We start from the raw sequence: 144179 nt of genomic DNA, 5'->3' as shown, positions 1-144179 counted from the left end.
TAAAAACCAGTTAGGTTCTTATTGCGTCCGTGCTTGCATTTAAAAACAGCACGTGTGTGTCTGTCGGTGGCAGCGTACAGGTGCGCGTTTTGCACAAACAATTATATAACGCACAAGTCTAGTGTATAATACACGTCAGTCAGCAGTGTCTGATAGTGTCAGACTTCTCAGTAATTGTCGCTCCTAAAAACCAGTTAGGTTCTTATTGCGTCCGTGCTTGCATTTAAAAACAGCACGTGTGTGTCTGTCGGTGGCAGCGTACAGGTGCGCGTTTTGCACAAACAATTATATAACGCACAAGTCTAGTGTATAATACACGTCAGTCAGCAGTGTCTGATAGTGTCAGACTTCTCAGTAATTGTCGCTCCTAAAAACCAGTTAGGTTCTTATTGCGTCCGTGCTTGCATTTAAAAACAGCATGTGTGTGGCAGTCGGTGGCAGCGTCAGGCTCCATATTGTCCCTGGATAGAGACGTGCATGATGGCCTGTAAACATGAAGTGCCCATTGTAAGGAAGTGGGTCTATTGTAGTATAGCCCTTAGGCAGGGCAGCCAAAAATTGGGAGGCTCCACATTGTCCCTGGATAGAGATGTGCATGAGGGCCTCAAAACATTGTTCCCATTGCAAAGGAGCGGGTCTCCTGTCGTTGTAATGCCCATTCAGAAAGAATGGGCGAAAAAATTTACCACTGGGGGTATACCTGAAACAACGGCTTAACTATTGTAACGGTCACCATGATGGCGCATGAGGAGAAGGAGGAGCAGTCCAGCGATTAGCCAAAGTCCAGAAGTGTGTTACCATGGGTGAGTGGAGGTACATGGCAAATTCCCGTTACAAACTTTAAATTCCGCTGTAATTTGCTGTTGGTGTGTGTGGTGAAGTCTGGCCAAATCCAACCCTTGTTCATCTTGATCAGAGTCAGCCTGTCAGCATTTACAGTTGACAGGCGGGTGCGTTTATCTGTAATGATTCCACCTGCGGCACTAAAAACACGCTCTGACAAAACGCTAGCGGCAGGGCAGGCCAGGACTTCCAAGGCGTAGAGAGCCAATTCATGCCACGTGTCCAGCTTGGATACACATTAATTGTAAGGCACAGAGGAATGTCGGAGTACAGTTGTTTGATCTGCAAGGTACTCCTTGAGCATCTGGCCAAACTTAGGATTTCTTGTGTCACTACCCCTTACCTCAGGGGCTGTGGTATGTGAGGGGCTGAGAAAACTGTCCCACATCTTAAAGACTGTTCCCCTACCTCTGGCGGATTGGACTTGTGCCGGCTGAAGCAGTAGGTGACTTTCGAAAATGTGCAGACAGGCGGCGAACTTTTACCAGCAGATCAGACAGCTCTGAGTATGACTTTAGAAACCGCTGAACCACGAGGTTGAGCACATGGGCCACGCATGGAACATGTGTCAGCTGGCCTCGCCTCAAAGCCGCCACCAGGTTCCGGCCATTGTCACACACGACCTTTCCTGGCTTTAGGTTCAGAGTTGTGAGCCAGTGATCTGCCTGCTGTTTCAGAGCTGTCCACACCTCTTCTGCATTGTGGGGTTTGTCAACTATGCAGATTAGCTTCAGCACTGCCTGTTGCCGCTTCGCCGAGGCAGTGCTGCAGTGCTTCTGTGTCGCCCTGGACAAGCCAGGGGCCACAGAGCACAACACTTAAACACCCCACACTCCCTGCAGGCATATCATAGTCAAAACACAAAATCCTTGTTGCCTTCCCCAGGGGCTGTTGTCCACACCAGGGTGTGGAGCCAGGTGGTTGGTCTCCACCCACCGAGGAGGAGGGAAAACACAGGCAGTGAGAGTTAAGCTAAGGAAGTGGAAGGAGGAAAGTAGTAGAGAGGAGAAAAGTGACAGCAAAGAGCCTGAAGTTGGTCCGGGTGTGTGGCCCGGACAGGACAGCAAGGTTGGCAGGATGTGGTGACCGTCTGCAGTGGAGGCCGATTGGAGTCTGCCGTAAGGACCGTGGACGGGTGGTGACCCGGCCGTACCGGACCGGTATACAAAGAGAAGCCAGCACCATTGGCAGAGGACTTTCGGATCCCGGCAAGGCTTGGTGTCGCCGTGAATTTGCCAAATCCGTTAGTGAAGGGAACCTCAGGGTTTCCAAACAGCCAAGTCCAGATAGAAGGCAACCGTACAACCGTGAAGGGGAGACACCGCCACCGCTAAGGGCAACCGTCTCCCAGGGCCAGCGCCTGTGGGCAAAAGGGGCTCCTCCGGCCCATATCCAGGTCGGGGAGCGGGTTACCGTTGGGAAACCATCACTACCAACACTTAACTTAGGTGCAGGGAGAGACAGTCATCACTAACCTGCAGGGAGGAACAACCGCAGCCGTCCGAGTGACCCGTCCATCCAGCCACTTGTTTTACCGTGAACTGTGTCATCATCATTGGGCTGAGTGAGTACCTCCGTGCCGTGCGGCACAGCGCTGCCCCTGCGATCCTGCACCTCATCAGGCCCCGCAACCCGCCTGTCATCCATCTCTACCCCATCACCAGGCTCCGGGACAACCAACCCCCCTACCCACGGAGGGGAGAAATAACAACAAAGCTGCTCCCTGTCACAGGCTCCCGGGATCCCCGTCCAGAGCAGCGGTGGTGTCCACACAATCACCACAACCGTGGGTGGCGTCACGGACAATATCCCCAAAACCCAAACCACCCCTTTTCACTCATGGGCGAGTAGCGCCGCTCGAGTCCCCGGGATCCGGCCATCGCTCGAGCCAACGAGCAGCAGCAGCCGTAGAGCAGCGTCAGCCGGACCCGAGCAGTGGGAGAGCGCACCGTCCCCTCCTCCGCCCGCGACACTTCCAGCTTGGGACTGGTGTGGAGGGTAAAGTGGATCAGGATGCGCAGGAGGAGGAGGAGGCTGAGGAGCATGACATTCCGGAGCTGTATAGTGTGTGTGAAACCCTGACTGAGGTAGGGCCTGCAAAACTTGGTGTGTGAAGGACGTGTTCCGTCCCTCGCTCAGACTGGGTCCCAGCTTGCACAATATTAACCCAGTGTGACGTCAACGAGATGTAGCGGCCTTGCCCACATGCACTTGTCCACGTGTCTGTGGTTAGGTGGACTTTGGCTGAAACAGCGTTGTTCAGGGTACGTGTGATGTTTTGTGACACGTGGTTATGCAATGCGGGGACGGCACACCGGGAGAAATAGTGGCGGCTGTGGACCGAGTAACGTGGGACAGCTGCCACCATCATGTCGCGGAATGCTTCTGTCTCAACCAGCCTAAAAGGCAACATTTCCAGCGCAAGCAGTCGCGAAATGTTAGCATTTAGAACTGTGGCATGTGGGGTGTTGGCAGTGTATTTGCGCCTGCGTTCAAAGGTTTGCTGAATGGATAACTGAACGCTGCACTGGGACAAGGACGTGCTTGATGATGGTGTTCTTTCTGCGTAGGCAACTGCAGGTGCAGGAGTGGAGGAGGCTTGTTCGCAGGCAGCATGGACAGGGGATTGGCTCGCATGCACAACCAGCGAAGACGTAGCAGTGACATCAGCAAGCACTGCTCCTCGACTCTGTTGTACTTCCCACAAAGTCGGGTGCTTGGCTGACATGTGCCTGATCATGCTGGTGGTGGTCAGGCTGCTAGTTTTGGTACCCCTGCTGATGCTGGCATGGCAGGTGTTGCAAATGGCCTTTTTAGAATCATCTGGAGCCAACTTAAAAAACTGCCAGTGTCAGAGTTCCGGGTTTTCCAGTTTTCTTTTGAAAGAGCTTGCCCTTTGTTAACATAGAGTTTTCTGTTCTGTTGCCCTACTTCCTGTCCATCTGTTTAAAAGCCGCCCCTAAAGCTTAGTCCAGTGCCTGAGTATACTGCTTCCTGTGTGCTCCTGCCCTGCTGCTTTTGGTTCCTGATTGTTATTCGGATCCTCTTGGAAAACAACCGACACCGACTCTGGACTAGAGATGAGCGAACCGGTCGCGGTTCGGCTCGAGGTTGGTTCGCCGAACGGACCTCCCGTTCGAGTTCGGTTCGTCGAACGTTCGACGAACCGAACTCGAACTGCATAGGAAACAATGGCAGGCAATCACAAACACAGAAAAACACCTAGAAAACACCCTCAAAGGTGTCCTAAAGGTGACAAACAACTCAAACACATTGGAAAGTGACAAGGACATATACTCATGCGAAAACAAAACAGCTGGACAAGGAAAAAGAGGAGGACACAGATATAGGTATGGCACGCCCTTCTAAAATCATGTAAAACACCGCAAGGTGACTCCAAGCGGAGTCTCCCTTTTTTTTCCAAAAATTGGGCCCCACACACCCACCCATTCAGTGGCAGCAGTTGTGCCCCAGTTGTACACTTCACAGCTAGATTTGCATCAAGCACATTCCAAAATACGCCATTCTTATCCGTCCCCAGGATGACACCGGGGTAGGTAGATAAAGTCTTTCCTGATCCCAGCTCTGTTCATCTTGGCTTCTTTTAAAAACACAGCAAGCAAGGGTTACTCCAAGCGGAGTCTCCCTTTTTTTCCAAAAATTGGGCCACACAGACACTCACCCCATCAGTGGCAGCACTTGGGCCCTAGTTGCAAACAGGATGTTTTGATTTGCATCAAGCACATTCAAAAATACGCCATTCTTATCCGTCCCCATGATGACACCGGGGTAGGTAGCAAAGTATTTCCTGATCCCAGCTCTGTTCATCTTGTCTTCTTTTAAAAACAATGTAAGCAAGGGTTACTCCAAGCGGAGTCTCCCTTTTTTTCCAAAAATTGGGCCACACAGACACCCACCCCATCAGTGGCAGCACTTGGGCCCTAGTTGCAAACAGGATGTTTTGATTTGCATCAAGCACATTCAAAAATACGCCATTCTTATCCGTCCCCATGATGACACCGGGGTAGGTAGCAAAGTATTTCCTGATCCCAGCTCTGTTCATCTTGTCTTCTTTTAAAAACAATGTAAGCAAGGGTTACTCCAAGCGGAGTCTCCCTTTTTTTCCAAAAATTGGGCCACACAGACACCCACCCCATCAGTGGCAGCACTTGGGCCCTAGTTGAAAACAGGATGTTTTGATTTGCATCAAGCACATTCAAAAATACGCCATTCTTATCCGTCCCCAGGATGACACCGGGGTAGGTAGCAAAGTATTTCCTGATCCCAGCTCTGTTCATCTTGGCTTCTTTTAAAAACACATCAAGCAAGGGTTACTCCAAGCGGAGTCTCCCTTTTTTTCCAAAAATTGGGCCCCACACACCCACCCATTCAGTGGCAGCAGTTGTGCCCCAGTTGTACACTTCACAGCTAGATTTGCATCAAGCACATTCCAAAATACGCCATTCTTATCCGTCCCCAGGATGACACCGGGGTAGGTAGATAAAGTCTTTCCTGATCCCAGCTCTGTTCATCTTGGCTTCTTTTAAAAACACAGCAAGCAAGGGTTACTCCAAGCGGAGTCTCCCTTTTTTTCCAAAAATTGGGCCACACAGACACCCACCCCATCAGTGGCAGCACTTGGGCCCTAGTTGCAAACAGGATGTTTTGATTTGCATCAAGCACATTCAAAAATACGCCATTCTTATCCGTCCCCATGATGACACCGGGGTAGGTAGCAAAGTATTTCCTGATCCCAGCTCTGTTCATCTTGTCTTCTTTTAAAAACAATGTAAGCAAGGGTTACTCCAAGCGGAGTCTCCCTTTTTTCCAAAAATTGGGCCACACAGACACCCACCCCATCAGTGGCAGCACTTGGGCCCTAGTTGCAAACAGGATGTTTTGATTTGCATCAAGCACATTCCAAAATACGCCATTCTTATCCGTCCCCAGGATGACACCGGGGTAGGTAGCAAAGTATTTCCTGATCCCAGCTCTGTTCATCTTGGCTTCTTTTAAAAACACATCAAGCAAGGGTTACTCCAAGCGGAGTCTCCCTTTTTTTCCAAAAATTGGGCCCCACACACCCACCCATTCAGTGGCAGCAGTTGTGCCCCAGTTGTACACTTCACAGCTAGATTTGCATCAAGCACATTCCAAAATACGCCATTCTTATCCGTCCCCAGGATGACACCGGGGTAGGTAGATAAAGTCTTTCCTGATCCCAGCTCTGTTCATCTTGGCTTCTTTTAAAAACACAGCAAGCAAGGGTTACTCCAAGCGGAGTCTCCCTTTTTTTCCAAAAATTGGGCCACACAGACACCCACCCCATCAGTGGCAGCACTTGGGCCCTAGTTGCAAACAGGATGTTTTGATTTGCATCAAGCACATTCAAAAATACGCCATTCTTATCCGTCCCCATGATGACACCGGGGTAGGTAGCAAAGTATTTCCTGATCCCAGCTCTGTTCATCTTGTCTTCTTTTAAAAACAATGTAAGCAAGGGTTACTCCAAGCGGAGTCTCCCTTTTTTCCAAAAATTGGGCCACACAGACACCCACCCCATCAGTGGCAGCACTTGGGCCCTAGTTGCAAACAGGATGTTTTGATTTGCATCAAGCACATTCCAAAATACGCCATTCTTATCCGTCCCCAGGATGACACCGGGGTAGGTAGCAAAGTCTTTGCTGAACCATGACTTGTTCATCTTGGCTTCTTTTAAAAACAATGTAAGCAAGGGTTACTCCAAGCGGAGTCTCCCTTTTTTCCAAAAATTGGGCCACACAGACACCCACCCCATCAGTGGCAGCACTTGGGCCCTAGTTGCAAACAGGATGTTTTGATTTGCATCAAGCACATTCAAAAATACGCCATTCTTATCCGTCCCCAGGATGACACCGGGGTAGGTAGCAAAGTCTTTCCTGATCCCAGCTCTGTTCATCTTGGCTTCTTTTAAAAACACAGCAAGCAAGGGTTACTCCAAGCGGAGTCTCCCTTTTTTTCCAAAAATTGGGCCCCACACACCCACCCATTCAGTGGCAGCAGTTGTGCCCCAGTTGTACACTTCACAGCTACATTTGCATCAAGCACATTCAAAAATACGCCATTCTTATCCGTTCCCAAAATGACACCGGGGTAGGTAGCAAAGTCTTTCCTGATACCAGCTCTGTTCATCTTGGCTTCTTTTAAAAACAATGTAAGCAAGGGTTACTCCAAGCGGAGTCTCCCTTTTTTCCAAAAATTTGGCCACACAGACACCCACCCCATCAGTGGCAGCACTTGGGCCCTAGTTGAAAACAGGATGTTTTGATTTGCATCAAGCACATTCAAAAATACGCCATTCTTATCCGTCCCCAGGATGACACCGGGGTAGGTAGCAAAGTATTTCCTGATCCCAGCTCTGTTCATCTTGTCTTCTTTTAAAAACAATGTAAGCAAGGGTTACTCCAAGCGGAGTCTCCCTTTTTTCCAAAAATTGGGCCACACAGACACCCACCCCATCAGTGGCAGCACTTGGGCCCTAGTTGCAAACAGGATGTTTTGATTTGCATCAAGCACATTCCAAATCCACAAGCATTTACTCTCCCCAGGATGACACAGGGGTAGTAAATTCCTTCTGGATCCATGACTTGTTCATTTTGATGAACGTCAGTCTGTCCACATTGTCACTGGACAGACGCGTGCGCTTATCTGTCAGCACACACCCAGCAGCACTGAATACACGTTCAGAGACAACGCTGGCAGCTGGACACGACAAAATCTCCAAGGCGTAACTGGAGAGCTCTGGCCATTTTTCTATGTTTGAAGCCCAAAAGGAGCAAGGCTCCAGTTGCACAGTCATGGCATCGATGTTCATTTGGAGATACTCCTGTATCATCCTCTCCAGCCGTTGAGTATGTGTCAGACTTGTTGTCTCTGGTGGCCTTGCAAAAGAGGGTCTAAAAAAATTATGAAAAGATTCCATAAAATTGCTGTTACCGGCACCAGATACGGTCCTACTGGTACGGGTAGACTGGTGAAGATGACGAGACCGTCCCATGTTTGTCAAGTTACAACTGGGAGATTCCCTCCCTCACCTGCACGGTTGTTTGGTGGAAAAGCCGAGCTAAGATCGAGTAACAGCTTCTGCTGATACTCCTGCATACGTGCGTCCCTTTCTATGGCTGGAATTATGTCACAAAATTTGGACTTGTACCGGGGATCTAATAGTGTGGCAATCCAGTAGTCATCATCACTTCTAATTTTGACAATACGACTGTCATGTTGGAGGTAGTGCAACAAGAAGGCACTCATGTGTCTTGCGCAGCCATGCGGACCAAGTCCACGCTGTGTTTGTGGCATAGAGGTGCTACCCGTTCTTTCTTCCTCTGACATCTCCCCCCAACCTCTTTCAACTGAAATTTGACCAAGGTCTCCCTCATCCGCTGAGTCTTCCATGTCCATGGACAGTTCGTCCTCCATTTCTTCATGTTCTCCTGCACCTTGCTCAACATTTCGCCTGCTACTATGCGCCCTTGTCGATCCCTGTTCCCCATGGTCCCATGCCTGCTGCGTTGGTGATGATGAACGTCTGGACCTTGGTGATGTTGTTGTCCCTTGCGCATATGAATCCTCCTGTAGTTCCTCCCCTTCATGTTGTCCCACCCCCTGACTCCGAATAGTGTTTAGCGTGTGCTCCAGCATGTAAATGACTGGAATCGTCATGCTGATAATGGCATTGTCAGAGCTAAACATATTCGTCGCCATGTCGAAACTGTGCAGAAGGGTGCATAGGTCCTTGATCTGAGACCACTCCATCAGGGTGATCTGCCCCACCTCTGCATCTCGTTGGCCCAGGCTATACGTCATGATGTATTGCACCAGGGCTCTGCGGTGCTGCCACAGTCGCTGTAACATGTGGAGAGTTGAATTCCAGCGTGTCGCCACATCGCATTTCAGGCGATGAACCGGCAGGCCGAAAGACTTCTGGAGCGATGCAAGTCGCTCAGCTGCGGCGCTTGAACGCCGGAAGTGAGCAGACAGTTTTCGTGCCCTGTTCAGAAGGCCATCTAGGCCGGGATAGTGTGTTAAAAATTGCTGCACGACAAGGTTCAACACGTGAGCCATACAAGGTACGTGTGTCACCTTGCCCAGGCGAAGGGCCGCACCCAGGTTTGCAGCATTGTCGCACACGGCCTTACCAGGCTGCAGGTTGAGTGGAGACAACCATTTATTAAACTCGGACCGCAGAGCTGACCACAACTCCTCAGCTGTGTGACTCTTATTACCAAGACATGTCAAGCTAAAGACCGCCTGATGCCGTTGCGCTCGGCTGCCAGCATAGTAATGAGGCGTGCGTGATTCCTTCTGCGCAGTGAGAACACTGGTGGCCTGACCAGGCAGGCTTGGGGCGGAGGTGGAGGACCCAGATGAGGTGGAGGATGCAGAAGCTGTGGCGGAACTTGGACAGACAGAGGATTGACACACAAGTCGTGGGGACGGCAAGACTTGTGCAGCAGACCCTTCACCATCTATCACCATAGTTACCCAGTGCCCAGTCAGCGACATGTAACGTCCCTGTCCATGCTTACTGGTCCATGTATCGGTGGTGAAATGCACCCGTTGACACACAGAGTTTCTCAAGGAAGCGGTGATGTTGTGTGCGACATGCTGGTGTAGCGCGGGCACACCTTTCTTAGAGAAGTAGTGGCGACTAGGCATCTGGTACTGGGGCACAGCGACAGATATAAGCTCTCTAAAATAATGTGTGTCCACTAGGCGGAAAGGCAGCATTTCGGTAGCCAACAGCTTACAGAGGGATAGAGTCAACCTCTTAGCTTTGTCATGGGTCGGAGGAAGTGGCCTTTTATTTGACCACATCTGAGGGACAGAGATCTGGCTGCTGTGTGTAGACGGTGTTGAGTAGGGTGTCCCTGGAAAAATGCAGGTTTGTGAGGAAAGTTCAGGCGGAGACATGATGTTGCCTTCATCCAACGTTGGTGCTATCGATGTCTGAGAGAGCTGTACACACTCACTTGTTTCCCCTTCCAAACCAACTGACGACCATACAAGCAAACTGCCTGTTGCGGTTACAGTGGTGGAAGTTTTGCGTGGAAAAACAGGTGTGACAGCTGTCCCCACAGTCCTAGAAGATGAAGAGCGCGCGGATGCACTGGAAGGGGCGGGCGGTGGATGGTTCGCTCCGCTAGCCGGCATTGCAGCACGGTGAGCTTCCCACCGGGACTTATGATATTTATTCATGTGACGATTCATGGAAGAAGTTGTCAAACTGCTGAGGTTTTGACCTCTACTAACAGAATCATGACAAATGTTACATATCACATGAGTTGGGCGATCTTTTTCGATGTGAAAAAAGGCCCAGGCTAGGCAAGGCTTAGAGGCCATGCGACCTGTTGATCCACCCCGAATAATGCTCATAGGCAGAGTGGTGGCTGAGGATGCAGTTGTAGACGTGCTACCAGTGCTCCGACTCTGTCCAGGAAGGCGCAAGGTAACTTCGTCGTCGGTTGCATCCTCCTCCACCGCCTCTGTTGACCTCCTCGAGTGCCTGACTGGGGGTTGACAGTAGGTGGGATCTAGAACGTCATCATCAATTGTTGTGTTTGCACTCCCCTCCCCCTCAGACCGAGCCTCTTCTTGCCCTGACCGAATATTTAAGTTGTCATCCCAATCGGGTATCTGAGTCTCATCTTCATCAGTATGTTCCTCATTGTCTATAACCACAGGTGTTACAGTTTGTGACAAAGGGTCAACATTATGCTCAGAAACTTGGTCCTCACGGCGTGAATCTGAGTCACAAAGGTTCTGGGCATCACTGCAGACCATTTCCTGTTCTGTACTCACTGTAGCTTGGGAGCAGACCTCTGATTCCCAGGCTATAGTGTGACTGAACAGCTCTGCAGACTCAGCCATCTCAGTTCCACCATACTGTGCAGGGCTGATGGAGACTTCAGAGCTGGGAGAAATCAAGTGTGATTGGGATGACAACTCAGAGGAATGGTGTTTTTTGGATGCGGTACTTGAAGTGGCTGAGAGGGCACTTGTTGGAACACTTGAGATCCATTCAAGCATTTTCCTTTTTTGCCCATCATCTACCTTTGTTCCTCTTGTTCGTGTCCGTAATAAAGGGAGCACATCGGATTGTCCACAATAAGTAGTAGACATCTTACTTTTGCTAGTAGATGGTCTATCTTCAGCAGATGATAATGGAGCTTTGCCACCTTCCCCACTGACAAAACCTTTTTTGCCTTTTCCACCACGCCTCTTCCCCTTTCCACCAGCATCTGTCATTTTGCCACTCATGTTGATTGCGACAAGATTGTGGACTGAAAATGTGGTAGTAAAAATTGAGAGGTGGTGAAGATTGCAGTGGTGGTCTAGCTTTATTAACAGCAGAATAATAAAGAATAAATATCCCTGACAATGTAACTTAGTTATAATGAGTTGGAGTGTGCAACGCAGGCAGACGTGCTGCAAATGTCTTTGCACTAGTGGGACTATAGCAAAGTCCAATAGCCACGTATAGGATGCCACTAGGTACACTGAGTGTGTGCTAGTATAATGGCTTAGTTATAATTAGTTGGAGTGTGCAACGCAGGCAGATGCGCTCTGCAAATGTCTTGGCACTAGTGGGACTATAGCAAAGTCCAATAGCCACGTATAGGATGCCACTAGGTACACTGAGTGTGTGCTAGTATAATGGCTTAGTTATAATTAGTTGGAGTGTGCAACGCAGGCAGACGTGCTGCAAATGTCTTTGCACTAGTGGGACTATAGCAAAGTCCAATAGCCACGTATAGGATGCCACTAGGTACACTGAGTGTGTGCTAGTATAATGGCTTAGTTATAATTAGTTGGAGTGTGCAACGCAGGCAGATGCGCTCTGCAAATGTCTTGGCACTAGTGGGACTATAGCAAAGTCCAATAGCCACGTATAGGATGCCACTAGGTACACTGAGTGTGTGCTAGTATAATGGCTTAGTTATAATTAGTTGGAGTGTGCAACGCAGGCAGATGCGTTCCGCAAATGTCTTGGCACTAGTGGGACTATAGCAAAGTCCAATAGCCACGTATAGGATGCCACTAGGTACACTGAGTGTGTGCTAGTATAATGGCTTAGTTATAATTAGTTGGAGTGTGCAACGCAGGCAGACGTGCTGCAAATGTCTTTGCACTAGTGGGACTATAGCAAAGTCCAATAGCCACGTATAGGATGCCACTAGGTACACTGAGTGTGTGCTAGTATAATGGCTTAGTTATAATTAGTTGGAGTGTGCAACGCAGGCAGATGCGCTCTGCAAATGTCTTGGCACTAGTGGGACTATAGCAAAGTCCAATAGCCACGTATAGGATGCCACTAGGTACACTGAGTGTGTGCTAGTATAATGGCTTAGTTATAATTAGTTGGAGTGTGCAACGCAGGCAGACGTGCTGCAAATGTCTTGGCACTAGTGGGACTATAGCAAAGTCCAATAGCCACGTATAGGATGCCACTAGGTACACTGAGTGTGTGCTAGTATAATGGCTTAGTTATAATTAGTTGGAGTGTGCAACGCAGGCAGACGTGCTGCAAATGTCTTGGCACTAGTGGGACTATAGCAAAGTCCAATAGCCACGTATAGGATGCCACTAGGTACACTGAGTGTGTGCTAGTATAATGGCTTAGTTATAATTAGTTGGAGTGTGCAACGCAGGCAGATGCGCTCTGCAAATGTCTTGGCACTAGTGGGACTATAGCAAAGTCCAATAGCCACGTATAGGATGCCACTAGGTACACTGAGTGTGTGCTAGTATAATGGCTTAGTTATAATTAGTTGGAGTGTGCAACGCAGGCAGATGCGTTCTGCAAATGTCTTGGCACTAGTGGGACTAAAGCAAAGTCCAATAGCCACGTATAGGATGCCACTAGGTACACTGAGTGTGTGCTAATATAATGGCTTAGTTATAATTAGTTGGAGTGTGCAACGCAGGCAGACGTGCTGCAAATGTCTTGGCACTAGTGGGACTATAGCAAAGTCCAATAGCCACGTATAGGATGCCACTAGGTACACTGAGTGTGTGCTAGTATAATGGCTTAGTTATAATTAGTTGGAGTGTGCAACGCAGGCAGATGCGCTCTGCAAATGTCTTGGCACTAGTGGGACTATAGCAAAGTCCAATAGCCACGTATAGGATGCCACTAGGTACACTGAGTGTGTGCTAGTATAATGGCTTAGTTATAATTAGTTGGAGTGTGCAACGCAGGCAGATGCGCTCTGCAAATGTCTTGGCACTAGTGGGACTATAGCAAAGTCCAATAGCCACGTATAGGATGCCACTAGGTACAGTGAGTGTGTGCTAGTATAATGGCTTAGTTATAATTAGTTGGAGTGTGCAACGCAGGCAGACGTGCTGCAAATGTCTTTGCACTAGTGGGACTATAGCAAAGTCCAATAGCCACGTATAGGATGCCACTAGGTACACTGAGTGTGTGCTAGTATAATGGCTTAGTTATAATTAGTTGGAGTGTGCAACGCAGGCAGATGCGCTCTGCAAATGTCTTGGCACTAGTGGGACTATAGCAAAGTCCAATAGCCACGTATAGGATGCCACTAGGTACACTGAGTGTGTGCTAGTATAATGGCTTAGTTATAATTAGTTGGAGTGTGCAACGCAGGCAGATGCGTTCTGCAAATGTCTTGGCACTAGTGGGACTAAAGCAAAGTCCAATAGCCACGTATAGGATGCCACTAGGTACACTGAGTGTGTGCTAGTATAATGGCTTAGTTATAATTAGTTGGAGTGTGCAACGCAGGCAGACGTGCTGCAAATGTCTTTGCACTAGTGGGACTATAGCAAAGTCCAATAGCCACGTATAGGATGCCACTAGGTACACTGAGTGTGTGCTAGTATAATGGCTTAGTTATAATTAGTTGGAGTGTGCAACGCAGGCAGACGTGCTGCAAATGTCTTTGCACTAGTGGGACTATAGCAAAGTCCAATAGCCACGTATAGGATGCCACTAGGTACACTGAGTGTGTGCTAGTATAATGGCTTAGTTATAATTAGTTGGAGTGTGCAACGCAGGCAGATGCGCTCTGCAAATGTCTTGGCACTAGTGGGACTATAGCAAAGTCCAATAGCCACGTATAGGATGCCACTAGGTACACTGAGTGTGTGCTAGTATAATGGCTTAGTTATAATTAGTTGGAGTGTGCAACGCAGGCAGACGTGCTGCAAATGTCTTGGCACTAGTGGGACTATAGCAAAGTCCAATAGCCACGTATAGGATGCCACTAGGTACACTGAGTGTGTGCTAGTATAATGGCTTAGTTATAATTAGTTGGAGTGTGCAACGCAGGCAGACGTGCTGCAAATGTCTTTGCACTAGTGGGACTATAGCAAAGTCCAATAGCCACGTATAGGATGCCACTAGGTACACTGAGTGTGTGCTAGTATAATGGCTTAGTTATAATTAGTTGGAGTGTGCAACGCAGGCAGATGCGCTCTGCAAATGTCTTGGCACTAGTGGGACTATAGCAAAGTCCAATAGCCACGTATAGGATGCCAATAGGTACACTGAGTGTGTGCTAGTATAATGGCTTAGTCATAATTAGTTGGAGTGTGCAACGCAGGCAGACGTGCTGCAAATGTCTTGGCACTAGTGGGACTATAGCAAAGTCCAATAGCCACGTATAGGATGCCACTAGGTACACTGAGTGTTTGCTAGTATAATGGCTTAGTTATAATTAGTTGGAGTGTGCAACGCAGGCAGACGTGCTGCAAATGTCTTGGCACTAGTGGGACTATAGCAAAGTCCAATAGCCACGTATAGGATGCCACTAGGTACACTGAGTGTGTGCTAGTATAATGGCTTAGTTATAATTAGTTGGAGTGTGCAACGCAGGCAGACGTGCTGCAAATGTCTTGGCACTAGTGGGACTATAGCAAAGTCCAATAGCCACGTATAGGATGCCACTAGGTACACTGAGTGTGTGCTAGTATAATGGCTTAGTTATAATTAGTTGGAGTGTGCAACGCAGGCAGACGTGCTGCAAATGTCTTGGCACTAGTGGGACTATAGCAAAGTCCAATAGCCACGTATAGGATGCCACTAGGTACACTGAGTGTGTGCTAGTATAATGGCTTAGTTATAATTAGTTGGAGTGTGCAACGCAGGCAGATGCGCTCTGCAAATGTCTTGGCACTAGTGGGACTATAGCAAAGTCCAATAGCCACGTATAGGATGCCACTAGGTACACTGAGTGTGTGCTAGTATAATGGCTTAGTTATAATTAGTTGGAGTGTGCAACGCAGGCAGATGCGCTCTGCAAATGTCTTGGCACTAGTGGGACTATAGCAAAGTCCAATAGCCACGTATAGGATGCCACTAGGTACACTGAGTGTGTGCTAGTATAATGGCTTAGTTATAATTAGTTGGAGTGTGCAACGCAGGCAGATGCGCTCTGCAAATGTCTTGGCACTAGTGGGACTATAGCAAAGTCCAATAGCCACGTATAGGATGCCACTAGGTACACTGAGTGTGTGCTAGTATAATGGCTTAGTTATAATTAGTTGGAGTGTGCAACGCAGGCAGACGTGCTGCAAATGTCTTTGCACTAGTGGGACTATAGCAAAGTCCAATAGCCACGTATAGGATGCCACTAGGTACTCTGAGTGTGTGCTAGTATAATGGCTTAGTTATAATTAGTTGGAGTGTGCAACGCAGGCAGATGCGCTCTGCAAATGTCTTGGCACTAGTGGGACTATAGCAAAGTCCAATAGCCACGTATAGGATGCCACTAGGTACACTGAGTGTGTGCTAGTATAATGGCTTAGTTATAATTAGTTGGAGTGTGCAACGCAGGCAGATGCGTTCTGCAAATGTCTTGGCACTAGTGGGACTAAAGCAAAGTCCAATAGCCACGTATAGGATGCCACTAGGTACACTGAGTGTGTGCTAGTATAATGGCTTAGTTATAATTAGTTGGAGTGTGCAACGCAGGCAGACGTGCTGCAAATGTCTTTGCACTAGTGGGATTATAGCAAAGTCCAATAGCCACGTATAGGATGCCACTAGGTACACTGAGTGTGTGCTAGTATAATGGCTTAGTTATAATTAGTTGGAGTGTGCAACGCAGGCAGATGCGCTCTGCAAATGTCTTGGCACTAGTGGGACTATAGCAAAGTCCAATAGCCACGTATAGGATGCCACTAGGTACACTGAGTGTGTGCTAGTATAATGGCTTAGTTATAATTAGTTGGAGTGTGCAACGCAGGCAGACGTGCTGCAAATGTCTTGGCACTAGTGGGACTATAGCAAAGTCCAATAGCCACGTATAGGATGCCACTAGGTACACTGAGTGTGTGCTAGTATAATGGCTTAGTTATAATTAGTTGGAGTGTGCAACGCAGGCAGACGTGCTGCAAATGTCTTGGCACTAGTGGGACTATAGCAAAGTCCAATAGCCACGTATAGGATGCCACTAGGTACACTGAGTGTGTGCTAGTATAATGGCTTAGTTATAATTAGTTGGAGTGTGCAACGCAGGCAGATGCGCTCTGCAAATGTCTTGGCACTAGTGGGACTATAGCAAAGTCCAATAGCCACGTATAGGATGCCACTAGGTACACTGAGTGTGTGCTAGTATAATGGCTTAGTTATAATTAGTTGGAGTGTGCAACGCAGGCAGATGCGCTCTGCAAATGTCTTGGCACTAGTGGGACTATAGCAAAGTCCAATAGCCACGTATAGGATGCCACTAGGTACACTGAGTGTGTGCTAGTATAATGGCTTAGTTATAATTAGTTGGAGTGTGCAACGCAGGCAGATGCGCTCTGCAAATGTCTTGGCACTAGTGGGACTATAGCAAAGTCCAATAGCCACGTATAGGATGCCACTAGGTACACTGAGTGTGTGCTAGTATAATGGCTTAGTTATAATTAGTTGGAGTGTGCAACGCAGGCAGACGTGCTGCAAATGTCTTTGCACTAGTGGGACTATAGCAAAGTCCAATAGCCACGTATAGGATGCCACTAGGTACACTGAGTGTGTGCTAGTATAATGGCTTAGTTATAATTAGTTGGAGTGTGCAACGCAGGCAGATGCGCTCTGCAAATGTCTTGGCACTAGTGGGACTATAGCAAAGTCCAATAGCCACGTATAGGATGCCACTAGGTACACTGAGTGTGTGCTAGTATAATGGCTTAGTTATAATTAGTTGGAGTGTGCAACGCAGGCAGATGCGTTCTGCAAATGTCTTGGCACTAGTGGGACTAAAGCAAAGTCCAATAGCCACGTATAGGATGCCACTAGGTACACTGAGTGTGTGCTAGTATAATGGCTTAGTTATAATTAGTTGGAGTGTGCAACGCAGGCAGACGTGCTGCAAATGTCTTTGCACTAGTGGGACTATAGCAAAGTCCAATAGCCACGTATAGGATGCCACTAGGTACACTGAGTGTGTGCTAGTATAATGGCTTAGTTATAATTAGTTGGAGTGTGCAACGCAGGCAGATGCGCTCTGCAAATGTCTTGGCACTAGTGGGACTATAGCAAAGTCCAATAGCCACGTATAGGATGCCACTAGGTACACTGAGTGTGTGCTAGTATAATGGCTTAGTTATAATTAGTTGGAGTGTGCAACGCAGGCAGACGTGCTGCAAATGTCTTGGCACTAGTGGGACTATAGCAAAGTCCAATAGCCACGTATAGGATGCCACTAGGTACACTGAGTGTGTGCTAGTATAATGGCTTAGTTATAATTAGTTGGAGTGTGCAACGCAGGCAGACGTGCTGCAAAGGTCTTTGCACTAGTGGGACTATAGCAAAGTCCAATAGCCACGTATAGGATGCCACTAGGTACACTGAGTGTGTGCTAGTATAATGGCTTAGTTATAATTAGTTGGAGTGTGCAACGCAGGCAGATGCGCTCTGCAAATGTCTTGGCACTAGTGGGACTATAGCAAAGTCCAATAGCCACGTATAGGATGCCACTAGGTACACTGAGTGTGTGCTAGTATAATGGCTTAGTTATAATTAGTTGGAGTGTGCAACGCAGGCAGACGTGCTGCAAATGTCTTGGCACTAGTGGGACTATAGCAAAGTCCAATAGCCACGTATAGGATGCCACTAGGAACACTGAGTGTTTGCTAGTATAATGGCTTAGTAATAATTAGTTGGAGTGTGCAACGCAGGCAGACGTGCTGCAAATGTCTTGGCACTAGTGGGACTATAGCAAAGTCCAATAGCCACGTATAGGATGCCACTAGGTACACTGAGTGTGTGCTAGTATAATGGCTTAGTTATAATTAGTTGGAGTGTGCAACGCAGGCAGACGTGCTGCAAATGTCTTGGCACTAGTGGGACTATAGCAAAGTCCAATAGCCACGTATAGGATGCCACTAGGTACACTGAGTGTGTGCTAGTATAATGGCTTAGTTATAATTAGTTGGAGTGTGCAACGCAGGCAGACGTGCTGCAAATGTCTTGGCACTAGTGGGACTATAGCAAAGTCCAATAGCCACGTATAGGATGCCACTAGGTACACTGAGTGTTTGCTAGTATAATGGCTTAGTTATAATTAGTTGGAGTGTGCAACGCAGGCAGACGTGCTGCAAATGTCTTGGCACTAGTGGGACTATAGCAAAGTCCAATAGCCACGTATAGGATGCCACTAGGTACACTGAGTGTGTGCTAGTATAATGGCTTAGTTATAATTAGTTGGAGTGTGCAACGCAGGCAGACGTGCTGCAAATGTCTTGGCACTAGTGGGACTAAAGCAAAGTCCAATAGCCACGTATAGGATGCCACTAGGTACACTGAGTGTGTGCTAGTATAATGGCTTAGTTATAATTAGTTGGAGTGTGCAACGCAGGCAGACGTGCTGCAAATGTCTTTGCACTAGTGGGACTATAGCAAAGTCCAATAGCCACGTATAGGATGCCACTAGGTACACTGAGTGTGTGCTAGTATAATGGCTTAGTTATAATTAGTTGGAGTGTGCAACGCAGGCAGACGTGCTGCAAATGTCTTGGCACTAGTGGGACTATAGCAAAGTCCAATAGCCACGTATAGGATGCCACTAGGTACACTGAGTGTGTGCTAGTATAATGGCTTAGTTATAATTAGTTGGAGTGTGCAACGCAGGCAGATGCGCTCTGCAAATGTCTTGGCACTAGTGGGACTATAGCAAAGTCCAATAGCCACGTATAGGATGCCACTAGGTACACTGAGTGTGTGCTAGTATAATGGCTTAGTTATAATTAGTTGGAGTGTGCAACGCAGGCAGATGCGTTCTGCATATGTCTTGGCACTAGTGGGACTAAAGCAAAGTCCAATAGCCACGTATAGGATGCCACTAGGTACACTGAGTGTGTGCTAGTATAATGGCTTAGTTATAATTAGTTGGAGTGTGCAACGCAGGCAGACGTGCTGCAAATGTCTTGGCACTAGTGGGACTATAGCAAAGTCCAATAGCCACGTATAGGATGCCACTAGGTACACTGAGTGTGTGCTAGTATAATGGCTTAGTTATAATTAGTTGGAGTGTGCAACGCAGGCAGACGTGCTGCAAATGTCTTGGCACTAGTGGGACTATAGCAAAGTCCAATAGCCACGTATAGGATGCCACTAGGTACACTGAGTGTATGCTAGTATAATGGCTTAGTTATAATTAGTTGAAGTGTGCAACGCAGGCAGATGCGCTCTGCAAATGTCTTGGCACTAGTGGGACTATAGCAAAGTCCAATAGCCACGTATAGGATGCCACTAGGTACACTGAGTGTGTGCTAGTATAATGGCTTAGTTATAATTAGTTGGAGTGTGCAACGCAGGCAGACGTGCTGCAAATGTCTTGGCACTAGTGGGACTATAGCAAAGTCCAATAGCCACGTATAGGATGCCACTAGGTACACTGAGTGTTTGCTAGTATAATGCCTTAGTTATAATTAGTTGGAGTGTGCAACGCAGGCAGACGTGCTGCAAATGTCTTGGCACTAGTGGGACTATAGCAAAGTCCAATAGCCACGTATAGGATGCCACTAGGTACACTGAGTGTGTGCTAGTATAATGGCTTAGTTATAATTAGTTGGAGTGTGCAACGCAGGCAGACGTGCTGCAAATGTCTTGGCACTAGTGGGACTATAGCAAAGTCCAATAGCCACGTATAGGATGCCACTAGGTACACTGAGTGTGTGCTAGTATAATGGCTTAGTTATAATTAGTTGGAGTGTGCAACGCAGGCAGACGTGCTGCAAATGTCTTGGCACTAGTGGGACTATAGCAAAGTCCAATAGCCACGTATAGGATGCCACTAGGTACACTGAGTGTGTGCTAGTATAATGGCTTAGTTATAATTAGTTGGAGTGTGCAACGCAGGCAGACGTGCTGCAAATGTCTTGGCACTAGTGGGACTATAGCAAAGTCCAATAGCCACGTATAGGATGCCACTAGGTACACTGAGTGTGTGCTAGTATAATGGCTTAGTTATAATTAGTTGGAGTGTGCAACGCAGGCAGATGCGCTCTGCAAATGTCTTGGCACTAGTGGGACTATAGCAAAGTCCAATAGCCACGTATAGGATGCCACTAGGTACACTGAGTGTGTGCTAGTATAATGGCTTAGTTATAATTAGTTGGAGTGTGCAACGCAGGCAGACGTGCTGCAAATGTCTTGGCACTAGTGGGACTATAGCAAAGTCCAATAGCCACGTATAGGATGCCACTAGGTACACTGAGTGTGTGCTAGTATAATGGCTTAGTTATAATTAGTTGGAGTGTGCAACGCAGGCAGACGTGCTGCAAATGTCTTTGCACTAGTGGGACTATAGCAAAGTCCAATAGCCACGTATAGGATGCCACTAGGTACACTGAGTGTGTGCTAGTATAATGGCTTAGTTATAATTAGTTGGAGTGTGCAACGCAGGCAGATGCGCTCTGCAAATGTCTTGGCACTAGTGGGACTATAGCAAAGTCCAATAGCCACGTATAGGATGCCACTAGGTACACCGAGTGTGTGCTAGTATAATGGCTTAGTTATAATTAGTTGGAGTGTGCAACGCAGGCAGACGTGCTGCAAATGTCTTGGCACTAGTGGGACTATAGCAAAGTCCAATAGCCACGTATAGAATGCCACTAGGTACACTGAGTGTGTGCTAGTATAATGGCTTAGTTATAATTAGTTGGAGTGTGCAACGCAGGCAGACGTGCTGCAAATGTCTTGGCACTAGTGGGACTATAGCAAAGTCCAATAGCCACGTATAGGATGCCACTAGGTACACTGAGTGTTTGCTAGTAAAATTGCTTAGTTTAAAAAAGTTGTAGTGTGCAATGCAGGCAGACGTGCTCTGCAAATGTCTTTGCACTAGTGGGACTATAGCAAAGTCCAATAGCCACGTATAGGATGCCACTAGGTACACTGAGTGTTTGCTAGTAAAATTGCTTAGTTTAAAAAAGTTGTAGTGTGCAATGCAGGCAGACGTGCTCTGCAAATGTCTTTGCACTAGTGGGACTATAGCAAAGTCCAATAGCCACGTATAGGATGCCACTAGGTACACTGAATGTTTGCTAGTATAATGGCTTACTTAGAATGAGTTGGAGTGTGCAGAGGACAAGAGGGTACAGTGGCAGGATTGTGGTGCTCTGGGTAGAGGAATGGAAGCCTGCCTTTCTATTCCCTCCTAATGGTGAAATGCAGGGAGGAAATCCCTGACCTGGGCTACACAGACGCTGTTGCTGTTTGCAGGACCTGTCACTTATGGCTCTCTGACCCTGCCGCTTTGAGCCCTTAAAAGGACTGCTATAAAGTGCTCTCCCTAAGCTGTCTAACGCTGTGTATGCAGCGCATACAGCTGTATCGGCTATAGGACTCAGGAGGACGGAGCTGCGACACTGATGTCTGACACCAAAGACGCAGAAGGCAGATAATGGCGTTCGTGAAGAAAATGTCCGGTTTTATAATGCAGGGACATGTGACATGCAGATCCTATCACACATGCCGTTGCTTCTCTGGCTCAAAGTCCACTTAGGTGTGTGTGTGTCTGTGATTGGCTGACATGCTGGCCCGCCCCACAAGACGCGCGCGCTTAGGGAAGGAAGACAAGAAAAAAAAAAAAAAATGTCGATCGCCATTATAGAAACAGCAGTGATCTGAAGGCGCTGTTCACGCACACTATACACTGAAATGTGATAATAGTTTGATTCACAGAGTGACTTACACTATTACAGCAGAAACCAAGCTAGGATGTAGCTGTTTTTTGGCTGCTAGAACCGTTCTCGAACGTTTCTAGAACTATCGAGCTTTTGCAAAAAGCTCGAGTTCTAGTTCGATCTAGAACATGCCCCAAAATCACTCGAGCCACGAACTGGAGAACCACGAACCACGAACCGCGCTCAACTCTACTCTGGACTTCATCTGGTATCATCTAGCTGTGCCCGGACTCCGTTTGCCGTCTTTGGTCGGCACTTCTGCCCGGTTCCTTCCGTTTAATACCACTCTGGACTCACATCACGTACGGACATTTTTGGACTTACCTATTGCCCTTTTGTGTCCCGGCTGCTGCGCATTTAGGGCTTCTGGGGTGATTGCCAGACAGTCCCTGTATAGGGGTTCGCTCTTGGTGGTCTCCCTGGGGGAGTCCGGTGCGCGGTCCCGGGAATTCCCTTTCGCTCCGTCCCTGGAAGGTATTTCCTGTATTTATGTTCTACTGTGTTTTTGTTCCGTTTATGTACATATTTGCTGGTTGCATATTATAAACGTCTTGCACCAAGAACTCGTCTCTGGTTGTCATTGCCCTAACGCAATCGAAATCCTCAATACATACAATAGTATTACAGCCAGACTCGGGAAGACCTAACATTTGTACAGGCACCTTGTGTCGTGTTGTTCCGGGGAACAGTTGCCTGACGTCTGCCTGGGGCCACCACTCTGCTTCTTACTACCTGTTGGGATGCTACGCCTCCCTCCCCCTGTGCACTGCTGTCCTCGCTCTGCATATCCTCCTGCCAGGTTGGGTCAGTTACTGGATCATCCACCACGTCGTCTTCCTCTTCCGCACCCTGCTCCTCCTCCTGACTTCCTGACAATTGTGTCTCATCATCGTCCACCCCTTGTTGAGACACGTTGCCAACTTCGTGAGAACGTGGCTGCTCAAATATTTGGGCATCTGTACATACAATCTCGTCATGGCCCACTTCAACAGGAGCTGGCGAGAGGCCAGAATTTGTGAATGGAAACGTGAACGAACAGCTCTTCCGAGTGTCCAAGTGTGGGATCAGTAATGTCCGTGGATGTGTACTCGGCCTGGTGGTAGGAAGGAGGATCAGGTTCTGAAATGTGCGGTGCAGTATCACGGCTACTGACACTTGACCGTGTGGAAGACAGAGTGTTTGTGGTGGTGCCAATCTGACTGGAAGCATTATCCGCTATCCAACTAACAACCTGTTGACACTGGTCTTGGTTCAAGAGCGGTGTACTGCTGCGGTCCCCAAGAATTTGGGACAGGACGTGCGAGCGACTAGATGTGGCCCTTTGTTGTGGCGAAATTAGAGCTTGCACACAACCTCGGTCTCTGCCTGCACCACCATCACGTCCACTTCCTTGTTCGTTGACAACGCCCTTGCGCATTTTGGAATGCTGTGCTGATGTGTATTCACTAGACTTGTGCGTTATATCCAAGTTTTTGCAAAACTCACACAAATGCAGCGGAAAGCTGCCACCAACAGGCACACACGTGCGGTTTTTAAATGCAAGCACGGAGGCACTAAGAACCTAACAGGTCTCTATCCAGGGACAACGTGGAGCCTCCCAATTTTTGGCTGCCCTGCCTAAGGGCTATACTACAATAGACCCACTTCCTTCCAATGGGCACTTCAGGTTTACAGGCCCTCATGCACGTCTCTATCCAGGGACAACGTGGAGCCTCCCAATTTTTGGCTGCCCTGCCTAAGGGCTATACTACAATAGACCCACTTCCTTCCAATGGGCACTTCAGGTTTACAGGCCATCATGCACGTCTCTATCCAGGGACAACGTGGAGCCTCCCAATTTTTGGCTGCCCTGCCTAAGGGCTATACTACAATAGACCCACTTCCTTACAATGGGCACTTCAGGTTTACAGGCCATCATGCACGTCTCTATCCAGGGACGTGGAGCCTCCCAATTTTTGGCTGCCCTGCCTAAGGGCTATACTACAATAGACCCACTTCCTTCCAATGGGCACTTCAGGTTTACAGGCCATCATGCACGTCTCTATCCAGGGACAATGTGGAGCCTCCCAATTTTTGGCTGCCCTGCCTAAGGGCTATACTACAATAGACCCACTTCCTTACAATGGGCACTTCAGGTTTACAGGCCATCATGCACGTCTGTATGCAGGGGCATTGGTGAACCTCACAATTTTGGACTGCCCTGGCAAAGGAAAATACTACAAAGACTCACTTCCTCAAAATGGGCACATTAGACTCAAGAGGCCTTCATGTACGTCTCTTCTCAGGGACATCGGAGTGCCACACAATGTTTTCACGTAAAATCTTTCATGTATTAATCTCAAAAAGTAACATACACCAGCTCTATCTCACTATTGGGTATGTGCCCTTAACATTTCCGCCATGAAAAATCATTTTGGGGTCATTTTGGAAGGTTTTCTGGTGAGTCCGTAAAAATGGCGTAAAACGCGGACAAAATTGTTCACAGCTGTGACTTTTCAGTGATAAATGCTTCAAGGGGTCTTCCCCATGCTGTTGCCATGTCATTTGAGCACTCTTCTGAGACTTTTGTGACATTTTTAGGGTTTCTCCATGCTGCCGGGGGGTCATTTCACAAAAATACTCGGGTCTCCCATAGGATAACATTGGGCTCGTTGCTCGGGCCGAGTACACGAGTATCTTGGGAGGCTCGGCCCGAGCTTCGAGCACCCGAGCTTTTTAGTACTCGCTCATCACTATTTTTAATTAAACTAGATAGTGACTTTTTTTATCTAATTTTATGTTTGCATGGAAGGTTTCTTATTCTGTTTTCTGTACATGATTATTGGGATTTCCATATTGTCTGATCTGCTCTAAACAGTGACTAAAAACATGCCTTACAGTAATCACATGGGCCTTAGAAAAAAAAGAACAAGAGATGCTCATTGTATTCTATGTTTTAAAACAAACTTCAGCTGGAAAATTCACTGAATATATATAAACATTCCAGGATAAATATACGATACTTCCATATATATATATATATATATATATATATATATATATATATATATATATAAAATGTGTGTATAAGCTTGGACACTCCTTCTCATTCAAAGAGTTTGTTTATTTTCATGACTCTGAAAGTTGTAGATTCACATTGAAGGCATCAAAACTATGAATTAACACATGTGGATTGAAATACTTAGCAAAAAACTGTGAAACAACTGAAAATATGTCTTATATTCTAGGTTCTTCAAAGTAGCCACCTTTTGGGAATTCTTGCCTTATAAATGGGGTTCTGACCATCAGTTGTGTTGTGCAGAAGTCTGGTGGATATGTGGCGCCCTGGACAAGCCAGGACATCACAGGTACTACACCAACACACCCCACACCCCGGCTAGGCACATCTAGGTCAAACACAAATCCTTGTTGCCTCCCTCCAGGGGCTGATGTCCACACCAGGGGGTGGGCCAGGCGGTTGGCCCCGCTCACCGAGGAGTTCACAGTCCTGGAAGCGGGAAAAGGAGTCAGATTAGTTTTGGAGTTTGAGAAGGGAAGTGGGAGTAGAGGGGACTGACTGTGTCCGGGTGCGTGGCCCGGGCACATACAGCAAGGTTGGCAGACGGTGGTGACCGTCTGCAGGAGAGGCTGATTGAAGTGAACCGTAAGGACCGGGGACGGGCGGTGGCCCGCCGGTACCGGATCGGGGAGTGAAGAGAAGCCAGCACCATCCGGCAGGGCCTACGGACCCCGACCAGTCTAGGAGTCGCCGTAAAACTGGTCAAATCCGTTAGCGAAGGGAACCTCCGGGGTTTCCCAGCAGTCAAGACCCGATTGAAGGCAACAGCTCACACCGTAAAGGGAAACACAGTCACCGCCAAGGCTACAGTTCCCAGGGCCAGAGCCTGCGGGCAAAAGGGGCTTCCTCAACATCCATCCAAGCTGGGGAGCGGGTTACCGGTGGGAAGCCATTGGAACCGTAAACACAACACAGGTGCAGGGAAAGTCAGTCACCATCAATGAACCGGGAGGAGAAACACCGCAGCCGCCTGTGGGACCTGTTCATCCAGCCGTTTGTTTTACCAGAGACTCTGCATTCTTCATTGGCTGAGTTAGTACCACCGTGCCGTGCGGCACCGCGCTGCCCCCGCGACCCTGCACCTCACCAGGCCCCATAACCCGCCTGTCATCCCTAACCCTCAATGGGGCCGCGGGACAACCAACCCCCCTACCCACGGAGGGGAGAAAACAACATCCAAGCTGCTCCCTGTCACCGCTCCCGGGATCCCCGTCCAGAGCAACGGTGGTGCCACAACCTCACCACAACCGTGGGTGGCGTCACGGACAATATCCCCAAACCACACCACCCCCTTTCACTCACGGGCGAGGAACGCCGCTCGAGTCCCCGGGATCCGGCCCACCGCTCGAGCCACCACCGAGCAGCAGCAGCAGCCGGACCCGAGCAGTGTGTGAGCGCAGCGTCCCCTCCTCTGCCCGCGACAGATACACAGCTGATAGTCCTACTGAATAGACTGTTAAAATTTGTATTATGGCAAGAAAAAAGCAGCTAAGTAAAGAAAAACGAGTGGCCATCATTACTTTAAGAAATTAAGGTCAGTCAGTCCTAAAAATTGGTAAAACTTTGAAAGTGTACCCAAGTGCAGTGGCAAAAAAACATCAAACACTACAAAGAAACTGGCTCACATGAGGACCGCCCCAGGAAAGGAAGACCAAAAGTCACCTCTGCTGAGGATGATGTTTATCCGAGTCACCAGCTTCAGAAATCGCAAGTTAACAGCAGCTCAGATTAGAGACCAAGTCACTGCCACACAGAGTTCTAGCAGCAGACACATCTCTAGAAGAACTGTTAAGAGGAGACTTTGTGCAGCAGGCCTTCATGGTAAAATAGTTGCTAGGAAACCACTGCTAAGGACAGGCAACAAGCAGAAGAGACTTGTTTGGGCTAAAGAACACAATGAATGGACATTAGACCAGTGGAAATCTGTGCTTTGGTCTGATGAGTCCAAATTTGAGCTCTTTGGATCCAACCACTGTGTATTTGTGCGACGCAGAAAAGGTGAACGGATGGACTCTACATGTCTGGTTCCCACCGTGAAGCATAGAGGTGTGATGGTGTGGGGGTGCTTTGCTGGTGACACTGTTGGGGATTTATTCAAAATTGAAGGCATACTGAACCAGCATGGCTACCACAGCATCTTGCAGCGGCATGCTATTCCATCCGGCTTGTATTTAGCTAGACCAGAATTTATTTTTCAACAGGACAATGACCCCAAACCGACCTCCAGGCTGTGTAAGGTCTACTTGATTAAGAAATAGAGTAATGGGGTGCTATGCCAGATGACCTGGCTTCTACAGCCACCAGACGTGAACCCAATCGAGATGGTTTGGGGTGAGATGGACCGCAGAGTGAAGGCAAAAGGGCCAACAAGTGCTAAGCATTTCTGGGAACTCCTTCAAGACTGTTGGAAGACCATTTCCGGTGACTCCCTCTTGAAGCTCATCAAGAGAATGCCAAGAGTGTGCAAAGCAGTAATCAAAGCAAAAGGTGGCTATGTTGAAGAACCTAGAATATAAGACATTTTCAGTTGTTTCACACTTTTTTGTTAAGCATTTCATTCCACTTGAGTTAATTCATAGTTTTGATGCCTTCAATGTGAATCTACAATCTTCAGATTCATGTAAATAAAGAAAACTGATTGAGAAGGTGTGTCCAAACCTTTGGTCTGTAATGTATATATATATATATATATATATATATATATATATATATATACTGTATATATTTAAGATCACATATTTTATAACAGGTGGTGTGCTTTTGTAGTTCTGGCCTTTTTTGGGGAGTATTATGGGGAACTTATGAAACTGTAGATGCTTGGTTGGGAAATACTGCTTTATATAGTCAAAAAGCCATTGGCCCCAATTCAGTAAAACTGGCATTGTTCATGCTGGTCTTTCTAAGTGGGCATGCTAGAGTCAGATGCTCCTGGTTCATGAAGAGTTACACACTTCTTTATAAATCTGGAGCTTCTCACAAGTCGCGTGCACCTACACTACACTACAGTATACTACACCAGATGTTTATTCCAGTTAAGTACTGTACGGAGATATCTGTCTGACGGAATTCAACAGCTCATTATTAGTGTTGAGTGAGTAGTTAACTATTCATACTCGCTATGCTGTTAGCAACTACTGTCCGCTACTCGCATATTCGTTACAAGTAACGGGCACAATGTAAGTCAATGGGAAATACTCGCTAAGTAGCAAGTAACCAGAAAGCCGTACAATTTGCTACTCGCACAAAAAGTAAGGCTTTTGGGTTACTCGCTACTTAGCGACTATTTCCCATTGACTTTCATTACACCCACTACTCGTAACTAATATGCGAGTAGCGGACAGTACCCGCTAATAGCATAGTAAGTATGAATAGTTAATGTGTTTTTTTTTTTGTTGTTTTTTTAAAGGAGGTGCAAAGAACAAATTTAAATTGTTTACCATACAGTATGTGTGTAAATAATGCTTTATTTTAATAGATTGAACTTGTATACACACTTAGATATACCACATTAGATTGATTTTCTTCATTTTGAACTGGAGAAAAGGGTGAATGATTTAAATGTTCCTTCATACTTTGTTTTTTTAGTTTTGGAGACTGAAGTCTGCTATATTTTCATAGACAGCAGGAAAAAGGTATACTGACTTGTGATGCGCACAAAAGTGCTTGGGTGTTTCGTAATCAAATTAGACAAAACAGAATGATCGGTGTATGTCTGGAGTACAGAGCACAATAGGAGTCAATGGGGGACTGGAACATATTTTTTGCTGGAGTTCCCCATTCTCTTACCGGCCCTGGATACCGCTGCCACCCATGACAGTCCCAATAGCAGCAGACTTGTCCAGGGAGCCTACATTCCGCCTTCCCGGTCTCCATCATCCAGTGTGTAGATGGCATTGTCTGCAACTTCCTTTCCGTGTGCGTCGTCTAAATGTTCCACCCTGGCCTAAGTAACTTTTTGGTTAGTTCTGCTTAAGTCCTCGTTCTTCTCTTTTCTGGAACGAGGACTAAAGCAGAACTAACCACATAGTAATTTTAGCCAGAGGGCAACATTTGGATGGCATACATGGAATGGAATTTCAAGCAAAAAAAAAAAAGGGGTTAATCCGGCTCACCTGATCCTGGGAGACCAAATATCCGACTGTGCATGGACCAGGGGAAAAAAGTCAGCCACCTTTGCAGGTCAAATATCGAGGATAGGATCCAGCATTGAAGTCCAAGAGTTAATAAAAAGATTAGAAATCTTTATTCCATATAGTTAAAATTGAATCATGCCCAGGGGTGAAAAGGAGGACGCGTTTCGGACTTACGTCCTTACTCTGTCCTATCCTCGATATTTGAACTGAATTGAATTTGCAGGACGATTCTAAATGCACAGATTTTGCCTGCGATATCTGCTGCTTTGAGGACTGTGGTGGCCCGGGGGCTGTGTCCTGGGCAAGTAAGAAAACTGAGTTAAGCATTTAGCTTGAGCATCTGTAGTACTTAATCAAATACTGAGTATCTCGAGCATCCCAATGCTCGATCCTGTACTGAGCAGTGCCGAGCACACTCGCCCATCACTAGCACTGGTATAAATTAGACTGATAGCCATAAAGATACTCTTTCGACATAAGTTGAGGGATTTTGAGCTCTAACAATTAACTTGACATAAACTCCACATGCCATATTCTAGATAGCATTTTTAGGGATCAGGCAATATCTGCATAGACCCAAAGCTTATTGAATTGTTCATCGGTTAATATGCATAATTGATTAAAAATGTTAGCTTTTCAAATAAGAACACTAATTTATCTTCAAACAAATATTTGAAATGAAGGATTCTTCAATGCTATGAGGTTTAAGGAACCTCCCTAGTGAATCAAGAGCTTTTGAGATGATCCGGGAGGGTTGCCAAACACTAAATATGCTGCATTGAGATAGAGAAATATCTTATAACAATGTAAAGATGAGTCTAAAGCTTGTATAATGATAAGCAAAATGTAAAAATAATTTATATTTTTATGACATGTTTCATTACTAGGTTAGAACATATTGATAATGTTTATACACCCTATATTTTGCTTAATTCATGGTAATTTAATCTGAGCATGATTAAATCATTGCATTAAGCTGAACAATAATGTTTGGAAGCTTATACAATATTGTTAACTGAATAAGTGCAATCATCAAACGATGACTTTCATATCAAATGTATGAATTTATCTTTGCAGTTGCGTACAAAGTGTTTAAAATCAACTAATCATGTAATACAAGAGAAATATGTAGTAAGACTTAAACATAATACTAATGAAAAACACAAACAGTAGCATAAATTAAATGAACAGTGAGTCAACCAGTAGCCAATGAGTCAGCTGTGAACCAACCTGTAGCCAATCCCCAGATAGATAAACAACATGAAACCAGACCTGAGTTGAGTGACTCAAGTTGAGTTGAGTTGATTAATGAGCTAAAATGGCCAACAAACTCAACATTGATGCTGGTAAAAAGACAACCCAAAATAAACAGTATTACAAATACCCAGGGCCGACTCCAGGTTTTTGTGGGCCCCGGGCGAAAGAGTCTCAGTGGGCCCCATGAACATGCAGACACGCACATACACAGATACGTACACATACAGGGATACGTACATATACATATTTAAAGGCAAATTCACAAAAATACATATAAACAGATATAAATGTATACACAGTCATGTACACTGACATACATGGATATACATAATACACACACAGACACATTAGGGATATAATTAATATGGGGAAGTCAGTAGCAATCTCACTCAACTCCCTTGCTTCTCCTGGGCATGTGGCTGTGCAGGCTGCGTTGCATGATTGCTGTCACTAACAGATATGGCCGCACAGTTCACACAAACAGTGCTGTATAACCATCACAGGAAGTGCTGGGGCAAATACATCCTTGGGGCATAGACAGCTTTTGGGGGTTACTCCACATTATTCCACATTACTGGGGAATGCTGGAATCCTGGGGGGAGCATACCCTTGTGTGGCGCCCTGGCAAAACCAGGTAGTCACAAATAGGCCCCGCACTACACCTTTCCCTCACTAGGAAACACATAGCCAACCATTAAACCCTAGTCACCCCCCTTAGGGACAGTTAGACACACCAGTGGGCGTGGCCAGGGGGTTGGTGCACGCCCACCAAGGCGTTTAGACAGCCCAGGGTGGGAAAGTAGTCAGATCTGTCTCAGAGTTCAGTAGTGGAGGTCAGGCCTGTGTGTCAGACCTGAAGTAAACTGACAGGTACCAGGGTAGGAGCCCTGGTGCCACTGGCTAGGAGGCAGACAGTGGTCTCCGTCAGCAGTAGACAGGAAGACGGCTCGGTGGAACCGAAGTGGACTGGGACAGGGTTGTAGCCCGCTGGTACCAACACGGGGAACCAACCCAGAAACCGTAGCACAAAGGGGGATACTCGGACCCTGAAGCCAGGAACTAGAACCTACTGGAACTGGTTAATTAACCGATTGAGGCCAGGACTAGAGGTCCTGTTCCACCCAAAGTCCCTCATAGAAGACAAAAGCCCACCGATTAGGGATAAGAGGCCACTGCTAAGGCTCATAGATCCCATGGGCCAGTGTATGCGGGCACGGCTCCTTAGGCCACATCCAGCCGGGAGCAGTATTCTACGTTTCATACAAGAAAGTCTTTTCTACTAAAAAAGGTGCAGGACAAGGACAGAGACCACCAGCCGGGTGTGGGATCCTGAACGCAACCGGCCGCGGCACCGGCCACCACCATCTTGGTTTTCCAGAGACTTGTGTTTTTTCCTAACTGTGAGTACACCAGCGCCCTCTGCGATCGTCATTCCCCCTGCACCATCGGGTCCCGGGGCCACCATCCCTGCCCATGGAGGGGTTAACAACTTGCTGCACAACATCTCCCCCGGGTGCCCTGTAACAGCAGCAGTGGTGTCCCACCTCACCACACACCGTGGGTGGCATCACAAACTTATTACGGCCTAGACCGAACATCTACATTCCCCATTTTATTCGGCGTGTCCGCGAGACCCCCGGGTCCAGAGACGCTCGAGCCACCACCCCTGAAGGTCCGGATCCGAGCAGCGGTGGCTGCTGGCACAGGGGCGGCACACTTGCTCCTCATGCTTTGTCTACATAGATTCTTCCCTCACTCCTCATACTTTGTCCGCATACATTTCTTCCTTGCTCCTTATACTGTGTCCTCAAAATTTCTTCCCCACTTGCTCCCCATAGTATATCTGTATATATTCCCCCCTCTCTCCCCATAATGTGTGTGTAGACATTCACCACCCTATCTCCCTATACTGTGTCCATGTACATTCCCCTCACCCTCTCTCCCCATACTTGTTCCTCAAATTTCTTCCATCCTTCCCTAATTACAATAAAACTTTAGCTCCAGTAGAGCACTTACCACCAATGATGTCATACTGTATTCTGCCTCTGTTGTGTTGGTGAGTGACGTCAGCAGTGTGATCAGCTAACCTGATCACGCTGCTCATCTCACCATTACCCTGAAGTGGCGGCAGTTATGGCTTCAATTATTCTTGCAACTGAATAAATAGCCAGCTCCCACAGTGGGGCAAAAGGCAGCCGCTGAGGAGACAACTCAGACTGCTGACTGCGCTCGGCGCACATGCCCCGCTCTCCCTCCACCCCCCCACCCCACCCCCGGAAGCGTCCCTGGAAATGAGTGAATGAGTGTAGAATATTAACTTTATTACAACAAATCGCATCTAGTATTAGATTATAACTGTTATAGTCATTTTAGTTTTAGGTTTCAAGAACTAATTAATATATGCAAACAGAAATTCTGGAAAAGATGCATAATAAAGTATGAAATAATTATGGAAATAAAGATATGAAAATGCATTCTTATAATCAATTAACCTTACAATGCTACTGTTTAAAAGATTTTTACAGCAAGAATAAAAATAATATGTATGTGCAGTCATAAATTAAAGGGTTATTAAACTAATATAAAAAAGCATATTTTTGTATATAGTTTTCCAGTATAATATATTGTATAGTGAATAGTGCTGGATGATGAGATCAGTAAATTGTCTGACGTTCCGCTTGTACTGGCAGACAGCAGAAAACACTACCCGCATACACTTCAGTGATGTCCAGCAGAATGAAGCATGAATGCAGAATAATTTTTGGGGCATGCAAAAATTCAGCAGACCTTACTCCAAAAACACAGAAGTACAGCATGTTAGCAGGTGGAATACTTTAGAGCTAGGGTCTCAAACTTTGGGGTTTTTAGGCCGCACATAGCAAAAATTGAATTTGACAGGCTACGTTCTATGCAGGCGAGATGACATTTTCACTTATATATATTTTTTCCTATTCAACTTTTTGATATTTTTTTTAACAATTTTGACATAGTATCATAGTATCATAGTTTTAAGGTTGAAGGGAGACTCTAAGTCCATCTAGTTCAACCCGTAGCCTAACATGTTGATCCAGAGGAAGGCAAAAAAAAACCCAATGTGGCAAACAAGTTCCAATGGGGAAAAAATTTCCTTCCTGGCTCCACATCCGGCAATCAGACTAGTTCCCTGGATCAATACCCTGTCATAAAATCTAATATACATAACTGGTAATATTAAATTTTTCAAGAAAGGCGTCCAGGCTCTGCTTAAATGTTAGTAGTGAATCACTCATTACAACATCATGCGGCAGAGAGTTCCACAGTCTCACTGCTCGAACAGTAAAGATTCCTCGTCTGTGATTATGATAAAACCTTCTTTCCTCAAGACGTAGCGGATGCCCCCCGTGTTCCAGTCGCAGGTCTAGGTGTAAAAAGATCTTTGGAAAGGTCTCTGTACTGTCCCCTCATATATTTATACATTGTGATTAGATCCCCCCTAAGCCTTCGTTTTTCCAAACTAAATAACCCCAAGTTTAATAACCTGTCTTGCTATTGCAGCCCACCCATTCCTCTAATAATCTTGGTCGCTCTTCTCTGCACCCTCTCCAGTTCAGCTATGTCCTTCTTATATATCGGTGACCAGAATTGTACACAGTATTCTAAGTGCGGTCGCACTAGTGACTTGTACAGAGGTAGAACTATATTTTTTTCATGAACACTTATACCTCTTTTAATACATCCCATTATTTTATTAGCCCTGGCAGCAGCTGCCTGACACTGTCCACTAAAGTGAAGTTTGCCATCCACCCATACACCCAAGTCTTTTTCTGTGTCTGTTTTACCCAGTGTTCTACAATTAAGTACATAATCATAAATGTTATTTCCTCTACCCAAGTGCATGACCTTACATTTATCTACATTAAACTTCAATTGCCACTTCTCAGCCCAATCCTCCAATTTACATAAATCTCCCTGTAATATAAAATTATCCTCCTCTGTATTGATTACCCTGCAGAGTTTAGTATCATCTGAAAATATTGAAATTCTACTCCGCATGCCCCCAACAAGGTCATTTATAAATATGTTGAAAAGAAGCGGGCCCAATACTGACCCCTGTGGTACCCCACTATGAACTGAGACCCAGTCCGAGTACGTACCATTAATAACCACCCTTTGTTTCCTATCACTGAGCCAGTTTTTAACCCAGTTACACATATTTTCCCCTATCCCCATTATTCTCATTTTATGTACCAACCTTTTGTGTGGCACCGTATCAAAAGCTTTTGAAAAGTCCATCTACACAACATCCACTGCATTTCCCTGGTCCAGGCTTGAACTTACCTCTTCATAGAAGCTGATCAAATTAGTTTGACAGGATCGAAACATGATTTTTATTAAAATTTTATGGCATTAATCATATGGGTTGTGGTATAGTTTAGCTTAGGTCATTGAGAATGCGCCAATAATACATGTATTTTTTTTGTTTAATTTAGTTTTTACATAATGTTACTAGTTTTTCATTTTTTATTTTTTTTTTTTACATTTTCACATTTTTTTCCTTTTGTTTTGCCCCTCATTTGGCTCCAAACAATGATATTGTCTTACAATTAGCATCATATAGCAATTCTGACCAACATCATGTAGCAATGCCACCCATCCTAGTCTTCATCTTGTAGTAATAATGGCCCCAATCCTAGTCCATATCTTGTAACAATTTCACATGTCCACATCAGTCATATACTGTCGCAAGGAAGTTTTTATTAACATTGCTGACTACCATGGCGGCATCAGGATCTCTCGAGACTAAAGATTCTTGTACTTTGCTTGCTATCTTCTCTAATGTCTGTGATCAGTACAGGCAGACTCAAACTTGGAGTCTCCACATTTCATTAAGTATGCGCATACATCATAAAAGTGGCATCCAATGCCCCAAAGTACAAATAGTATAAAGGCGCAGCATGGATTCATGCGACAGGACCTGGATCAAGGCATGGCACAGGGTTCTAGCTCAAACATTGATGAATAAGAGGCCTTGTGCTCTGACATCCCTGCCACTACAGGCATCACACAACATGGAGACCCAACTTGGAGTCTCGACATTTCAAAAAAATTAGGAGCATACACCACTAAAATGGCAATAATTGCCCCAGAGTAAAAATACTCATAGTATAATGGTGCAGCATGAATGCATGGAACAAGGCCTGAGAAAGGGCTTGATTCAGCATTTCTACCTTAAACATTGATCAGTAACCGGTGAATGAGTGACAGGTGTTGGTCATGTGCTCTGGGACCCCTGCCACTACAAGCAACATACAGCATGTAGACCCAACTAGGAGTCCCCATCCCAATTTCCCAAAATTAGGGCCAGACACCAGGAAAGTGGTATCAGTTGCCTCAGTCTACAAATAGTATAATGGCACAGCATGGATGCATGGGACAGGGCTTGGCATAGCATTTCTACTTTAAACATTGATCACTAATAGGTGGATGAGAGGCAGGTGTAGGCCTGGTGCTCTAAGACCCCTGCCACTACAGACAACACATAACCTGCAGACCAAACTTGGAATTTCCACCTTTTGAAAAAATTAGGTGCAAACACCAGTACAGTGGCATCAATTGCCCTAGATAACAAATAGTATAATGGTGCACCATAGATGCATGGGAAAGGGCCTGGAAAAAGGCCCAGCATTTCTACCTTAAACATTGATCATTAAGAGGTGCATGAGTGAGAGATGTAGACATGATGCTCTGAAAGCTATGCTGTCACGATAATAATGAAATGACTGGGAATTGAAACTCCTAAACTGGCCCTTAGGCTAGCAGAGCCCTTAATTGTCCCTCATCCCAGAGGTATACCTGATGGGGGTGAGGTTTGGACCCCCAGCATAACCCTAACTCCTCAAAAGCCCTGATCTTATACCCTTTCAACCCAACCCCAGGAAAGGGCCGGGACGGGGGTCATAAATCCCCACACAAATAGACAGACAGGAAGGAACTAAAACTGTAACTCACAGCAATTTAAAGACAATATGTGAATAGGGGGGAAATAAAGAAAAGGAAGGAAATACACAACGACAAGGGTATCTCCACAACACCAAACCAAGATAGCATACAGCAGTGCTCAAGAAGCTGAATCATCAAGACCGGTATCACTTTTGATATATTCGGCATGGAGGAACAGGATCCACCATCTTTCAAAGGGTCAAAGTGGCTGTGATAGGTCTTCAGTAATCTGTGACCCTAGCAGCAACTTACAGGCTGGCAGGAATTAACTCCTGCCAGACTGATCAACAACTCTGACTAAGCAACACAGAAGCACCAGGTGCCATATCAGACTCTATAGTGTAAACAGACTCCAAAGTTGCTATGACACAAGGTGCATATAAAGCAGCACACCACATGACACATGCCAAAATCAGGCAACACACAAAACTGGAGACCTAGCTTGGAGTCTCCACATTTCAAAAAATTATTAGCAAACAGCAGGAAAAGTGTCATCAATTGCCCCCGAGTACAAATATTTTAATGGCCCAGCATTGTAAATATTGATCCTTAGATGTGCATGAGTAAGAGTTGTAGGCATTAGAGATGAGCCACCGCGCTAGTGTTCGAGTTCGGTTCGGTTCGTCGAACGGCGGGTGTGTTCGGCGAACGTTTGACGAACACCTTCGAAGCCAATTGAAAACAATGGCAGGCAAACACAAACACATACAAACACATTATACATGTACACATACAGTTAATAAACATTGCCGTTATACTTACAGGTCCCCGCGATGCGTCCTGCAGACTCTGTCTCCCGCCACTTTTCCTTCCGATCATCGCTGCGCCCTCCCGGTAACCAGCACTGATGATAGGACCTTCCATGACGTCGTCATAGCATGTGACCAGTCACGTGTCTATTATCTCATTGGCTACAGACTGGTCACATAGCTAGACGTCATGCTAGGTCCTGTCAGTGCATCTCTCCGGTACGCGGTGCTCGTTTGAGCATGTCCGTGTGCCGGCGAGATGTTTGGACAGATGCTTGGCTCCCCGTTCCTGCATGTCGGTGCTCTTTACAGAGTCAGCCCACATGCATGGACTGGATGCCACAGCCGGTGAATAGCGGCATCGGGAATCAGGTGATCGGAGGTCACCGTTGCTATAGTAACCCACCTGTCAGATTACTATTGCAACGGTGGCAGCGGTGACGTCACCACTTACAACCTGAAGCCTCTGCTCACTCACTGAGTGATTAGACTGAATGGGAGATGCAGCGTCTTCCTCCCATGCAGTGCTGTCTGATGTAGCAAAGCTGCATGGGTTGAAGGAGAAAGAAGACAGAAGACCAGGATCGTGGAGGGGTGAGAGGGAGTAATAAACATGGAGTCTCTAAGTGTGTCTGTGTATTTATTTCTATTAAAGTATTTTTTCTCTGTGTGGTGTCTTTTTTTATTAACTCTTTATTGGAGATTCTTAATGGCTGGGTCAAACTTGCCTGACATTAAGAATCTCTGGCTTAATACTAGCTAGTAAAACAAAGCTACTATTAACCCTTTATTACCCAGCAAGCCACCCGGCATCTGGACTGCTGGAAAAGTTGGATACAGCGCCAGATGATGGTGCTTCTATGAAAGTGCCATTTTCTGGGGTGGCTGCAGACTGCAATTCGCAACTGAGGGGCCCAGAAAGCTCGGGCCAACCTGAGCTGCGGATTCCAATCCCCAGCTGCCTAGTTGTACCTGGCTGGAGACAAAAATGGGGTGAAGCTCATGTCGTTTTATTTTTTTAAATTATTTCATGAAATTCATGAAATAATTAAAAAAAGGGCTTCCCTATATTTTTAGTTCCCAGCCGGGTACAAATAGGCAGCTGGGGGTTGGCAGCAGCCGTATCTGCCTGCTGTACCTGGCTAGCATACAAAAATATGGCGAACCCCACATAATTTTTTTGGTGGGCAAAAAAGTCCTGCATACAGTCCTGGATGAAGTATGCAGAGCCTTGTAGTTCTGCAGCTGCTGTTTGCATTCCTGCATACACTAGTGAATGGAGAATGCTGGGCCTTGTAGTTCTGCTGCCCCCTGTCTCTTCTTCCAGCATACAGTCCTGGGTGCAGCATGCTGAGCCTTGTAGTTCTGCAGCTGCTGTCTGCTCTCCTGCATACACTAGTGGATGAAACAAGAAAAACAAAATCAGCTCACCCAGATCACATGGAGACTCCAATGAAGGACAGGTGCACGGTGAAGCCGGCCCGGCCAAGAAACTCCAGGGGAAAGAAAAAAATCCAGCACTCGTGTCCAGAAAATATATTAAAACTTGCTTTTTTATTCAATATTCATGGTAAAATGGAAATGGATCATATCCACAAGGTATAAAAAATCCCCATAAAGATGAGATAGGATGACAGGGTACGCGTTTCGAGCTACATGCTCTTAATCTCAATCCATATTGAATGAACAACCAAATGGAGATATAAAGGAAAAGGGGGAGGAGAAAGAAAATTAAAACGGATATGACACCATAGATAGAAAAAGTCAGACTTAGACAAATAGCAGCAGAAAGAATCAGAGCAGAATAGCTATGCACCTTGCATGAGCAGCAGAACCACATATATATATAAGAAAAGGGGATTGAAGCAGGAATATGCAATACAAAATAACAAGTATCAATAAATGTACAAGTATATCCTTTGCATATATTACAGATTTTTTATCAGCGTTATATAACCCTCTGTATAAAAAGGGGGGGAGAGGGGGGGGGGAACAGACATCAAGACAATCAAATTAACCATATATCATTTTATCAACAAAAAAAAGAAAAAAAAAATATATGGATATATTGTATTTTAACACATTAATACACACATTAACACATTAATTTCTTAGTTCATCTCGCAAATTCAAACCCTGGGGGGCCCTAGTCTCCATCAAGAAAATCCACTTCGCCTCTTTCCTACGCATAATTTTTGTAATATCACCCCCTCTATATGGCAACACAATTTTTTCAATAGCATTCACACGGCAGCTATTCGTGCAGCCACCGTGAACAGAAATAAAGTGTTGTGAAGCACCCGAAGGGCTTCTACTACTTCTGTTACAGGCGTCATATAGGTGTTCTGAAATCCTCTTTCTAAGGCTACGGCCAGTGTTTCCAATGTATTGAATGTTTTTTTTTTTTTTGTTGATAAAATGATATATGGTTAATTTGATTGTCTTGATGTCTGTTCTCTCCCCCCCCCCCTTTTTATACAGAGGGTTATATAATGCTGATAAAAAATCTGTAATATATGCAAAGGATTACTTGTACATTTATTGATACTTGTTATTTTGTATTGCATATTCCTGCTTCAATCCCCTTTTCTTATATATATGTGGTTCTGCTGCTCAGGCAAGGTGCATAGCTATTCTGCTCTGATTCTTTCTGCTGCTATTTGTCTAAGTCTGACTTTTTCTATCTATGGTGTCATATCCGTTTTAATTTTCTTTCTCCTCCCCCTTTTCCTTTATATCTCCATTTGGTTGTTCATTCAATATGGATTGAGATTAAGAGCATGTAGCTCGAAACGCGTACCCTGTCATCCTATCTCATCTTTATGGGGATTTTTTATACCTTGTGGATATGATCCATTTCCATTTTACCATGAATATTGAATAAAAAAGCAAGTTTTAATATATTTTCTGGACACGAGTGCTGGATTTTTTTCTTTCCACTAGTGGATGAAGTATGCTGAGCCTTGCAGTTGTGCTCCCCCTGCCTCTCCCTCCAGCATATAGTCCTGGATGGAGGATGCTGAGCCTAGTAGTTCTGCAGCTGCCGTCTGCTCTCCTCCATACAGACAGACAGAAGACAGCAGCTGCAGAACTACAAGGCTCAGCATACTCCATCCAGGACTGTATGCAGGAGTTTTTTGTCCCCCCCCCAAAAATTGTGTGGGCTTCTCCATATTTTTGTATGCCAGCCAGGTACAGCAGGCAGCTACGGGCTGCCCCCAACTCCCAGCTGCCTATTTGTACCCGGCTGGGAGCCAAAAATATAGGGAAGCCTTTTTTTTTAATTATTTCACGAATTTCATTAAATAATTAAAAAAAAATGACATGGGATTCGTCTAATTTTTGTGTCCAGCCAGGTATAACTAGGCAGCTGGGGATTGGAATCCACAGCGAAGGGTGCCCAAGCATTCTGGGCACCCCTGCTGCGAATTGCAATCCACAGCCACCCCAGAAAATGGCGCTTTCATAGAACCACCATCTTCTGGCGCTGTATCCAACTTTTCCAGCTGCCCTGATGACGGGTGGCTCGCTGGGTAATAATGAGGTTAGGGCTAGCTGTATATTATCAACTGGCCCTAAGCCATTCATGGTGTGATGCCAATATTAGACATGGCCACCATGAATTTCTAGTACAGATAGAAAAAAACACAACAGACAGAAAAATATTTTTATTAGAAATAAAACACAACACAATTAGTGACTCCATCTTTATTGAAATAAAGAATAGAAATGAGCCACCCCAGCGTTCGAGTTCGGTTCGGTTCGTCGAACAGCGGGCAAGTTCGTCGAATGTTTGACGAACGTTCGACAAACCAGTTCGAACCCCATTGAAAACAATGGCAGGCAAACACATATAAACACTTAGAAAACACCTTCTAAGGTGTCCAAAAGCTGACAAACAGCTCACAACACACCACAAACACATGGAAAAGTGACAAGGACATATCCTCATGCGAAAACAAAAGAGCTGGATGAGTAAAAAGCGGAGGAGAAACAGATATAGGCATCAGATATAGGCATGACATGCCCTTCTAAAATCATGTAAAACGCAGCAAGTGGACTCCAAGCAGAGTCTCCCTTTTTTCCAAAAATCGGGCCACACACACCACTTCAGTGGCATCACTTGTGCCCCAGTTGCAAACTTCACATGTTGATTTGCATCAAGCACATTCAAAAATACACCAGCCTTAACTGTCCCCAGGATGACACCGGGGTAGCAAAGTCCTTGCTGAATCATGACTTGTTAATCTTGGATCATTTTTAAAAACACAGCAAGGGGACTCCAATCAGAGTCTCCCTTTTTTCCAAAAATTGGGCCACACACACGACTTCAGTGGCATTACTTGTGCCCCAGTTGCAAACTTCACATGTTGATTTGCATCAAGCACATTCAAAAATATGCCAGCCTTAACTCTCCCGAGGATGACACCGGGGTAGTGAAGTCCTTGCGGATACATGACTTGTATATCTTGATGAATGTTAGTCTGTCCACATTGTCACTGGACAGACTCGTGCGCTTATCCATCAGCACACACCCAGCAGCACTGAAGACTAGAGTTGAGCGCGGTTCGCGGTTCGAGGTTCTCCAGTTCTAGGCTCGAGTGATTTTGGGGCCTGTTCTAGATCGAACTAGAACTCGAGCTTTTTGCAAAAGCTCGATAGTTCTAGAAACGTTCGAGAACGGTTCTAGCAGCAAAAAAACAGCTAATTCCTATCTGGCTTTCCGCTGTAATAGTGTAAGTCACTCTGTGACTCACACTATTATGACATTTCAGTGTATAGTGTGCGGGAACAGCGCCTTCAGATCACTGCTGTTTGTATAATGGCGATCGCCATTTTTTTTTTTCCTTGTCTTCCTTCTCTAAGCACGTGTGTATTGTGGGGCGGGCCAGCATGTCAGCCAATCCCAGACACACACACAGCTAAGTGGACTTTTAGCCAGAGAAGCAACGGCATGTGTGATAGGATGTCCATGTCACATGTCCCTGCATTATAAAAACGAGTATCTTCCCGTCCGGACGCCATTATCTCTTCTGCGTCCTTGGTGTCAGACATCACTGGCGCAGCTCCGTCCTTTGTCCTATCGCCGATACTGCTGTATGCGCTCCATACACAGCGCTAGACAGCTTAGGGATAGCACTTTCTATCAGTCCTTTTAAGGGCTCGTACCGGCAGGGTCAGAGCCATAGGTGACAGGTCCTGAAAACAGAGACAGCGTCTGTGTAGCCAAGGTCAGGGATTTCTTCGCTGCATTTCCCCATTAGGAGGGAATAGAAAGGCAGGCTTCCATTCCTCTACCCAGAGCCCCACAATCCTGGCACTGTACCCTCCTGTCCTCTGCACACTCCAACTCATTATAACTAAGCCATTATACTAGCAAACAGTCAGTGTACCTAGTGGCATCCTAAACGTGGCTATTGGACTTTGCTATAGTCCCACTAGTGCAAAGATATTTGCAGCACGTCTGCCTGAATTGCACACTCAAACTCTTTTTAACTAAGCCATTATACTAGCAAACAGTCAGTGTACCTAGTGGCATCCTAAACGTGGCTATTGGACTTTTGTCTAGTCACACTAGTGGAAAGATATTTGCAGCACGTCTGCCTGCATTGCACACTCAAACTCTTTTTAACTAAGCCATTATACTAGCAAACAGTCAGTGTACTTAGTGGCATCCTAAACGTGGATATTGTACTTTTGTGTAGTCACACTAGTGGAAAGATATTTGCAGCACGTCTGCCTGCATTGCACACTCAAACTCTTTTTAACTAAGCCATTATACTAGCAAACAGTCAGTGTACCTAGTGGCATCCTAAACGTGGCTATTGGACTTTTGTGCAGTCACACTAGTGGAAAGATATTTGCAGCACGTCTGCCTGCATTGCACACTCAAACTCTTTTTAACTAAGCCATTATACTAGCAAACAATCAGTGTACCTAGTGGCATCCTAAACGTGGCTATTGGACTTTTGTGTAGTCACACTAGTGGAAAGATATTTGCAGCATGTCTGCCTGCATTGCACACTCAAACTCTTTTTAACTAAGCCATTATACTAGCAAACAGTCAGTGTACCTAGTGGCATCCTAAACGTGGCTATTGTACTTTTGTGTAGTCACACTAGTGGAAAGATATTTGCAGCACGTCTGCCTGCATTGCACACTCAAACTCTTTTTAACTAAGCCATTATACTAGCAAACAGTCAGTGTACCTAGTGGCACCCTAAACGTGGCTATTGTACTTTTGTCTAGTCACACTAGTGGAAAGATATTTGCAGCACGTCTGCCTGCATTGCACACTCAAACTCTTTTTAACTAAGCCATTATACTAGCAAACAGTCAGTGTACCTAGTGGCATCCTAAACGTGGCTATTGTACTTTTGTCTAGTCACACTAGTGGAAAGATATTTGCAGCACGTCTGCCTGCATTGCACACTCAAACTCTTTTTAACTAAGCCATTATACTAGCAAACAGTCAGTGTACCTAGTGGCATCCTAAACGTGGCTATTGTACTTTTGTGTAGTCACACTAGTGGAAAGATATTTGCAGCACGTCTGCCTGCATTGCAAACTCAAACTCTTTTTAACTAAGCCATTATACTAGCAAACAGTCAGTGTACCTAGTGGCATCCTAAACGTGGCTATTGGACTTTTGTCTAGTCACACTAGTGGAAAGATATTTGCAGCACGTCTGCCTGCATTGCACACTCAAACTCTTTTTAACTAAGCCATTATACTAGCAAACAGTCAGTGTACCTAGTGGCATCCTAAACGTGGCTATTGTACTTTTGTCTAGTCACACTAGTGGAAAGATATTTGCAGCACGTCTGCCTGCATTGAGCACTCAAACTCTTTTTAACTAAGCTATTATAATAGCAAACAGTCAGTGTACCTAGTGGCATCCTAAACGTGGCTATTGTACTTTTGTCTAGTCACACTAGTGGAAAGATATTTGCAGCACGTCTGCCTGCATTGCACACTCAAACTCTTTTTAACTAAGCCATTATACTAGCAAACAGTCAGTGTACCTAGTGGCATCCTAAACGTGGCTATTGTACTTTTGTGTAGTCACACTAGTGGAAAGATATTTGCAGCACGTCTGCTTGCATTGCACACTCAAACTCTTTTTAACTAAGCCATTATACTAGCAAACAGTCAGTGTACCTAGTGGCATCCTAAACGTGGCTATTGTACTTTTGTGTAGTCACACTAGTGGAAAGATATTTGCAGCACGTCTGCCTGCATTGCACACTCAAACTCTTTTTAACTAAGTCATTATACTAGCAAACAGTCAGTGTACCTAGTGGCATCCTAAACGTGGCTATTGTACTTTTGTGTAGTCACACTAGTGGAAAGATATTTGCAGCACGTCTGCCTGCATTGCACACTCAAACTCTTTTTAACTAAGCCATTATACTAGCAAACAGTCAGTGTACCTAGTGGCATCCTAAACGTGGCTATTGTACTTTTGTGCAGTCACACTAGTGGAAAGATATTTGCAGCACGTCTGCCTGCTTTGCACACTCAAACTCTTTTTAACTAAGCCATTATACTAGCAAACAGTCAGTGTACCTAGTGGCATTCTAAACGTGGCTATTGTACTTTTGTCTAGTCACACTAGTGGAAAGATATTTGCAGCACGTCTGCCTGCATTGCACACTCAAACTCTTTTTAACTAAGCCATTATACTAGCAAACAGTCAGTGTACCTAGTGGCATCCTAAACGTGGCTATTGTACTTTTGTGTAGTCACACTAGTTGAAAGATATTTGCAGCACGTCTGCCTGTATTGCAAACTCAAACTCTTTTTAACTAAGCCATTATACTAGCAAACAGTCAGTGTACCTAGTGGCATCCTAAACGTGGCTATTGTACTTTTGTCTAGTCACACTAGTGGAAAGATATTTGCAGCACGTCTGCCTGCATTGCACACTCAAACTCTTTTTAACTAAGCCATTATACTAGCAAACAGTCAGTGTACCTAGTGGCATCCTAAACGTGGCTATTGTACTTTTGTCTAGTCACACTAGTGGAAAGATATTTGCAGCACGTCTGCCTGCATTGCACACTCAAACTCTTTTTAACTAAGCCATTATACTAGCAAACAGTCAGTGTACCTAGTGGCATCCTAAACGTGGCTATTGTACTTTTGTGTAGTCACACTAGTGGAAAGATATTTGCAGCACGTCTGCCTGCATTGCACACTCAAACTCTTTTTAACTAAGCCATTATACTAGCAAACAGTCAGTGTACCTAGTGTCATCCTAAACGTGGCTATTGTACTTTTGTGTAGTCACACTAGTGGAAGGATATTTTCAGCACGTCTGCCTGCATTGCACACTCAAACTTTTTTTAACTAAGCCATTATACTAGCAAACAGTCAGTGTACCTAGTGGCATCCTAAACGTGTCTATTGGAGTTTTGTCTAGTCACACTAGTGGAAAGATATTTGCAGCACGTCTGCCTGCATTGAACACTCAAACTCTTTTTAACTAAGCCATTATACTAGCAAACAGTCAGTGTACCTAGTGGCATCCTAAACGTGGCTATTGTACTTTTGTGTAGTCACACTAGTGGAAAGATATTTGCAGCACGTCTGCCTGCATTGCACACTCAAACTCTTTTTAACTAAGCCATTATACTAGCAAACAGTCAGTGTACCTAGTGGCATCCTAAACGTGGCTATTGTACTTTTGTGTAGTCACACTAGTGGAAAGATATTTGCAGCACGTCTGCCTGCATTGCACACTCAAACTCTTTTTAACTAAGCCATTATACTAGCAAACAGTCAGTGTACCTAGTGGCATCCTAAACGTGGCTATTGTACTTTTGTGTAGTCACACTAGTGGAAAGATATTTGCAGCACGTTTGCCTGCATTGCACACTCAAACTCTTTTTAACTAAGCCATTATACTAGCAAACAGTCAGTGTACCTAGTGGCATCCTAAACGTGGCTATTGTACTTTTGTCTAGTCACACTAGTGGAAAGATATTTGCAGCACGTCTGCCTGCATTGCACACTCAAACTCTTTTTAACTAAGCCATTATACTAGCAAACACTGTGGAAACTTAGTGGCATCCTAAATGTGGCTATTAGACTTCTGTATATTCCCACTAGTGCACAGATATTTGCAGCACGTCTGCCTGCATTGCACACTCAAACTCATTGTTACTAAGCCATTATACTAGCAAACACTGAGGAAACTTAGTGGCATCCTAAATGTGGCTATTAGACTTCTGTATATTCCCACTAGTGCACAGATATTTGCAGCACGTCTGCCTGCATTGCACACTCAAGCTCATTGTTACTAAGCCATTATACTAGCAAACACTGAGGAAACTTAGTGGCATCCTAAACGTGGCTGTTGGACTTTTGTCTAGTCACACTAGTGCAAATCTATGTGCAGCACGTCTGCATGACACCCTCCTGCTCTGTTTTTAATAAGCTATAATGATAGCAAAAAATACTGCCATTTAGTGGCATCATAGAACTCGCTGTTGTATTCCATTAGTGCCCCACTGGTGCAAATCTATGTGCAGCACCTCTGCATGACACCCTCCTGCTCTGTTTTTAATAAGCTATAATGATAGCAAAAAATACTGCCATTTAGTGGCATCATAGAACTGGCTGTTGTATTCCATTAGTGCCCCACTGGTGCCAAGCTTTTTCTAGCACCTGTGCATGACACCCTCATGCACATTTTGCTATGCTAATGTTATAGCAAATTTAGGGAATTCATTGCTGCATTTGATAATTCGGAGGGATAGAAAGTGAGGCTTCCTTTAGCTTTTCCTTCTGTTCATAGACAGCATCTCCAAGTTCACACCCGAAGAGCAATTTCTCCTCCACGTCTAAGCGTGGAGAGGCAGCTAGTGCGCATGCGTGTGCCGATTTACCCCAGCTTCAGCCTAACTACAGTGTTTCGCCTAGTGAGTATGCTCAGCCTGACTGTGCCATTCCTGACGCTAAGTCTTCATTTCGGGATACAGCGCATGCTCCCACACTAAGTGTGAAAAGCCTCTTTGCACAGGTACTTGCATTCCGTGCCGGGTCTAAGTCCTGTTTTGTGCCTAGACACCATGCTAAAGCTGATAGTCTTTTTTCAGAGACTGTATTTCATGCTACTGAGCATGCTCAGGCACTTACTGCATCAGAGACTAGGTCCGGTAATGAACTCTTTGGCCCTGCCCCTGATGTGGGGGTCCCATATAGACCACAGTGCATCAGGTGTCCTCCCAAATGGCTTGCAGAGGCCCACCCCTATGACTTGTCACCGCATTATTGATGGTCAGACGATGACTGGTGAGGTGTTTGGGTCATGGCAGCCATGAGGTCATCATTGAAGTTGCGGTTCCAAATAGGACGCTAGTTATGCCACTCATGACGTGTCACTCTACTTTTGTCTCCAGGAGGTGCATTGTGGTTCACCCTGGTTTGGGGCGAACCCAGGTTATAAAAGGGGCTGGAGCCAACAAGGAGGTGTGCAGTCTTCTATTATGCTCCGAAAGAGCACACCTCCATGTGTTGAACCCATTGCGGCTTTAGGCCAGAGGTAGGCAGGGATAGGGTGTCGATGCAGGCCACCACCACAGTTGGTAACGCAGAACGGTTAAGACCAGCTCCTGTCCTACCAGTCCTGCTTGTGCAGCCCAGTGGCATTAACAGGCCTGCTGCTGCTGATGCGCCTGCTGTCCACAGGTGTGGCCCCTACGCACACGGTCAGCGTACTCAATGGCCCCTGAGTTGTAAACAGGGAGTTCCTGGGCTGGGTGGGCATGTGGACCCTGTGACGCTAACAGGGCTCCCAGTCTCCAGATCCAAATGGCGTCTAACTCGGTTCAGGCTACTATTAGTTTCATAGCCACACAGCTCTGTATCCTCCACCAAACCTTCCAGTTGCCAACCTCTCCTTTTCCAACTGGGAGCACGGTGGACACTTACTGCTGATGGGGATATATACCTTTCTCTTTCTTTTCTTATTAATTTTCGTTATATAGCGGTAACATAGTATATACCACCTTATCCAAATCTGCCAGTCCCACTGTAACAGATGGTGTTTCTTTAGCAAATGTTACTGTTGCTTAACCACCAAATCCACGGACCAAAACTTTTTACCCCTTTCCAACACACCTGTTCCCCTTTCCACCAGCATCTGTCCTTTTTCAACTCATTTTGGTATATGACCAAGAGTGCAACTCTGGACACCGTACTCAACGCCATCTCAGCACAGCAGCCAGCCCTCGGTCCCTCAGATGTGGACAAGAAAAAGACCATTTCCTTCTATCCATGACAAAGCGTGGAGATTCACTCTGTGCAGCACTGGTGTTTAGTGGAAAAGCAGATCTAAGATTGCGTACCACATTCTGCAGATACTCCTGTATACGTGCGTCCATTTCTATGGCAGGAATTATTTCGCCAAATTTTGTCTTGTACCGGGGATCTAACAGTGTGGCAACCCAGTATTCCGGATTACTTTGAATTCGTACAATCCGAGGGTCATGTTGTAGGTAGTGCAGCAAGAAGGCGCTCATGTGTCTTGTGCATCGAGGAGGACCAAGTCCTTGGTGTGTTGGTGGCAGAGAGGTGAGAATCGTGCCTCCTTCCTCTGCCCTCTCCCCACAACCTCGCACAACCGAAATGTGAGCAAGCTCTCACTCATCTGCTGAGTCTTCCATGCCCATCGCCAGTTCGTCCTCCATTTCTTCATGGGCTCCTGCACCTTCCTCAACACTTTTTGCTGATACTATGCGCCCTTGTTAATCCCTCTCCCTCACCATGACTGCCGCATAGGTGCTGCTGACCATCTGGACCTCGTAGATCTTGTTATCCCTTCCGCATATGACTCCTCCTGTACTTCCTCCCCTTCCTCTTGTCCCAACACCTGACTCCGAATAATAATTACAGTGTGCTCCATCATGTAGATGACCAGAATTGTCACGCTCAGAATGACATTGCCAGTGCTAAACATCTTCGTCAACATTTGTAAACTGTGTAGCAGGGTGCATAGGTCCTTGATCTGACACCACTCCAGCAGCGTGATCTGCACCACCTCTGGATCAAGTTATCCCAGGCTATATGTCATAACGTATTGCAGCAGGGTTCGGCGGTGCTGCCACAAACGCTGCAACATGTGCAGATTCAAATTCCTGCGTGTCGGCACATCGCATTTCAGGCGTTTAACCACCAGACCTAAAGACTTCTGTAGCGACGAAAGTTGTTGAGTTGCTGTGTGCGCACGATGGAAGTGAGCACATGGCGAGCGTGCCCGCTGCACAAGGCCATGTAGGCCAGGATGGTGTTTTAAAAATTGCTGGAGAATTAGGTTCAACACGGGAGCCATACAATTGCCCTGACGATGGCCTGCAGCCAGGTTTGCATCATTGCCGCACACGGCTGTTAAGTCACCAACGGAGTACGCTCCGTCAATTTGTACTCCGGTCGCCAGGTGAGAACGTGTTCCTTTCATGCATAGTGTTGATGATGGGAGAGGAGTCGATGCCAGCGGCGCAGGTGGACGCAGGTTATGCTCACCCACTGGGCTGCATTACCTTGACAGATGCAGAATCTCTGGCTGAATGTAGCTGGTGGGTATCTCACAGATGAAATACCATCATTCCGCTACAACCATTGGGAAGACACCACACCCTTTTTTATGCCCATCCTGTCTGCAGACCACTGCCAGACATAGCTATGAACCTCTGGTTAATTTTACCCCCAGTTCAGTTTTATGATTTTGTGTGCTTGTTACCTGACTACTTTTCCTGCTTGCTGTTTATGTACCTTGTTGGCCGATCCGCATTTCACCTCTGCTTGTTTTCTGATTAAGTCCTGGCCGTCCCATTCTATTCCTGTTCCTCAATTAATGTTTTGACCCTGCCTGACTACTATTCTCTGGAACTGCAGCCTTCCACAGGTATTAATCACCTTGGGCCCTGTGTAATTCCTAATCCCTGTATAGGGGTTAAAGGGTTTCAGGGTTCTAGGGGTCCTGCTTGGTGAGTGGCTTCCCTCTAGCCTATCATTTACAGCCCATCTGAGTGTGTGGATCAAGGAAGGCGTTACACCGTGCTCTCTGCAGAAGGCCATGTGGGCCAGGATAGTGCTTTAAAAATTCCTGGACAACCAGGTTCAACACGTGAACCACACAAGGCACGTGTGTCTCATTGTCACAGCGAAGGGCCACACCCATGTTTGCATCATTGTCGCACCCGGCCTTCCCTGGCTGCTGGTTGAGTGGAGACAACCATTGATGAAACTCGGTCTCCAGAGCTAACCGTCCACAACTTCTCAGCGGTGTGACTCACATTTCCCATACATTTCAAAGTAAACCTTTGGCCGCCTGATGGCATTGAGCTCTGCTGTCAGCATAGTAAGGAGGTGTGTGGTATTCCTTGTGCGCAGTTACAAGGAAGGGTGGCCTGACCACACAGGGTTTGCGCCAAGGTGGAGGACCCACACGAGGTTGAAGAGGCAGAAGCAGTGTATTAACTTCTACATACAGAAGAAGGATTGAAACAACTCGTGGGGATGGCAAGAATTGTACAGCAGACCCTTCTCCATCTCTCCCCACAGTAAATCATTGCCCAGTCAGCGACATGTAACGCCCCTGTCCATGCTTACTGGGCCAATTATCTGTGGTGAAATGCACCCTGTCACACAGAGTTTCTCAAGGAATCAGTGATGTTTAGTGCGACATGCTGGTGTAGCGCGTGCACGCCTTTGTTGGAGAAGGAGTGGCGCCTGGGCATTGGCTCTTGGGGCACTGCGATGGGCATAAGGTCTCGAAAATCCTCGGTTAAAAAGGTTGGAAAGGCAGCATTTTGGAAGCCAACAGTTTCCAGATGCTGAAAGCCAACCTCTAAGCCATGTCATGCCCTTCTAAAAGCATGTAAAACACAGTAAGGGGACTCCAACCACAGTCTCCATTGTTTCCAAAAATTGGGCCACACACACCCCACTTGACTGGCATCAGTTGACCCAATTTTCAAGATGAAAAAGATGCTTGAAGCACTCTCAAAAATACGCGTGCCTTTCCCGTCCCCTGGCTGACCCAGGGGAAGAAAAGTCCTCTGAGAGCCATGACTTGTTCATCTTGGTTCTTTTAGAAACACAGCGAGGGGACTCCAACCACAGTCTCCCTCGTTTCCACTAACTGGGCCACACACACCCAACTTGACTGGCATCGGTTGAGCCCCCTTTTGAAAAAGAAAAAGATGCTTTGCATGAAGCACTCTCAAAAATACGCGTGCCTTTCCCGTCCCCTGGATGACCCAGGGGAAGAAAAGTCCTCTGAAAGCCATGACTTGTTCATCTTGGTTCTTTTAGAAAAACAGCGAGGGGACTCCAACCACAGTCTCCCTCGTTTCCACTAACTGGGCCACACACAACCCACTTGACTGGCATCAGTTGACCCAATTTTCAAGATGAAAAAGATGCTTTGCATGAAGCACTCTCAAAAATACGCGTGCCTTTCCCGTCCCCTGGCTGACCCAGGGGAAGAAAAGTCCTCTGAGAGCCATGACTTGTTCATCTTGGTTCTTTTAGAAACACAGCGAGGGGACTCCAACCACAGTCTCCCTCGTTTCCACTAACTGGGCCACACACACCCCACTTGACTGGCATCGGTTGAGCCCCCTTTTGATAAAGAAAAAGATGCTTTGCATGAAGCACTCTCAAAAATACGCGTGCCTTTCCCGTCCCCTGGATGACCCAGGGGAAGAAAAGTCCTCTGAAAGCCATGACTTGTTCATCTTGGTTCTTTTAGAAACACAGCGAGGGGACTCCAACCACAGTCTTCCTCGTTTCCACTAACTGGGCCACACACACCCCACTTGACTGGCATCGGTTGAGCCCCCTTTTGAAAAAGAAAAAGATGCTTTGCATGAAGCACTCTCAAAAATACGCGTGCCTTTCCCGTCCCTTGGATGACCCAGGGGAAGAAAAGTCCTCTGAAAGCCATGACTTGTTCATCTTGGTTCTTTTAGAAAAACAGCGAGGGGACTCCAACTACAGTCTCCCTCGTTTCCACTAACTGGGCCACACACACCCCACTTGACTGGCATCAGTTGACCCAATTTTCAAGATGAAAAAGATGCTTTGCATGAAGCACTCTCAAAAATACGCGTGCCTTTCCCGTCCCCTGGCTGACCCAGGGGAAGAAAAGTCCTCTGAGAGCCATGACTTGTTCATCTTGGTTCTTTTAGAAACACAGCGAGGGGACTCCAACCACAGTCTCCCTCGTTTCCACTAACTGGGCCACACACACCCCACTTGACTGGCATCAGTTGACCCAATTTTCAAGATGAAAAAGATGCTTTACATGAAGCACTCTCAAAAATACGCGTGCCTTTCCCGTTCCCTGGCTAACCCAGGGGAAGAAAAGTCCTCTGAGAGCCATGACTTGTTCATCTTGGTTCTTTTCGGAAACACAGCGAGGGGACTCCAACCATAGTCTCTCTCGTTGCCACTAATTGGGCCACACACACCCCACTTGACTGGCATCAGTTGACCCCCCTTTTGAAAAAGAAAAAGATGCTTTGCATGAAGCACTCTCAAAAATACGCGTGCCTTTCCCGTCCCCTGGCGGACCCAGGGGAAGAAAAGTCCTCTGAGAGCCATGACTTGTTCATCTTGGTTCTTTTAGAAACACAGCGAGGGGACTCCAACCACAGTCTCTCTCGTTGCCACTAATTGGGCCACACACACCCCACTTGACTGGCATCAGTTGACCCCCCTTTTGAAAAAGAAAAAGATGCTTTGCATGAAGCACTCTCAAAAATACGCGTGCCTTTCCCGTCCCTGGCTGACCCAGGGGAAGAAAAGTCCTCTGAGAGCCATGTCCACATTGTCAGTGGACAGACACGTGTGCTTATCTGCCAGCAGACCCCCAGCAGCACTGAAGACAGGTTCCGAGAGAACGCTGGCTGCAGGACACGACAAGATCCCCAAGGCGTACGTGGCGAGCTCAGGCAATTTATCGAGATTGGAAGCCTAAAATGAGCAGGGCTCAAGTTGCACAATAATGGAATCGATGTTTCCTTGCATATACTCATATATCTGTGTGTCCTCCTCTTTTTTCTTGTCCAGCTGTTTTGTTTTCGCATGAGTATATGTCCTTGTCACTTTCCCATGTGTTTGTGTTGTGTTGTGAGTTGTTTGTCACCTTTTGGACACCTTTGAGCGTGTTTTCTAGGTGTTTTTATGTGTTTGTGATTGCCTGCCATTGTTTCCTATGCAGTTCGAGTTCGGTTCGTCGAACCTTCGACGAGCCGAACTCAAACGGGACCTCCGTTCGGCGAACCGACCTCGAGCCGAACCGGGACCGGTTCGCTCATCTCTACTGAAGACACGTTCCGAGACAACGCTGGCTGCGGGACACGACAAGATCTCCTAGGCATATGTGGTAGATATGAGCGAACTGGCCGTGGTTCGGAGGTCTCGTTCGAGTTCGGTTCGTCGAACGTTCGACGAACCGAACTCGAACCAATAGGCTATAATGGGAGCAATCACAAACACATAAAAACGCATTATATATGTACACATACAGTTAATAAACATTGCCATAACACTTTCCGGTCCCCGCGATCCCTTCTGCACTCTGTCTCCTGCCGCTATTCCATCCGATGATCGCTGAATCCTCCCGGTGACCGGCACTGCCAGCAGTGATGCAGGACCTATCGTGACGTCAAAATAGCCATGTGACCAGTCATGTGGCTATTATCTCATTGGCTACAGACTAGTCACATGACTATGACGCGTCATGTAGGACCTGCGAGTGCATCTCTCCGTGTAGCACACGGTCGACTCCCCGTTCCGTTAGGGACCGGCTGACACAGCTGGTCATTAACGGAGATCACCGTTGCCATAGCAACGCAGTTAGCGGTGATGTCACCGCTAACCGTGGCTCCGGGAATCACATGATCGGAGCCCTGTTGCTATGGTAACGCGTCTGTCACCGCCAGCAGCCAGCAGCACTGATCTCTCACTCCATGAAGGCTGCACGCTGCTTTCCGTGCAGCCTTCACGGAGTGATATCTGCACGGGAAGCAGCGTCTTCCCCCATGCAGCAGTGATGGATCAGAGCTGCATTTGTTGAACGAGAAAGACAGAAGACCATGGATCGTGGAGGGCTGACAGGGAGTAATAAAGATGGAGTCTTTAATGTGTATGTGTATTTATTTCTATTAAAGTATTTTTTCTCTGTATGGTGTCTTTTTTTTAACCCTTTATTGGAGATTCTTAATGGCCGGGTAAAACGTGCCTGACATTAAGAATCTCTGGCTTAATATTAGCTAGTAATACAAAGCCAGTATTAACTCATGATTACCCAACAAGCCACCTGGCTCCAGGGCTGTTGGAAGAGTTGGATACAGCGCCCGATGATGGCGCTTCTATGAGAGCGCCATTTTCTGGGGCGGCTGCGGACTGCAATTCACAGCAGAGGCGCCCAGAAACCTCGGGCTAACCTGTGCTGCGGATTCCAATCCCCAGCTGCCTAGTTGTACCCGGCTGGACACAAAAATGGAGCGAAGCTCACGTCGTTTTTTTTTTTATTATTTCATGAAATAAGTGAAATAATTAAAAAAAACGGGCTTCCCTATATTTTTGGTTCTCAGCCGGGTACAAATAGGCAACTGGGGGTTGGAGGTAACCCGTGGCTGCCTGCTGTACCTGGCTAGCATACAAAAATATGGCGAAGCCCACGTCATTTTTTTGTATTTTTTTGGCAAAAAAAATAAAAAATGCTTCCCTGGATTTTCCATTGCCAGTGAAGGTAACACCAAGCAGTGGGGGTTAGCAGCCAGTAGCTGCTTGGATTACCCTTAGCTAGCAATATAAAAAATGCAGCGGGAGCCCATATATATTTTTTTGAATTATTTATTTAAATAACTAAAAACAAAATGGGCTTCCCTGTATTTTGATTGGTGGACATCACAGTGCTGTAAAAATAAATCTTTAAAAAAAATGACGTAGCGCTCCGCGGTATTTTTGATTCTCAGCACAGATAAAGCAGACAGCTGTGGGTTGCCACCCCCATCTGCCTGCCGTTACCTTGGTTGGCAATCAAAATACAGGGAAGCCCATTAATTTTTTCTATTTAAAAAATAGTTAAAAAAAAAATGACATTGGGTCCCTCCCATTTTTGATAGCCAGCTAGGGTAAAGCAGACGGCTGTAGCCTAAAAACCACAGAAGGCAGCTTTACCGTGGTTGGGGATCCAATGTGGAGGTCCCCCAGGCTCTTTTTTTATAATTATTTTATAAATATTAATAATTACACAAAAAAAGTAGGGTCCCCCCCAAATTGGATCACCAGCCAAGGTAAAGCGGACAGCTGTGGTCTGGTATTCTCAGGGTGGGAAGGTCCATAGTTATTGGGCCTTCACAGCCTAAAAATAGCAGGCCGCAGGCACCCCAGACGTGGCGCATCCACTAGAGCGCCAATCCTGGCGCTTCACCCCAGCTCATCCCGTGCCCTGGTGCAGTGGCAAACGGGTTAATAAATCGGGTTGATACTAGCTGTAAGGTCACCTGACATCAAGCCCAGCAGTTTGTGATGTCATGGCGTCTATTAGATACCCAACATCATAAACTGTCAGTACTAACAAAAAAAAAATCGACAAAAGAAATTTATTTGAAAAAACAGTCCCCAAAACATTCCCTCTTTCACCAATTTATTGTAAGAAAAAAATAAAGGGGTCCCACGACGACTCTGGACCGTCTAGAATATGGGGGGGAGACACTCAGGGAACGTATCCCCCATTTTCTAGGAGTGCAGACCCTTCATGTGAGGAGTGTGGGTGCAATGAATCTGCACTCACTCTCCCCGGGTCCACAGCAGCAGAGTCCATGTCGTAATGGTTGCTACCAAAGCTGCAATGCCCTGCTCATGAGGTAAGGGCATGCCTAATCAGGAGAACTATTCTACATTTCCAAATATTGGTATTTGCTGATATTATTGCTATTCCACCTACTATATATTGGGGATAGGATCTTGGAGATGGAATACCCCTTTAAGTCCAGTTATCCAGCTGAATGAATACTTAACAACAGAGCTCGCTATTTAGATGTGTTTTCTTGTGGCGTATAACGGACTCTCATGTTTGGTAGTCATTCAGCAGAGCAACTATAAAAGCAAATCCCTCCATTTGGAAATGTAGTATAGCTCTCCTGATCAATTATGTTCCTTACCTCATGAGCAGGGCATTGCAGTAATAATAATAATTTATTCATTTATATAGCGTTATTAATTCCATAGCGCTGTATGTCTTTGGAGTGTGGGAGGAAACCGGAGTACCCGGAGGAAACCCACGCAAACACGGGGAGAACATACAAACTCCTTGCAGATGGTGTCCTTGGTGAGAATTGAACCCAGGACCTCAACGCTGCAAGACTGTAGTGCTAACCACTGAGCCACCGTGCCGCCCATTTAGCTTACAGATGCATAACCACCACTCACTGTGTCTGAACAGAGGAAGCTAAACTGACAGCCGCTCTGTGCATGCGGCAGCGTCTATTGTGAAGGAGAGGGCCGCGGGGGATCAACACTGCACAGGTACCGTGGGACACCGGGGAACACCGGTGGGGTTATAGGGGGTGACCTGGCGGGGCCTGGGGAGGAGTTTTCTGTCGCATGTGTCATGGCACATGCGACAGAAATCAGAGGAGTAGGGTGAATGCGGCCAGCGCGCTGCTGTGCGCGCGGCCATCTTGGATTTCTGGGAGGGCATCAGGAGGGCACTTTGGCGACACCGGGGGACTGGAGGGGACCGGGGAGGAGATTTATCATGTTTGTTCATGCCAGATGGGAGATAAATAATTTTTTACCGGCGCTGTCATATACTGTGACGTGATCATCGGTGTACGGTGTATACCTGTGATCACGTGAGCGAGGACCGGAAAAACCGTCCTGAATCATGATCTCCAGGGTCTCAGCTAGCCCTGAAACCCCGGAGATTTTCTGATGCTGGGGGGGCGCTATTCACTTATTTCTGCCTGCTGTTTATAAATGGCAGATCAGAATAAGGCTACATTAACACGACCGATCCATTTTTGCGGTCTGCAAAAACAGTCCGTTTTTTTTCACGGGTGCATCCGTGTGGCATCCGTTTCTGTTCCGTAGACAGTCCGTATGTCATCTGTTTGTCATCCGTGTGCCTTCCGTTTTTTTTGTGTACTGCAAAAAAACTGAAGGAGGGTAAATGCATAAATTTACCCAGGATCCATAGCTTCATCCTTCATGAGGCGGTCACATGTTCACTCCAGTGCCATTTTCTACTGCTTTTCACAGCGTAGAGCGCTCTGGTGATTTTCTTGTGCTTGTGCACTTCATATCAGTCTTTTCTGTCATTATAATGGCAGAAAGACACATAATGTCCCACTCTCCTGCATTTTGTAATTTTGCACCCTTTGGTGCCTTTCATGTGGCACTAAGGGGGTGCTTAGCTTTGTATTTAGCCAAAAAAATAAAAAAAAAATGACGTAGGGTTCCCCCTAGTTTTGTAGCCAGCTAGGGTAAAGCAGACGGCTGCAGCCTGCAGACCACAGCTGGCAACCTCACCTTGGCTCGTAATCCAAAACTGAGGGCACCCCATGCTGTTATTTTAAAATAAATAATTAAAAAAAAAAATACGTAGGGGTCCCCCCAAAATTGGATCACCAGCCAAGGTAAAGCAGACAGCTGGGGTCTGATATTCTCAGACTAGGGAGGTCCATGGTTATTGGACTCTCCCCAGCCTAAAAATAGCAGGCCGCAGCCTCCCCAGAAGTGGCGCATCCATTAGATGCGCCAATCCTGGTGCTTCGCCCCAGCTCATCCCGCGCCCTGGTGCGGTGGCAAACGGGGTAATATATGGGGTTAATATCAGATGTGTAATGTCACCTGGCATCAAGCCCTGGGGTTGGTGCGGTCAGGCGTCTATCACATACCCGACATCACCAACCCAGTCAGTAATAAAAAAAATAGACGACAAACACATTTTTTTTTTAAAAAACACTCCCCAATACATTCCCTCTTTAACCAATTTATTAGAAAGAAAAACAAATCCAGGTCTGGTGTAATCCAAGGGGTTGCCATGACGATCCACACTGTCCCAGTCAATGAAGAGCAGAATGTTCCCCATTGGCTGGGAGAGCAATGCAGTGACCTGAGCTAACATCAATGGGTCAGCCCAGGTCACTGCAGGGGATGACAAGTGCTGCTGTCAGCGAGGTACATTACCTGCGCTGATCTCCTGCACTGCCGACAGCACCTGTCACTGAGTTTAATGACCGCCGCCTTCACAGCCAAGTATCGCGAGAGGCCCGTGACGTCACCGCTAGTCAGTCTCGGGTCGGAAGCGAGAGAAGGTGATGTGACAAGCGGCGTCCATGGAGGACAGTGACAGCGCTGAGGTCGGGATGGCGGAACTTCATCACCGCAGGTAAGCCGAGCGGGACCATGTGTGCAGAGTGCAGTGTGTGTGTGTGTGTGTGTGTGTGTGTGTGTACACGTACATGCCGCGTGTAGGAGGGGGCGGAGTGAGCTGAGCGGGGAAGTGTGGGCTTCCTGCACGTAACTAGGATAAACATCGGGTTACTAACCAAAGCGCTTTGGTTGGATACCCGATGTTTATCTTGGTTACCAGCTTCTGGCAGGCTGCCAGCGATGGCTCCTGCACACTGTAGCTGTAAAAAGCCCTGCTTTTTGCTGCTAGAACCGTTCTCGAACGTATATAGAACTATCGAACTTCAGCAAAAAGCTCGAGTTCTAGTTCGATCTAGAACAGCCCCCAAAATCACTCGAACCGCGAACTGGAGAACCGCGAACCGCGCTCAACTCTAGTCAGTGGCGAGCTCAGGCCATTTTTCAAGATTGGAAGCCCAAAATGAGCAAGGCTCCAGTTGCACAGTCATGGCATCTATGTTCATTTGGAGATACTCCTGTATCACTCTCTCCAGCCATTGACCATGTGTCAGACTTCTTGTCTCTTGAGGCCTTGCAAAGTATGGTCTAAAAAAATTATGAATTGATTCCATAAAATTGCTGTTACCACCAGATACAGTGTTGCTGGTACGGTTTGAGTGTTGATGACTCGATAGTCCCATGATTGGCAAGTTACAACTGGGAGATTCACTCTGTGCACCACTGATGTTATGTGGAAAAGCTGAGCTAAGATTGCATAACAGCTTCTGCTGATAACATGAAAAGGAGAGGGGAAATTTCAGCTCACCGATACTGCCATTCACCGCTCCCCGCCTTGATCCAGCGCACGGAAAACTCAGCTGCCAAGTGTCAGAGAATATATAACAAAAAAAATCCAGCGCGATCCTCAGGGTAGAACAAAAGTCCAAAAATTTATTTGAGAATTTCCATTTAAAATACAGAGGATTGGCAGATAAATAGGCTAGGGATATACCTCATAGAACTACGCGCTTTGACACATAATCTTAGTCTAAGACTATGTGTCGAAACGCGTAGTTCTATGAGGTATATGCCTAGCCTATTTATCTGCCAATCCGCTGTATTTTATATGAAAATTCTCAAATAAATTTTTGGACTTTTTTTCTACCCTGAGGATTGCACTGGATTTTCTTTGCTTTAGCTTCTACTGATACTCCTGCATACGTGCGTACCTTTCTATGGCTGGAATTATTTCGCCAAATTTGGACATGTACCGGGCATCTAAGAGTGTGGCAACCCAGTAGTCAGCATTACTTCTAATTCAGACAATCCGAGGGTCATGTTGTAGGAAGTGCAGCAAGAAGGCGCTCATGTGTCTTGCGCATCCATGCGGACCAAGTCCTTGCTGTGTTTGTGGCGGCGAGGTGAGAACCGTGCTTTCTTCCTCTGACATATTCCCCCAACCTCGAACAACCGAAATTTGACCAAGGTCTCCGTCATCTGCTGAGTCTTCCATGCCCATCGACAGTTCGTACTCCATTTCTTCCTGGGCTCCTGCAGCTTCCTCAACACTTTGACTGCTACCATGCGCCCTTGTTAATCCCTCACCCGCACTGTCCCATGCCTGCCACCTTGGTGATGCTGAACGTCTGGACCTTGTAGATCTTGGTATTCCTTCCGCATATGAATACTCCTGTACTTCCTCCCCTTCCTCTTGTCCCACCACCTGACTCTGAATAGTGTTTACAGTGTGCTCCAGCATGTAAATGACTGGAATTGTCATGCTGATAATGGCATTGTCGGTGCTAAACATATTCGTCGCTATGTCAAAAATGTGCAGAAGGGTGCATAGGTCCTTGATCTGAGACCACTGCAGCAGCCTGATCTGCCCCACCTCTCAATCTCGTTGGCCCAGGCTATACATCATAACGTATTGCACCATGGCTCGGCAGTGCTGCCACAGTCGCTGCAACATGTGGAGAGTCGAATTCCAGCGTGTCGACACATCGCATTTCAGGCGGTGACCCGGCAGGCCGAAAGACTTCTGGAGCGATGCAAGGCGGTCAGCTGCGTCGGTTGAATGGCGGAAGTGAGCAGAGAGTGACCGTGCCTTGTGCAGAAGCCCATCTAGGCTGGAATAGTGGGTTAAAAATTGCTGGACAACAAGGTTCAAGTCGTGAGACATACAAGGCACGTGTGTCACCTTGCCCCGGCAAAGGGCCGCACCCAGGTTTGTAGCATTGTCACACATGGCCTTCCCTGGGTGCAGGTTGAGTGGAGACAACCATTTACTAAACTCAGTCTCCAGAGCTGACCACACTTCCTCAGCTGTGTGACTCTTATTTCCCAGACATTTCAACGTAAATACCGCCTGATGCCATTGAGCTCTGCTGCTAGCATAGTAAGGAGGTGTGCAGGATTCCTTGTGCGCAGTTACAACGCGGGTGACGTGACCAGACAGGCTTTGGGCGGAGGTGGAGGACCCAGACGAGGTTTAGGAGGCAGAAGCAGTGGAGGAACTTTGACATACAGAGGATTGACGCACAAGTCGTGGGGATGGCAAGACTTGTACAGCAGACCCTTCTCCATCTCTCACCATAGTTACCCAATGCTCAGTCAGCGACATGTAATGCCCCTGTCCATGCTTACTGGTCCAAGTATAGGGGGTGAAATGCACCCTGTCACACACAGAGTTTCTCAAGGAAGCGGTGATGTTGTGTGCGACATGCTGGTGTAGCGCAGGCACGCCTTTCTTGGAGAAGCAGTGGCGACTGGGCATCTGGTACTGGGGCAAAGCGATGAACATAAGGTCTCGAAAATCTTCTGTGTCCACCAGGCGGAAAGGCAGCATTTCTGTAGTCAACAGCTTTCAGAGGGTGAAAGTCAACCTCTTAGCTTTGTCATGGCTCGGAGGAAATGGTCTTTTACTTGTCCACATCTGAGGGACCAAGATCTGGCTGCAGTGCGGAGATGGCGTTGAGTAGGGTGTCTCTGGAAAACTGCTGGTCTGTGAGGAAAGTGCAGGCGGAGACATGATGTTGCCTTCATCAAAAGTTGGTGCTCTCGATGTCTGAGAGAGCTCCACACCAGCACCTGTTTCCCCTTCCAAAACAACTGACGACCTGCCAATCAAATTGCCTGTTGCGGTTAAAGAGGTGTAAGGTCTGCGTCGCAAAGCATGTGTGACAGCTGTCCCCACAGTCATAGAGGATGAAGAGCGTGCGGATGCACTTGAAGGGGCAGACGGTGGTTGGCCGCTTCACTAGGCCGCATTGTAGCATAGTTAGCTTCCCACTGGGACTTATGCTTGTTATTCATGTGACAGTTCATGAACGAAGTAGTCAAACTAGTGAGTTTTTGGCCTCTTTTTACAGATTGGCGACAAATCTTACAGATGACATGAGTTGGGAAATCCTTTGCGATGTCACAAAAGGACCAGGCTAGGCAAGTATTAGAGCTTATGCGACCTGCATAGCCACCACGACTTGTGCTCAGAGGCACAGTTGTGGCTGAGGATGCAGTTGTTGACGTGCTTCCAGTACTCCGACTCTGTCCAGGAAGGCGCAAGGTAACCTCGTCGTCAGTCGCCTCCTCCTCCACTGCCTCTGCTTACCTCCTCAAGTGCTGACTGTGGGTTGACAGTAAGTGGGATCTACAACTTCATCATCAACTTGTGTGTTTCCACTCCCCTCGCCCTCAGACCTAACCTCTTCCTGCCCTGACTGAATAGTTAAGTTGTCATTCCAATCAGGTATCTGAGTCTCATCGTCATCAGTATGTTCCTCTTTGTCTCCACCAAGAGGAGTTACAGTTTGGGAATGAGGGTCTACATTATGCTCAGAAACCTGGTCATCAGGGCCTGAATCTGACTCACAAAGCTTCTGGGCATCACTGCAGACCATTTCCTGGTCTGTACTCACTGCAGCTTTGGAGCAGACCTCTGATTCCCAGGCTATAGTGTGACTGAACAGCTCTGCAGACTCAGCCATCTCTGTTACACCATACTCTGCAGGGCGGGTGGAGACTTGAGAGCTGGTAGAAAGCAAGTGCGATTGGGGTGAAAACTCAGAGGACTGGTGTTTTTTAAATGTTGAAGTTGAGGTGGAGAGAGGCCACTTGTTGGAGCACTTGAGATCCATTCAAGCATGTTTTTTTTGTGCATCATCTACCTTTGCTAGAGTTGTTCGGTTCCGTAAAAAAGGGATCACATCGGATTGTCCACGGAAAGTAGTAGGCATCTTACTTTTGCTGGAATATGGCCTTTCTTCAGCAGATGTTACTGTAGCTTTACCACCTACCCCACGGACACAAACTTTTTTTCCCTTTCCAACACGCCTATTCCCCTTTCCACCAGCATCTGTCCTTTTGCCACTCATTTTGCTTGTGACCAAATTGGACACTTAAAATGTCGTAGCAAAAATGGAGAGGTGGTGTAGATTCCAGAGGTGGTCTAGCTTTATCGACACCTGAAGAACCAACACTGACTATCCCAGACAATTTTAGTATGCCCTTAAAAGTGTCAGTACTGTTTGCAATTAAAATTGCATAGCAAAAATGGACAGGTGTGTAGAATGCAGAGATGGCGTACCTTGCTTGGCAGCAAAGAAACCCAAATGTAGTATCCCAGACATTTTTAGTATGCCCCTAAAAGTGTCAGCACTGTTTGCAATTAAAATTGCGTAGCAAAAATGGACAGGTGTGTAGAATGCACAGGTGCTGTAGCTAGCTGGTCAGCAAAGGAACACTAAGTTAGTATCCCAGACAATTTTAGTATGCCCCTAAAAGTGTCAGCACTGTTTGCAATTAAAATTGCATAGCAAAAATGGACAGGTGTGTAGAATGCAGAGATGGTGTACCTTGCTTGTCAGCAAAGGAACACTAAGGGGTACTTTGCACACTTCGACATCGCAGGTGCGATGTCGGTGGGGTCAAATCGAAAGTGACGGCCATCCGGCGTTGCTGTCGACATCGGAGTATGTGAATCCTTTTTACTATGATTAACAAGCGCAAAAGCATCAAAATCGAATGATCGGTGTAGCGTCGGTCATTTCCATAATTTCGGAAGGACCGATGTTACAATGTTGTTCCTCGTTCCTGCGGCAGCACACATCGCTGTGTTTGAAGCTGCAGGAGCGAGAAACATCTCCTTACCTGCATTCCGGCTGCAAAGAGGAAGGAAGGAGGTGGGCGGGATGTTTACGTCCCGCTCATCTCCGCCCCACTGCTTCTATTGGCCGCCTGCCGTGTGACGTCGCTGTGACGCCGCACGACCCACCCCCTTAGGAAGGAGGCGGTTCACTGGCCAGAGCAACATCGCAGGGCAGGTAAGTGCATGTGAAGCTGCCGTAGCGATAATGTTCGCTACGGCAGCTATCACAAGATATCACAGCTGCAACGGGGGCGGGGACTATCGCGCTCGGCATCGCAATTATTGGCTTGCGATGTTGTAGTGTGCTAAGTACCCCCAAGTTAGTATCCCAGACAATTTTAGTATGCCCCTAAAAGTGTCAGCACTTTGTGCAATTAAACAATTAAAATTGCAAAGCAAAAATGGACAGGTGTGTAGCTAGCTGGTCAGCAAAAAAAGCCTCACTTTCTATCCCTGCCAATGAAACAATGCCCCAAGGAATTGCCTGAGCTGATGTAGCCAGATGCTGTTATATAAACCCCTGCACAGCGTTGGCACGGACCTGCCTAGGAACAATGGCTATGAGCGGCTGTAATGCAGCCCTGAAAAGGGCTGAAATTACTAGTAGTCCCTAATCTCTGAAGCGATCTGTATATTGCACTGTATGTCTATAGCGCACGCAGCAGCAGCGGGAGCGGTGACTGTCACCCACCCGCAACAGATAATGGCGGTGACGGGGAAAATGGCCGGGTCTTATAAGGCAAGGACATGTGACATGTACAGCCTATGACACATGCCCTTGCTTGTCTGGCAAAAATCCACTTTGCTTTGTGTGTATGTCTGTGATTGGCTGTCAGCCTGGCCCGCCTCACAGTACGCGCGGTTAGGAAAAGAAAAAAAAATGTCGATCGCCATTCTTTCAGCACTCAGCAGCAGCACTGATCTAAACCCCGTCCCCCCCGCAAACTATAGGCTGAATTTTGATAATATCATGATTCACAGTGACTCACACTATTAAAGTGAAAAGCCAGCTTGTAACTAGCTACGCTTTTTGGTGATCAAACCGTTCTCGAACGTAACTCGAACTGCTGAACTTTAAGCAAATCATTCGAGTTCGTCGAACGACTCGAACACCGCCCAAAATCACTCGAACATGAAATTGGCTAACCGTTCGACTCGAACATCACTCAACTGTAATAAAGAACCCCCTCCACAGTAATCCTAGGTCAAGGGTCCTGTGCCGTCCAATACGGATACAATATCATCTGATCGGTTTGCTGGAAGGCAAAGCGATCAGATGATGTGTCAGCTAGAGATGAGCGAGCCTCTAGAGGCTCGAGTTCGGTTCGGTTCGTCGAACGGAGGCCGCGTTCGAGTTCGGTTCGACGAACCGTTCGACGAACCTCTCGAACCCCATTGAAAACAATGGCAGGCAAACACATAAAAACACATTATAAATGTACACATACAGGTAATAAACATTGCCATTACACTTACAGGTCCCTGCGACGCATCCTGCATTCTGTCTCCCGCCGCTTTTCCTTCCGAAAATCGCTGCGTCCTCCCGGTAACCAGTCCAGCACTGATGTTCGGACCTTCCGTGACGTCAAAAAAGCATGTGACCAGTCACATGTCTATTATCTCATTGGCTACAGACTGGTCACATGGCTAGATGTCATTGCTAGGTCCTGTCAGTGCATCTCTCCAGTAAGCGGTGCTCATTTGTGCATCCCCATGTACCGGCGAGATGCTCTGGCACATGGTCGGCTCCCCGTTCTTCTTCCCATTTCCGTTATTCACCGGCTGGCACAGCCATTCAATAACAGAGATCACCGTTGCTACAGCAACGCGCCTGTCAGCGGTGACGTCACCGCTTACAGCTCGCAGCTGCTGCTCACTCACTGAGTGATATAGACAGCACGGGAAGCAGCAGCATCTTCCTCCCATGCAGTGCTGTCTGATGTAGCAGAGCTGCATAGGTTGAAGGAGAAAGAAGACAGAAGACCATAGATCGTGGAGGGATGAGAGGGAGTAATGAACATGGAGTCTCTAAGTGTGTCTTTGTATTTATTTCTATTAAAGTATTTTTTTCTGTGTGGTGTCTTCTTTTTTAACCCTTTATTGGAGATTTTTAATGGCCGGGTCAAACTTGCCTGACATTAAGAATCTCTGACTTAATACTAGCTAGTAAAACAAAGCTAGTATTAACTCAATATTACCCAGCAAGCCACCCGTCACCAGGGCAACTAGAAGAGTTGGATATAGAGCCAGATGATGGCGCTTCTATGAAAGCGCCATTTTCTGGGGTGGCTGCGGACTGCAATTCGCAGCAGAGGGGCCCAGAAAGCTCAGGCTAACCTTTTGCTGCGGATTCCGATCCCCAGCTGCCTAGTTGTACCTGACTGGACACAAAAATGGAGCGAAGCTCATGTCGATTTGTTTTTTAATTATTTCATGAAATTCATGAAATGATTAAAAAAAGGGCGTCCCTATTTTTTTTGTTCCCAGAGGGGTACAAATAGTCAGCTGAGGGTTGGGGGCAGCCGTACCTGCCTGCTGTACCTGGCTAGCATACAAAAATATGGCGAAGCGCACGTCATTTTTCTGGTGGGCAAAAACTCCTGCATACAGTCCTGGATGGAATATGCTGAGCCTTATAGTTCTGCAGCTGCTGTCTACTCTTCTGCATACACTAGTGAATGGAGCATGCTGAGCCTTGTCGTTTTGCAGCTCCTGTCTGCTCTCCTCCAGACAGACAGCAGCTGCTGAACTACAAGGCTCAGCATACTCAACTTATAGTGTCAGCTGATTCCATCAGGTGACCGCATCAGCTGATCATCGCCAGGTCTGAGAAAGAGAGAGAGAGAAAGAAGAGAGAGAGAAGATAGAAAAGAGAGAGAGGAGAGAGAGAGAGAAGAGAGAGAGGATAGAGAGAGGAGAGAGAAGAGAGTGAGAAGACAGAGGAGAGAGAAAGAGAGGAGAGAAGAGAGAGAAGAGAGAGAGAGGAAAGAGAAGAGAGAGAGAAGAGGAGAGAAGAGAGAGAGAGGAGAGAGAGAGAGAAGAGAGAGAAAGGAGAGAGAAGAGAGGAGAGAGAGAGAGGGAAAAAGAGAAAAAGAGAGACTGAGAAAAAGAGAGAGATAGAAAAAGAAAGAAAGGGGAGGGAGGGAGAGAGAGGAGAGAGAGAAGAGAGAGGGAGAAGAGAGAAAGAAGAGAGAGGAGAGAGAGAGAGGGAAAAAGAGAGACTGAGAAAAAGAGAGAGAGAGAAAAAGAGAGAAAAAAGAGAGAGAGAGGAGAGAGAGAAAGAGAGAGAGAGGGAGAGAGAGAGAGCGAAAGAAAAAGAGAAAGAGAAAGATAGAAAGAAAAAAAGAGAGAGAGAGATAAGAGAGAGAGGAGAGAGCAATGCAGCCTCATTCTGTGAACTGCTCTGATATTAGAGGTGTGTCCCGCGGCTCACAGCTGATGTCCGGCTCTTCCCCTCAGTGCATAATTAAATTAAATTATAAATATAATAATTATAATTTAAAATGAAAAATAAAAAAATAAATAAATTAAATTCTTGACTGGGACTAGAACTCGTGAAGTTATGCTTCTTAGGCGACCAATCTATCGACTAAGCTACTGCCTCTAATGATAAAGATAGGCAGATTTGGTAATCTTGAAGTCTGCATTGCTGAAGTCTCTTCTCACCGCGCGATTCAATTCATTGCTACATGTAGCTGATACAGAGAACTCGTGTCCTGTAGCGGAGCTGACAGTGTCTTGTGGATTACGTCGGACCTGGAGGGGTATTTGGGGATTTTAATAAAATGGTGAAACATGGTGTGTTTTTGTCTTTTATTCCAAATAAAGGATTTTTCGCTGCGTGTGTTTCTTTACTTTCACTTTCAGTTTAATCATGGAATGTACCTCGGGGAGACGCCTGGCATGATTAAAATCATTATTACCCCGATTGCCACTGCACCAGGGCAATTCGGGATGAGCCGGGTAGAGTCTCGGGACTGTCGCATCTAATGGATGTGGCAATTCCGGGCGGCTGCTGGGTGATATTGTTAGGGTGGTGGGCTCCCCATAATGTGGCGCTCCCCATCCTGACAATACCAGCCTCCAGCCGTGTGGCTTTATCTGGGCTGGTATCAAATATGGGGGGAACCACATTTTTTTTTTTACAATTTATTTATTTATTTTACTGCACAATATAATTTAAAATTAAAAATTAAATAAACAAAAAATAAATAAATTCTTGACCAAGACTAGAACTGATAAAGTTATGCTTTTTAGACGAGCACTCTATCCACTGAACTACTGCCTCTAATGATAAAGATAGGCAGATTTGGTAATCTTGACGTCTGCATTGCAGAGTGAAGTCTCTGGTGACAGCGCGATTCACTTCATTGCTACATGGAGAGGACGCAGCGCGATCGTGTTCAACGGTGCTGCTGCATCTTCACGTAGCAGAGCTGACAGTGTCGCGTGGATTACGTCGGATCTGGATGTGTGCTTGGGGATTAATAAACGGGTAAAAGAGGGTTTTTTTTTGTCTTGTGTGTTTCTTTACTTTCACTTTAATCATGGGAGATATCTCAGAAAGACGCCTCTCATACTTAAACTGAGAGAGAGGAGAGAGAGAGAGAGAGAGAGAGAGAGAGAGAGAGAGATGCGGCAATTTCGGGCGGCTGCTTGCTGATATCGGTAGGGTGCCATGGGGATGCAACACACATGCAAATTCACAACGTGTGCACTTAGCCTTACCATGAAAAGCCACGCTTTTGAACCGTTATCGAATGGTCGAACATGAAGCAAATCGTTCAAGTTTGTCGAACGACTGGAACACCGCCCAAAGCCACTCGAATTTGAAATTGGCGAACGGTTCAATTCAAACATCGCTCATCTCTAGTAGGCATGGTGCTCTGAGAGCCCTGCCAAGTTAAGGCAGCACACAACAAGGAAAGTGTCCATTTACAAAAATTTTGGCTTGTTGTGACTCAGGAGGAAGCAAAAGGTGGAGGAATAGGAGGAATATTAGGTGCTGCTGTGAAGCCCGGTCGTCACCCAGGGACATCGATCCACCTTCAGGGACGACACAGGGTCTTCATTAGTATATGGCAGGCAAGGCAACAGGTATGTCAATTTTTGTATAATATGTGTCGTGACGCCACTCACGGTTTGCGGTCAGGGATATGGGTGATCGCCACGGCAAGTTTAACGAGCGTCTGGGGCTGATGGATTCTGCAGTTGGATGGTGTGGCCTCCCGTAAGTGAGGCTGGCCCCAGGGGCTCGGGTGTGTAGAACAACAGGTCCCAGAATAACTCAGGCAGAGTCCAACATGTCTTTCAACTGATCTTTACTCACTTTAGATGTTTTGTGAGGTACCCGGGCGATGCTGAGATAAACCAGGTTGAAACCAGGAGCTCCTTCAGGCCGGTCTAAGGGTAACCATTAACTCACCTTCCTTGCACTTCTTTTTTCTGATAACCCCTGACTTGAAGTACCGTGGAGTTCATCCAGGGAAGTCGCCACTGCCTTTTCTCCCCTTTTTGGACCGTTTGCCGGCAGCGTGGACCAAGTGAGAAGGCTCCAGGCTCGAGCCCCTTATGGGGTCCCTCGCTGCTGAGGCTCTGACTCTAGATGGTTGGTAAGGGACTTGTAGTTCCCCTCCCTGGCAGATTTAGCAGATCAATAAATGGATGTCTACTCTAGGGACTTGTTCCCCATGCGTGCCTAGTCACCAGGGTGTCCCCGTACTCAACCGAACCTCTCTCTGTCTTTCTGACTGACTGACTGGTAACTGGATTTTCCCCCGCTAACTTCTACTCGACGTGCAGGGTCTGACAAGAGTGAGCGTGCGTCTACGTCTCCTAGCAATCGCTGCTCACTAGTACCAGACTGGCTCGCTCCACTCCTTTCCTGACAGCCTCTGCACCCTAGGATGAATAGCATGGGTGCAGTACTCAGTGGTGCCTGACCAGGTCAGCGGCGCCACACTTCATACATAATAAAAGCCAAATTGCAAAAATAACAGCGGTGAACACACCCTTTGATTGTTGCACCCCCAAGGCACTTGTTAGTATCAGCAGCAGTAGCAACAGGAGCCACAGAAGACACGACAAAGCTGTCACAGACTTCAATAATGTGAGATCATTGCAGCACACTCAAAACAACACCATCTCCTAGTCTGCACACTCTGCGACTGGGGAGAAAGAGACATTGGAAATGCATGACTTGTCATTTTGATGAAAGTTAAGCGGTCTACACTTTGAGGGCACAGCTGGATGTGTTTATCAATCAGGACACCACCACCTCTAAAGACATGTTCTGAGAAAATACAGGACTCACCGCTGCTGCGACAGTCGCTGCGACATGTGCAGAGTGCAATTCCACCATGTTGGCTGGCACCTTGCATATAAACCAGTTGGCTAAAAGACCTCTTTAGGGATGCAAATCGATGAGCTGTGGGTGACTGTGACTTCTGCAGCAGTGCATCCAGGCGATGGTAGTGGCTTTGAAATTTTTGTGCAACCATGTTTTAAGATGTGAGCCATGCAAGACACATGTGAGGTTGTCATAGGGCTACAACCAGGTTCACACCTTTATTGCACATGGACTTCCTTGGCTCTAGGTTAACCCCTAACAACCGCGGGCAGTAAAATTAGCAGCCATAACGTTACTGCCCGCGGTCTGCCAGCAGCAGCATGCCGCGATTTTTACAGCTGAGATGTGTTCCTGCTAGGCATGAGCAGAATCGTTATCTGCTCGTGCCATTTAACCCCTGTAATGGCGCTGTCAATATGTGACAGCGCCATTATAAACGCGATCGCGGTAAAGTTTTACTTACCGCCCGATACCGGAAGTCACGTGACATGATCACGTGACTTCCGGTGGTTGTCATGGTAGCACAGGGTCATGTGATGACTCCTGTGCTAGACATGAACCACTTTCACTTTCGCTTTGTCCGGAGGCCAGGGAAGCAGGAAGTGCACGTATCTGCTGTTTACAGCTGTGTAGCTGTGATCAGCAAATAGTGCAGAGCGATCGGTTTGCTGATCGCTATAGCCCCCTAGGGAGACTAGTAAAAAAAAAAAAAAAGTTTTAAAAAATTAAAAAAAAACTAAAATCTAAAAGTTCAAATCACCCCCCTTTTGCCCCATTGAAAATTAAAGGGTTAAAAAAATAAAAAATATACACACATTTGGTATCGCCGAGTTCAGAAACGCCCGATCTATCAAAATATAAAATCAATTAATCTGATCAGTAAACGGCGTAGCGGCAAAAAAATTCCAAACACCAAAATGACTTTTTTTGTCTCCACAACTTTTGCGCAAAATGCAATAACAGGCGATCAAAACGTAGCATCTGCGCAAAAATTGTACCGTTAAAAATATCAGCTTGAGTCGCAAAAAATAAGTCATCACTGAGCCATAAATCTCGAAAAATGAGAACGCTACGGGTCACGGAATATGGCGTAAAACGTGCGCCACTTTTTCCAGACAAACTTCCGAATTTTTTTTATATAAAAGTAAACCTATACATGTTTGGTTCTACGAACTCGCACTGATCTGAGGCATCACACCCACACATCAGTTTTACCATACAGTGAACACAGTGAATAAAATATTTCAAAAACAATAGTGCTATCGCACTTTTTTTGCAATTTTTCTGCATTTGGAATTTTCTTGCCGTTTTCCAGTACACTATATGGTAAAACCTATGGTTTCTTTTAAAAGTACAGCTCGTTCTGCAAAAAATCAGCCCTCACATGACCATATTGACTGAAAAATAAAAAAGTTACGTCTCTCAGAAAAAGAATGGCGAAAAAAAAAAAACGGAAAGCGAAAAATCGGCCGGTCGTGAAGGGGTTAAATGGAGACAGCCATTGCTGAAACTTGTCTTGGATAGCTGTTCATAACTCTGCAGCTGTGTGACTGCATTCTCTAGTGCATTTTAATTTCAACACTGCTTGATTGCAGTGAGCTCTGTTTGCACAGTATGGAGGAAGGGAGATTTTTCTTTGCACTGCTGGAACGCATTTCACTTTAAGGGAGAGGTTCAGGGCACAGGTGGAGGCCCTACAGGAGATAGAGAAGGCAGAAACAGTTGAGGAATTGGTGGATACAGATGTTTGTCCCATAAGCCATGGTGATTTCAAGACTTGTGGAGCAGCCCCTTCCCCACCTACCTAATCAGCCACCAGAGTCACTCAATGCCCAGTCAGCAAGATGTATTGCTGCTTGCCATGCTTGCTCCTCCATATGTCAGTGGTGTAATGCACCCTGTCAGACACAGAGTTTTGCAAAGAATGGGTGATGTTGTCTGAGACATGCTGGTATAGCGCAGGCACAGCTTTATTAGAGAAGTAATGGTGACTTAACAACTGGTACTGGGGTACTGTGATGGCCATCAGCCTTTGGAAACTATCAGTATCTATCAGGCAGAAAGGCAGTATTTAATGGGCCAACAAATTGGATATGATGAAATTCAAGCTTTTAACTTTGACATGTGTAGCAGAAAATAATAATTTTTACATTTCCACAAATGCGAATCCAAGGACTGGCTGCTTTGTTGCGAGAGGTTGGAGTAGGATGTACACCAAAAACTGGTGGACTATGAGTGAGGGATAGGCGGAGATGATATGGTGGATTGAGAAAGATGTGGTGTGCTCGGTGTCTGAGATCTGTCAAAAACAGCAGGCATGTCCACTTCCGTAACAGCTGACAGGCTCTCACTCACTCCAACTATAGGGGGTAAACTAGTTGAGGTTCTGCAGGTGGAAACATGTGGGAGAACACAAGCCACAGTGACAGGTGGAATAAGCAGCAGATGTGGTTGATGGGGTGGCAAGTGGTTGGTGAATCCCGCAGACCAACATATGCTGCTGGCCAAAGCCAGAGTTGAGGCTGAGGATACTGGAAGTTGCAATTTAACTTCCTCGTCTTCCTCCTCCTCCACCTCTTCTGCTCTAGCTACTTAGCTGCGTGCCTGTGGGTTCACATTGAGTGCCATCTAGAACCTCATCAACATCCTCCTTGTTGTCCCACTCCTTGCCTTGAAAGTCACCCTCCTCCTGCCCTGACGGCACAGTACAGTACAAGTGTGCCTCAGATATCTGAGTCTCATCATGATCACCTCCATCCTTGAGGGTTAACATCTGGTGACAAGGGTCTGGATTTTGCTCAGACACTACTTTGTCTGACCCTGGATCCAACTGACATAGAATTTAGGTATCTGTGTAAATGCTTTACTCTTCTTGAGTCTGTGAATGTTTGACGCAGACCTCTGACTCTGCAGACTTGCCCATCTGTAGCTCCCTACAGTCAGTTGGGTGGTTGAAGAGTTGTGACATGGTTTGAACAAGGATAGCTTTCAATAACATTAGCACCTACCCCACGTACACCTGGAACACCACACCAATTTACTCTTCCACCACAACCTCTGCATTTCCCACTCATGTTTAATGTACCCTTCCCTTATTTTAACCAGCTATTTCACAACCTTAGGCTCACACCTGTCAGTCACCTGTCACAAAAATTAGCAATCAGTATTTATATGCTGAAATGTCTATTTGTGGCCGGACCACATAATTAACAATCATGATTTCTATGCTGAAATATCTATTTTTGCCACGAACACAGAATTAGCAACTAGTATTTATATGCTGAAATGTCTATTTGTGCGAGGGTCACAGAATTAGCAATCAGTATTTATATGCTGAAACATCCATTTGTGCAGGACTAGAGAGTTAGCAAACAATATTTCTATGCTTAAGTACCTTTTTTGCCAGGAGCACAGAATTCTCAATCAGAATTTGTATGCTGAAATGTCTATTTGCAGCAGAACCACAGATTGAACCATCAGCATTTACTTGCTGAAATGTCTAATTGTGTTAGGATCACAGAATTATCAATCATTATTTTTATGCTGAAATGTCTGTATGTGACAGGACCACAGAATCATCAATCAGTATTTTTATGCTGAAATATCTACAGTGTTTTCACCCATATCCTGTCCACCGCAATTAACTTGAGAACAGCGGCAGCTATAGGCATAGAAGTGGTGTCTAGGTATAGTAAAGTAGCCATGCGCTATGCAATGAAACCACCTTTTGCGCAACCTGGTGGAAAACAACGGAGTTAGCATTTTTATCTTGAAAATGGAACGAGATAGAGAAAAAAAGTGAATTACAAAGTTGTAGGGCATCATCAATTCAATACAAATCGACACCTTGCATACAGAAATGCTATGATAAGAACGTGTAAAACTGACAAGGCTGCGGACGTGAAACGATACCTCATGGAGACCTTTCTACAAGTCAATGGGTATGGTGGCTGCATGGAGTGGCCTCCACGCTCACCTGACCTGACCCCATTGGACTTCTTTCTGTGAGGTCACATCAAACAGCAGTATGAGACCCCTCCACCAACATTGCAGGACCTACGACGACAAACAGTCATATGAAAAAGTTTGGGCACCCCCATTAATCTTAACCTTTTTTCTTTATAACAATTTGGGGTTTTGCAACAGCTATTTCGGTTTCATATATCTAATAACTGATGGACTGAGTAATATTTCTGGATTGAAATGAGGTTTATTGTACTTACAGAAAATGTGCAATCCGCATTTAAACAAAATTTGACCGGTGCAAAAGTATGGGCACCCTTATCAATTTCTTGATTTGAACACTCCTAACTTCTTTTTATTGACTTACTAAAGCACTAAATTGGTTTTGTAACCTCATTGAGCTTTGATATATTGGTGATATATATAACGTTCTTATTAATTGGCTGTATTGATGCACTTTATTGACAGTTGCTTTCTCCTAAGACTAATATGTTTTGATATGTCTATTTACACTTCTCTAGAGGGTATGTGATGTAATTTTCCTCAGACTCTCGTTCCAGACACACCTTCCTGTATTACTGCAGTTTTGATATGTGCACGTCTTTTATCTTACCCTGCCCCCTTGCATCCTTGTAATATCATGTTAAAATTTTGTATGGAATAAAGGATATATTTTTCTTAAATAATTGACATAGTTTGACATTATATTTATTGACAATACAGTGAATTATGGAGGTCTTTTTGTAGGAATATATTTTTACCAGATGGTCCATTATATTTTTTGTTTCTCCAAAAAATAATAAAAGCATATGTTTTGCTAAATCTGACAGTATAACACTGGATGTAATCATATAGCAATTGTTTGTTTATTCATTGGACTATATTCAAAAGAGAACACAAATCTATATATTAATTGTTGTTGTTTTTTTAAATCTTTTTGTGCTGCATCTTAAAAGACTAAAGTTTGACTCTTGATTTATCAAATTCCATTGCTTTATCAAACCTCGTTTTTTTGATAAAACCTGTCACACAGTCTCCCCTTACGATCAGTATCAGATTGTTCAAAAGTTTATCAGAGTTTTTATCCTGCAGAATGTCAAAAGCTGTATTTTAGGGATCTTTTTATGCATTCAGGGTGATTATTGTTATAATGAAGGAGCATAACACTTATAGGTTCGCCGCAAAACACTAGTTTGTAATAGTTTCTCATTGACCTCTATAGGAAGTCAATATTACCCCCTCATCCCCCATGAGGCAGTGAAATGCATGCTATAGCTGTTCTTATTAATGTAAGCTGCAAAATTGTAAAATAGGACATATCCAGACTCCTTCTGTAGCCATATCATCAATGAATCTTTGGTGCATTTTCAAGTTAAGGCCGCTTTACATGATGCAACATCGCTCAAGCGATCTCGTTGGGGTCACGGAATTTGTGACGCACATCCAGTTGCTTTAGCGATGTCTTTGCGTGTGACACCTATGAGCGATTTTCATTCATCGCAAAAACGGTCAAAATCGCTCATTGGTGACATACCCCTCTATTCTCGAATATCGCTGCTGCTCGGTGTACGAAGTAGTTCGTCGCTCCTGCGGCAGCACACAGCGCTATGTGTGACACCGCAGGAACGAAGAACCTCACCCTACCTGCTGCCGCCCACAGTGCGGAAGGAAGGAGATGGGCGGTATGTTACGTCCCGCTCATCTCCGCCCCTCCGCTTCTATTGGGCTGCGGTTCAGTGATGCTGCTGTGACATCGCTGTGACGCTGAATGAACCGCCCCCTTAGAAAGGAGGCAGTTCGCCGGTCACAGTGACATCGCAGAGCAGGTATATGCGTGTGACGCTGCCGTAGCGATAATGTTTGCTACAGCAGCAATCACACGATTTCGCATGTACGATGGGGGTGGGTGCTTTAGCGCTCAACATCGCTAGCAATTGCTAGCGATGTCGTAGCTTTTAAAGCGGCCTTTAGACAGGCAGGGATTTTTCTCAATATATATGTAGTCCTGCTCAAGAGATGCCATTACCAGGACAAAAAATGTTGGTGTCATAAGCATCACCATCGCTGTCCCTGAAAGGTTTTGAAAGTAGTATTGGACAAACTGAAATGCATCATAGGGCAGAACAAGGTTTTAGGGATTGAGGAAAAAAATAGAGGTCAAAGTTCATTTTTTGTATTCCATTCAAAAATTTCCTAATCATATGTATCCCTCAATCTCGTGGAATTTTCATTATAGACTCCATGTCTAAACTTGCAACTTTGCCACTATTCAAAATCAGGTATCTCCTTCAAGAACTCATTAGTATCCAACAAGTATGAATATTTGACTCTGGATGCATTAGACTCTGGAACCTTTCAAGGCTTGGTCACAAGATTGATTCCCAAAACAATAAGTGGTGTTCCCAAACATTTATGAATTTTTGGAAAAACAAATACCTTATGGTTTTGTTGGTTTTTCCATATTTTTTTAGAGATAATTTCCTTCTCAACAAATCCCTGTAAAATGTAAAATAGATTGAAGCTTATTCAAATAAATTTTTGGTGGATCCAAATTTAGCTTTTTATATGTTGTAGTTTTCCCTATCTGTCTATTGCCTTATTCGAGATAAAATTTATTTTGACAATAGGACTATTTTACTTACCTTGTCAGCTAGTTTTATTATCAAGTCAAGTATTTTTTTTTTTTTTATCAATTTACTGCTGTTAGTTCATCAAATGTAATAGTCATATTGTCATAGGGGAATAAAATAGCCTTGACCGCTGTGCTGACTGTCACAAGGTGATCCTTGACACACTTTTATACAGTATATGGAGAAGTAGTCAGATAGCCAAGATCATAAACCAGGAGGGCACGACAGTACATGGGGGCGGACAAAGACTAGGTCAATATAGGTAAGGATGGTTGACCTTAGGGAGATCAACATCCAGCACCGCGGAGCACCATCACGTGTTTTATCAATGCAATGATTCTAGAGCAATGCCCCCTGGGAAATATGCAAAAGGAAGCCACGGAGACACCATCACATGTTTCTCAATGCTACCTACCTACCTACATACCCCAAAACAGCTATCTGTGGATGGATACCATGTTTTGGCATAGGTGGTTTCCTTGACTGGGGACTGCCCTTCCCATGGTTTTTCCTTCCCGGTGAAAGACCTGGCTGGTTACCTGCCAGCGTTGAGAAACATGTGATGGTGTCTCCGTGGCTTCATTGTTTTGCATATTTCCCAGGGGGCATTGCTATAGAATCACTGCGTTGAGAAAACACGTGATGGTGCTCCGCGGTGCTGGATGTTGATCTCCCTAAGGTCAACCATCCTTACCTATATAGTCTTCTACTAGGCATTGCTCCCACTAGCCAGTTTTCTACTCCACACTGATGAGGGGCAAATACCCCAAAACAGCTGTCTGTGGATGGATACCATGTTTTGGCATAGGTGGTTTCCTTGACTGGAGACTGCCCTTCTCGTGGTTTTTCCTTCCCGGTGAAAGACCTGGCTAGTTACCTACCAGCGTTGAGAAACATGTGATGGTGTCTCTGCGGCTTCCTTGTTTTGCAAAGACTAGGTCAAGACACAAGCCGAAGGTCAGGGTTCCAGGAGGGCACATACATAATACAGGGAGCAAGCAGGGACGTGGTCAGGAGGAAGTCCAAGGTCAGAAGCCACAAAGTCACAACAGAAACAGGGGAGGACAGGCAGAGACACGTAAACAAGAGTCCGAAGTCGAGAGACCAAGACCAGAACACTGAGTACCATGGAAGCTAACAGAACAACTGTAAACAGGAAGTACGACTGGCGGCGTCCTGCTCTAACACTTACATGCTCCCTAATGAAGCAGAGCAATCACCGGGAACGAGAAGCATCTGCGAGAGCACTTTCCATGAGCAGCGTGAAACCCAATTCTGCGAAAGAACCAGCATAGCATTCATCCTGTAAAACGCGCTGCACCATAAGCAAATATATGCTGACTCTGCAGTAAAGCATAGCAGAACAATACAGAATCTGCTCATAGGAATGATGACACCAACCTTAGTCAGTTGTTTCTTAAAAATTTCCAATGAAGTGCCTGGCTGTAAGGGGCGAGCAAATCTCAACTTTATCCAATCTTGAAAAGACTGTTTGACATTTTTTTCTCCAGCACCCTCATTTTCACTTTATTATTTGAAAAAATGCTATTAACCCTTCTATTTTTTCATCGTCAAATTGGAAATTGAGATTCAAACTGAAGCAACTATTGCTACTGACATTTCTCCTTCACAAATATGATCATGCTTTTTTTTAATTTTACACCTTTAGAAAAAGGTTTAGAAATATTCAGTTTACAAATAGAATTTAAGTAAATTAACAAAGAAGTTTGAAAAAAATGTCATTTGCTGTCAAATAATGGTTACGTCATTTAGCCAGTAATTTGACAATTTTTTCTACAATCGAGGTTAGATTGATTATAGTGTTATCTTTTTAAAGTATTCTTAATGCTCTACCAGGATACTTGTTACTTATTCCCATTATATCCCCAGGTTACTCCTATTGCTCTAATTTTTCCAATGACATATCATTCACTTTCTAAAGGGAAACTACTCTATTAATTGGTCTCCCCCTAACTAGACCCTCTCCTCTACAGTCCATCCTTAATGCAGCAGCCAGGGTCACCAATCTGGCTAACCACTACTCGGATGCCTCTGCGCTGTAACAGTCATTGCACTGGCTGCCCATATATCACAGGATCCAATTCAAATTGCTTGTTGTCACCGACAAAGCTCTCCACAATGCAGCACCCCCTCCATCTCTGCCCTCATCTGTCTATTACACCACACGTTCTCTATGCTCTGCAAACAGCTTTCAACTAATATCCACGCTAATCCAAACTTCCCACTCCCGGATCCAAGACTTCTCCCGAGCTGCACCAATTCTCTAGAACGCTCTACCCCAAGAAACTAGGATGAACCACAACTTACTCAGCTTCAGACACTCCCTAAAATCTCTTCTTTTTATTGTGGCCTATAACACTCCCTAATTCAATTCAATTCACATAGTCCCTCCAAGACTTCTCAGAACATAACTCTCCATAAAACTCCACTGCACTCAGATGTGTGTCAAAGATTGGCTGACTGGTTCAGGCAGCCTTTATTTATCCTCCATTTCTTTGAGATGGCTGGATTGTTACAGTAAATAATGACTTGTACCTTGTCCCCCCACCTCATTGTAGATGTAAGCTCTCATGAGCAGGGTTGTCTTTTTTGCTATAATTATTGTATTTTCTATAACTGTTACTAGCTTGTATATGAACCTCTGAATTTTAAAGCGCTGCGGAATATGTTGGCACTATAGAACTAAAGATTATTATTATTATTAATAATAAAACAGGAGTGCTGCAATTGTTGTTGGTTATTAGTTTGATAGTGTCGTTAGAAATTGCACTTCATCTTGTTGGCTACTCTGCGATAATGCCACAAAATCTTAACAATTTCAGTGAGATATATACAGTATATCACAAACGTGAGTACACCCCTCACATTTTTGTAAGTATTTTATTATATCTTTTCATGGGATATCACTGAAGTTATGACACTTTGATATAATACATTCAAACACAGAAGCAGAAGAGTCTTTATATTCACCAAAGTATAGAAATACCCCAAAGACACCGTAATGCAAATGTATAAAACATTTTATTAATAATTGATGCACAGGGTATTACAAGGTATACATAATAATGAATTCGAGAAAAACCGGAGTGAGTTGGTGAAGGAAAAGAGGGGAAGAAACCCCACGTGACCCAGGATGGATAACAATTCTCACATAGTACCTGCTGTTACAGATATAGTACTGAGGTAACCTTATGCCCATAAGGAAGGCCGACACAGGGACCTAGGGTCCATTATCCCGCTATGCGGTAGCCTGATGCGATTGCATATGGCCTTCTGTCAAAATATACATATAATATTAAGGATAACCTCAGGCCCATATAAAAAGGCTGACACACTGACCTATGGTCCGCTCTACAGCTAGGCGGTAACCTCGTGCAATTGTGAAGAGGTGCCCAAACAGTAGAACCAGGTCTACCGTTCAGTAGGGCATGAGGGCTTACCTAAAACAAACAGATCGTCAGGGAGTCCTGGAGTACACGTGGGGACCGACGTCCCAACACGTGTTTCGTCAAGTGCTTCGTCGGGGGACGATGATTAAAAGTGCTAGGAGTGAGGTTTAAAAAGGGAACCTGATTGTCAAGGACACGCCTCTATTCCCCACGTGCACTGGAGTGACTGACCGCTACGGAGCGCGCCGCGGCTCAGTATCGGCGGCCAGGAACCGGCGGAAGTAAGAACTTCCGGTGATGTCACCATATAGTACTTCCGGTTCCTCGACGCAACGAACGTTGCCACGGACGCGATGCAAATCAAGAAGCGGGTGTCACTGCAGTGCTACGTAAGATAGACCTCCTATCTATGCAATCGCCAGTCCAGCTTCCTCAGTCCAATCAAGCGCAATATAGCATCCAATGCACATACATATACTATGCATCTTTACATGTATAAAGTGTCCGCCAATAGCACCTATAGAAGGTGTATACATTACAAGGCATATACATATACTATGCATTATTAGATGTATTAAGTCACCGCTAGTGGCACTTGTTGAAAAAAGGGGGGGGGAAAGGATGGAAAGGAGGAAGACATTAAAGGATAGATAAGCAGACGTCTGCAAAAGAATATGATATAAAAACATAGACATAGATATACACATAGCAATTTCAACATAAACGCCATTACAGATAATCCATGTCCATGTCCACCATGATTCCAGAGCCTCCCAAGTTCATTTTGTAAAAGCATGTGAGCCTCCATTTCTTCCAAATCAGGTTGAATCGGAAAACTGGTGACAGAGCCTGAGTAGGAGGGGACGGAGTGGGGGGAGGGGGGGGGAGGGGAGAGGGAGGGGGGAAGAGGGAGGGGAAGAGGACCAGACCGATGGGAGTTTTTGACAAGAAACAGGTCCCTTTAAATTAAACAAGAAATAAAAGACACACTGTTAAAAGAGTCATAGGGTAACCAAATACATACAGCATGAAAAGATGCCATTATATACACAGGGCCGCGCAGCTATTCAATCCTCTGTTGCGTGTTCATGGTGGATAGAACCACCATGAAGACCAACAATCGAAATAAATTGGATCCATTTAGAAAGAGTTTTTCCCTCTTTCCCAATAGGATTCATTTAAGACACCATATTTCGAGGGTAAGAACAATTTAAAAGAAGAGAACCCACTAGTTATAAAAATGGGGCAAAGGAGAGCCGTTCATTCAGCCCATGCGGTGCCTGAGTGCCCAAAACAAAAATCCAACGGCACTCCACCTGTGCCAACCGTTTTTTGAAGTCACCTCCCCGAATTCCAAGATGTACCCTATCGATACCTCGGACCTGCAGGGATGTAGGGTCACACTTGTGAACCTCCCTGAAGTGTCTGGGTATCGTTTTTAGGGATTCGGGGTTGGTGACCTCTTTGGCCGCCAGAATATCACGCACATGCTCCCTCGTGCGAATTCGGAGCTCACGTGAGGTCAATCCGACATATATCTTATTACAGCCACACGTGGCGTAATAAATTACGCCAGATGTGCTGCAAGATTTATATGCCCGAATAGAAAACTCCCTCTTTCCGTCCGCTGAACAGAAGGTAGTGGCCCGAATGATGTTCTGGCAGCCACGACAGCTACCACAAGGGTAGCAACCGACACGTTGGGGACCACATCCAAAGAGGGGGGTTCTCTTGACAACATAGTGACTATACACCAATGCATCTCTGAGACTCCTGCCCCTCCTTGCTGTCATCAAGGGGCGTTCCGGTAAATATCCCCGAAGGGAGGGCTCAGTGTGAAGAATGGCCCAATGTTTGTTTAATACGCCTCTGATTTGGTCCCACTGTCGGCAATAGGTGGAAATGAATCTCGCCACAGGGCTAGAAGTAGGCTTTAACATTACATTCCCAGATAGGAGCTGATCCCGCTGGGAGTGTTTAGCACGCTGGTATCCCTTTTTGATGGATCTCCTACTATAACCCCTCATTATGAACCTCTCCCTCATATCTCCTGATTCAGATTCAAAACCATCATCCGACGAGCACAGCCTGCGTAAACGCAGGAACTGGCCCATCGGGATGGCATTCACCGTTGACCTGGGGTGACCTGAGGTAGCATGGAGGAGGGAATTAACCGAGGTAGTTTTCCGAAAGATGGTAGTGGATACTGCCCCGTTAGATTCCACCGAGATTCGAATGTCCAAAAATTCGATGGTCCTTGGTCCGACCTGATGGGTCAAGTAGATGTTATAGCTGTTGGAGTTGAGGCGACGCACAAAGTCTTCCAGCTCAGAGCCGGTTCCCCCCCAGACAACCAGAATGTCGTCAATATAGCGCAGCCAGCACTGCACATGGGAGCTCGCCGGCACGCCGTCCCCGAAAACCTCCCTCTCCCAGAAGCCGAGAAAGAGTTTTGCGTAAGACGGCGCGCAGGCCGCCCCCATTGCAGTGCCGCGCCGCTGGAGGAAGAACCGGTCTCGAAACACAAAGAAGTCGTGCGTCAACACAAACTCCAACAGCTCCATAATGAGAACGGACAAGGACCCATCGAGACTACTCGAATCTAAGTAGAATTGTACGGCGGCCAGACCATCTCGGTGGCTAATGCTAGAATATAAGGCCTCAACATCCATCGTTACCAAAATAGCCTCCTCCTCCAAGATAAGACCCTCCAGTCTCCTCAAGACGTCAGCAGTGTCTCTAACATGGGAGGGCAACGTCTCCACTAAGGGATGCAAGTAGTGTTCAATGAATTTGCATGTGACGTCACATAGCCCTCCCATGCCAGAGACAATGGGACGCCCAGGAGGTGTCTTGGGGTTTTTATGAATCTTGGGGAGGAGGTAAAAAGTTGGAACCACAGGTGTTTTTACTAGGAGGCCCTCATAGACTTTTTTGGGGATAATGCCCTCCTCAAATGCCCTCAATAATATCAACTCCAGGTCATTGGTGAAGCCGCGTATTGGGTTATGGTGGAGAGGTTCATATACCTCGCGATCCCTCAATTGACGCCATGCCTCCTTCTCATATAGCTCCACTGGCCAAATTACCACATTCCCGCCCTTGTCAGCAGGTTTAATCACTACCCCGTCCAACGATTCAATCTCCCGTAGTGCCACTTGTTGTTGTCTGGTAAGATTATTTTTACCCCCTCTTCGTGGGAGTTGCTGAATATCTTTTGATACTAACTCGCAAAAAATCTGAATCGGGGGGCATAAGGACAAGGGCGGAAATGTGGCAGACCTTGGCATTGTATGGCGTGGAAAATTACCTGATTGGTGGTGGGCGGACTCCTCCTCCAGCTCCTCAAGCGCAGCAATAGCCTCTTGTTCACGGATGGAAGTACTAGATTCCCCTGTAGCTCTCTTGGAATGTAGTTTATGTAGTACCAACTTCCGCAGGAACAAATGGAGGTCTTTGATCACTGAAAAGAGATTGAAGTTAGTTTGGGGCACAAAAGACAACCCCAACTTCAACACCTCCGTCTGCATAGGGGTGAGGACATGTTTGGATAGATTAATTACCTCCATATGTCCATCACCTCCTTTTTTCTGAGCCAAAGGAGGAGGGGCTATCCGTCCACCACCCAACGCCAAGGTCTGTTTATTCCGAGCATTGACTGATCTTGTGTTCGGTCTTACATTCCTGATGTTTTCAGATGCAGTGTCTTCCTCCAGTGAAGACATCGATGAGGCAGAGATTGACATGGACGAGGCCTGGTGTTTCTTCTTTTTAGGGAAGGAAGTACCTCGCCAGCGGAAAACCTGACCATTTTTATAGTCTGTGACGTCACGTTGGTATTTCTTCGTCTTGGTACTCAGGATCTCCTTTTCCCATTTGGAAAACTCCTTGTCAAGTAAATCATTATATTTAGACAGTTCATCAGGGGTAAGTTCGGAGTTAAGGTTGGCCTGAGCGTCCGCAATTTCACTCTCCAGATCACTAATGGATTTTTCATTCAGCTCGATCAGGAGCTGCATGAAAATCCTGGAGCAGTTGGACGCGGCCTCCTCCCACTTTGTTTTAACTGTCTCATCTGAGACCACAAAAGAGGGAAAAACCCTGACCCTTAATCCCCTGGGAACTAATCCCCTATCTATGTATCTTTTCATGAAAGCCACGTTCCACCATAATCTTGTCTTTCTATTCAGCATAGTTTTAAGACTATTCATGCGGTCTAAGGTGGACCTAGAACTCGTAGTAGGTAACTCCTCCCCTCCAGCTTCAAAAACTCTGTCCAGTTGGGTTTCCCACGTTTTTTCGCGGGCTTTATAATCCATGGAAACCTGAAAAAGGCCTGTGATAAACCACAGAATAACTATTGTGTATAGCATGAGGATCCAAAAAATTATAGGCAACAACTCAAGGATAATACATTCAAACACAGAAGCAGAAGAGTCTTTATATTCACCAAAGTATAGAAATACCCCAAAGACACCGTAATGCAAATGTATAAAACATTTTATTAATAATTGATGCACAGGGTATTACAAGGTATACATAATAATGAATTCGAGAAAAACCGGAGTGAGTTGGTGAAGGAAAAGAGGGGAAGAAACCCCACGTGACCCAGGATGGATAACAATTCTCACATAGGACCTGCTGTTACAGATATAGTACTGAGGTAACCTCATGCCCATAAGGAAGGCCGACACAGGGACCTAGGGTCCATTATCCCGCTATGCGGTAGCCTGATGCGATTGCATATGGCCTTCTGTCAAAATATACGTATAATACTAAGGATAACCTCAGGCCCATATAAAAAAGCTGACACACTGACCTATGGTCCACTCTACAGCTAGGCGGTAACCTCGTGCAATTGTGAAGAGGTGCCCAAATAGTAGAACCAGGTCTACCGTTCAGTAGGGCATGAGGGCTTACCTAAAACAAACAGATCGTCAGGGAGTCCTGGAGTACACGTGGGGACCGACGTCCCAACACGTGTTTCGTCAAGTGCTTCGTCGGGGGACGATGATTAAAAGTGCTAGGAGTGAGGTTTAAAAAGGGAACCTGATTGTCAAGGACACGCCTCTATTCCCCACGTGCAATGGAGTGACTGACCGCTACGGAGCGCGCCGCTGCTCAGTATCGGCGGCCAGGAACCGGCGGAAGTAAGAACTTCCGGTGACGTCACCATATAGTACTTCCGGTTCCTCGCCGCAACGAACGTTGCCACGGACGCGATGCAAATCAAGAAGCGGGTGTCACTGCAGTGCTACGTAAGATAGACCTCCTATCTATGCAATCGCCAGTCCAGCTTCCTCAGTCCAATCAAGCGCAATATAGCATCCAATGCACATACATATACTATGCATCTTTACATGTATAAAGTGTCCGCCAATAGCACCTATAGAAGGTGTATACATTACAAGGCATACACATATACTATGCATTATTAGATGTATTAAGTCACCGCTAGTGGCACTTGTTGAAAAAAGGGGGGGAAAAAGGATGGAAAGGAGGAAGACATTAAAGGATAGATAAGCAGACGTCTGCAAAAGAATATGATATAAAAACATAGACATAGATATACACATAGCAATTTCAACATAAACGCCATTACAGATAATCCATGTCCATGTCCACCATGATTCCGGAGCCTCCCAAGTTCATTTTGTAAAAGCATGTGAGCCTCCATTTCTTCCAAATCAGGTTGAATCGGAAAACTGGTGACAGAGCCTGAGTAGGAGGGGACGGGGGGGGATGGGGGGGGAAGGGGAGAGGGAGGGGGGGAGAGAGAGGGGAAGAGGACCAGACCGATGGGAGTTTTTGACAAGAAACAGGTCCCTTTAAATTAAACAAGAAATAAAAGACACACTGTTAAAAGAGTCATAGGGTAACCAAATACATACAGCATGAAAAGATGCCATTATATACACAGGGCCGCGCAGCTATTCAATCCTCTGTTGCGTGTTCATGGTGGATAGAACCACCATGAAGACCAACAATCAAAATAAATTGGATCCATTTAGAAAGAGTTTTTCCCTCTTTCCCAATAGGATTCATTTAAGACACCATATTTCGAGGGTAAGAACAATTTAAAAGAAGAGAACCTACTAGTTATAAAAATGGGGCAAAGGAGAGCCGTTCATTCAGCCCATGCGGTGCCTGAGTGCCCAAAACAAAAATCCAACGGCACTCCACCTGTGCCAACCGTTTTTTGAGGTCACCTCCCCGAATTCCAAGATGTACCCTATCGATACCTCGGACCTGCAGGGATGTAGGGTCACACTTGTGAACCTCCCTGAAGTGTCTGGGTATTGTTTTTAGGGATTCGGGGTTGGTGACCTCTTTGGCCGCCAGAATATCACGCACATGCTCCCTCGTGCGAATTCGGAGCTCACGTGAGGTCAATCCGACATATATCTTATTACAGCCACACGTGGCGTAATAAATTACGCCAGATGTGCTGCAAGAGATATATGCCCGAATAGAAAACTCCCTCTTTTCGTCCGCTGAACAGAAGGTAGTGGCCCGAATGATGTTCTGGCAGCCACGACAGCTACCACAAGGGTAGCAACCGACACGTTGGGGACCACATCCAAAGAGGGGGGTTCTCTTGACAACATAGTGACTATGCACCAATGCATCTCTGAGACTCCTGCCCCTCCTTGCTGTCATCAAGGGGCGTTCCGGTAAATATCCCCGAAGGGAGGGCTCAGTGTGAAGAATGGCCCAATGTTTGTTTAATACGCCTCTGATTTGGTCCCACTGTCGGCAATAGGTGGAAATGAATCTCGCCACAGGGCTAGAAGTAGGCTTTAACATTACATTCCCAGATAGGAGCTGATCCCGCTGGGAGTGTTTAGCACGCTGGTATCCCTTTTTGATGGATCTCCTACTATAACCCCTCATTATGAACCTCTCCCTCATATCTCCTGATTCAGATTCAAAACCATCATCCGACGAGCACAGCCTGCGTAAACGCAGGAACTGGCCCGTCGGGATGGCATTCACCGTTGACCTGGGGTGACCTGAGGTAGCATGGAGGAGGGAATTAACCGAGGTAGTTTTCCGAAAGATGGTAGTGGATACTGCCCCGTTAGATTCCACCGAGATTCGAATGTCCAAAAATTCGATGGTCCTTGGTCCGACCTGATGGGTCAAGTAGATGTTATAGCTGTTGGAGTTGAGGCGACGCACAAAGTCTTCCAGCTCAGAGCCGGTTCCCCCCCAGACGACCAGAATGTCGTCAATATAGCGCAGCCAGCACTGCGCATGGGAGCTCGCCGGCACGCCGTCCCCGAAAACCTCCCTCTCCCAGAAGCCGAGAAAGAGGTTTGCGTAAGACGGCGCGCAGGCCGCCCCCATCGCAGTGCCGCGCCGCTGGAGGAAGAACCGGTCTCGAAACACAATGAATGTAAGGTATTCAGTGTACAGCTTGTATAACAGTGTAAATTTGTTGACCTCTAAATAGCTCAACACACAGCCATTAATGTTTAAACTGCTGGCAACAAAGTAAGCACACCCCTAAGTGTAAAGGGCCAGATATTTTTGATGGCCTGGATTATCTGACCGGTTCTCTTTTATAACATGGCCCATTATTTGCAGACTATGTTAGTAAATAGGTGAAAGAGATAAAGAGTAATGTAACCTGTAATCCAAGCTGTGGCTCTTAATAGAAATCCCAGACATTTCGAGCTCCATAGGGTTCCAATGGTAGAAATGTTAAATGACCCCTCTCTGGGACTTCTAGTGTTAAAAAAGAATATTTTACTGATTATAGAAAATGCTAAAGTTTTATTATCGAATATCTGCTTAGATTTGTGATATATTTTTTTAACATTTTTCTATTATGTAAAAACTTGATTGTAATGTTCAAAGTAGGTATGGCAATAAAAGGTAGGAAGAGTGCTTTTTCTTGGATGGGTCTTGTACTTGTTTGCTAAATATTTCTATATATTTGAATGTAACAATAAAAATGTGTTTTAAAAGATTATATTTAATAAAGCTGGCACTTTTCTTGCTAAAAAAGCATAAAAAACCTATTGCAAGAGCCTTGTTTAACAAAATGATCATTTTCTTAACACTTTTGCATTAAACTTATTATTTGTTGTTTTCCATTATGGTTAAAATAAAACAGAAAATGCAATATATTTTAGACTTTACATCATTTCTCTACATATTTTTGCTGTGCAGCAGTTTTATAAATGTTCATTTTTAATGGCTGTCATAAAGTTACATGAGGAAAGCATAAAGCATTTCTTCTCATCCTTGATTTTCTTGAAAATCCTTATGTCTTGTAGACCTTTGATGCATATTGCTGTATTCTACATAATTAAGTATATGCTTCTATAAATTGGAGCCCCAAGAGATACTGTAGGTGATATGTTCTGTGTGGATGTACTTAATAACTTAAAGCAACAAAATCCTCATTTATTATCTGGTGACCATAGAAGTAAGCTGACAAAAATGTGGTTTTCTCACATTTTGAAGCCATTAGGTTCAAAAACATCTCATCATTGCAGAATCTAAAGTCCAAGTAATCTTCATATTTTTCAGCATATGTCCTTGAAAATAGTAGGTGGTACACGAAACGCTCAGCCCCAGGGCCTTAAGCAATACTCGGAACCGGGCCAGACTAGTCTGGGGATGTCAGCGGTGGCAGGGCCCGGCTCCGTGAACCTGGCAGTGTCTTTCTTCAATAAAGGGGATGATGATGGGAGTTATATTTACAATAAAATAAAGTTTGTGACGCCACCTGTAGTTTTGCGGATATGTGAGCTGCCGCTGAGCTGCGTGATCCCTGGGGCAGGTGGTGATGGCGCAGCTGAGGTGTTCTTGCTCATCACAGGTGGAGCGGGACCCCAGGGCAACCATTGGAAAGTCTATTTTGGGAACCCTGTGGACTTCAGGGTGCAGGGTTGGGATACGGACAAAAATGGACAAAGACAGCAGTGTCTTTACCTCCTTCCTTTTACTCTGTAACAACCGGTGAAGTCCTGGGAGACCGGTACACGTGATGGTAGCAATCTGGTTGGCCTGGAAGCAGTTGGGGGTATCTCCCTGGCCTGGGGAGTATTGAGGCCTTCTAACCACGCTCTTCTTCTCTCCTACAGGACCCCGCTTCGTTAGTCAAACAGAGGCCCTCTCTGCTGGGACTTGTGGTACTAGCCTTTACCCATATGGTAGGCTGCGAGGGCCTTCTCAGGTGCCGCTCTGCTGGCAGCCGCTCTGGGTCCCTGATGTGTGGCTATACCTTTGGGTTGTTGTGGGGCCAGGAGACTTGCAGTCCTCCTACCCTTCGGATTTGGTTACTGGGACTCGAGTACCCCGGGCAACCATGGACTCCGATGTCCAATCATTACCGTTTTCTTCTGAGGTGAGCTGGTTCAGCTGGTTGAGGCAGGCGGAGAACCTAAGCACCACGCGGGAGGCCGCGTGTCACTGATGGGCTGGCAAGGAGAGGGATAATTCTCTTTCCCACTTTGTCATGTATGGAAGAGTCTGTCCTACCAATCGAGAGGTGAAGTGGCGGTATAATAAGGACATGCCTCTGACAGATGTCGAGTCCTTCAGAAGAAAGTCTGCCAAAAACTGATGTCTACGTTCATGAACTCAGGCGGAAAGTGCTTAAAAAATGCCTAATTTGAAGATATTGGTAGAAAACCTGCCTGGGTAGGTTGAATTTAGACAACAGTTCAGAAAAAGGTAAGAAGGATAACCTGTCAAATAAATCTGACACTCGAAGGGACTCAATTTGTCCCCAAGCCCTAAGGTCGACATCAGGAAAAAAAGCTTTAATGTCCTTAAAGGGTAGCCTCCATATCAAACCGGCCATGAATTCCGAGGACCAATCCCTCCAGCGCCACTTCACCGCCTCGACCATACCCAGAAAGGAATGTGGGACTGCCCGATTTTGAATCAATGCCCCCAGCAGCTTTTTTGTGGATCCAAATGGATTGAGGTATCCATCACTCTGCAGCCATCTATGATCCTCCGCCTCTCTCCACCAGTCCCTGACTGACTCCAAAACAGCCACCCTGTGATATGACACCACATCAGGCACACCCATTCCGCCTTCTCTAAATGGGGGGGTGAAGTGATTGTAAGGGTATTCTTGATTTCTTACCAGCCCAAATAAATTTGCGGATGAGGCTTTGTAGACCTTTCAGGGAGTATCCCGGAATTTTCAAAGGAAGGCATCTAAAAAGATATATCAACTTTGGAAGGTATAGCATTTTAAAAGAGTGTATTCTGGCCAACCACGAAAGGGGCAGCGCAGAAAAGTGTGAGAGCTCTTTTCCTAGTTCTTTACTCAGCTCAGAAATATTTTTCTTTACCAAATGTTTAGTTGTTGTGAGATGGATTCCTAAATAAGGAATACTGTGGAACTCCCATCTAAATTGCAATGTTGTGGCAAGCCTCTCCCTTTCAACCCGGGGAACAAAAAAAGGGAAGAATTAGGGATTTATTTGCATTAAGTTTGTAGAATGAAACAGCAGAAAATTCCTTAAGAACCGATAAAACATTATTTAAAGAACCTTGTACTTCTGAACAGGAAATAATTATATCATCAGCATACAATCCCACAACATGCTCAACTTTACCTACTGACACCCCCTCAATACCTTTATGCATCCGGATGTACTCCGTCAGGGGCTCCACCACCGATGCAAAAATTACCGGGTAAAGGGGACACCCCTGGCGGGTACCACTGGATATAGAGAAGCTGCGCAAGGCAAACCCTGAGGCGAGAACCTTGGCATTAGGGTTAGAGTACATGGAGAGAATTGCTGTTAAAATTGGCCCCTGAAATCCAAATTTCTCCAAAACACTCCTTAGGAACCCCCAGTGCACCCTGTCGAACACTTTTTCCGCGACTAGGGACAGAAGAACACTGGGGACCTTCCTATTTTCTATCACAGCTACAAGGTCTATCAACCATCTGGTACCATCCTTAGTCTGCCTTCCGGCTACAAACCCCATCTGATCTGGAGCTATCAAGGAGGGAAGGACCCCATGTAGACGGGAGGCCAACATTTTTGCATAGATTTTAAGATCACAGTTGATCAGTGAGATAGGGCGGAAGTTACCTGGAGAAGTGGGGGGCTTCCCCGGCTTAGGGAGAGTATTAATTATGGCTTCTAAGTTGGAAGGGGCGACCGAGGAGTTATTTTGCCAAAATGTAAATGTCCTGCGCATATAAGGGCCCAGGAGATCCACAAACTGTCTATAATATGAATTAGAAAAGCCGTCTGGGCCTGGAGAAGAATGTGTTTTAGTAGATCTGACCATTTTTTAGATTTCTTCTAGAGAAAAAGGGGCATTTAGAACCTCCAGATCCGCTTGAGACAGGCTTGGCAGCTGTAATTTTCCCAGGAAGGCATTAATAGCTGCCTCTGTTGGCTGCGGGATGTTCGGGTCATCTTTTAAATTGTAAAGGCCTTGGTAGTAGTCTGCAAAGGCATTTGCAATATGGATAGGATTTTTGATTATGGAGACCTCCGGGGTTTGCAAAAATTCAATTCTGGACTTCATTTCCCGGCTTTTAACCCTCCTTGTTAAAATGGATCCGGCTCTATCTCCCAAAGAGTAATGTTTGATTTTTAAAGCTCTACGATTTTTTTCATATTTAGAGATAAGAATTTGCCTTAGCTGTGACCTCAACTCTTTTAATTGGGCCGAACGCGAGGGTAGGGGGGCAGTTTAATTTAGAGATTCTAAGGTTTGGATCTGGGCAAGGATATTCGCTGTCAACTGTTCTCTTTTCTTTTTTTCCATAGCAGCAATTTTAATACAAATTCCCCTAATTACCGCCTTCTGAGAGGACCAAAGGATCTCATCCGAGACTGAATTGTTATCATTCAGGAGGAAATACTCTGATAACCCCTCAGTTATTTCTTGTATAACATGCTGTTTGGAGAGTAAGAAATAATTTATTTTCCATCTATGAAAGATTGGGGAATTATGGCGCTCATTAATTGTTAGGGAGACGGGCGCATGGTCGGACCATGATATGACTCCTATTTGAGATTCTATGCACTCTGCTAGGAGGCTACTATCCACCAAAAATAATCTATGCGGCTATAAGAGGTGTATCTAGCTGAATAATACGTGTAGTCCCTTTCTTCAGCATGGGTGTATCTCCAAATGTCATGTAAGTAATGCTGTGTTATAAGCTAGCCAATTTCTTTCCAGTGGGCAGTACTAGTGCAACAGTCTAGCTGTTTTGAAACAGGGACATTGAAATCTCGGCAAATCACTTTATGGCCTACTGCTATTTGGTCTAAGTTTTTCAAGAATTTCCGCAAAAATCTGATTTGTCATATATTAGGAGCACAAACCCCGGCCAGAGTATACTTCACATTGTTCAGGGAGCACACTAAAATCAGGAACCTGCCCTCTGAGTCAGAATGCACAGAATCTAGCTTAAATGCCACAGTATGCTTTATAAAAATACTAACCCCAGCCCGCTTTTTACTAAAGTTAGCATGAAAACTATGAGGGAACAACCGATTGTTGAGCCTGAAATTGTCTGCTGCAACAAGATGAGTCTCCTGGACGCATAGTATATCACAATGTGTCTTGTGGACCTCTTTCCATAACATGTTACGCTTGGCCGGGGAGTTTAACCCTTTAGTGTTCAACGACAAGAACTTTAACCCCATTACAGTTTGATTAGAATATTCATGTTACCAGAAGGAAGGGAGGGAGGTGAGGGAGAGGAGGGGGGGAGTGGGAGTGGGGAACGGGGAAGAGCAGGATAAGTAAAAGAAAAAGAGCAGTAAATGACAAGAATAACATGTAGAAAACAGGACTTAAAACCAAAATACAGTAGAATCTGAACAGTCAAATACACAGCTTTATCAGAAAAGCTGTTTAACCACCACCACAAAGGGGGCTAGCTGGTGGCTGAAAATGAAACTGAGCCACTTGGGGGCACCTGGTAACAGAAAAACAAAACAAAAAAACAACAGACCAGGATCTTGAGCAACGGTGAGCTGGCTCTTTACATCAGGATTGGATCCATTCCTCTGAGATCTTTGCCATCTAGAAATTGCCCTGCGAATGGCTTGCAGCCCCAAGTTGTGGGAGAATTTTCCAGGATTCCATCAATTTTGCTAGTTAGGCTGGAGACTAGAGTTGAGCGCGGTTCGCGGTTCGAGGTTCTCCAGTTCTAGGCTCGAGTGATTTTGGGGCCTGTTCTAGATCGAACTAGAACTCGAGCTTTTTGCAAAAGCTCGATAGTTCTAGAAACGTTCGAGAACGGTTCTAGCAGCAAAAAAACAGCTAATTCCTAGCTGGCTTTCCGCTGTAATAGTGTAAGTCACTCTGTGACTCACACTATTATGAAATTTCAGTGTATAGTGTGCGGGAACAGCGCCTTCAGATCACTGCTGTTTGTATAATGGCGATCGCCATTTTTTTTTTTTCCTTGTCTTCCTTCCCTAAGCGCGCGCGTCTTGTGGGGCGGGCCAGCAAGTCAGCCAATCCCAGACACACACACAGCTAAGTGGACTTTTAGCCAGAGAAGCAACGGCATGTGTAATAGGATGTCCATGTCACATGTCCCTGCATTATAAAAACGGACATTTTCCTCCAGCACGCCATTATCTGCCTTCTGCGTCCTTGGTGTCAGACATCACTGGCGCAGCTCCGTCCTGAGTCCTATCGCCGATACAGCTGTATGCGCTCCATACACAGCGCTGGACAGCTTAGCGAGAGCACTTTCTATCAGTCCGTTTAAGGGCTCGTACCGGCAGGGTCAGAGCCATAGGTGACAGGTCCTGAAAACAGAGACAGCGTCTGTGTAGCTAAGGTCAGGGATTTCCTCGCTGCATTTCCCCATTAGGAGGGAATAGAAAGGCAGGCTTCCATTCCTCTACCCAGAGCCCCACAATCCTGGCACTGTACCCTCCTGTCCTCTGCACACTCCAACTCATTATAACTAAGCCATTATACTAGCAAACACTGAGTGTACCTAGTGGCATCCTAAACGTGGCTATTGGACTTCTGTATAGTCCCAGTAGTGCACAGATATTTGCAGCACGTCTGCCTGCATTGCACACTCAAACTCATTATAACTAAGCCATTATACTAGCAAACACTGAGTGTACCTAGTGTCATCCTAAACGTGGCTATTGGACTTCTGTATAGTCCCAGTAGTGCACAGATATTTGCAGCACGTCTGCCTGCATTGCACACTCAAACTCATTATAACTAAGCCATTATACTAGCAAACACTCAGTGAACTTAGTGGCATCCTAAACGTGGCTATTGGACTTCTGTATCGTCCCACTAGTGCAAAGATATTTGCAGCACGTCTGCCTGCATTGCACACTCAAACTCATTGTTACTAAGCCATTATACTAGCAAACACTGAGGAAACTTAGTGGCATCCTAAACTAGGCTGTTGGACTTCTGTATAGTCCCACTAGTGCAAAGATATTTGCAGCACGTCTGCCTGCATTGCACACTCAAACTCATTATAACTAAGCCATTATACTAGCAAACACTCAGTGAACCTAGTGGCATCCTAAACGTGGCTATTGGACTTCTGTATTGTCCCACTAGTGCAAAGATATTTGCAGCACGTCTGCTTGCATTGCACACTCAACCTCATTGTTACTAAGCCATTATACTAGCAAACACTCAGTGAACCTAGTGGCATCCTAAACGTGGCTATTGGACTTCTGTATAGTCCCACTAGTGCAAAGATATTTGCAGCACGTCTGCCTGCATTGCACACTCAAACTCATTATAACTAAGCCATTATACTAGCAAACACTGAGTGTACCTAGTGTCATCCTAAACGTGGCTGTTGGACTTCTGTATAGTCCCAGTAGTGCACAGATATTTGCAGCACGTCTGCCTGCATTGCACACTCAAACTGATAGTTACTAAGCCATTATACTAGCAAACACTGAGTGTACTTAGTGGCATCCTAAACGAGGCTGTTGGACTTCTGTATAGTCCCAGTAGTGCACAGATATTTGCAGCACGTCTGCCTGCATTGCACACTCAAACTGATAGTTACTAAGCCATTATACTAGCAAACACTCAGTGAACCTAGTGGCATCCTAAACGTGGCTATTGGATTTCTGTATCGTCCCACTAGTGCAAAGATATTTGCAGCACGTCTGCCTGCATTGCACACTCAAACTCATTGTTACTAAGCCATTATACTAGCAAACACTCAGTGAACCTAGTGGCATCCTAAACGTGGCTGTTGGACTTCTGTATTGTCCCACTTGTGCAAAGATATTTGCAGCACGTCTGCCTGCATTGCACACTCAAACTCATTGTTACTAAGCCATTATACTAGCAAACACTCAGTGAACCTAGTGGCATCCTAAACATGGCTATTGGACTTCTGTATAGTCCCACTAGTGCAAAGATATTTGCAGCACGTCTGCCTGGATTAAAGGAGTGACCAAAAAAGGGGGTTTTCCTGGGTGTCCACGCCAGGAAAACCCCCTTTTTTGGTCACTCCTTTAATCCACCCCACTAGCATGGTTGCTATATATTCTATGGGTTGATGGATGTGGGTCCGGCTTTGTATTTGCTTGTAGCCTGCTTGTAGTCTGGTTGCGGTATTTGACTGCACCATATCTCCTTGGTGGCTTGAAGCATCCAGGACCCTGGTTACATGCGGCAGCATAGTATGGGTATATGCATTGAGCAGATAGAATTATTGCTGATCTAACAAACATCTTGCATCTAAATGGGCGCTTTTCAGGATACATTCTTGAGAAGATTTTGGGTTTATAATATTACCATGTATTGATAGGGACCTGGATGTACTCTGTTGTTAGATCAATTTATTGATCCACATTATTTGATGCTCATTGTGAAGGTGTCTTATACCTGTTTAATATAAGTGTTTCTATCCTATAACCCACTATATGCCATCATTTATAAGGTATTGGAGGTCTCCTGTGCCGATGTAGATTTTAGCAATTTTCTATAAAAATCTATACTGCTCATTTGGGATTGGAGATCTATATATCTGCGCAAGTGTCCCATGCAAAAATTTATCATATGCTGGTAATCACATATTATTGTGGATTTTTCACATTTGCGCAATTCCAGGTGGTTCTGTACATTATTGCACTATATGTTGCTATATGTGCCTACTAGTGCCTAGGATCACACTTATTTCTGTAAACTGGATACGGGTCTTATGTACTATCAATTGGAGTGTCCATAATTGTATTTATATATACATGATTATGCAATTGGTTCCTGGCGGACATGTTATGCCTATGGCTTTTTAAATGTTTTTAAACTTGTGTCACTGTGTGTCCTAAAGCAATTTTTTCAGTGTGGAGACATGTGTCTCGTGCTTTGGTTTTTTGATAACCTAATAAAATTTAATATTTATTGATTAATATTGTGGTGATCCCGTCTTTTGGTATACTCTTTTCTCCTTTTTCTTACTCAGTGAACCTAGTGGCATCCTAAACGTGGCTATTGGACTTCTGTATAGTCCCACTAGTGCAAAGATATTTGCAGCACGTCTGCCCGCATTGCACACTCAAACTCATTGTTACTAAGCCATTATACTAGCAAACACTGAGGAAACTTAGTGGCATCCTAAACTAGGCTGTTGGACTTCTGTATAGTCCCACTAGTGCAAAGATATTTGCAGCACATCTATCTGCATTGCACACTCAAACTCATCGTTACTAAGCCATTATACTAGCAAACACTCAGTGAACCTAGTGGCATCCTAAACGTGGCTGTTGGACTTCTGTATTGTCCCACTAGTGCAAAGATATTTGCAGCACGTCTGCCTGCATTGCACACTCAAACTCATTGTTACTAAGCCATTATACTAGCAAACACTCAGTGAACCTAGTGGCATCCTAAACGTGGCTATTGGACTTCTGTATAGTCCCACTAGTGCAAAGATATTTGCAGCACGTCTGCCTGCATTGCACACTCAAACTCATTGTTACTAAGCCATTATACTAGCAAACACTCAGTGAACCTAGTGGCATCCTAAACGTGGCTATTGGACTTCTGTATAGTCCCACTAGTGCAAAGATATTTGCAGCATGTCTGCCTGCATTGCACACTCAAACTCATTGTTACTAAGCTATTATACTAGCAAACACTGAGGAAACTTAGTGGCATCCTAAACTAGGCTGTTGGACTTCTGTATAGTCCCACTAGTGCAAAGATATTTGCAGCACGTCTGCCTGCATTGCACACTCAAACTCATTGATACAAAGCCATTATACTAGCAAACACTCAGTGAACCTAGTGGCATCCTAAACGTGGCTATTGGACTTCTGTATAGTCCCACTAGTGCAAAGATATTTGCAGCACGTCTGCCTGCATTGCACACTCAAACTCATTGTTACTAAGCCATTATACTAGCAAACACTGAGGAAACTTAGTGGCATCCTAAACTAGGCTGTTGGACTTCTGTATAGTCCCACTAGTGCAAAGATATTTGCAGCACGTCTGTCTGCATTGCACACTCAAACTCATCGTTACTAAGCCATTATACTAGCAAACACTCAGTGAACCTAGTGGCATCCTAAACGTGGCTGTTGGACTTCTGTATTGTCCCACTAGTGCAAAGATATTTGCAGCACGTCTGCCTGCATTGCACACTCAAACTCATTGTTACTAAGCTATTATACTAGCAAACACTGAGGAAACTTAGTGGCATCCTAAACTAGGCTGTTGGACTTCTGTATAGTCCCACTAGTGCAAAGATATTTGCAGCACGTCTGCCTGCATTGCACACTCAAACTCATTGTTACTAAGCTATTATACTAGCAAACACTGAGGAAACTTAGTGGCATCCTAAACGTGGCTGTTGGACTTCTGTATAGTCCCACTAGTGCAAAGATATTTGCAGCACGTCTGCCTGCATTGCACACTCAAACTCATTGATACAAAGCCATTATACTAGCAAACACTCAGTGAACCTAGTGGCATCCTAAACGTGGCTATTGGACTTCTGTATAGTCCCACTAGTGCAAAGATATTTGCAGCACGTCTGCCTGCATTGCACACTCAAACTGATTGTTACTAAGCCATTATACTAGCAAACACTCAGTGAACCTAGTGGCATCCTAAACGTGGCTATTGGACTTCTGTATAGTCCCACTAGTGCAAAGATATTTGCAGCACGTCTGCCTGCATTGCACACTCAAACTCATTGTTACTAAGCCATTATACTAGCAAACACTCAGTGAACCTAGTGGCATCCTAAACTTGGCTATTGGACTACTGTATAGTCCCACTAGTGCAAAGATATTTGCAGCACGTCTGCCTGCATTGCACACTCAAACTCATTGTTACTAAGCCATTATACTAGCAAACATTCAGTGAACCTAGTGGCATCCTAAACGTGGCTGTTGGACTTCTGTATAGTCCCACTAGTGCAAACATATTTGCAGCACCTCTGCCTGCATTGCACACTCAAACTCATTGTTACTAAGCCAATATACTAGCAAACACTCAGTGAACCTAGTGGGATCCTAAACGTGGCTATTGGACTTCTGTATAGTCCCACTAGTGCACAGATATTTGCAGCACCTCTGCCTGCATTGCACACTCAAACTCATTGTTACTTACTAAGACATAATACCAAAAATTGAGTAAACTTAGTGGCATACAAGAAGTGGCTGTTGTACTCCATTAGTGCCCCACTGGTGCAAATCTATGTGCAGCACCTCTGCATGACACACTCCTGCTCTGTTTTTAATAAGCTATAATGATAGCAAAAAATACTGCCATTTAGTGGCATCATAGAACTGGCTGTTGTATTCCATTAGTGCCCCATTGGTGCCAAGCTATTTCTAGCACCTGTGCAGGAAACCCTCCTGCTCTGTTTTTAATAAGCTATAATGATAGCAAAAAATACTGCCATTTAGTGGCATCATAGAACTGGCTGTTGTATTCCATTAGTGCCCCACTGGTGCCAAGCTATTTCTAGCACCTGTGCAGGACACCCTTCTGCTCTGTTTTTAATAAGCTATAATGACAGCAAAAAAAAATACTGCCATTTAGTGGCATCATGGAACTGGCTGTTGTATTCCATTAGTGCCCCACTGGTGCCAAGCTATTTCTAGCACCTGTGCAGGACACCCTCTTGCTCTGTTTTTAATAAGCTATAATGATAGCAAAAAATACTGCCATTTAGTGGCATCATAGAACTGGCTGTTGTATTCCATTAGTGCCCCACTGGTGCCAAGCTATTTCTAGCACCTGTGCAGGACACCCTCCTGCTCTGTTATTAATAAGCTATAATGATAGCAAAAAATACTGCCATTTAGTGGCATCATAGAACTGGCTGTTGGACTCCTTTATTGTGCCACTTGTGCCAAGCAATCTCAAGCACCTCTGCATTCTACCCTCATGCACATTTAGCTATGCTAATTTTATAGCAAACTCAGGGAATTCCTTGCTGCATTTGATCATTAGGAGGGATAGAAAGTGACACTTCTTTTACTGTCCTGGTACCCACAGAACACGGCCACTGTACCCATCTGTCCACTTTTGCCACGCTATTTAATTTGCCCAAAGAGCTGACTCTTTTTCTGCCATCCTAAAATTGTCTGGAATACTAAGTTAGTGTTCCTTTGCTGCCAAGCAAGGTACAACACATGTGCATTCTACACTCCTTTCCATTTCTGGAATGCAATTATTAACTGCAGGTAGTCCAGCCAATCTGTGACGAAGGTGCAGGCGTGGATATAATGTAGCCTGCATCCAATAATGGTTCTCTCGATGTCTGACAGCTCAACTATACCTTCTGTTTCCACTTCCAAAACAAGTGATGACCTGCCAATCACACTCCCTGTTGCGGGTAAAGGAGTGGAAGTTCAGTGTGAAAAACCATGTGTGACTGCTGTCCCCACAGTCACAGAGGATGAAGAGCACGCAGATGCACTTGATGGGGCAGGCGGTGGTTGCACAGGCACGCTAGGCCGCATTGTAGCATAGTGAAATTCACATTGCGACTTATGCTTCATTTTAAGTTGTGTACAGGGTGGGCTACCCAGTATGCAGCAAAACCAGGCAACAGGAAATGGACTCTAGGCAGTTGGGTTGATAAATGATTGTTTAACTTTACCAAAACAAACAATAAGAACCATGCATACAATTTAAATAATTGAACAATCTATTATGTTGCCTACTACCTGCTAATCCCTCTGTGTAGCAGTAATTGTGTGTTTGTGCGTGTGTGTGTGTGTGTGTGTGCGAACATGACTTACCAGTGGCGCATCACAAGAGCTTCCAAGTTATCTACCTAAACATAGACAAAACACATTACTCCCCCTGAATACCCTTGTTAGCTGAAGCCTCACAGATAATGCAGATGATAACAGTGTGAATGCAAACCACACAGCTCTGCAACACAGTCATGGAAATCTTGAAAAGCAACAGTCAATGCAAACATGTGTTGCTGTCCCTCTATGATTTAAACTGTACGTGACAATTTGACAGTGCAGAGGCAGCAAGTCTTATTGTCTATATAGTCGGCCTACCCAGAACAGATATGTGTTTTGCTAATAAAACAAAGTGTTGCGTGCCCGCATTATTGTCTGGGCACAGCCTACCGTACCCGGGTACTGTGATGTCCAGTTGCCAGAAATACAGACTTTACGCTCCTCTCACGGTAAACAGTATAGACAGCACCGTAAGAATGTTGGTCTGTGGCACAGGATGCTGCTCACTGACGTTACAGTGCTCATCATCAAAGTACAACACAACTCCCCTCACAATTGAACGAACTTTTTCCGCGGTGGCTCCTTGCTGTAACACACACCTTTAGCTTTTCCTTCTGTTCATAGACAGCATCTCCAAGTCCACACCCGAAGAGCAATTTTATATTGCTATAGTGACCAGAGGCAGATCCAAAAAAACAGCAGCCCCTTGTGTGTAGTCTGCAACAATGCATGCAATGAATGGCAAATAAGCATATTGCATTGACAGTTGCTAAAGCTGAGCAATACACCTTCACGCTGTCAATTCATATCCATGTGATACTTCATGGAGGAAGTACTCAAAAGTGTGAGTTTTTGCCTTCTACTTACAGATTGTTGACAAATCTTACAGATTCCATGACTTGGGTGATCCTTTGCGATGTCCAAAAATTCACAGGCTAGGAAAGGCTTACAGCCCATGCGACCTGCATAGCCAACACGACTTCTGCTCAGAGTCAAAGTTGTGGTCCAGGATTCAGTTGTTGACGTGTTTCCAGTACTTTGTCTCTGGCCAGGAAGACGCAATGTAACCTCGTCATCAGTAGCATCCTCCTCCACCTCCTCTGCTGACCTCATCGACTGGCTGACTTTGGTTTGACAGTAAGTGTGGTCTCCAACCTCATCAATAACCCTGTATGTTTTCATTCCCCTCGTCCTGAGTCCTCCGAGACAACCTCTTCCTGCCCTGACCGAATAGTAAAGTTGTCCTTCCAATCAGGTATCTGTGCTCCTCATCATGTTCCCATTGTCTCCACCAGGAGGATTTACTTTTTGGAAATGAGGGTGTAGATTAGGCTCAGCACCTTCTTCATCGGGGCCTGGATCCCACTCCCAAAGCTTCTGGCCATCTGCGCAGATCATTTCCCCTGTCTCATGGAACTCACTACCTCAACACGTCAGATTATCTGCTATTCCCGCAAGCTTCAAACTGAGTCTGAAAACTCATCTGTTCAGAAATGACTATAACCTTCAATGACACCACCACCATACGTACTTGACGCTCAACCTAAACCACTCCTACTTTCTCCTCCCAAAAATCCTTTAGAATGTAATCCCGCAAGGGCAGGGCCCTCTTCCCTCTGTACCAGTCTGTCTATACTTACTTGTATATGTATTCTGTATGTAACCCCCTTCTCATGTACAGCACCATGGAATCAATGGTGCTCTATAAATCAATAATAATAAAAATAATAATAACTTCCTTGTCTGTACTCATTGCAGCTTTGGAGCAGACCTCTGATTCCCAGGCTATAGTGCGACTGAACAGCTATGCAAACTCAACCATCTCTGTCACCCCATACTCAGCAGGGCTGGTGGAAACTTGAGAGCTGTTAGGAAGCAAGTGCGATTGGATTGACACCACAGAGGAATGGAGTATTTGGAATCTTGAAATTGGGGTGGAGGAGAGGCCACTTTATGGAGCACTTCAGATCCATTGAAGCAGTTGTTGTTTTGGCCTCATCTACATTTGTTAGCGATGGTCGTGTCCATGAGAAAAGGGATCATATCAGATTATCCATGGGAAGAAGTACACCTGTTCTTTTGGATGGTATTTGTTGTTACAAAACGGTGACGCCTTAAACGCAAGCGGCCTGCTGCGGTTTCAGTTGCGCCCAGGCATCAGCTGCCATTTAGGCCTGTGCCTCGGGTTGTCCAGCTGGCTGCTTTCTCCTCCACGTCTAAGTGTGGAGAGGCAGCTAGTGCGCATGCGTGTGCCGATTTACCCCAGCCGCAGCCTAACTCCAGTGTTTCGCCTAGTGAGTATGCTCAGCCTGACTGTGCCATTCCTGAAGCTAAGTCTTCATTTCGGGCTACAGCGCATGCTCCCACACTTAGTGCGAAAAGCCTCTTTGCACAGGTACTTGCACTCCGTGCCGGGTCTAAGTCCTGTGTTGTGCCTAGACACCATGCTAAAGCTGATAGTCTTTTTTCAGAGACTGTATTTCATGCAACTGACCATGGTCAGGCACTTACTGCATCAGAAACTAGGTCCGGTAATGAACTCTTTGGCCCTGCCCCTGATGTGGGAGGCCCATTTAGACCACAGGGCATCAGGTGTCCTGACGATGTGGCCAGGCCACTCCCAAATGGCTTGCAGAGGCCCGCCCCTATGACTTGTCACCGCATTATTGATGGTCAGACGATGACTGGTGAGGTGTTTGGGTCATGACAGCCATGAGGTCATCATTGAAGTTGCGGTTCCAAATAGGACGCTAGTTATGCCACTCATGATGTATCACTCTGCTTTTGTCTACAGGAGGTGCATTGTGGTCCACCCTGGTTTGGGGCGGATCCAGGTTATAAAAGGGGCTGGAGACAACAAGGAGGTGCGCAGTCTTCTACTATGCTCCGAAAGAGCACACCTCCATGTGTTGAACCCATTGCGGCTTTAGGCCAGAGGTAGGCAGGGATAGGGCGTCGATGCAGGCCGCCACCACAGTTGGTAACGCAGAACGGTTAAGACCAGCTCCTGTCCTACAAGTCCTGCTTGTACAGCCCAGTGGCATTAACAGGCCTGCTGCTACTGATGCGCCTGCTGTCCACAGGTGTGGCCCCAATGCACACGGTCAGCGTACTGAATGGCCCCTGTGATGTTAACAGGGAGTTCCTGGGCTGGGTGGGCGTGTGGACCCTGTGACGCTAACAGGGCTCCCAGTCTCAAGATCCGAGTGGCGTCTAACTTGGTTCAGGCTACTATTAGTTTCATAGCCACACAGCTCTGTATTCTCCACCGAACCTTCCAGTTGCCAACCTCTCCTTTTCCATCTGGGAGCACGGTGGACACTGACTGCTGATGGGGATATATACCTTTCTCTTTCTTTTCTTATTAATTTTCGTTATATAGCGGTAACATAGTATATACCACCTTATCCAAATCTGCCAGTCCCACCGTAACAGATGGTGTTTCTTCATCAAATGTTACTTTTGCTTAACCACCAAACCCACGGACCAAAACTTTTTTCCCCTTTCCAACACACCTGTTCCCCTTTCCACCAGCATCTGTCCTTTTTCAACCCATTTTGTATATGACCAAAAGTGCAACTCTGGAGGGACACCGTACTCAATGCCATCTCAGCACAGCAGCCAGCCCTCGGTCCCTCAGATGTGGACAAGTAAAAGACCATTTCCTCCTATCCATGACAAAGCGTTGAGATACACTCTGTGCAGCACTGGTGTTTAGTGGAAAAGCAGATCGAAGATTGCGTACCACCTTCTGAAGATACTCCTGTACACGTGCGTCCCTTTCTATGGCAGGAATTATTTCGCCAAATTTTGTCTTGTACCGGGGATCTAACAGTGTGGCAACCCAGTAGTTAGCATTACTTCGAATTCGTACAATCCGAGAGTCATGTTGTAGGTAGTGCAGCAAGAAGACGCTCATGTGTCTTGTGCATCCAGGAGGACCAAGTCCTTGGTGTGTTGGTGGCAGAGAGGTGAGAATCGTGCCTCCTTCCTCTGCCCTCTCCCCCCAACCTCGCACAACCAAAATGTGAGCAAGCTCTCACTCATCTGCTGAGTCTTCCATGCCCATCGCAAGTTCGTCCTCCATTTCTTCATGGCTCCTGCACCTTCCTCAACAATTTTTGCTGATACTATGCGCCCTTGTTAATCCCTATCCCCCACAATAACTGCTGCCTAGGTGCCGCTTACCGTATGGACCTTGTAGATCTTATTATCCCTTCTGCATATGACTCCTCCTGTACTTCCTCCCCTTCCTCTTGGACCAATACCTGACTCTGAATAATGCTTACAGTGTGCTCCATCATGTAGATGACCAGAATTGTCACGCTGAGAATGGCATTGCCAGTGCTAAACATCTTCGTCGACATTTGGAAACTGTGTAGAAGGGTGCATAGGTCCTTGATCTGACACCACTCCAGCAGCGTGATCTGCACCACCTCTGGATCAAGTTAGCCCAGGGTATACGTCATACCGTATTTCAGCAGGGCTCTGCGGTGCTGCCACACACGCTGCAACATGTGCAGATTCCAATTCCTGCATGTCGGAACATCGCATTTCCGGCGTTTAACCGCCAGACCCTAAGACTTCCGAAGCGATGAAAGTTGTTGAGCTGCTGGGTGCGAAGGATGAAAGTGAGCACATAGCAGCGTGCCCGCTGCACAAGGCCATGTAGGCCGGGATGGTATTTTAAAAATTGCTGGAGAATCAGATTCAACACGTGAGCCATACAAGGCCCGTGTGTCACATTGCCCTGACGAAGGGCCGCAGACAGGTTTGCATCATTGCCGCACACGGCTGTTAAGTCACCAACGTAGTCCACTCAATCAATTTGTACTATGGTCCCAATGGGAAGACACCACACCCATTTTTAGGCCCCTCCTGTCTGCAGACCACTGCCAGACAAAGCTATGAACCTCTTGTTACTGTTACCCCCAGTTCAGTTTTATGAGTTTGTGTGCTTGTTACCTGACTACGTTTCCTGCTTGCTGTTTATGTACCTCGTTGGCCGATCCGCATTTCACCTCTGCTTGTTTTCTGATTAAGTCCTGGCCATCCCATTCTGTTCCTCTTCCTCAATTAATGTTTTTGACCCTGCATGACTACTATTCTCTGGAACTGCAGCCTTCCACAGGTATTGATCAACTTGGGCCCTGTGTAATTCCAAATCACTGTATAGGGGTTAAAGGGTTTCAGGGTTCTGGGTGTCCAGCTGAGTGAGTGGGTGAGTGGCTTGCCTCTAGCCTATCCTTTACAGCCCATCTGAGTGTGTCGATCCAGGCAGGCGTTACACCGTGCCCTCTGCAGAAGGCCATGTAGGCCGGGATAGTGTTTTAAAAATTGCTGGACAACCAGGTTCAACACGTGATCCATACAAGGTACGTGTGTCACATTGCCCTGAAGAAGGGTCGCAGACTGGTTTGCATCATTGTCGCACCCGACCTCCCCTGACTGCTGGTTGAGTGTAGACAACCATTGATGAAACTCGGTCTCACTCTCCAGAGCTAACCGTCCACAATTCCTCAGCGGTGTCTCACATTTCCCCTACATTTCAAAGTAAACATTTGACCGCCTGATGGCCTTGAGCTCTGCTGCCAGCATAGTAAGGAGGTATGTGGGATTCCTTGGGCGCAGTTACAAGGAAGGGTGGCCTGACCACACAGGGTTTGGGCCGAGGTGGAGGACCCACACGAGGTTGAGGAGGCAGAAGCAGTGGAGGAACTTGTACATACAAGGATTGACACACAAGTCGTGGGGACGGCAAGACTTGTACAGCAAACCCTTCTCCATCTCTCACCATAGTTACCCAGTGCCCAGTCAGCAACATGTAACTCCCCTGTCCATGCTTACTGGTCCAAGTATCTGTGTTGAAATGCACCCTGTCACACACAGAGTTTCTCAAGGAATCGGTGAGGTTGTGTGCGACCTACTGTGGTAGCGCGGGCACGCCTTTCTTGGAGAAGGAGTGACGACTGGCCATCGGCTCTTGGGGCACTGCAATGGGCATAAGGTCTCAAAAATCCTTGGTCTCAAAAGGGTGTAAAGGCAGCCTTTCTGTTGCCAACAAGTTGCAGATGATGAAACTCAACCTCTTAGGCATGTCATGCCCTTCGAAAATCATGTAAAACACAGCGAGGGGACTCCAACCACAGTCTCCCTCGTTGCCACTAATTGGGCCACTCACACCCCACTTGACTGGCATCAGTTGACCACCCTTTTGAAAAAGAAAAAGATGCTTTGCATGAAGCACTCTCAAAAATACACGTGCCTTTCCCGTCCCCTGGCTGACTCAGGGGAAGAAAAGTCCTCTGAGAGCCATGACTTGTTCATCTTGGTTCTTTTAGAAACACAGCGAGGGGACTCCAACCACAGTCTCCCTCGTTTCCACTAATTGGGCCACACACACCCCACTTGACTCGCATCAGTTGACCCCCCTTTTGAAAAAGAAAAAGATGCTTTGCATGAAGCACTCTCAAAAATACGCGTGCCTTTCCCGTCCCCTGGCTGAGCCAGGGGAAGAAAAGTCCTCTGAGAGCCATGACTTGTTCATCTTGGTTCTTTTAAAAACACAGCAAGGGGACTCCAACAACAGTCTCCCTCGTTGCCACTAATTGGGCCACACACACCCCACTTGACTGGCATCAGTTGACCCCCCTTTTCAAAATGAAACAGATGCTTTGCATGAAGCACTCTCAAAAATACGCGTGCCTTTCCCGTCTCCTGGCTGACCCAGGGGAAGAAAAGTCCTCTGAGAGCCATGACTTGTTCATCTTGGTTCGTTTAGAAACACAGCGAGGGGACTCCAACCACAGTCTCCCTCGTTGCCACTAATTGGGCCACACACACCCCACTTGACTGGCATCAGTTGACCCCCCTTTTGAAAAAGAAAAAGATGCTTTGCATGAAGCACTCTCAAAAATACGCGTGCCTTTCCCGTCCCCTGGCTGAGCCAGGGGAAGAAAAGTCCTCTGAGAGCCATGACTTGTTCATCTTGGTTCTTTTAGAAACACAGCGAGGGGACTCCAACCACAGTCTCCCTCATTTCCACTAATTGGACCACACACACCCCACTTGACTGGCATCAGTTGACCCCCATTTTCAAAATTAAAAAGATGCTTTGCATGAAGCACTCTCAAAAATACGCGTGCCTTTCCCGTCCCCTGGCTGACCCAGGGGAAATAAAGTCCTCTGAGAGCCATGACTTGTTCATCTTGGTTCTTTTAGAAACACAGCGAGGGGACTCCAACCACAGTCTCCCTCGTTGCCACTAATTGGGCCACACACACCCCACTTGACTGGCATCACTTGACCCCCCTTTTCAAAATGAAACAGATGCTTTGCATGAAGCACTCTCAAAAATACGCGTGCCTTTCCCGTCCCCTGGCTGACCCAGGGGAAGAAAAGTCCTCTGAGAGCCATGACTTGTTCATCTTGGTTCTTTTAGAAATACAGCGAGGGGACTCCAACCACAGTCTCCCTCGTTGCCACTAATTGGGCCACACACACCCCACTTGACTGGCATCAGTTGATCCCCCTTTTGAAAAAGAAAAAGATGCTTTGCATGAAGCACTCTCAAAAATACGCGTGCCTTTCCCGTCCCCTAGCTGACCCAGGGGAAGAAAAGTCCTCTGAGAGCCATGACTTGTTCATCTTGGTTCTTTTAGAAACACAGCGAGGGGACTCCAACCAGAGTCTCCCTCATTTCCACTAATTGGGCCACACACACCCCACTTGACTGGCATCAGTTGACCCAATTTTCAAGATGAAAAAGATGCTTTGCATGAAGCACTCTCAAAAATACGCGTGCCTTTCGCCTCCCCTGGCTGACCCAGGGGAAGAAAAGTGCTCTGAGAGCCATGTCCACATTGTCAGTGGACAGACGCGTGTGCTTATCTGCCAGCAGACCCCCAGCAGCACTGAAGACAGGTTCCGAGAGAACGCTGGCTGCAGGACACGACAAGATCCCCAAGGCGTGTGTGGCAATCTCAGGCAATTTATCCAGATTGGAAGACTAAAATGAGCAGGGCTCAAGTTGCACAGTAATGGCATCGATGTTTCCTTGCATATACTCATATATCTGTGTGTCTTCCTTTTTTTCCTTGTCCAGCTCTTTTGTTTTCACATGAGAATTTGTCCTTGTCACTTTCCTATGTGTTTGTGTTGTTTTGTGAGTTGTTTGTCACCTTTTGGACACCTTTGAGGGTGTTTTCTAGGTGTTTTTATGTGTTTGTGATTGCCTGCCATTGTTTCCTATGCAGTTCGAGTTCGGTTCGTCGAACGTTCGACGAGCCGAACTCGAACGGGACGTCCGTTCGGCGAACCGACCTCGAGCCGAACCGCGACCGGTTCGCTCATCTCTACTGGAGACCGACAAACATGGAGGGCACCATTATATGAAACTGAAAGACTGACTTGGAAGCCCCAACGGTACTTTATTCCAGCATCTCTGAGAGCTTTGGTAAGTGGAGCACATTCCCTTCGTTTTACAAGTGTCCCTGCAGATAGATCCTGGAAGACCACAAGGGCGGCGTACTTTTGGGGTAGATCCGGCTGTCTCCTCAGGGCTTGTAAGAAGGCTTCTTTAGACTTAAAAAAATGAAGTAGGGCTAGGGTATCTCGTGGGATGTCAGCTCCAAGCGATCTGGGCATAGGCACCCTGTGAACCCGATCCACCATGAGGCTGGCTGCCTCAGCCTCCGGGAGCACCATAGATAAAAGACCCTGCAGATATTCCGGCAACTCTCCATCAGACAACGACTCGGGGATTCCACGGATCCTCACATTGGTATGGCGGGACCGATCCTCCACATCTGTATCTTTAGCTTGTAGGCTGTTAACGTGATCCTCTAAGGCAGAATGGGCATCTATAAGATCATTATGGGATTTGGTCAGCTCCGCCATCTTAGATTCTAAGTGAGCCGTTCTGTTACCTATTGCCGTTATGCCTCCCTGAATCCCCGTCAGCATACCTCTCAGATCCTCCTGTAAAGATCTCAGTGCAACCAGCAAGCTTTCCATTGTTTTCTTCATCAGCGGGATGTCTGTCGGGTCTGGCGCTTAGTCAGAGGCTGCCACTGAGGCCCTTCTGGAGGAGCGGGAAGAAGTGGAAGCAGGGGAAGTCACCATCTTTCCCTTCACCACGCTGCCATCTCTGAGGAAAAAATCTGTAATTTTGGCTGGGGATGGGCATTTTGCAGCTTTCCCTCTGGTCATCTTGTTCCCTGAGGACTCACAAATGAAGCCTTCACCCCAGGTCATGAGAGGAGGAGGAATGAATCTGTTTGAGCCAATTTTAGAGCAGCTTGCATAGGAGCTCAGGACTTATGCAGCCAGCACCATCAGCAGTCATGCCTCGCCCCTTGTGCATGGGTTTTAAGAGAGGCATCATGGACAACAAGCCATTCATCTGCAATGAACGCCACATTGTGTCATGGTAAACACTCAACATGCATTGGTTTTCTGCTTCTTTAGATAAATGCAGTGAACTTACATGTCAATTTTATTCAACTCTTCTGAGCAGTGGATGCTTATGTTGAGGTGTTAGCTTCTGTTCTTGGCCTAGACATCTCTGTGAGGTGGTTGCTTTTTTATCATTGTTAAATTCTTGAATTTATTTTGCTAAAGTATTCTGACTGATGGGTAAAGCTTTGCTGATCTTGTAGCCGTCACCTTTCTTGTGTAATTAAAACTTATTTTCTTTCTCAGGACTTGAAACATTTCTCTTCCATGTGGTGCCATTGCTGTCTGCATGAAATGAGAAGGGGATTTCATTGTTAAATAACGCTCTTTCATAGTTAACTGTCTGCTGGACAACTGTTTAATGAAAAAAAACTTACCTATAGTTATTATATAATTTTATAGTGGCAAAATTTAACTTTGCTCCTTAGATATTTATTGGGGTGTGCTCATTATTTGCAACATGTTCTTAAATTAATTTGTTAAGAATTTTACTCTTTTGGGTGTGACCAAGAAAAAATCTTGTTTGCAATCAATAGCCTTCATTTCCAAGAACAGTTTGTAGTATGGTATTCCACAGAAAAGTTTGAAAGGAAACTAAAGGTTTTCTGACAAATCTGTTAGGGTGTACTCATTTCTGCTCAGCAGTGTATTTGGACTTTGCATTGATGCTATACCACACCATAGCCATGTACTGAAGCCTCAGAAATATGGACAAGGTGACACTATATGCACATGGATAAAAAAACTGGTTAGGGGACAGGAAACAAAAAGTAATTGTACCGTACCTTCTCTAAATTAGATAAAGATCTTTTTTAGGCCAAATTATTTTTCACATCTTTATTAATGATCTTGTGGCTGGGATTGAAATTAAATTGACATTTTTTTCTGATGACACAAAACTACAGGGTGGGCCATAAGTATGGATACACCCTGATAAAACGGAACTGGTTGCTGATATCACCTTACCGTTAGTGTCATATTAGTACATTTGGAATGGCCAAACATTTGAGGCCGGGTGACGCCCATGGCGGTCATCTGCAAAGACGCCATTTTGAATTCAACTTTACTTTTTTCAATGGGAAGGGGGTCATGTGACACTTGTACACATGTACTAATATACCACAAACGGTAAGGTGACATCAACAACCACTTCCATTTTATCAGGGTGTATCCATACTTATGGCCCACCATGTATAAAGGTTAAAAAAAACTAAGCTTGACAGAATAATATTGCAAATTAATCTTCATATAAAATGTCTATACGGGAAAAAGTTTGCAAATTAAGTAATCGGATAAAATCATTTTGCTGTTTACATAATCAATGAAAATATACTCAAGACTAGAAAACAGGAAAAGGACTTGGGTATTCTGGTTATTAGTCAGATGAGCAGCAGCACTCAGTGTCAAGCAGCAGCTGCAAAGGCAAACAAGATTTTAGGTGTATAAAAAGAGAGATTAAATCCCAAGATCCAAATGTAGTATAACCACTTTATAGTTCACTCGTAAGGCTACATCAGTTTTGGGCTCCATATTTTCAAAAATATATTAGAAAGTTAGATTATTACATTCAAGCGAAGGCATCTCCTATGATGAGAAGTTATAGAAGTAGCCTTGTCTAGATTAGAAAAAAAAATTTGCCTTACAGTCAATTTACTTTATATGTATAAATACATTTGTGGTCAATAAAATGGATCTATTCCTTCCAAAGATCATACTAAGGAACAAGGGACATTCATTATGTGTGGGGGAAAGGCAATTCTAGCAGGTAAATAAGAAAGGTTCTTTACAGTTAGAGCAGTCAGACTGTAGAATGACCGACCAAAATAACTTTTAATAACAGATACGAAAACAGCATTTAAAAAATATCTGCCACATTATGCCTTTTAATCTTTTACAAACCTACATTGTATTGATATGGTATAATTCAGGTTCGAGTGAATGGAGCAGGGTCAGGAGCTGAGCCTACTCCAAAACTGAATGATGGGTTAAACGTCCAGCATCTGCCTTTAATAGCAACAATTGAACCTAAGCTAAGCTAAGCTCCTTCACTGATGTTAACTCAATGAAGTTATAATGTTCATATATTTATTACACCCTTGGGACAGCAGCATTTAAAATGCATGGTCCCAAGGGTGTCAATAGGTTACCATTGTACTGTGACTTTTAAAGGCCCCCAATAGTGCCATATTAGAACTTCTGTGATGCTCAGCCACAACCTAAGAGATTTCACTTTAGCTATATACTGAAAAACAAGGTTCAATCTTATAGAAGGAATAAAAAAATAAATAATTCAAAAACAACATATAGAAAAATTTAAATGACCTCTATTAGCCTAATTCAAAATGGACACTAAAACAAAGAAAACATTTTTAGGTTCACTGCCATTACAAAACTCTGATCTATCAAAATATAAAGTAATTTTACCCAACCATAAAGTTAAAGAACAATATAGTCTTTAAAAACGTGTACCATACCCAAAATCGTGGTAATAAATCTCATCTTTCCACATAAATATTAATTAATTATGTGAAGGAAAATAAAAAAAGCTCTGAGTCTCAGAAAATAGCAACGCAAACACATTTTTTTTAAACAAATTTCTGCTTTTTTTTTACCACTAATAAAAAATGAGACAAAATCTATATAAGTTTACAATCAACACTATTATAGTACCCTATTCACTAACAATAAATGGCTTAAAAAAAAAAAATATATATATATATATATATTTGTATATGTACTATATATATATATTTATATATATATATATATATATATATATATGATTTTTTTTATTTTTTTTTTAAACAGCAGCATTACATTTTTTTCTTTGATTTCACGGTATCTTGATTTTTTTTATTGTTTTCCAATAAATTGTAATATATAGCAAAAAAGATGAGCATTATATGGCTTAGTTGATTCAAAAAGATAAAAAAAGTTATGTTTTATTGCAATAAAAGAAAAAATAATCAAAAAAAATTAAAAACAAAATTGTATGATTAAAAGAGGTATCTGTAAGAAGTAGTTTCTCCACCTAAAAAGCAAGTGTTTTTTAAAAACTAGCATTTCTCCAAATTCTGTATTTAATATATTTTATATACATGCATTAAAACAAACAGTAAAGCTACTCCCATATAAAAAAAACCCCAAAACTAATAGGTACAGGCCCATTATTATGGTAGTAAGACAAAAATGTGTGTCTCATTTAGATACAGCTACTTTAAAGCAATATAAAGCATTTTTTTTATATAAAAATGACAAAGCAAATTTAAAGTACAAAATTCAAACCACAGGGAGCTGCCAGCGTGTGCCCTTTCCACCCACTCCTGGGCTTGTGCCACACTACCCTTGCAACTGAAATAGGTAAACCTTAGCTTAGATCCACAGATGTGTTGTTAGCATGTTTATGAATTCTGAATTCTTTATTTTTGTTATTTTATGTTTTAGCCATTGATCTTAATTTATATTAACTGCCAAAATAATATTTTTTTCTTAATATTGTGAGATGTTAATATACCAGTATGAACAGGAGCTTTCTATTGGCATGAAGATTGTATGTTTTACCGAATTTTCTCCAGGCAATTCTCCCATACTCCAAAAAAATACTGATGTAGAATATAGAGCCCTTGTTTTGTAAGCCCTCGCTTGGACAGTGATGACAATGGATTTTTAACAATGAATCCAAAAGTTATCCCTTTATTTAGAGAACAGGCACAGGTTTGTTGTTTTTTAAGTGAACAAGCAATGTCTTAAACTTACCGTAACCTCTTCATGACACATGACGTACCCAGTACATGTCAGGTTAATCCTTGCCTTCTGCCACCAGCAACCGGCAGCAATCGATGCACATGTCAGCTGACTATCAAACACGAATGGATTTGATACCCACTTGCGCCTGTTAAACCCTTATATTGCGCTGTGAAAATGTCACAACGCGATGTAACAGCGGGCCGCGATAAGGATTCACTTACTCGACTCCATTGGAAGTCACGTAATGTGGTCACGTGGATCCGATAATTGCCATGGTAGTACAGGGTCATGTGATGACTCCTGTAGCTATCATGAGTCACTTCCTCTTACAGCCGACAGAGGGCCGTCTGTGAGAGGAGAGCAGAGTTTCTAAAAGAAAGAATGAGAGATCAGACTGCCAATTGTTATAGTCGCCTATGAAACCTAGAAAAATGCCACATGGCAACACACAGGATGGACTTCCGCCCTGACAAGGGCAGCAGCAAAATAAGATGTCTGCCCCGCAACCATAAAGAAAAAAGAGAAAAACCTCCCGACGCGTTTCCCTCTCAATATCAAGAGTTCCTCAGGGGAAACGGAGGAAAAATGGGGAGATCAACCTGCAATGGCAGGGATCAGCACAGGCCAATAACGGTGATTAACCTATGTGTACTGGGTAAACAGTGAAGTCCATCCACGGGGTACGACAGGGGTTATTTACCACACTTGTCCACCCTATCCTTCCAGCCTGTGACCTCTTATTTTGGGACCGGTGTGCAGTCCAGCCCATGAATGAAGCTTGGGTGAGATCAAACCTGTGTGTTGCCATGTGGCATTTTGTCTCTTGCACTATTTATGCACAAACACTTTATCACCGTTTTTATTGCTAGATTAAAAGTTATGTTTTAGTCCCTGCTATTATTATTGTTTATGCTTTTTGGACTATTGGGCATCACTTCTCTGCTTGGCAGATTTGCTATTATACTCCTCTATGAAACCTAGTAAAGTAAAACATTAGAAATAATAAAAAAAAAATAAAAATTCAAATTACTCCCCATTTGCTCCATTGAAAATTAAAGGGTTAAAAAAATTAAAAATATACACATATTTGGTATTGCCGTGTTCAGAAATGCCCCATCACTGATCCATAGATCCCGAAAATTGAGAGCGTTACAAATCACGGAAATGGCGCAAAATGGGGAACCCTTTTTTGGGACTAGCTTCTGAATTTTTTTAACCCCTTATATATATAAAAGTAAATCTGTACATGTTTGGTAGCTTCGAAATTGTACCGATCTGACGCATCACACGGACACATCAGTTTTACCATATAGAAATCACAGTGAATAGACTATCTCAAAAACAATCATGCAATCACACTTTTTTGCAATTTTTTTGACACTTGGAATTTTTTTGCTGTTTTCCAGTACACTATATGGTAAAACTTATGGTTTCATTTAAAAATTACAGCTCATTCCACAAAAATCAAGCCCTCATATAGCAAGATGGACAGAAAAATAAAAACGTTACGGCTCTCGGAAGAAGGGGAGCGAAAAAAAACTCTGGAAAAAAGGAAACTCACGCAAGGATGAAGGGGTTAAAAAATTTTTAAAAATGCCAGGATAACAAAAGCTAAAAAGTTCACATCACAAACACCAGTGTAAGGAGATAACCATTCTGCCTGCATTCCCCGTCGAATACAACAGTGTTGTTCTATTGTGTAATGTAGATTATGTCATGTGTTGTTGTAATGATATGCAAAGTGTAATGTATTAAGTGTTAGTGTGCAATGTGAATTGTGATTTCTCTGACAGTAAGTACAGTGAGGGTTAATGTTGGAATGTTGGGGCTAAGATGCAGGTACAGAGACGGTTTCCTGTAGAACGTCAGAAAGGGCCCAGTGTGTTAGAGAGACAGACCTAAGGTCTGACTAGCAACAAGCCACATGACGTGAGTGTGCCTTAAGTGAGAGAAGATTTAGTATGAGACTGTGGATAGACTGATCCTGAATAAAGAGGAAGGCAGCCAAAAAGATTGAAGTTCAGAGTAATCTGTTGGAGCTGGGTGAGAGGATTGACCAAATGATTATGTGATTGAGTGGAGACAGGTTCTGAGACAGGACACTTAGTAGTACAGCCCCAAGTTTATTAATTCAGAAATAGTATCTCACCAGAATTGAACAGATAACATGAGGCGAAGAGGGAGAAGACATGGGACCATGGGAAGAAAACTACTTTCATGCACTGAACTGTAGTTCTAAGCTAGGTTTAATTTTATTAACGTCTTACCGTCATTGGACGTACTGGGTACGTCCTAGCTCATGTCGGTATACTCACGGCAGCTGGCAGTGAGTTATGTACACGTCAGCTGATTTGAACAGCTGACATGTGCGGCTATAAGGCATGAGTGGATCTGGTCTCCATTCGCGCCTGTTAACCCCTTGCACTGTGCTGTCAAAATCTGACAGTGTGGTGTACATCGCAGCCACGGTAAGATCTCACTCACCTGGCTCCATCGGAAGTCATGTGACGTGATCACATGGACTCGATGGTTGCCATAGTAGCACAGGGTCATGTGATGATGCCTGTAGCTATCATAAGTCACTCCCTCTGACACCCGGCAGACTGCTGTGTGTGAGAGTAAAGCAACTTTTCAGCAGATCAGAGCAATGCTGATCTGATCTTCAGAAATGAACACGCAATCAGACTGCTGATCCTTATAGTCCCCTAAGGGGACTAGTACAATAAAAAAAAAAAGTTTTTTAAAAATTAAAAATAAAACGAAAAAAAACCCCTAAAAGTGCAAATCACCCCCCATTGAAAATTAAAGGGTTAAAAAAATAAAAAATATAAAAAGATTTGGTATCACCAAGTTCAGAAACACCCGATCTATCAAAATCTAAAATCAGTTAATCTGATCAGTAAATGATGTAAAAAAATTTCCAAACGCCAAAATTACGTGTTTTGTTTGCCGCAAATTTTGCGCAAAATGCAATGGCAGGTGATCAAAATGTAGCATCTGCACAAAAATAGTACCGTTAAAAATGCCAGCTTGAGATGCAAAAAATAAGCAATCACTGAGCCATAAATCCCAAAAAATGAGAAGGCTACAGTTTTTGGAAAAAGGAGCAAAAAGTGCACCACATTTTTTGGACAAACGTCTGAATTTTTTTAACCCCTTAGATAACAGTAAACCTATACATGTTTGATATCTACAAACTCATACTGATCTGAGGCGCCACACTGACACATCAGTTTTACCATATAATGAACACGATTAGAGATGAGCGAACCGGTCCCGGTTCGGCTCGAGGTCGGTTCGCCGAACGGGGGTCCCGTTCGAGTTCGGCTCGTCGAACGTTCGACGAACCGAACTAGAACCAATAGGCTATAATGGGAGGCAATCACAAACACATAAAAATGCATTATAAATGTACACAAACAGTTAATAAACATTGCCATAACACTTACCGGTCCCCGCGATCCCTTCTGCACTCTGTCTCCTGCCGCTATTCCATCCGATGATCGCTGAATCCTCCCGGTGACGGCACTGCCAGCAGAGATGCAGGACCTATCGTGACGTCAAAATAGCCATGTGACCAGTCACGTGGCTATTATCTCATTGGCTACAGACTGGTCACATGACTATGACACGTCATGTAGGACCTGCGAGTGCTTCTCTCCGGTACACGGTGCACATATATGTATCGCCGTGTACCGGCGACATGCTCTAGCACACGGTCAACTCCCCGTTCCGTTAGGGACCGGCTGACACAGCCGGTCATTAACGGAGATCACCGTTGCCATAGCAACGCAGTTAGCGGTGACGTCACCGCTAACCGCGGCTCCGAGAGCACCATTGCTATGGTAACGCGTCTGTCAGCGTTACCGCTGTTACCGCTGACAGCCAGCACTGATCACTCACGGAGTGAAGGCTGCACGCTGCTTCCCGATTGTAGTGAGGATTGTACTGAGGATGAGGTTCCCCAGCCCCAAATGACGAGCTGGTGCACCTCATCCTCCTCACTACAATCGTCACTACTACTACACTAGTGAGGATTGTAGTGCGGATGTGATGCCTCAGCCCATGATGGGCTGGGGAACCTCATCCTCACTACAATCGTCACTACTACTACACTAGTGAGGATTGTAGTGAGGATGAGATGCCTCAGCCCATGATGGGCTGGGGAACCTCATCCTCACTACAATCGTCACTACTACTACACTAGTGAGGATTGTAGTGAGGATGAGATGCCTCAGCCCATGATGGGCTGGGGAACCTCATCCTCACTACAATCGTCACTACTACTACACTAGTGAGGATTGTAGTGAGGATGAGATGCCTCAGCCCATGATGGGCTGGGGAACCTCATCCTCACTACAATCGTCACTACTACTACACTAGTGAGGATTGTAGTGAGGATGAGATGCTTCAGCCCATGATGGGCTGGGGAACCTCATCCTCACTACAATCGTCACTACTACTACACTAGAAAGAAAGAAGACAGAAGAGCAGGATCGTGGAGGGCTGACAGGGGGTAATAAAGATGGAGTCTCTAATGTGTCTGTGTATTTATTTCTATTAAAGTATTTATTCTCTGTGTGGTGTTTTTTTTTAACCCTTTATTGGAGATTCTTAATGGCCGGGTCAAACGTGCCTGACATTAAGAATCTCTGGCTTAATACTGGCTAGTAAAACAAAGCCAGTATTAACTCATGATTACCCAACAAGCCACCCAGCTCCAGGGCTGTTGGAAGAGTTGGATACAGCGCCAGATGATGGCGCTTCTATGAGAGCGCCATTTTCTGGGACGGCTGCGGACTGAAATCCGCAGCAGAGGCGCCCAGAAACCTCGGGCTAACCTGTGCTGCAGATTCCAATCCCCAGCTGCCTTGTTGTACCCGGCTGGACACAAAAATGGGGCGAAGCCCACGTCATTTGTTTTTTAATTATTTCATGAAATAAGTGAAATAATTAAAAAAAAACGGGCTTCCCTATATTTTTGGTTCCCAGCCGGGTACAAATAGGCAACTGGGGGTTTGAGGCAGCCCGTGGCTGCCTGCTGTACCTGGCTAGCATACAAAAATATGGCGAAGCCCACGTCATTTTTTTGGTGGGCAAAAAAATTCTGCATTCAGTCCTGGATGGAGTATGCTGAGCCTTGTAGTTCTGCAGCTGCTGTCTGCTCTTCTCCATACAGACAGACAGCAGCTGCAGAACTACAAGGCTCAGCATACTCCATCCAGGACTGTATGCAGAAGTTTTTTGCCCCCTGAAAAAATTATGTGGGCTTCGCCATATTTTTGTATGCTAGCCAGGTACAGCAGGCAGGTACGGCTGCCCCCAACCCCCAGTTGCCTATTTGTACCCGGCTGGGAACCAAAAATAAAGGGAAGCCCTTTTTTTATTATTTCATGAATTTCATGAAATAATTAGAAAACAAATGACGTAGGCTTCGCCCCATTTTTGTGTCCAGCCAGGTACAACTAGGCAGCTGGAGATTAGAATCCGCAGCACAGGTTGGCCTGAGCTTTCTGGGCCCCACTGCTGCGAATTGCAGTCTGCAGCCGCCTTAGAAAATGGCATTTTCATAGAAGCGCCATCTTCTGGCGCTGTATCCAACTCTTCCAGCACCTGCCTGCTATACCTGGCTAGCATACAAAAAAATGGCGAAGCTCACATCCTTTTTTTGTAGTTTTTTGGCAAAAAAAATAAAAAATGCTTCCCTGCATTTTCCATTGCCAGTGAAGGTAACACCAAGCAGTGGGGGTTAGCAGCCAGTAGCTGCTTGGATTACCCTTAGCTAGCAATACAAAAAATGCAGCGGGAGCCCATATATATTTTTTTTAATTATTTATTTAAATAACTAAAAATAAAATGGGCTTCCCTGTATTTTGATTGCTGGACATCACAGTGCTGTAAAAATAAATCTTTAAAAAAATGACGTAGCGCTCCGCGGTATTTTTGATTCTCAGCGCAGATAAAGCAGACAGCTATGGGTTGCCACCCCCATCTGCCTGCCGTTACCTTGGTTGGCAATCAAAATACAGGGAAGCCCATTAATTTTTTCTATTTAAAAAATAGTTAAAAAAAAAAATGACGTTGGGTCCCCTCATTTTTGATAGCCAGCTAGGGTAAAGCAGACGGCTGTAGCCTGAAAACCACAGCTGGCAGCTTTACCGTGGTTGGGGATCCAATGTGGAGGTCCCCTCAGGCTCTTTTTTAAATTTTTTTTATAAATATTAATAATTACACAATAAAAGTAGGGTCCCCCCCAAATTGGATCACCAGCCAAGGTAAAGCGGACAGCTGTGGTCTGGTATTCTCAGGGTGGGAAGGTCCATAGTTATTGGGCCTTCACAGCCTAAAAATAGCAGGCCGCAGGCACCCCAGACGTGGCGCATCCACTAGATGCGCCAATCCTGGCGCTTCACCCCAGCTCATCCCGTGCCCTGGTGCAGTGGCAAACGGGGTAATAAATCGGGTTGATACTAGCTGTAAAGTAACCTGAGATCAAGCCCAGCAATTTGTGATGTCATGGCGTCTCTTAGATACTCAACATCATAAACTGTCAGTACTAACAAAAAAAAAAAATCGACAAAAGAAATTTATTTGAAAAAACAGTCCCCAAAACATTTCCTCTTTCACCAATTTATTGTAAGAAAAAAATAAAGGGGTCCCACGACGACTCTGGACCATCTAGAATATGGGGGGGAGACACTCAGGGAACGTATCCCCCATTTTCTAGGAGTGCGGACCCTTCATGTGAGGAGTGTGGGTGCAATGAATCTGCACTCACTCTTCTCAAGTCCACAGCAGCAGAGTCCATGTCGTAATGGTTGCTACCAAAGCTGCAATGCCCTGCTCATGAGGTAAGGGCATGCCTAATCAGGAGAGCTACTGTAGAGGAAGCTCTGCTCACTGGTATATAGGTGCTCAGAGGTAATAATAGATAAAATTAGTGAGTAACCTCGGCACTCTAAATCTCCCAGACTAAGTCAGTAAGTCACAACGGATAGTAATGCAAAATCACTCTTTATTGGTCCGTATTAAGAAAAAAAAAATTTTCATAAGCATATATGTTTTTGTCCAAAACAAGTTACAAATGACGTTTCGGCCTGAGCCTTCGTCAGATTGGACTTATCTGCATGTAATCATGAAAAATGACAATAATCAGTATCACATAAGAGTGAGAGAACAATAACATAAACTCGAACAATGTAGAGGTACAATTGGGATGCAGCAAAAAAATTGCAACACAGCAAGAAATGAAACACATGATACAAATGTCATAATACAGTACAAGGACAATACAGTAATGACAAATATGGGGTCAGAGTAGGCTTAGACAGCTCTGGTACGAAAGAGATGCCAATCATAAAGTAACATGTGCAGTAGGTGTAGAGCTACAGTATGCATGGCAGAGCTAATGGGTAGACCGACCATAGAAAAAGAACGGAGAAAAAGAGGAGAAAAAGTGAAGAAAAAGTGGAGAAAAAAATGGAGAAAAAGTGGAGAAAAAATGGAGAAAAAGTGGAGAAAAAATGGAGAAAAAGTGGAGAAAAAGTGGCGAAAAAATGGAGAAAAAGTGGAGAAAGAGTGGAGAAAAAGTGGAGAATAAGTGGAGAAAAAATGGAGAAAAAGTGGAGAAAAAGTGGAGAAAAAGTGGAGAAAAAGTGGAGAAAAAGTGGAGAAAAAGTGGAGAAAAAATGGAGAAAAAGTGGAGAAAAAGTGGAGAAAAAGTGGAGAAAAAGTGGAGAAAAAGTGGAGAAAAAAATGGAGAAAAAGTGGAGAAAAAGTGGAGAAAAAGTGGAAAATAAGTGGAGTAAAAGTGGAGAAAAAGTGGAGAATAAGTGGAGAAAAAATTGAGAATAAGTGGAGAAAAAAAGGAGAAAAAAATGGAGAAAAAGTGGAGAAAAAGTGGAGAAAAAGTGGAGAAAAAAATGGAGAAAAAGTGGAGAAAAAATGGAGAATAAGTGGAGAAAAAGTGGAGAATAAGTGGAGAAAAAATGGAGAATAAGTGGAGAAAAAAAGGAGAAAAAAATGGAGAAAAAGTGGAGAAAAAGTGGAGAAAAAGTGGAGAAAAAAATGGAGAAAAAGTGGAGAAAAAATGGAGAAAAAAATGGAGAAAAAGTGGAGAAAAAGTGGAGAAAAAGTGGAGAAAAAAATGGAGAAAAAGTGGAGAAAAAATGGAGAAAAAGTGGAGAAAAAGTGGACTAAAAGTGGAGAAAAAGTGGAGAATAAGTGGACTAAAAGTGGAGAAAAAGTGGAGAATAAGTGGAGAAAAAATGGAGAATAAGTGGAGAAAAAAAGGAGAAAAAAATGGAGAAAAAGTGGAGAAAAAGTGGAGAATAAGTGGAGAAAAAATGGAGAATAAGTGGAGAAAAAATGGAGAAAAAAATGGAGAAAAAGTGGAGAAAAAGTGGAGAAAAAGTGGAGAATAAGTGGAGAAAAAGTGGAGAAAAAGTGGAGAATAAGTGGAGTAAAAATGGAGAATAAGTGCAGAAAAAAGGAGAAAAAAGTGGAGAAAAAGTGGAGAAAAAGTGGAGAAAAAGTGGAGAAAAAAAAGGAGAAAAAGTGGAGAAAAAATGGAGAAAAAATGGAGAATAGGTGGAGAAAAAGTGGAGAATAAGTGGAGAAAAAATGGAGAATAAGTGGAGAAAAAAAGGAGAAAAAAATGGAGAAAAAGTGGAGAAAAAGTGGAGAAAAAGTGGAGAAAAAGTGGAGAAAAAAGTGGAGAAAAAATGGAGAAAAAATGGAGAAAAAAGTGGAGAAAAAATGGAGAAAAAGTGGAGAAAAAGTGGAGAAAAAGTGGAGAAAAAATGGAGAAAAAGTGGAGAAAAAGTGGAGAAAAAGTGGAGAAAAAGTGGAGAAAAAGTGGAGAAAAAATTGAGAAAAAAATGGAGAAAAAGTGGAGAAAAAGTGGAGAAAAAGTGGAGAAAAAGTGGAGAAAAAGTGGAGAAAAGTGGAGAAAAAGTGGAGAAAAAATGGAGAAAAAGTGGAGAAAAAGTTGAGGAAAAAATGGAGAAAAAGTGGAGAAAAAATGGAGAATAAGTGGAGAAAAAAAGGAGAAAAAAATGGAGAAAAAGTGGAGAAAAAGTGGAGAATAAGTGGAGAAAAAAAGGAGAAAAAAATGGAGAAAAAGTGGAGAAAAAATGGAGAATAAGTGGAGAAAAAAAGGAGAAAAAAATGGAGAAAAAGTGGAGAAAAAGTGGAGAAAAAGTGGAGAAAAAAGTGGAGAAAAAAGTGGAGAAAAAGTGGAGAAAAAATGGAGAAAAAAATGGAGAAAAAGTGGAGAAAAAGTGGAGAAAAAGTGGAGAAAAAGTGGAGAAAAAATGGAGAAAAAAATGGAGAAAAAAGTGGAGAAAAAGTTGAGAAAAAGTGGAGAATAAGTGGAGAAAAAATGGAGAAAAAGTGGAGAAAAAATGGAGAATAAGTGGAGTAAAAGTGGAGAAAAAGTGGAGAATAAGTGGAGTAAAAGTGGAGAAAAAGTGGAGAATAAGTGGAGAATAAGTGGAGAAAAAAAGGAGAAAAAAATGGAGAAAAAGTGGAGAAAAAGTGGAGAATAAGTGGAGAAAAAAAGGAGAAAAAAATGGAGAAAAAGTGGAGAAAAAATGGAGAATAAGTGGAGAAAAAAAGGAGAAAAAAGTGGAGAAAAAGTGGAGAAAAAATGGAGAAAAAAATGGAGAAAAAGTGGAGAAAAAGTGGAGAAAAAGTGGAGAAAAAGTGGAGAAAAAATGGAGAAAAAAATGGAGAAAAAAGTGGAGAAAAAGTTGAGAAAAAGTGGAGAATAAGTGGAGAAAAAATGGAGAATAAGTGGAGAAAAAATGGAGAAAAAGTGGAGAAAAAAATGGAGAAAAAGTGGAGAAAAAGTGGAGAAAAAGTGGAGAAAAAGTGGAGAAAAAGTGGAGAAAAAATGGAGAAAAAGTGGAGAAAAAAGTGGAGAAAAAATGGAGAAAAAGTGGAGAAAAAGAGGAGAAAAAGTGGAGAAAAAGTGGAGAAAAAGTGGAGAAAAAGTGGAGAAAAAAGTGGAGAAAAAATGGAGAAAAAGTGGAGAAAAAGTGGAGAAAAAGAGGAGAAAAAGTGGAGAAAAAGAGGAGAAAAAGTGGAGAAAAAGTGGAGAATAAGTGGAGAAAAAAGGAGAAAAAGAGGAGAAAAAAGTGGAGAAAAAGTGGAGAAAAAGTGGAGAAAAAGTGGAGAATAAGTGGAGTAAAAGTGGAGAAAAAGTGGAGAATAAGTGGAGAAAAAAAGGAGAAAAAGTGGAGAAAAAAAATGGAGAAAAAGTGGAGAAAAAGTGGAGTAAAAGTGGAGAAAAAGTGGAGAAAAAGTGGAGAATAAGTGGAGAAAAAATGGAGAAAAAGTGGAGAAAAAATGGAGAAAAAGTGGAGAAAAAGTGGAGAAAAAGTGGAGAAAAAGTGGAGAAAAAATGGAGAAAAAAATGGAGAAAAAGTGGAGAAAAAGTGGAGAAAAAGTGGAGAAAAAATGGAGAATAAGTGGAGAAAAAAAGGAGAAAAAAATGGAGAAAAAGTGGAGAAAAAATGGAGAATAAGTGGACAAAAAAAGGAGAAAAAAATGGAGAAAAAGTGGAGAAAAAGTGGAGAAAAAGTGGAGAAAAAGTGGAGAAAAAAGTGGAGAAAAAAGTGGAGAAAAAGTGGAGAAAAAAATGGAGAAAAAGTGGAGAAAAAGTGGAGAAAAAGTGGAGAAAAAGTGGAGAAAAAATGGAGAAAAAAGTGGAGAAAAAGTGGAGAAAAAGTGGAGAATAAGTGGAGAAAAAATGGAGAATAAGTGGAGAAAAAATGGAGAAAAAGTGGAGAAAAAGTGGAGAAAAAGTGGAGAAAAAGTGGAGAAAAAAGTGGAGAAAAAATGGAGAAAAAGTGGAGAAAAAATGGAGAAAAAGTGGAGAAAAAATGGAGAAAAAGTGGAGAAAAAGTGGAGAAAAAATGGAGAAAAAGTGGAGAAAAAAGTGGAGAAAAAATGGAGAAAAAGTGGAGAAAAAGAGGAGAAAAAGTGGAGAAAAAGTGGAGAAAAAGTGGAGAAAAAAATGGAGAAAAAGTGGAGAAAAAGTGGAGAAAAAGTGGAGAAAAAGTGGAGAATAAGTGGAGAAAAAAGGAGAAAAAGAGGAGAAAAAGAGGAGAAAAAAATGGAGAAAAAGTGGAGAAAAAGTGGAGAATAAGTGGAGTAAAAGTGGAGAAAAAGTGGAGAATAAGTGGAGAAAAAAGGAGAAAAAGAGGAGAAAAAGAGGAGAAAAAGAGGAGAAAAAAATGGAGAAAAAGTGGAGTAAAAGTGGAGTAAAAGTGGAGAAAAAGTGGAGAATAAGTGGAGAAAAAATGGAGAATAAGTGGAGAAAAAAAGGAGAAAAAAGTGGAGAAAAAGTGGAGAAAAAGTGGAGAATAAGTGGAGAAAAAAGGAGAAAAAGAGGAGAAAAAGAGGAGAAAAAGAGGAGAAAAAAATGGAGAAAAAGTGGAGTAAAAGTGGAGAAAAAGTGGAGAAAAAGTGGAGAATAAGTGGAGAAAAAATGGAGAATAAGTGGAGAAAAAAAGGAGAAAAAAATGGAGAAAAAGTGGAGAAAAAGTGGAGAATAAGTGGAGAAAAAATGGAGAATAAGTGGAGAAAAAATGGAGAAAAAAATGGAGAAAAAGTGGAGAAAAAGTGGAGAAAAAGTGGAGAAAAAAAAGGAGAAAAAGTGGAGAAAAAGTGGAGAAAAAGTGGAGAAAAAAAAGGAGAAAAAGTGGAGAAAAAATGGAGAAAAAGTGGAGAATAAGTGGAGAATAAGTGGAGTAAAAGTGGAGAATAAGTGGAGAATAAGTGGAGTAAAAGTGGAGAATAAGTGGAGAATAAGTGGAGTAAAAGTGGAGAATAAGTGGAGAATAAGTGGAGTAAAAGTGGAGAATAAGTGGAGAATAAGTGGAGTAAAAGTGGAGAATAAGTGGAGAAAAAATGGAGAAAAAGTGGAGAAAAAGTGGAGAATAAGTGGAGTAAAAGTGGAGAAAAAGTGGAGAAAAAGTGGAGAATAAGTGGAGTAAAAGTGGAGAAAAAGTGGAGAATAAGTGGAGTAAAAGTGGAGAATAAGTGGAGAATAAGTGGAGTAAAAGTGGAGAATAAGTGGAGAATAAGTGGAGTAAAAGTGGAGAATAAGTGGAGAATAAGTGGAGTAAAAGTGGAGTAAAAGTGGAGAATAAGTGGAGAAAAAATGGAGAATAAGTGGAGAAAAAATGGAGAAAAAATGGAGAAAAAGTGGAGAAAAAGTGGAGAAAAAGTGGAGAAAAAGTGGAGAAAAAGTGGAGAAAAAAATGGAGAAAAAGTGGAGAAAAAGTGGAGAAAAAGTGGAGAAAAAGTGGAGTAAAAGTGGAGTAAAAGTGGAGAAAAAGTGGAGAATAAGTGGAGAAAAAAAGGAGAAAAAGTGGAGAAAAAAAGGAGAAAAAAATGGAGAAAAAGTGGAGAAAAAGTGGAGTAAAAGTGGAGTAAAAGTGGAGTAAAAGTGGAGAAAAAGTGGAGAATAAGTGGAGAAAAAATGGAGAATAAGTGGAGAAAAAAAGGAGAAAAAAGTGGAGAAAAAGTGGAGAAAAAGTGGAGAAAAAGTGGAGTAAAAGTGGAGAATAAGTGGAGAATAAGTGGAGAATAAGTGGAGAATAAGTGGAGAATAAGTGGAGAAAAAATGGAGAAAAAAAGGAGAAAAAAATGGAGAAAAAGTGGACAAAAAGGGGAGAATAAGTGGAGAAAAAATGGAGAATAAATGGAGAAAAAATGGAGAAAAAGTGGAGAAAAAGTGGAGAAAAAGTGGAGAAAAAGTGGAGAAAAAGTGGAGAAAAAAGTGGAGAAAAAGTGGAGAATAAGTGGAGAATAAGTGGAGTAAAAGTGGAGAATAAGTGGAGAATAAGTGGAGTAAAAGTGGAGAATAAGTGGAGTAAAAGTGGAGAATAAGTGGAGAATAAGTGGAGTAAAAGTGGAGAAAAAGTGGAGTAAAAGTGGAGAAAAAGTGGAGAAAAAGTGGAGAATAAGTAAAGAAAAAATGGAGAATAAGTGGAGAATAAGTGGAGTAAAAGTGGAGTAAAAGTGGAGAATAAGTGGAGAAAAAATGGAGAATAAGTGGAGAAAAAATGGAGAAAAAATGGAGAAAAAGTGGAGAAAAAGTGGAGAAAAAGTGGAGAAAAAGTGGAGAAAAAGTGGAGAAAAAAATGGAGAAAAAGTGGAGAAAAAGTGGAGAAAAAGTGGAGAAAAAGTGGAGTAAAAGTGGAGTAAAAGTGGAGAAAAAGTGGAGAATAAGTGGAGAAAAAAAGGAGAAAAAGTGGAGAAAAAAAGGAGAAAAAAATGGAGAAAAAGTGGAGTAAAAGTGGAGTAAAAGTGGAGTAAAAGTGGAGTAAAAGTGGAGAAAAAGTGGAGAATAAGTGGAGTAAAAGTGGAGTAAAAGTGGAGTAAAAGTGGAGTAAAAGTGGAGTAAAAGTGGAGTAAAAGTGGAGTAAAAGTGGAGAAAAAGTGGAGAAAAAGTGGAGAATAAGTGGAGAATAAGTGGAGAATAAGTGGAGAATAAGTGGAGAAAAAATGGAGAAAAAAAGGAGAAAAAAAGGAGAAAAAAATGGAGAAAAAGTGGACAAAAAGGGGAGAATAAGTGGAGAAAAAATGGAGAATAAATGGAGAAAAAATGGAGAAAAAGTGGAGAAAAAGTGGAGAAAAAGTGGAGAAAAAGTGGAGAAAAAAGTGGAGAATAAGTGGAGTAAAAGTGGAGAAAAAGTGGAGAAAAAGTGGAGAAAAAGTGGAGAATAAGTAAAGAAAAAATGGAGAATAAGTGGAGAAAAAAAGGAGAAAAAAATGGAGAAAAAGTGGAGAAAAAGTGGAGAATAAAATGGAGAAAAAGTGGAGAAAAAGTGGAGAATAAAATGGAGAAAAAGTGGAGAAAAAGTGGAGAAAAAATGGAGAATAAGTGGAGAAAAAATGGAGAAAAAATGGAGAAAAAGTGGAGAAAAAGTGGAGAAAAAGTGGAGAAAAAGTGGAGAAAAAGTGGAGAAAAAAATGGAGAAAAAGTGGAGAAAAAGTGGAGAAAAAGTGGAGAATAAGTGGAGTAAAAGTGGAGAATAAGTGGAGAATAAGTGGAGTAAAAGTGGAGAAAAAGTGGAGAAAAAGTGGAGAAAAAGTGGAGTAAAAGTGGAGTAAAAGAGGAGAAAAAGTGGAGAATAAGTGGAGAAAAAAAGGAGAAAAAGTGGAGAAAAAAAGGAGAAAAAAATGGAGAAAAAGTGGAGAAAAAGTGGAGTAAAAGTGGAGTAAAAGTGGAGTAAAAGTGGAGAAAAAGTGGAGAATAAGTGGAGTAAAAGTGGAGAAAAAGTGGAGAAAAAGTGGAGTAAAAGTGGAGTAAAAGTGGAGAAAAAGTGGAGAATAAGTGGAGAAAAAAAGGAGAAAAAGTGGAGAAAAAAAGGAGAAAAAAATGGAGAAAAAGTGGAGAAAAAGTGGAGAAAAAGTGGAGTAAAAGTGGAGTAAAAGTGGAGTAAAAGTGGAGAAAAAGTGGAGAAAAAGTGGAGAATAAGTGGAGAAAAAATGGAGAATAAGTGGAGTAAAAGTGGAGAAAAAGTGGAGAAAAAGTGGAGTAAAAGTGGAGTAAAAGTGGAGAAAAAGTGGAGAATAAGTGGAGAAAAAAAGGAGTAAAAGTGGAGTAAAAGTGGAGAAAAAGTGGAGAAAAAGTGGAGAATAAGTGGAGAAAAAATGGAGAATAAGTGGAGTAAAAGTGGAGTAAAAGTGGAGTAAAAGTGGAGTAAAAGTGGAGTAAAAGTGGAGTAAAAGTGGAGTAAAAGTGGAGTAAAAGTGGAGAATAAGTGGAGAAAAAATGGAGAAAAAATGGAGAAAAAAAGGAGAAAAAGTGGACAAAAAGGGGAGAATAAGTGGAGAAAAAATGGAGAATAAATGGAGAAAAAATGGAGAAAAAGTGGAGAAAAAGTGGAGAAAAAGTGGAGAAAAAGTGGAGAAAAAGTGGAGAAAAAAGTGGAGAATAAGTGGAGTAAAAGTGGAGAAAAAGTGGAGAAAAAGTGGAGAATAAGTAAAGAAAAAATGGAGAATAAGTGGAGAATAAGTGGAGTAAAAGTGGAGTAAAAGTGGAGAATAAGTGGAGAAAAAATGGAGAATAAGTGGAGAAAAAATGGAGAAAAAATGGAGAAAAAGTGGAGAAAAAGTGGAGAAAAAGTGGAGAAAAAGTGGAGAAAAAGTGGAGAAAAAAATGGAGAAAAAGTGGAGAAAAAGTGGAGAAAAAGTGGAGAAAAAGTGGAGTAAAAGTGGAGTAAAAGTGGAGAAAAAGTGGAGAATAAGTGGAGAAAAAAAGGAGAAAAAGTGGAGAAAAAAAGGAGAAAAAAATGGAGAAAAAGTGGAGAAAAAGTGGAGTAAAAGTGGAGTAAAAGTGGAGTAAAAGTGGAGAAAAAGTGGAGAATAAGTGGAGTAAAAGTGGAGTAAAAGTGGAGTAAAAGTGGAGTAAAAGTGGAGTAAAAGTGGAGAATAAGTGGAGAATAAGTGGAGAATAAGTGGAGAATAAGTGGAGAATAAGTGGAGAATAAGTGGAGAATAAGTGGAGAATAAATGGAGAATAAGTGGAGAAAAAAAGGAGAAAAAAATGGAGAAAAAGTGGAGAAAAAGTGGAGAATAAGTGGAGTAAAAGTGGAGTAAAAGTGGAGAAAAAGTGGAGAAAAAGTGGAGAATAAGTAAAGAAAAAATGGAGAATAAGTGGAGAAAAAAAGGAGAAAAAAATGGAGAAAAAGTGGAGAAAAAGTGGAGAATAAGTGGAGAAAAAATGGAGAATAATTGGAGAAAAAGTGGAGAAAAAGTGGAGAATAAGTAAAGAAAAAATGGAGAATAAGTGGAGAAAAAAAGGAGAAAAAAATGGAGAAAAAGTGGAGAAAAAGTGGAGAATAAGTGGAGAAAAAATGGAGAATAATTGGAGAAAAAAAGGAGAAAAAAATGGAGAAAAAGTGGAGAATAAGTAAAGAAAAAATGGAGAATAAGTGGAGAAAAAGTGGAGAATAAGTGGAGAAAAAATGGAGAATAAGTGGAGAAAAAAAGGAGAAAAAAATGGAGAAAAAGTGGAGAAAAAGTGGAGAATAAGTGGAGAAAAAGAAGGGAATTTTGTTACTTACCGTAAATTCCTTTTCTTCTAGCTCTTATTGGGAGACCCAGACGATTGGGGTATAGCTACTGCCCTCCGGAGGCCACACAAAGCACTACACTAAAAAGTGCAAGGCCCCTCCCCTTCTGGCTATACCCCCCCGTGGTATCACGGGTACTCCAGTTTTAGTGCCAAAGCAAGAAGGAGGAAGCCAATAACTGGTTTAAACAAATTAACTCCGAGAAACATCGGAGAACCGAAAAAACCGTTCAACATGAACAACATGTGTACCCGCAAACAACAAAAAAATCCCGAAGGACAACAGGGCGGGTGCTGGGTCTCCCAATAAGAGCTAGAAGAAAAGGAATTTACGGTAAGTAACAAAATTCCCTTCTTCTTCAGCGCTCTATTGGGAGACCCAGACGATTGGGACGTCCAAAAGCTGTCCCTGGGTGGGTAAAGAAATACCTCATGTTAGAGCTGCAAAAAAACAGCCCTCCCCTACGGGGATGTCACTGCCGCCTGCAGGACTCTTCTACCTAAGCTGGCATCCGCCGAAGCATAGGTATGCACCTGATAATGCTTGGTGAAAGTGTGCAGACTCGACCAGGTAGCTGCCTGGCACACCTGTTGAGCCGAAGCCTGGTGTCGTAATGCCCAGGACGCACCCACGGCTCTGGTTGAGTGGGCTTTTAGCCCTGAAGGAACCGGAAGCCCCGCAGAGCGGTAGGCCTCTAGAATTGGTTCTTTGATCCATCGAGCCAGGGTGGCTTTAGAAGCCTGCAATCCCTTGCGCGGACCAGCGACATGGACAAAAAGAGCATCGGAACGGCGCATGGGCGCCGTTCGGGAAATGTAGATTCTGAGTGCTCTCACCAGATCTAGCAAACGTAAGTCCTTTTCATACCGGTGAACCGGATGAGGGTAAAAGGAAGGCAAGGATATATCCTGATTAAGATGAAACGAGGATACGACCTTAGGGAGAAACTCCGGAATGGGGCGCAGCACTACCTTGTCCTGGTGGAACACCAGGAAAGGAGCCTTGGATGACAAAGCTGCCAGCTCAGACACTCGCCGAAGCGATGTGATCGCGACAAGAAACGCCACTTTCTGTGACAGGCGAGAAAAGGAAACGTCCTTTAAAGGCTCGAAGGGCGGCTTTTGCAGAGCAACAAGTACTCTGTTCAGATCCCATGGATCTAACGGCCGCTTGTACGGGGGCACAATATGACAGACCCCCTGTAGGAACGTGCGCACCTTAGGAAGACGTGCTAGACGCTTCTGAAAAAACACCGACAGTGCCGAGACTTGCCCTTTAAGGGAGCTGAGCGACAAGCCCTTTTCCAACCCCGATTGCAGGAAGGAAAGAAAGGTGGGCAATGCAAATGGCCAAGGGGATACTCTCTGTGCAGAGCACCAAGATAAGAAAATCTTCCACGTTCTGTGGTAGATCTTAGCAGACGTTGACTTCCTAGCTTGTCTCATTGTGGCTACGACTCCTTGAGATAATCCTGCAGACGCTAGGATCCAGGACTCAATGGCCACACAGTCAGGTTCAGGGCCGCAGAATTCTGATGGAAAAACGGCCCTTGGGACAGTAAGTCTGGTCGGTCTGGCAGTGACCACGGTCGACCGACCGTGAGATGCCACAGATCCGGATACCACGATCTCCTCGGCCAGTCTGGGGCGACGAGTATGACGCGGCTGCAATCGGATCTGATCTTGCGTAACACTCTGGGCAAGAGTGCCAGAGGTGGAAAGACGTATGGGAGCCGGAACTGCGACCAATCTTGAACCAATGCGTCTGCCGCCAGAGCTCTTTGATCGCGCGACCTCGCCATGAATGCCGGGACCTTGTTGTTGTGCCGGGACGCCATTAGGTCGACGTCCGGCACTCCCCATCGGCGACAGATTTCCTGAAACACGTCCGGGTGAAGGGACCATTCCCCTGCGTCCATGCCCTGGCGACTGAGGAAGTCTGCTTCCCAGTTTTCTACGCCGGGGATGTGAACTGCGGATATGGTGGAGGCCGTGGCTTCCACCCACATCAGAATCCGCCGGACTTCCTGGAAGGCTTGCCGACTGCGTGTCCCCCCTTGGTGGTTGATGTATGCCACCGCTGTGGAGTTGTCCGACTGAATTCGGATCTGCCTTCCTTCCAGCCACTGCTGGAAGGCTAGTAGGGCAAGGTACACTGCTCTGATTTCCAGAACATTGATCTGAAGGGTGGACTCCTGCGGAGTCCACGTCCCCTGAGCCCTGTGGTGGAGAAACACTGCTCCCCACCCTGACAGACTCGCATCTGTCGTGACCACTGCCCAGGATGGGGGCAGGAAGGATCTTCCCTGAGACAATGAGGTGGGAAGGAGCCACCATTGTAGAGAGTCCTTGGCCGTCTGGGAAAGAGAGACTTTCCTGTCCAGGGACGTTGACTTCCCGTCCCATTGGCGGAGAATGTCCCATTGAAGTGGACGCAGATGAAACTGCGCAAAGGGAACTGCTTCCATGGCTGCCACCATCTTCCCGAGGAAGTGCATGAGGCGCCGTAAGGGGTGCGACTGGCCCTGAAGGAGGGATTGCACCCCTGTCTGTAGTGACCGCTGCTTGTTCAGCGGAAGCTTCACTCTCGCTGCTCGAGTATGGAACTCCATGCCAAGATACGTTAGTGACTGTGTCGGAGACAGATTCGACTTTGGAAAGTTGATGATCCATCCGAACGTCTGTAGAGTCTGCAGTGTAGCATGTAGACTGAGTTGGCATGCCTCTAGAGAGGGTGCCTTGACAAGTAGATCGTCTAGGTAAGGGATCACCGAGTGTCCCTGAGAGTGCAAGACCGCTACCACTGCCGCCATGACCTTGGTGAAAACCCGTGGGGCTGTCGCCAGACCGAATGGCAGAGCTACGAACTGAAGATGTTCGTTTCCTATCACAAAACGTAGAAAACGTTGATGTTCTGTAGCAATTGGCACGTGGAGATAAGCATCCTTGATGTCTATTGAGGCAAGGAAGTCTCCTTGAGACATTGAGGCCACGACAGAGCGGAGGGTTTCCATCCGGAACCGCCTGGCGTGCACATGTTTGTTGAGCAGCTTTAGATCCAGAACAGGACGGAACGAGCCGTCCTTTTTTGGAACCACAAAGAGATTGGAGTAAAACCCTCTCCCTTGTTCCTGAGGCGGTACAGGAACCACTACTCCTTCCGCTCTTAGGGAGTCCACCGCCTGCAGCAGGGCATCTGCTCGGTCTGGATGTGGGGAGGTTCTGAAGAACCGAGCTGGAGGACGAGAACTGAACTCGATTCTGTACCCGCGAGACAAAATGTCTGTCACCCACCGGTCTTTGACCTGTGACATCCAAATGACGGAAAAGCGGGAGAGCCTGCCCCCGACCGGAGATGCGGAGGGGGGGAGCTGGAAGTCATGAGGTAGCCGCTTTGGAAGCGGTTCCTCCATTTGCTTTCTTGGGGCGCGCGTGAGCCCGCCAGGAATCTGAGCTTCTTTGCGTCCTCTGAGTCCCTTTGGACGAGGAGCATTGTGTCTTGCCCGAACCTCGAAAGGACTGAAACTTCTGCTGCCATCTTTTCTGCTGAGGTTTGCTTGATCTGGGCTGGGGCAAAGAAGAGTCTTTACCCTTGGACTGTTTAATGATGTCAGCCAATGGCTCGCCAAACAGTCTATCTCTAGATAAAGGCAGGCTGGTTAAACATTTTTTGGAACCAGCATCTGCTTTCCAGTCCTTTAACCACAAGGCTCTGCGCAAAACTACCGAATTGGCGGACGCCATTGAGGTGCGGCTGGTAGATTCTAGGACCGCATTGATAGCGTAAGACGCAAACGCGGACATCTGCGAGGTAAGGGACGCCACTTGCGGCACCGCTGGATGTAAGATAGCATCCACTTTTGCTAACCCTGCTGAAATAGCTTGGAGTGCCCATACGGCTGCGAATGCTGGAGCAAACGACGCGCCGATAGCTTCATAGACAGATTTTAACCAGAGGTCCATCTGTCTGTCATTGGCATCCTTAAGTGAAGCGCCATCCTCCACTGCAACTATGGATCTAGCTGCAAGTTTGGAAATCGGGGGGTCAACTTTTGGACACTGGGTCCAGCGCTTGACCACATCAGGGGGGAAAGGAAAACGTGTATCCTTAGAACGTTTAGAGAAACGCCTTTCTGGATGAGCGTCGTGTTTCTGGATTGACTCTCTGAAGTCAGAGTGATCCAAGAAAGCACTTAATTTACGCTTGGGATAGAGAAAACGAAACTTCTCCTGCTCTGCAGCTGCCTCCTCTGCTGAAGGAGCTGGGGGAGAAATATCTAACAGTCTATTGATGGCTGAGATAAGATCGTTTACCATGGCGTCCCCATCCGGGGTATCCAGATTGAGAGGGGTTCCAGGATAAGACTCCTGATCACTCTCATCAGACGCATCACAGAGCGACTGATTGCGCTGAGACCCTGAGCAGTGTGATGACGTTGAGGGTCTTTCCCAGCGAGCTCGCTTAGGGTGGCTGGGGCTATCATCTGAGTCATAATACTCAGCCTGTGAAGCCGGGGACCCCCTTGCAGTCTGGACTAATTCCAACTGAGGGGGATTAGAGGACAGAGACCTCGCCGTGTCCCTAGACTGAGCCCCAGGCATGGATTGCAAAGTTTCAAGGATTTTTGCCATAGTCACAGACATATTATCAGCAAAAACTGCAAAGTCTGTCCCTGACACCGGGGCAGGACTTACAGGCGTCTCAGCCTGGGTCACTATCTCTCCTAACTCCGGCTGGCGAAGCAGCACCGGATCTGAGCATTGCACACAATGGGGGTCCTTGGAGCCTGCTGGTAGAGCAGCCCCACATGCAGCACACGCAGTGTACACAGCCCTAGCCTTGGCAGCCTTGCGTTTTGTGGATGACATGTTGCTGCCTCCTCAGAGCGATCTGGGTATACAGCCAGGAAGCGACCTCACAGTGCAAGCAATAAGGAAATATATATATGTCCAGTGACACAGTACACTAATACACACTGAGGCACTAGAGGGGCCAGCTGAAAAGCCGCTTACCGCCCGCTTAAGAGCGGGTGTGTGATCTCCAAAGCCCCCTAGTCCAGGTCTCCCAGAGCCTTGCGTCCTTCCTCCAGCCAGACATGCATGTAATGGCTGCCGGCGTCCTGAGAGAGGAGGGGGGGCGGGCCCTGGGCGTTCCTGACTAAGAGCGGGAAGCCTGCTTCCCTCTGTGCCTAGTGAGAGGGCTGGAGCATGTAAATCAGGCTCCAGCCCTCGTCGCTGCCGTGAAACAGCGTCTCTCCCCTACCCTGATTGACAGGGTGGGGGCGGGAACGAATCGGAGCTGCCGGCGTCCTAGGCCGCAAAAGCCGGGGACTAGATTTATAAACGCCACCGCCGTAAAAGCGCGGTCGGCGTGTCCCCGGCGAACTAAAAGTCACAGCAGCGCCGCCGGTCCAGCGGGGGTCGGCGCTGCGTTCCCACAACACAGAAAAAAGTCCCCCAGTAAACTGTAGGAACACTAGCTCTAGCGTTACGGTCCCCGGCGCACTACAACACCCAGCCAGCCCGGAGTGTGTCTGTGCCTGCCGGGGACACAGAGTACCTGTATGATGCAGGGCCTTGTCCCTGATGGTACTCCTGCTCGGCATCCACCAGGTGCTATGGGTCTGTGGATGGAGCCCGGCGTCAGAGCTTAGAGGCCGGCAGGATCCCACTTCCACAGAGCCCTACAAGGGGATGTGGAAGGAAAACAGCATGTGGGGCTCCAGCCCCTGTACCAGCAATAGGTACCTCAACCTTACAACACCATCCACGGGTGAGAAGGGAGCATGCTGGGAACCCTATATGGGCCCTCTTTTCTTCCATCCGAAATAGTCAGCAGCTACTGCTGACTAAAATCTGTGGAGCTATGCATGGAATGTCTGACCTCCTTCGCACAAAGCTTGAAAACTGGAGTACCCGTGATACCACGGGGGGGTATAGCCAGAAGGGGAGGGGCCTTGCACTTTTTAGTGTAGTGCTTTGTGTGGCCTCCGGAGGGCAGTAGCTATACCCCAATCGTCTGGGTCTCCCAATAGAGCGCTGAAGAAATGGAGAATAAGTGGAGAAAAAATGGAGAAAAAAATGGAGAAAAAGTGGAGAAAAAGTGGAGAATAAGTGGAGTAAAAGTGGAGAAAAAGTGGAGAATAAGTGGAGAAAAAATGGAGAATAAGTGCAGAAAAAAGGAGAAAAAAATGGAGAAAAAGTGGAGAAAAAGTGGAGAAAAAAAAGGAGAAAAAGTGGAGAAAAAATGGAGAAAAAATGGAGAATAAGTGGAGAAAAAAAGGAGAAAAAAATGGAGAAAAAGTGGAGAAAAAGTGGAGAAAAAGTGGAGAAAAAGTGGAGAAAAAAATGGAGAAAAAGTGGAGAAAAAATGGAGAAAAAGTGGAGAAAAAGTGGAGATTAAGTGGAGAAAAAATGGAGAATAAGTGGAGAAAAAAAGGAGAAAAAAATGGAGAAAAAGTGGAGAAAAAGTGGAGAAAAAGTGGAGAAAAAGTGGAGAAAAAAGTGGAGAAAAAATGGAGAAAAAGTGGAGAAAAAGTGGAGAAAAAGTGGAGAAAAAATGGAGAAAAAGTGGAGAAAAAGTGGAGAAAAAGTGGAGAAAAAGTGGAGAAAAAATGGAGAAAAAAATGGAGAAAAAGTGGAGAAAAAGTTGAGAAAAAGTGGAGAAAAAGTGGAGAAAAAGTGGAGAAAAAGTGGAGAAAAAGTGGAGAAAAAGTGGAGAAAAAGTGGAGAAAAAGTGGAGAAAAAGTGGAGCACCCTTTGGTGCCTTTCATGTGGCACTAAGGGTTGCTTAGCTTTGTATTTAGCCAAAAAATGAAAAAAAAAATGACGTATAGTTCCCCCTAGTTTTGTAGCCAGCTAGGGTAAAGCAGACGGCTGCAGCCTGCAGACCACAGCTGGCAACCTCACCTTGGCTGGTAATCCAAAACTGAGGGCACCCGACGCTGTTATTTTAAATTAAATAAATAATTTAAAAAAAAACACGTAGGGGTCCCCCAAAATTGGATCACCAGCCAAGGTAAAGCAGACAGCTGGGGCCTGATATTCTCAGACTAGGGAGGTCCATGGTTATTGGACTCTCCCCAGCCTAAAAATAGCAGGCCGCAGCCGCCCCAGAAGTGGCGCATCCATTAGATGCGCCAATCCTGGTGCTTCACCCCAGCTCATCCCGCGCCCTGGTGCGGTGGCAAACGAGGTAATATATGGGGTTAATACCAGATGTGTAATGTCACCTGGCATCAAGCCCTGGGGTTGGTGAGGTCAGGCGTCTATCAGATACCCGACATCACCAACCCAGTCAGTAATAAAAAAAAATAGACGACAAACACATTTTTATTTGGAAAAACACTCCCCAAAACATTCCCTCTTTAACCAATTTATTAGAATGAAAAACAAATCCAGGTCTGGCGTAATCCAAGGGGTTGCCATGACGATCCACACTGTCCCAGTCAATGAAGAGCAGGATGTTCCCCATTGGCTGGGAGAGCAGTGCAGTGACCTGAGCTAACATCAATGGGTCAGCCCAGGTCACTGCAGGGGGGTGACAAGTGCTGCTGTCAGCGAGGTACATTACCTGTGCTGATCTCCAGCACTGCCGACCTTTCACTGAGTTCAATGACCGCCGCCTTCACAGCCAAATATCGCGAGAGGCCCGTGACGTCACCGCTAGTCAGTCTCGGGTCGGAAGCGAGAGGTGATGTGACAAGCGGCGGCCATGGAGGACAGTGACAGTGCTGAGGTCGGGATGGCGGGACTTCATCACCGCAGGTAAGCCGAGCGGGGCCATGTGTGCAGAGAGTGTGTGTGTGTGTGTGTGTGTGTGTGTGTGTGTGTGTGTATGTATGTATGTATGTGTACATGCCGCGGGCAGGAGGGGGCGGAGCGAGCTGAGCGGGGAAGTGTGGGCTTCCTGCACATAACTAGGATAAACATCGGGTTACTAACCAAAGCGCTTTGGTTGGATACCCGATGTTTATCTTGGTTACCAGCTTCTGGCAAGCTGCCAGCGATGGCTCCTGCACACTGTAGCTGTAAAAAGCCCTGCTATTTGCTGCTAGAACCATTCTCGAACATATCTAGAACTATCGAGCTTTTGCAAAAAGCTCGAGTTCTAGTTCGATCTCGAACAGCCCCCAAAATCACTCGAGCTTAGAACTGGAGAACCTCGAACCGCGAACCGTGCTCAACTCTAAACACGATGAATAAAATATCCCGAAAAAAATCATGCAATCACATTTTTTGGTATTTTTTCCGCACTTGGATTTTTTTTTGCCATATTCCAGTACTTTATATGGTAAAATGTATGGTTTTATTTAAAAGTTCAACTCATCCCACAAAAATAAGCCCTCATATGGCAAGATTGATGGAAAAATAAAAGTTACAGCTCTTGGAATAAAGGGAGAAAAAAAACAAAAACGGAGAATCACCCTGGGGGTGTACTATTGGGACCATAATCCAAAAGTGGAAAAAACTAATTTTACCAAAAACAGACTAAGACCATGTGCTTCAGACACAGGAGTGAAAGAAATTATCAGAAGAGTTGTCCAAAAGCCAAGGACCACCTGTGGAGAACTACAGAAAGATCTGGAATCAACAGGTACAATTGTTTTGAAGAAAACAATAAGTAATACATTCAACATCTATGGCCTGCATTCACGTTCACCACACAAGACTCCATTGCTGAGAAAAAGACATTCCAAGTCTGTTTAAACTTAGCTCAACAACATTTAAACAAGCCTTTAAAATACTGGGTTTGTATTGCCTGATCAGATGAGACCAAAATTAAGTCATTGAATGCCATAATACACACCATGTTTGGAGGCCAAAAGTCACTGCATATCACCCAAAACACCATACCAACAGTGAAGTTTGAAGAGGAGAATATCAAAGTGTGGGGCTGTTCTTCAGCATGCGGACCTACAAACTTCATAGAGTTGAAGGAAGGATGAATGGACGAATGTACCAAGAGATTCTTGATAATCTTCCAAAATGATGAAGATGAAGTGAGGATTGACATTTTAGAAAGACAATGATCTCAAACACACAGCCAAGGAAACTCTGAATTGGTTTCAGAGAAAGAAAACAAAATTGCTAGAATGGCCAAGCCGATCATCGGACCTGAACCCATTTGAAAATGTATGGAAAAAAACAACTCTCAGAATTCATAGAAGAAGCCCACAGGACCTTCAGGATTTGAAGAGTGCTTGCTTGAAACAATGTGTCAAAATAACAACTTACTAATGCCTGCAAATTGTTGCTTGATACAGAAGGGGTCTTGAACCAACAAAGGTTTTTGAACAAATTATTAAAGAAATTTCAGTAAGCGTGCTCAAAACATTTTCCTGTGTCATTTCTAATTATTACAAATCACTAAATTTATGGAAATGTATGGTTTGACTCATTTCTCTGTGTGGAATGGATGGGTTGTTGCCAACATCTGGTGAGAAATTCATGTCAATTGCACCTTTAGGGTAAAGTCACACTGGCGTATGACTTAAATCCTGCATTGCACTTGGCCCCATGTAAGACAACGTTGCAGGTCACATCTGCGAGTTTTTCCTCAACCTTAATCGAACTAAGGAAAAAATCCTAGCATGTCTCTCATCACTCACACCCATACAAGTTTATGGGTGCGAGTGAAATATCGGACTGCACTCATTTGATATCCAAGTGTAGTTTTATATTCGCACAGGCAGACAATGGAGGAGATGGAAAGATCACTCTCTCCCTCCTCTCCACATCTGTGATCCAATCTCAAGATCGGATCACAGTTGAATGACACTCGGCTCACGCTCGCAGGAGAGCAGTATATCAGCATATCACATCCGATGCTCTCGCATTGGATGCGATACCTTAATGTGGCTCCAGCCTTAGAAATATATTTACTTAGAAAATTGGTCAGATATTCAATACTCTTTTCACTCACTGTATTTGATTGTTTCTAGAAATTGATTTACTTTCTATAATTCATTATGAAAAATTAAATAAAAGTTAAAGGGGTTATCCGGCTTCTTTGACTTTTTTTTTTTATTCCTCTATTGGGCTACATTGGGGCATTGCCCTGCTGTCAGCCCCTCTCCCCCGGCTCAGAGTGGTCATGTGACCGCTCCTGCCGCGATTTTGTTGTTTCCGGTCATTTCATGTCAACATGGGCAGGGTCATGTTGACATGCAAATGTGGAACAGCTTGTTGCCGCCCTGCTGGGCTGTACAGTGCGAGGAGTCCCCGCCCCCTTCCCTGCACCCTCCCACACATTCCCCCGCACCTCTTTTGCTCTCCAGTAACCTCCCCCTGCACTGCTGTGGGGTCCGTGACCTGGGGGAGGGGCCTGGCGGCGGCTGCCGTGGTGTCAGCGCCAGCACCAGGCCCCCTGCTCAGGATCACACATTCAAATGAACCGGCATCACAGATCACAGATCACAGATGCCGGTACATTTGAAAGTGCTGATGAGAGGGAGCGTTGCGCTGCTTCTCATCACTGTCCCTCCCGCTGTCTGTGCTCTCTTCAGCACAGCGGTGACGTCACTACTGTGCTGATATGTCCAGAGCACAGACAGCTGGCAAACGTGCAGGAGCGGCGGGGACCAAGGACGGGTGAGTATGTACTCCCTACATGTGTTCCCTATGCCGGGGGGGGGGGTGCAGAGCCATATGTGTGCGTGTGCAGAGCCATATGTGTGCGTGTGCAGAGCCATGTGTGCGTGTGCAGAGCCATATGTGTGCGTGTGCAGAGCCATATGTGTGCGTGTGCAGAGCCATGTGTGCGTGTGCAGAGCCATATGTGTGCGTGTGCAGAGCCATATGTGTGCGTGTGCAGAGCCATATGTGTGCGTGTGCGGTGCAGAGCCATATGTGTGCGGTGCAGAGCCATATGTGTGCGTGTGCGGTACAGAGCCATATGTGTGCGTGTGCGGTGCAGAGCCATATGTGCGCGTGTGCGGTGCAGAGCCATATGTGTGCGTGTGTGGTGCAGAGCCATATGTGTGCATGTGCGGTGCAGAGCCATATGTCTGCGGTACAGAGCCATATGTGTGCGGTGCAGAGCATACGTGTGCGGTGCAGAGCCATATGTGTGCGTGTGCGGTGCAGAGCCAATGTGGGGCTGTTATTTGCAATGCTGTAGTGATACCAGGTCAGGTGCTGGGGAAGAATACTGACAGGGAATGTGTCTGCAGGGGGCGGGCAGAGGGCGAGGCTGGACACTGGGGTGGGTGGTGACAGCTCTGACTGAGGTTTTGCACAGGAAGTGGTCATGTTTGTTGGATCTGAATGTAAACAAGAGCTGCAGAGAATAAAGGGTGAATTCAAGAGGAACAAAAGTTAGAAAACAAAAAATAACAATGTAGGTGGGATTTATATGACAATACAGCACAGATAAACTCAAACATTTTTGTTAAGCTAATGTCGGACAACTCCTTTAAGTTTTAAAAATACTCTGTTTTACATATTAGCTTATTAGTGATCCTATGGGAACAAAGGTAGGCTTATTAGTTGTGATATATATACACAAGGGGCTGCTGATAAGTCCTTGGCTTTACCCAGAGAGAATCGAGATAGGATGGTGAAACTTTAAATTTATTCCACATACTCTCCACTGATGTCAACACACCTCTTACATAGGCGGTATTCCAAGTTCTGAAAGCCTAGCAAAAAGAAGGATTTTGGCTGTACCTCAAACCAGGCATTCGTAGCAGCCATGCCATCAGAAATGGTGTGAAATTTGGTACCCTTAAGTAGAGATGAGCGAACCGGTCGTGGAGGCCGCGTTCGAGTTCGGTTCGGCGAACGGAGGCCGCGTTCGAGTTCGGTTCGGCGAACGGAGGCCGCGTTTCAGTTCGGTTTGGTGAACCGTTCGACGAACCATTCGAACCCCATAGGAAACAATGGGAAGCAATCACAAACACATAAAAACACCTAGAAAACACCCTCAAAGGTGTCCAAAAGGTAACAAACAACTCACAAGACAACACAAACACATGGGAAAGTGACAAGAACAAATTCTCATGCAAAAACAAAACAGCTTGACGAGGAAAAAGAGGACGAGACACAGATATAGGCATGGCATGCCCTTCTAAAATCATGCAAAACACCGCAAGGGGACTCCAAACGGAGTCTCCCTTTTTTCCAAAAAATGGGCCACACAGACACCCCTTCAGTGGCAGCACTTGTGCCCCAGTTGTACACTTCACAGGTAGATTTACATCAAGCACATTCAAAAATACGCCATCCTTAACTATCCCCAGGATGACACCGGGGTAGGTAGCAAAGTCTTTGCTGATCCCAGATCTGTTCATCTTGGATCATTTTTAGAAACACTTCAAGCAAGAGTTACTTCAAGCGGAGTCTCCCTTTTTTCCAAAAATTGGGCCACACAGACACCCCATCAGTGTCAGCACTTGTGTCCCAGTTGTAAACTTGACAGGTACATTTGCATCAAGAACATTCCAAATCCACAAGCCTTTACTCTCCACAGGATGACACAGGGGTAGTAAAGTCCTTGCGGATCCATGACTTGTTCATCTTGATGAACGTTAGTCTGTCCACATTGTCACTGGACAGACGCGTGCGCTTATCTGTCAGCACACACCCAGCAGCACTGAAGACACGTTCTGAGACAACGCTGGCAGCTGGACACGAAAAGATCTTCAAGGCGTAAGTTGAGAGCTCTGGCCATTTTTCAAGATTTGAAGCCCAAAATGAGCAAGGCTCCATTTGCAAAGTCATGGCATCGATGTTCATTTGGAGATACTCCTGTATCATATATAACATAAATAATTTCCCAAGCAGTATTAGGCTAAAAATGTTGGATACTTTATTAGAAAAATTTGACATACAAAATACAACCATAGACATAATAAAAGACAGATACAGTACTGCTAGAAACCAGTAGGTGGCAGGTTAATTGTATAATTCTACGGAAATGACCATATATGGCATACCAATATAGCACAATAGTTGTATTAGTGTGCAAAAGTAGGTCAATGAGCCTAAGGTGGCAACCCTATTTTATATAGGTCTAGGGACAAACTGTGGTGATATAAATCATTTAATTGAAGATGTATAGTCATACAGGGATATAAAGGTAATTATAGCACATATATTTGTAAATAAAATGTGGTATTTTAATTAGTGTGTTATAAAACAGTACACAACCAGTGCTCAACTTGTATGACTATATATTGTAGGTTAAAGTGTGCAAGGCTTAGTATAAATACTTTAGAGAGATAATATATTTAGCAAAGTGCATAAAGAAAGCCATTGCATAAATCACCCTGCAAATATATAATAACAGTTGTCCAGTGAAAGGGTTAAAGCAACTTACACAGAGAGTAGTCCTGCCACGTCTGGTCACCTCAACATATGTTTCAACAATGATATCCTCATCAGGAGGTGTGACCTGTATCATCCCTTCCAGCCATTGACTATGTGTCAGACTTCTTGTCTCTTGTGGCCTTGCAAAGGATGGTCTAAAAAAATTATGAAATGATTGTACTATGCGCCCTTGTTGATCCCTGTCCCCCATGGTCCCATGCCTGCCGCGTTGGTGATGATGAACGTCTGGACCTTGGTGATGTTGTTGTGTCTTGCGCATATGAATCCTCCTGTAGTTCTTCCCCTTCCTGTTGTCCCACCCCCTGACTCCAAATAGTGTTTAGCTTGTGCTCCAGCATGTAAATGACTGGAATTGTCATGCTGATAATGGCATTGTCAGCGCTAAACATATTCATCGCCATATCGAAACTTTGCAGAAGGGTGCATAGGTCATTGATCTGAGACCACTCCATCAGGGTGATCTGCCCCACCTCTGCATCTCGTTGGCCCAGGCTATACGTCATGAAGTATTGCACCAGTGCTTGGCGGTGCTGCCACAGTCGCTGTAACATGTGGAGAGTCGAATTCCAGCGTGTCGGCACATCGCATTTCAGGCGATGAACCTGCAGGTCGAAAGACTTCTAGAGAGATGCAAGTCACTCAGCTGCGGCGCTTGAACGGCTGAAGTGAGCAGACTGTTTTCGTGCCCTGTGCAGAAGGCCATCTAGGCCGGGATAGTGTGTTAAAAATTGCTGGACAACAAGGTTCAACACGTGAGCCATACAAGGCACGTGTGTCACCTTGCCCAGGCGAAGGGCCACACCCAGGTTTGCAGCATTGTCGCACACGGCCTTACCTGGCTGCAGGTTGAGTGGAGACAACCATTTATTAAACTCGGTCTCCAGAGCTGCCCACAACTCAGCCGCTGTGGGACTCTTATTTCAAAGACATTTCAAGCTAAAGACCGCCTGATGCCGTTGCGCTCTGCTGCCAGCATAGTAATGAGGTGTGCGTGATTCCTTGTGCGTAGTTACAATGCTGGTGGCCTGACCAGGCAGGCTTGGGGCGGCGGTGGAGGACCCAGACGAGGTTGAGGAGGCAGAAATGTTGGAGGAACTAAGACAGAAAGAGGATTGATGCACAAGTCGTGGGGACGGTAAGACTTGTTCAGCAGACCCTTCTCCATCTATCACCATAGTTACCCAGTGCCCAGTCAGCAACATGTAATGTCCCTGTCCATGCTTACTGGTCCAAGTATTGGTGGTGAAATGCACCCGGTCACACACAGAGTTTCTCAAGGAAGGTGATGTTGTG

This window comes from Anomaloglossus baeobatrachus, chromosome 4 (genome assembly GCF_048569485.1).
Source record: "Anomaloglossus baeobatrachus isolate aAnoBae1 chromosome 4, aAnoBae1.hap1, whole genome shotgun sequence".
Classification (NCBI taxonomy): domain Eukaryota; kingdom Metazoa; phylum Chordata; class Amphibia; order Anura; family Aromobatidae; genus Anomaloglossus; species Anomaloglossus baeobatrachus.
This window is presented reverse-complemented; position numbering follows the sequence as displayed.